We start from the raw sequence: 144,179 nt of genomic DNA on the forward strand, positions 1-144,179 counted from the left end.
AATGAGCTGCTGAGGATACAGCCTCAGCTGTTCACTGCTCTGCATTCTTATGGGCTGCAAGTGTCTCTGGAGAAGGTTCAACAGCATCCTCCTTGGAAATATCTGGGAGTCAAAATTCTGGATCAAACCATTCAACATCAAGAGGTGCAATTCATGGATTCTACTAAGACTGTGAATGATGCCCAGAAATTGCTGGGTACCATCACTTGGTTACATCCTTATTTGGGGCTAACCACAACACAATTGTCCCCACTGTTTAACATTTTAAAGGGGGACCCTGATCCAAATTAACCTCGGAAACTGACTCCTGAGGTGCAACAAGCACTGGAGGAAGTTCAACAAGCTATTTCTGCTTGTCAGGTTTATGGAGTAGATCCTTCCATTGATATCACTGTTTTCATTACTGATCCAGATTTTCATCCTACAGGTATCATTGGCCAATTGAGTGAAAAATGGTCCGATCCTTTGCACATTTTAGAATGGGTCTTCTTGCCCCATCAACCAAAAAAGACAGCACCCATGTTGTTTGAATTGATCGCTCATTTGATAATCAAATGCCATCAACAGTACTTGCAATTAATGGCAGCTGATCCTGCAAAAATTATTCTTCCTCTAGAGCGGGAAGTCTTTGAATGGAGTTTTGTTGACAGTGCTCCTTTGCAAAGTGCACTGCAAAACTTTTCAGGGCAGATTGCCTATCATCTGCCCAGTCATAAGTTATTGCAGTTGGCAAAATCAACCGATTTGTCTTTGTGGACAAAAAATAGTCAGGTGCTGGTGCAAGGACCCACCGTCTTCACGGATGGCTCAGAAAAAAACAGGGAAAGCCATTGTTACTTGGAAGGATGAATCTGAGTGGCAGGTGCTAGAAGGCCATGAGTCAGGCTCGGCACAGTTGATTGAATTGAAGGCTGTTGTCATGGCATTCCAGCAATTTTCTCAGGTACCTATGAATCTGGTCACTGATTCTGCTTATGTAGCAGACGTAACCAAATGTTTGGATTGTTCACTTCTGAAAGAAGTCAGTAATGAAGCTTTGTTTCAGTTATTGAAAACTTTGTGGTGTGCAATTCAGGCCTGGGTTCATCCGTATTACATCCTGCACATTAGGAGTCACACCAATTTGCTAGGTTTCATAACAGAAGGTAATGCCAGAGCTGACAGGTTAGCTAACCCTGCATGGGTAGCACCTCAGCCTGACAAAATTGCACGAGCCAAAGCATTGCATGATTTTTTCCATCAAAGTGCACATACTCTGCAGAAACAGTTTCAGTTAACGTCAGCTAAGGCTTGTGACATTGTCAGTTCTTGCGCTGACTGTCATGTACTTGCTGCACCTTAACCAGCGGGGGTAAACTCCAGAGGCCTAAAGGCCTTGCAACTTTGGCAAACGGATGTCACTCATATTGTCAAATTTGGCCAACTTAAGTATGTGCACGTGTCCATTGGCACCTTCTCCTCTGCTATGTGGGCCTCTGCTCACACTGGAGAAAAGGGTCGCGATGTTATTGCCCATTGAAGGATGGCTTTTGCAATCTTAGATATACCTTCTTGTGTGAAAACTGATAATGGTCCCACCTACGTCTCACAGAAGACATGGCAGTTTTTACGTTTATGGGGAGTGTTGCATGAATTTGGTATTCTGCATTCTCCAACTGGTCAAACTATTGTTGAACGCGCTCATGGCACTTTAAAGCGTGTTCTGGAAAAACAAAAAGGGGGAATGCCTGGAGAAACCCAGCACAGTCAATTGGAAAAGGCTCTATATACAATTAATCACCTTACAGTGCCATGAAATTCAAACAATTCTGTCATTTTAAATCACTTTTGTTGCAGTCTTTAGGCAAGATGCACCTGCCTCGAGCGAAAGTCTGGGTACAGGATCTAACCGCTAATAAGTGGGAGGGCCCATGTGAGCTTATCACTTGGGGTCATGGGTATGCATGCTTTTCCACAGATACTGGGGTATGGTGGATACCTGCAAGGTGTGTTTGCCCTGACTTGCGACACCAAAAGCAGAATGCGTCCAACAGGCAACCTTTGAATGATGATCAGGATGCCAATCATCAATTGGATGGTCCTTCTATAAGTAGAGAATGAGCATTCTATCTTTTCCTTTGGTTCTGGAGTAGTGAGTGTTGACAAGTTAGACTGCCAGTTCTTTGAGGAGACTAACGATGTTTTGTTTACTGTATTAGAATTAGTAACTGACTTCTTGCAAGAATGAACAACAAGACATGATGTTGGTGCATGGATGTGATTATGAAGAATTTGATGGCATGTGCTAGAGTATCTCCCTGAGCATTCTAAGTCAGTGTTTGATTGAGGTTCTGTTTAGTAACCAGAAAATTACTAAAGGGACCTCTTGAGCTGTGTTTGTTCTCCTTCCTGCGAAGGGCCCTGCAGGAGATTACAAATCCCATCTTCTGCTTTAAAACAAAAAGAGGGAATTGTGGATGCTGAAAGTCTTGTCAGAGAGAAAGTCAGAAAAACTTTTCCAGGCATTGCTCTGGGGGAGCTTTGAGAAAGCTCAGAGAAAGAATTAAAATAATCTTTGCCGCTGGTGTTTTGAACTTGTTGTTTACTTGTAAGATGTTTACAAGAAGGGTGTCGTTCCTAATTAGCCAATGATGTGAGGGGTGTTGATTGAGGACCAATCAGGCCCAGTTTTCTCGGAACAGTCTATAAAAGAATGTGATGTCTAATAAACTTTGCTATTGCCTTCTGAGAAGACCTTGGAGTCTGTGTCGCTTTTTCAGCTGTCCCTAATACAATAGTGACATCTTATGACCTCCCTATTCCTCTTCTGGGTGTATCTATTGGAATATTTTCAGGTCCTTTTTTAGGTGAGAGCACTCCCTCTTATAGTGTCCTTCTTCCCCACACTAGAAACAGGCATTTTTAGATTGCTACTGGGATTTTGATCGTGTTGGGACTCTATTTCTTCCCTTTTCCCTTTCTCTAAAACCTGAATGCTTAGGAGTGGTACCTGAGGGCTTTAGATTCCTCTGGAAGTTACTCTGTCTCATAGTGGCTATCATAATCTTTGCATGCACTTTGGCTTTTTTTAATCTCTCTGTACATAAACCCTTTGCGCTTCTTTTAACAGGTCATTTAAGGGTTTATCATGCCACTCCTCCATCTTTTCCAGCTTTTTTCTAATATCTGGCCAGGCCAGAGTGATAAAATTCACTCACAATAGGGCTTGCTCTGATGCCTTGTGAAGGCTGACCTAGAACAGAGACTAGATGGAGCTAAAGAGTACAGTAGGTATTTATTAAGAGGTCTCAAATAGATCCACCTTGGGCAGCACAACCCAAAATGGCCAAAAAAATGGACAACAGGTCATGAGGTCTCACATTTTTATAAGTTTTGGTTCATTAGCATATTGGAGCTAATTATCCAATTACAGCTTTAGCCCATGAAGTCCCATCCTTCTTGTTTTCTCTCTTTGGTCCACCATTGTTTATGCTCTTGGGCCTGAGATCTGGATCGGCTGTCCTTGGGTCCCCAGCTAGAGAAGGAATTGCTTGGTCTAACTATTCTGTGGAGAGAGCTTACTATCCCCTAATATGAAGCCTAGACTTACACAGTAAAGCAGAATAAAATCTGATAAACATAAAAGCTAAAACCTGAGGTGTCAGACCTGCTATGGTCTCAGGGTTGATTCCGGAGTATTGTTTCATATCCTTTCGGAGCCTCTCTAACCACTCAGTTGGGGTCTCTTCTTTTCCCTGTTGTCCCTCAAAGGTTTTTCTAACATTTTGCCCTCGGGGTGCTGCATCTTTTATTCCTTTGATTATCAGATTATGATAATCATTCATATGTCCTTGCCTCACCTCTTCATTCTGGTTCCAGTTAGGAGGTGCTATTGGCATTTTCTGGTCCCTTGGTGGACTTTGTTGATTCTCCTTTTCCCAAATTATCCTTCCAGCAGCTCTAATCATCATCTGCTTCTCCTCTTGGGAAAATATTACTTTCATTATTGACTGCATTTCCTCCCAAGTAAAAATATTGGGACCTAAGAATTGATCTAATTGTTCAGCTGTACCTATGGGATCTTCCAATAATCTTTTAATCTCTCTTTTAAAATTTCTGACTTCTGAAGTAGTCAGGGGGGGTATTTACAAACCCTGTCCCCCTTTGGACTCTGCCCATTGATACTTCTCGTAATGGGAATAAACTAACTTCTTGATCTCAACATTTTTGTTCTTCATTCTTTATAACCTTTTCCCCTTGTTTTGGGGAAGTGTCAGGGGAAGGATTATTAATCTGCTTTTTAACTGAGCTTCTTGTATTTTGGTATGGTGTTCTTCTTTTAAGGAGAAAGTACCCTTGAACAGGAGGAGCCATCGTTACCAAGGGAACGGCAACCAGGGAAGGGGTTGATGGGGCTGCCAGAGAAAGGGGGGTGGGGGCAGGAGTTGGTAGAGACCATTGCCGGAATCGCCAAAGGGGTGGAGCCTTCCGGCAGAAACCAAACCAGGGCACGGACAGTTTGCATGATGTCCAGCACCCAGCGTGGCTGGTGTCGGCGTGGACAGAGCGGCCAGGGTTGGGACGATCAGAGGGTCTGCAAGAGAAGAGGCCTGGTGTGGGATGGCCGAAGCAGCTGGGGCTGGTGCAGGTGGGAATGCTAGCGTGGCCAGGGAGGCTGGAAAAACTGGGGTGGCCTGGGCTGCTGGAAGAAGCAGCATGGCCAGGGCCGCTGCAGGCAGAGCGGCTGGGGGGCTGGAGGAACCTGAGCAGCCTGAGTGGCTAGGACAGTGGGGGCTGGGGTGGGCAAAGCCGCAGCAAGCAGAGCCAGGGGCTGGTGCAGGCGGGAACCCTGGTGTGGACGGGGCTGGGGGGGGGGAGGAAAAGCCAGAGCTGGCAGGGGAACAAGCAGGAGCGGGGGAGGCAACATTTCCAGGGGGTCCCAGCCCTTTTCTTTCTTTTTCTATTCTTGCTCTGTCTCTAGGGTTTCTGATCTTTTAAAAACTTTTATCCCCAGCAGTTCCATGTCTCCTGTCCAGCACACAGCATATTCTTCTTCCGGATTAAACAGTTCTTTGGAATTTACAAATATGTTTAAGGCCTGACAAATCCAAACTTCAAAAGAGCTATATCTAGGCTAATAGACGTGGTTGGGTCTTATTTCCTTTTTTGTCCATTCTGTCATACAATACTGAATCATTTTTACTTTATCCTTTTCTCTTGTACAAGGATCAATATCGCAGTTAGCTAACATCATAGCCAGGGGACTATCTTGGGGTATATCTACTGGCACCCTTTTACTCCCTTCTTTCCCTGAGCCCAACTTACTGGTTTTTGTCCCATTTCTCAGGATTTTATCTCTTCATCCCTGGCCCGTGTTTCCCACTTCCCCAGCCACTTGAATACCACCTACTCCCCACAACACAGAAACCCCTTTCTCTCAACTATACAATACAATACACCTCCCTCCAGAAAATGAACTTAAAATCAACAATCTGCATTACATATACTTTCATCCATTTACACTCATTCACTTTTATTTTTTTATTATGTGTCTCACTCACCCCCATTCACAACAGGACAACACAAAATAAGGTACCTTTACTCTCAAGTCACTTGTTAATATCCACCCATGGCTATTGTAGAATCTCAAATGTTGTTGGCCACTTCCAGGTGCTCTTGGATCCCACACTTCCGAGCCTCTAGTGTTTTCTGCTCTCAACCTGGCAGCTTTTAAGCCCATGTGCTATTGAGTTCTACACTTCCCGTCTTGTGCCTGCCCCCCCCCCCCCCTTTTATCCTGCTCTTCTTAGTGGATTGTGCCAGGAAATCCCTTGGCTCCCTTCCTCCAAGGGGTCCAAACCCCTCCCTGGGACCCTGTCGCAGACAAGTTTTATGAAAAATCCTTTCCTTAGGATTTTTCCTCCTGAGAAGCTGAGAGGCCTCAGGAACAAAATGTAAACAATGGTTCTCTGCTGCTGTGGAATGCAACAGGTGGATCTGTGATTGGTCTCATAGAGTTGTTTCTAATTAATGGCCAATCACAGTCAGCTGGCTTGGACTCTCTGTCCGAGACAGAAGCTTTTGTTATCATTCTTTCTTATTCTATTCTTAGCTAGCCTTCTGATGAAACCTTTTCTTCTATTCTTTTAGTATAATTTTCATGTAATATATATCATAATATACTAAATCAAGCCTTCTGAAACATGGAGTCAGATCCTCGTCTCTTCCCCAATCCGAAAACCCCTGTGAACACTGTCACAGGACCCCATCCAAGTTACCCTGTGGGGGGGTCTCTCTCACTCCTTTTATCTTTCGCATCGTCTCATTACTGTCTGTTTTTCTCATGAAAGAACGGAAACAAAGCTTGGGAGACACCACTCTCACTTCACAGGTCTGGGGGTAGCCAGCCCACGTCTCAAACACACATCTTGCAACCCCCCATACCCGCCCCCCTGAAAAATACTTGTAACCATTTTTTTCTTTTTCGGGTCTTCGTGCACAAGAATTGGGGGGCTAACCATTGTGGTTTCTTAGGGAGCCTTTTCCCTCTACCTTTGCTTTATTAGTCTCCTTCTTCTCTATGGAGTGTTTTACCTGCAACCTCCAATCCATGCCAGAAGAACTGGAGCAAGGCCGCAGAATTCGGGCGGGATGTGCCCCCCACTCTGTGTCCCCTGGGATTTCAGACGTGAGGTGTTGATCCCGGACAAATCCCCAATTGTTAAAAATGAGGTTCACTTTCCTGGTAAAATTTAAAATGTTTTAAAAAAAGACAGTAGAAGACAGAAATAAAGCAAAGGGTTAAAAACGGCCGGGTGCTTGGCATTCAGCTAAGAGCACACTGTTATCTTCAGAGATACCCCTTAAATGCCTTTTCCATTACAACAGCCCGTTGCATATTTATAGACCCTTATGCATATTCATATTTTCCTATAAACTAGTTTACATATTCTATGAACTATTTTGCATGGCCCCTCTTTGTGGGAACTCAGCACATCGTTCCCGATGTCCAGAGATGCCAGGAGAACCCTTGGGGGTCTTGGAAATCCTGGAATGTTGCCAAGAGTGTTTGGTGGCTTGATTTTGATCCATCCACAGAAGTGACAGCAGTTTGAGGACATGAGAATCACTTTAGAGTGAAGGGTGTAAAAGGGACGCAATTAGAGGGTGAAATATAAACTTTAAGGTTTTTGGTACAGGGGGGTTATGGAGACAAGATGGAGGGATCAGGGCGTGTCTCGTCCTTCTTCTTTCTTCTTTTGTCTTCCATCTCCTGTGGTGATGTTGGCACTTGGGGATTGGTTTATGGTGAAAGTGTACTTGCTAACATGGGTGAAAAGTATTGGAAAATAAAAGTAAATATCATGTACGTAGATTTTAGTATAAAAAGACAAGACCGCCTCGTGGGTGGTCAGAGTGCCCGTGGCTGCCTTGCAGGTCAGACCTCTGTTGGGCAGACAGAAAATTTTGTAGATAAGAAACAATAAGCAATCTGAAGATCGAAAAGCTGAAGAGTCCAGACTCGTCCTTTGAAACGCGTGCCACCCAAGAACCACCCTACCCGTGTCGGGGCAGAGACAGACAGCCGGACCCGACACCTCTTTGGGTCTACCTTTTTAGAGCATGCATGTTTCTTGGCTGTGCTTTTGGTCCATTCTCTTAATTGCTTCCAGTTTGGGCCTTGGTCCATACTTTCTTCAGATGGCAGATGCTGAGAGTTGGCATATCAATAGCAGGGTCCTCATTACGTGTTCACTGGATGTTATCCTGGCCAAACAGACAGTTCACTCATAACTATATCAGCTACCGCTACTACTATGGCTAAGTTTTTGTAAATGTCCTAGGGTGACGTTATGATGCTTGTATCCCCATTTGTGTGTTCTGTTTATGCTGGATATTATGTTCTGTGCCTTCAAGACTGGCTCTGAAGAGTGAAAGTTTTGTTTTGGTTTCTTATCAGCCTGCTCTCCCATGGCTGGCAGGACACAGAGATGGGGCAGTACATAGTGCTGCTTTTGCTTTTTTGCTTTTGCTTTTCGCTTTGCTCTCGCTCTTGCTTCTGCTTTGCTTCTGCTTGCTCTTGCTTCTGCTCATTAGATAGTTTAGCTAAACAGTCCAAATTTCTTCCTGGACTGTTTCTCCTTTCCTTTTTTTCGACCAACTCGAACCTGCTCTAGACTGGGACCTGGGAACACCGAGGGTTTGCACCTTGTGGCCTGCAGCAGCTGCCCCAGTGCCAGAGGGACTGATAACAGAGCGACCACCCCCAAGAGAGACTTTCTGAATTTGTCATCTTTTTCAGAGCAGTGAAAGAGTGGTGTCATCCGGTATTGTTCATTTTGTGTGCTGGGGGGTGCTGTGCCTGTTAAATAAACAGGTTCTTTCCACTTCTCTCCGAGGAATTTTTCCGAACCAGTTGGGGGGAGGGGCCGTGTGGTTTTGCTTTCTGGAGGGGCCCCCTTTGGAGATTCTCTCCCAGATTTGCCCTAAACCAGGACAAGCAGAAATAAAAGCAAAGTTATTTTAACATTTTACATGTAGCATTCATCTTAATAATTGCAAAAAGCCAACAATATAATATGTATTTATAACAGTCTCTTAGGCAGACCCACTCTTGCCTTGTGGCATTTGCTCAAGGCAGACACTCTGCTTCATGGGGTTTCTTTTGTTGTTTCTCTCTTGACTTTTGCCTTTCCCTGTCTCTCTCCAGTAGAGCTGAGGCAGTACAGGCTCCCCTTCATGGTTTTGTTTTCATTTTTTCTTTCTCTCTGGCCTCCAGAGGGGCTTGTTTCAGGTTGATTTCTGGGCTCTCAACAGTAGCAACTAGAGAAACTGTTTCAGCGTGCATTTTGCAACACCATTTGGCAGCATGGGGGCCAGAGACAGTGGGCAAAGGGGTGCCATTTTTGGTGTTTGGGGAGACTTTTTCTCCCCCCCAACACACCAATGGCTCAGAAACAGTAGCAGTGACACCAGTGGAGTTTGGTGGGTGACAGTAAGAAGTAACAAGACAATAGTACTGGCACATGATGAACCAGAGGCTGACACCGCCTCTTTGCACGCTGGTAATGGCATGGCAGCCAGTGGAAGAGATAGAAAAGGGGCTTCCTTTACAAACCCACAGGGGCATCTGGTCCTGGTGCTCCTCCAGATGGTGAAATGGGCTGTAGCAGGAACCTTGGAAGCAGCCAGCTGGAATAGCAGAGGTGGACACACCTGGGTGAAGCGATATGCAGAATAAATAGACTCCACAACCTGATGTAGTTATGAAGTGGGTATGTATTGTCAGCGCTCGGCACAAGCGAGATAGCTCTTGTGAAAACTTGTGCCCCAAGCCCTGGTCTGACCCACATCTTTATTCATGAAGGTGTTCCATATACATTACATTGCACAACCTTTCCATGCATATTCAACCCCTGGCCCCCGTCCTCGCCTCGCATGGTAATTAGATCCACACCCTTCTGAGCATAGGTTGTTTACAGTGGTGGTCTCACAGGAGTCTTTGGGTGGTCTCTGAGGCTGAAGGCCGTGGTCTTCCTCATATTTGAACTTTTGAACTTTTCTTCTTTGCGCGTGCGCTTTGGTCCCTTGGTGCTTATCTGAGTACGTCTGTCGATTTTGATCAGCTTGGAGACAGAGAAGCCCCTTTATCTAGGTTTCTTGCATTCCTTGGTCTTTGCCTGGTATTGTTCTTTATCACAAGAAGCTTCAGAATTTTGCATTTTCCTATGCCCTTTGTACCATGGCAGAAGTTTCTTAAGTAAAAGGATAAAATTCAACACACAATTCTACAAGCTAAAATTTAAATGCTTAATTCATATTGCTGACTTAAGTGAATCCCCAAAACTTTCATTTCATGGGGGTGGCAAACAAAATTTAGCAGAAACTCTGCGGCTGTGCCAGAAGCCGCAGGGTGCCTGGGAGTCGGGTTAAAATGTAGCAAGAAGCTCTGAAACAGCAGCAGAAGACAGTGGGGCTCGGCAACGGCAGCTGGGCTTCTGCAAGCAGCTGCCATACACAGCTGGGAGACACGCCTTCCAGGAAGAGGGAGGGGTTTGGGGTTCCAGGTTTTCCCCTGAGGCACCCAAGTAGATGGTGAGGGTCCTTTCCGGTGTGATTGGGTTTTAAGGTCCCAGTTCAACAGCCACTCTTACAAGCAAAGGGTCACCCACAGTAAGGAAGAAACAGTGAAGGGCTGGACTCCACGGTGGCAGCGAATTCTCCCCACGGAAGCAGGAACTTGACTGTTCCCCTCCAATCCAAGAGCGAGAGAGTGAGTGAGGAGCAGAGCCCAGCTCCTCACCCCCAGCCAAATATCTCGAAGTATCTCTGCACTTCCCAAGAGAAAAACCCCCCAACAAAGAGAGTAGCCAGCTGTACCCTTCTCCTCCTCCTTAGCCACTTCTTTTGCCTCCTAAGTGAAATAAACAGGGCAGGAGACTTTTTCTCCTTTTAATGCCTTTATTAAAAGTGATCAGCTCAAGGTTGGGAAGCTGAACGGATCTGCAGTGTCCATCGTCTCTCCCAGGGTGACTCAGAGGAGGAGGAATGTGCAGCTTTGTCCACTAGGGGCAGAGCTGGGGGACCCATCCTCACAAGAGCAGTGGGCGTAACCCCATCTTTCGCAATTTTCGAGTGGCTTCTGGCTCGGGGTCTTGGTTCCAGATGAGGTCTGTGCTCAGGGTGAGGGGCAACAAAGGTTCTCAGCATCTCTGCAGGCTCAGTACTCTGTTCCTCACGTCCAGACATCACTCTAATCTCTTAATTCTGTATTGGCTCATTGTTTTTGGGGTCTTTTTGGTAAGTTTGATGATGTTCCTTCCCATGGCATGCTGGTCTCGAAGCTGTTTTGCATCTTCTCTGATGCCCCCCCATGTCCCCTCCACCCACCGTCTGGGGAGAAGAGCCATTAACTTAGCCCCAGGCAGGGCCTTACTGATACAAAAGGAGCAATTAGCTACAATGACCAGTGATTACAATAACAAACAGGTAGAACTCCACCTTGGCAACAACTAGTCCAACTGGTTTTGCAACTCTTTTTCTTCCCAAAAAATTTGGCAGATTTTTTATTTATAACACTAAGTACTGGTCATAATCATCTCTTAGGCAACAAATGGGACAAATATCCCTGAGAGAAAGAAAAAAAAAAAGGAAAAATCCAAACCTCCAACACTGTGAGTCTTTGTTTCTTTGGACATTCTTGGCGAATAAATACCCATATGTCCCCAACTGCTGGCCAGAGCTGTTATTAGAAATGTTCACCCCACAGACTATAGCTGTGGAGTCTTAAACCCCTTGTTTCAGCCCTTTGTTTCACCTCTACAACAAGTTGCAGAAACTGCTGAAGGAGAACGCGAATCAGTTTGCAGAAGTGAAAGCCATCCAGCTGTCTTTAGACCTTGCTGAATGACAGAAATGGGCAATACTTTGTACTGATTCATGGATGGTGGCAAATGCCCTGTGAGGGTGGTTGCAGCAATGGAAGCAGAATAACTGGCAGTATAGGGATGTTATAGATGAGTAATGAGGTGGTTTGCTCTCACAGTTAAGGGGTGAACATTATATGTATGTTAAAAGAAGTTTTGTAGATGTATAGTTATGTTACTGTAATGTGTCATCCCCCCCTTGCATTGTTATCACGGGATGGCCTTGGTAGTCGGGGCATTTGGGGAGGGTTGGCTTGTTACTGTAGCAATACCTGACCTCTAATCAAGATGTAAAAAAGTGATCTCCACCACTAGACGGCAAGGAAGGAGTCAACTGACAAGACTTTAGGAGAGGCTAGAGGTATAAAAGGCAGAGCATCCACTTTAAAGACCAACACGTGGCTGATAGTCGTGGGGGCTCCCAGCGCTGTAATTTTTCCTTATTTAGTCCTTTTGTTGTATTTTTTGTTAAGGTTTAATAAGCCTTTAAAATTTTAAAAAGTAAACAATCGTTTCTCACAGGAGTAAACCCATCTGGGATGTTGAATTGTGGCAAGATATTACTTCCCAGGTGGAGAACCTGGTTGTGCAGGTACTTCACTGTCATGGTTTGACACTGGCCAAATGCCAGGCACCCATGAAAGCTGCTCATTCATCCTCCCCTGCCATAGATGGGTAGAGGAGAGAAAAAATTTAACTAAAGGTTCGTGAGGTGAGATAAGGACCAGGAGAAAACACTCTGTGGTGGGTTCAGTGCTGGCCAAACACCAGTGCACTCCCTAGAATGTACTTACTAATTTCCTGCTGTGAGATAGGATTAGGAGGAAGGCAAAGCAGGCTCAAAACTTTAAAAGGGTATTAACAAAAGTTTATTAACAGTAACTAAAAGAAAAAATAATAAAAATCAGAACACAACCTTCAGGACACTTCTCCCCCTACAACCTTTTCTTTCCCACTGACAATGTAAAGAAGCAAAACCTAAAATTTTCAATTTGCCACCTCTAGAATAGTCTTTCTTCAGTTCACTTAGGGAGAGAAGTCCCTCTTGTTAATGTTATGGAGACTTCTCCACAAGAAAACAGTTCTCTTGTGGCTTTAAATTTTCATGAATAGCAGCCACCAGGGGAAATCTGCAATCGTGAAATCCCTCCTATTTCCACAACTTTTCCCACAACTGTGTTCATGGGCCATGTCAACTTATGGGGTACTGTTTTAAAGATGAGCTGTTCAAAAGCAAAGGTTCTCTTTATCTATCTCTAAAATCATCTTCATCTCTGGGAACAGAGGTCATCTTCTCTCCCTGAGGGCACAGTGTCTTCATCACTCTTCTCTTTGTCTGTTCAAACTTCTCATAGGATCAGCTAATTCAACATCTGCTTACTTTAGCATAGAGACCTTTGCTCGATATCTACAATTTGAACACTTTCATCTCCCCATACCTTCATGCATTATAGGAACAACAACAAAAAAAAAAGCGTCTGATGTATCAATTACATCCTTATCCATAGTTTTACAAGATTTCAGCCTAAAACTAAAGGCATCTTCTCATCCCTCCCATCTGAGACTTGACTTCTTCACTGACTTCAGTGTTTTCATGTTGTTTCTTTATGCATGGCTCCAAATCTCATAAGCAGAGTCTTCCCAAAACTGCTGCCGAGTCCCTCTCACGGGCACACAGTCCTCCCAAAACTGCTGTGGCATGGGTCACTCTTCCATGGGGTGCAGTCCTCCAAGGACAGGCTGGTCCAGCCTGGAAGCAGGGGATCCCTCTTTCCACCAGGTCTCCCACTGGATCACAGCCTCCTCCAGGCATCCACCCACTCTGGCATGAGCTCCTCCCCCACTGGCTGTGTGTGGATCTCTGCATTCCCTGTGGATCCCCATGGGCTGCAGAAGGACAGCCTGCTTCACCATGGTCCTCACCATGGCCTGCAGAGGAATCTTGGCTCTGACGCCTGGATCACCTCCCCCTCCTTCTCCACTGACCTTGGTGTCTCCATGTTGTTTTCCCTCACATGTTCTCACCTCTTCCTCTTCTCTGGGTAGAAAAAACTGTGTCCACTTTGTTTTTATTTTCTTCCTAAATATGTTATCACAGAGGCATTACCAACCTCTCTAATTGGCCCAGACTTGGCCAGTGGTATGTCCATCTTCAGAGCCAGCAGGGATTGGCTCTGCTGGATATGGTGGAAGATTCTAGCAGCTTGTCACAGAAGCCACCTTTGTGCCCCCCCTCTCCCCCCCACTACCAAAAACCAGGCCATGGAAAACCAACACAGTCACACAGATGTTCATGTACCCAATAATTGGGCCACTGAAGAACATCAGAACAGGTGGATCAGGATGCTAGAACTGAAGTAGCTCAGGAGGATTTAGACTGGCAACATAAGGGTGAATTATTTCTAGTTTGTTGGGCCCATGCCACCTCAGGCCATCAAGGAAGAGATGCAACATATAGGTAGGCTTGTGGTAGAGGGGTGGGCTTAACCATACACACTAAAACCCAGATTATCCATGGATGTGAAACATGTGCTGCAATTAAGCAAGCCAAGGGGTTAAAGCCTCTGTGTTATGGATGATGATGGCTGAAATATAAATATGGGGAGTGATGTCTCAGGTTTTAGCTTTTATATTTTTCAGATTCTATTCTGCTTTAGTGTGTAAGTCTAGGCTTTGTATTAGGGGATAGTAAGCTCTCTCCACAGAATAGTTAGACCAAGCAATTCCTTCTCTAGCTGGGGACCCAAGGACAGCCGATCCAGATCTCAGGCCTAAGAGCATAAACAATGGTGGACCAAAGAGAGAAAACAAGAAGGATGGGACTTCATGGGCTAAAGCTGTAATTGGACAATTAGCTCCAATATGCTAATGAACCAAAACTTATAAAAATGTGAGACCTCATGACCTGTTGTCCATTTTTTTGGCCATTTTGGGTTGTGCTGCCCAAGGTGGATCTATTTGAGACCTCTTAATAAATACCTACTGTACTCTTTAGCTCCATCTAGTCTCTGTTCTAGGTCAGCCTTCACAAGGCATCAGGAGGCTTGGAAGATTGACTATATCACTCCCACAAATCTGCCAAGGCAAGCGTCAACATTGGTTGAAGCAACCACTTAATGCTAGAAACATATTCCATGCTCCAAGCCACTGCTCAGAATACTATCCTGGACCTTGAAAAGAAAGTCTTATGGAGCCTTGCACCCCAGAAATAATTGAATCAGACAATAGGACTCATTTCTGAAACAACCTCATAGACTCTTAGGCAAAAGAGTATGGCATTGAGTAGGTATATCACATTCCTTATCATGTACCAGCCTCCAGAAAAATTGAATGATTCAATGGCTTGTTAAGGTCTACACTGAGAGCAATGGGTGGTAGGACCTTAAAACATTGGGATACACATTTAGCAAAACCCACCTGGTTAGTTAACACCAGGGAATCTGCTAATCAGGCTGGCCCTGCCCAATCAAAATTTTTATATCACGTAGAAGAGTGTTATATGCAGTCATAGGAGGGAAACAGAAATCACAACTCGAGTCCTCTTGATCATGAGACAAACAGCCTATTTTATTGTTCAGACCCTTTTTTTTATAGGGGGTTTGTATTTCCCTTGCCCAGACAGCTGATTGGATGGGTTCTCTCTCTGCCCAGATCTCTGGACAGTGGTGTACCTGCATCTAAGCTTGAACAGGGTTGGCTGAGGTCTTTGCTTGGGTTTGAATCCAACCTATACTCACCTTATCTGGGGACTTGTTTTCTTCTAGGTTGGTTGAATTTAGGGGCCAGCTTCAGATCAGCTGCAATGTGACAATTCACCCTTTTGGTTATATTAAAAAATGCAAAAGTGTTCTTTGTTATCTTCTGCAGGCACCTTGCAGATAAGACAACAAAGGCAGCATGATGACACAATTGATGAGATGAGTTGAATAAGGCTTTTTCACCCAACTCAACATGTCTAGTCTCTCACAGCTAGTGATGTACTTCACAGAATCACAGAATCACAGAATGACTAGGTTGGAAGAGATCTTCAAGATCATCAAGTCCAACCCATGCCCTAAACACCTTAACTGAACCTTGGCACCAAGTGACATATCCAGTCTTTTTTTGAATACATCCAGGGATAGTTGACTCCACCACCTCCCCAGGCAGGCCATTCCAATATTTTATTACTCTTTCTGTGAAAAACTTCTTCCTAATATCCAATCCATATTTCCTCTGACACAGCTGGAGACTGCGTCCTCTCATTCTGACAGTTGTTGCCTGGAGAAAGAGACCAACCCCCACCTGACTACGACCACTTTTCAGGAAGTTGTAGAGAGTGATAAGGTCACCTCTGAGTCTCCTTTTCTCCAGGCTAAACAACCCCAGCTCCCTCAGTCGTTCTTCATGGGACTTGTGTTCCAAGCCCCTCACCAGCCTTGTCGCTCGCTCCTCTCTGGATGCGCTCAAGCATCTCAACGTCCCTCCTAAACTGAGGGGCCCAGAACTGGACGCAATACTCAAGGTGTGGCCTCACCAGTGCCGAGTACAGGGGAAGAATTACCTCCCTGCTCCTGCTGGCCACACTATTCCTGATACTAGCCAGGATGCCATTGGCCTCCTTGGCCACCAGGGCACACTGCTGGCTCATGTTCAGCCGACTGTCAACCAGTACCCTCAGGTCCTTTTCCGCTTGGGCACTGTCCAGCCACACCGTCCCCAGCCTACAACGTTGCAGGAGGTTATTGTGGCCAAAATGCAGGACTTGGCACTTGGACTTATTAAACTCCATCCCATTGGGCTCTGCCCATCCATCCAACTGTTCTAGGTCTCTCTGCAGAGCCCTTCTCCCTTCCAACAGATCAACACATGCCCCCAACTTGGTGTCATCTGCAAACTTACTAATGAAGGACTCAATACTCTCATCCACGTTGTCAGTAAAATTATTAAACAAAACTGGCTCCAGCACAGACCCCTGAGGGACACCACTGGTGACTGGTTGCCAGCTGGATGCAGCACCGTTCACCACCACTCTCTGCGCCCTGCCATACAGCCAGTTCTTAACCCAGCAAAGAGTGCTCCTGTCCAAGCCATGGGCTGACAGTTTTTCCAGGAGTATGCTGTGGGAGACAGTGTCAAAGGCCTTGCTGAAGTCCAAATAGACAACATCAACAGCCTTTCCTGCATCCACCAGGCAGGTCACTTGGTCATAAAAGGAGACCAGGTTGGTCAAACATGACCTACCCCTCCTAAACCCATGCTGGCTGGGTCTGATACCCTGGCCATCCTGTAAGTGCTGCATGATGGCACTCAATAGAAATTGCTCCATTATCTTACCTGGTACTGAAGTCAGGCTGACTGGTCTATAATTACAAGGATCCTCTTTTCTACCCTTTTTGTGAATGGGTGTCACACTGGCCAGCTTCCAGTCATCTGGAACCTCACCAATGAACCAGGACTGTTGGTAAATGATGGAGACCAGTTTCACAAGCTCATCTGCCAGCTCCCTCATCACCCTGGGATGGATCCCATCTGGTCCCATAGATTTATTAACATTCAAGTGGCTCAGCAGTTCTCTGACTGCCTCCTCCTGAATAACAGGGGGACCATTCTGCTCCCTGATACCATCGACCAACCCAAGAGGGCAGTTTACCTGAAGGCAAGTCATCTTCCCACTAAAAACTGAGGCAAAGTAGGCATTAAGCACCTCTACCTTCTCCTCATCTGCAGGTACCAAGTTCCGTCGTGTATCTAATAAAGAGCAAAGACTGATCTTACCCTTCCTTTTATTGTTCATATATTTGTAAAAACATTTTTTATTATCCTTTACCGAAGTTGCCATTCTAAGTTCAAACTGAGCTTTGGCTTCCCTAATTTTCCTTCTACATGCTCTAGTAGTCCCCTTAAATATTTCTCGAGAGACCTGACCCTCCTTCCAAAGATGGTACATCCTCTTTTTATTCTTAAGTTTCTCCAAAACCTCCTTGCCCATCCAGGCTGGGCGTTTGCCTCATTGCCTCGTCTTTCAGCATGAAGGGACAGTCTCTTCCTGTACCCTCAAGATCTCTGTTTTGAATCACATCCACTTTTCCTGAACTCCTTTGCTTTTAAGGACTGCTTCCCAAAAAACTTTGAATAAGCCTCCTAAATAGGCCAAAGTCTGCCCTCCGAAAGTCCAGTGTAAAAGTCTTATAAATGTTCCTCCTGACTTCACCAAAGATCGAGAATTCTATAATCTCATGAATACTCTGCCTCAAGCGACCTCCAACCACCACATCTCCCACCAGTCCATCTCTATTTACAAACAACAGATCTAACATAGTCCCTCCCCTGGTGGGCTTACTCAACAGCTGCGACAAAAAATTGTCCTCCACACACTCTAAAAATTTCCTGGACTGCCTTTTTTCTGCTGTATTAAGTTCCCAGCAGATGTCCATCAGGTTGAAGTCACCTACAAGAACACGAGCTGATGATCTTGAAACATTCTCTAACAGCTTATATAATAAGTTGACCACCTCTTCTTCCTGGTTGGGTAGACAATAACAGACTCCCAGGAGGATATCAGCCTTGTTGGCCTTCCCCTTAATTCTTACCCATAGACATTCAATTTCATCATCATTAGTTTCAACACCCATAGCATCAAAACCCTCCCTAATACAAATGGCCACACCACCACCTCTTCTCCCTTTCCTATCTCTTCTGAAGAGCTTGTAGCCATCTAATGCAGTGCTCCAGCTATGTGAGTTGTCCCACCATGTTTCTGTGATGGCGACTACATCATAGCTCTTCTGTTGCACCATGGCTTCCAGCTCTTCCTGTATCATTGGAGCCATGACGCTCACATCCAGAAGGTGTCAGTCATAACCACCAACATTACAATCTTTTTAGGTTAGCATGTCACAGGCTTAATGTTTAGAAGTTATAAAATTACAACTTAACATTACAAACAATAAACAATTCAACTCAAACCCATTTCAATTAAAACTACACATTTTTGTACACATTTTTATGGTCGGAGATGTAGAAAGGCTTGTGGAGAGGCTGTGACAGGGTCCAGGACCGAGACCGGGGCTCGGCACTGTTGTGCTAGGATTTCCTGATTGTGGTCTATTTCCAGGTGTGATGTAGGCTTGGCATCTGGGCACCTGTAGTGACGTCTCATTGGGGCCTGCCCCCATGCGGCAACAGCAAGCAGGCGTGGCCATCAGAGGCTGGATCCAGAGCAGAACCATGCCCTCTGGAGGTGCGGCCATGCTCCATGGAGGCATAGCTTTGGAGCTGGCCCACTCAGTCTCAGGAGGGGGCATTCCTGGCATTTCCATGGTGATGAGAGGTGTGGGCTGCTCTGGCATGCTGCATGCCTGTTCCCAGTGCTTCTTGCTTGGTAGGCCCCTCGCAGGGGCTTTTCCCATGCTCTGATCTTTGGTTTTGGCATAGAGGAAGGGTGCCCAGGAGCCCCCCCCCTGCCCCCCTCATGGTGGCGATTTTCAGCACAGTTGGGGTTTGTTCAGAAGACTGTATCGGGCTCTGGAGCTTTTGGGTCACTGTTGGGGGTGCCGGCACCGGGGCTGCTGGCATCCCACTGGACTCACTGAGAGGGTGGCCTGCCCTTTGCTGCTGTGAGACAGCTGTGCTATGCAGCCGGTGCCATCTTTTTGGGACAGCTTGATTGTTACTGCCCCCACAGTACCATGCCCCCACCTGCCTCTCTCTGCCATTTCCATGTAGGGTTTTTCCCATGTTTTGATTTTGCGTCTTGGCATAGGAGTGGGAGCCCGGCGCCTCCCCAGGCCCCCCCCCCCCCCCCCAGGGTGGTGGCTTTTTGGACGGCTGGGGCTGGCTCAATGCCCCAAGTGATTGCAGGTGTCTCTCCTCAATACAAGGGTTTTGACACTGCAGCACTGTGTCTCCGCTGATCCGCAGACCCTGCCCCCCTTCCCCCCAGCTATTTCTGTCACTGCTGCCCCACTTTAGTAGAGGACAGACCAAGAGGGGGCACACCACCAGGAAGGGCTCCACCGGCCCCAGCCACTTGCCATGACTTGGCTCCAGCTTAGGCTGCATAGTGCAGGGTGGCACAAATTATTTTGTGATACTGTCTGAGTCCCCTCTAGGGCCAAATGGATTGGGGCACCAGGTGTTATTTTTTGGTTTTCCTCCCTCACTCCCAGCTGACTTACACTTGTTGGCTAGAGGCGAAGAAAGGCTTGGAGGGGCTGTTGTGGTGCCACAAACATCTTTCTTTGTCTGGTCTGAGGGTGCCGCGTGGCAGCTCTGATTCAACTGCAAATGCAATGAGTCACGGTGTTCCACAGCTGCAGGCTCTGGTGGTGGCTCAGGGGCTTACGGCATGGGCTGCGCGTGATGCAGGGGAAGCTGACATTGAGGGCGTCAGCTCGGCAGCCACCGTGCAGAGGTATTTGGTGCTTGCTGCTGCCACTAGGAAGTGCAGCTGTTGGTGGCCACGGGTGGTCCTGCCTTACCCCGCTGGAGTCTGAGGCTGCTGGCAGCTGCCATGATGTGATGTCCCACAGTTCTCTGCACTGCCTGTGCCAGCTGGATTTCTCAGTTTCTCGGGCATGGATTGCCGCGATGGCTGCCTCGGTGCCTCCCAGGTTTCTTGAGTCCTGACTGCAGATGCAGTGCCATGCAGCAGTCCACAGTCTCAGGTGCTGGACCTGCCAACTTGTCCGCAATCTTGGGTGAATGTTTTCTGCTCCATGTGCTCATCGCCATTTTGAGCGACTGGCACTGGCGTTTTAGTAGCTGCTTTTGCATTTTTCTTGGCTTCTAACTACTCCAGTCAGTCCGAAGGGAGTATCCCTGATTTTTTAATGTTCATAGAGGCTTTTAAAGCTTGATCTATAAGGTTCCGCAGTTTTATAACATAAAAAAGTCCATACTTGGAGGGAAGCCCACACTCCCATGTTCCCAGCGGCGTTTCCAATCCACAAAAGGAGGGTTTGAAACTACCTGGCATACTCTGCTGTCTTCCGCAGCACTCTCCACTGCTCCGCGGGGATCCTGCAGCAATTCTGCTGCCTGCGGCAATATCTGCTGTCCTCCACAGCTTAAATGGAGGCCCGCAGCAAATTTTTCACTGCTCGCAGCAAAATTCCACCGCCCTCTGTAGTCACATGGGCTGTCCACAGCAAATATTCCACTGCTCACAGCTGTATTCTGCCGCTGTTCTGCCGTCCCACCAGCTATCACACTGTCTGGGTTTCTAGCCTTTACTGGCTTTTTGTGGCTATCATGTCATTCAGTCTTCCCTGCTTTGTGCGCAGAAAATGGCTGTGTCGAATCACATCGGGGTCACCACATGTAATGTGGAGGGGGTTGGGTCTGAGACAGACACAACAACACACTCAATGGTCCTTGTGACAAACAGCCTTGAGATTATATTATATTATATTATATTATATTATATTATATTATATTATATTATATTATATTATATTATATTATATTATATTATAGTCTTTTAGGCTTCTTGAGCCCTGGCTTTGTTATGATACGGCATTCCGCACTTCTGGGTTTTGGCGTGCACAGTTCCGCACTGGAGCTTCCTGGATCTGGTGGGCTCACTAAAGGAAGTATCAGGTGCCAATGCTAGGGCAATTTTGGCCCCTGCCTCCATGTATTTGGTGCAGCATCTCTTCCCCCACTGACTGCCATCTGCACTCCGCCATCTTGAGCAGGTAGCTCCTGCACCATGTGGCGACCGCCATCTTGGGTGACCTGTGTCCAAAGTGCATGGTGTCCACCAGTGAAATGTACTTGGATACTCTGAAAGGGTCATAAGGCTAATTCTTGCCCTCCTCAGTGGGCTCCCCTCATGACATTTTTGTTTACTTTTTGGCATATTGCACACTTTTCAATTATTTGCTTAGCTCTTTCAGAAATTCCTATACAACCCTAATTTCTCAGAAACTGATCACTCAGTGCTTGGGTACCCCAGTGAGGTTTACCATGCATGCTTTTTAATATTTTCCTGGCCAGTGGTTTATTTAGTAACTGTCTCACATCACCCACTTCCCTTCATTGTCTTTTTTTGCTCCTATTTGAAGGAGGTTCTTTTCCTCTGTTTTACTGAATACTGGTAGATCCTGATTTTCTCCTGTACAGGAGCCCCTTCTCAGCTTTCTCGTTCAAAATACTTTTAACCGCATGTGGGGTGTGCACTTTAAATTTCCCCCCAAAAGTTAGTTTTCTGCTTTCTTCTACTAATAAGGCAGTGGAGGCTACCGCCTGGATACAGATTGGCCACCCCCTACTAACACGGTTTAGCAATTTTGACAGATAAGTCACTGGTTTCTTGGATCCTTCCCATTCTTGGGCTAGGATTCTATGGGCTACCCCATTTTCCACAACTACAAATAGGTAAAAAGGTTTATCTAAAGCAGGAAGACTTAGAGCAGGGGCACTAAATTTTTGTTTTAAACTTTCAAATCTCTGCTCATCTTCTTTTTCCCATGTAATCTCTTCTTTTACTAATTTTTCATACAGGAATTAAACAGATTGGGTGTACCCTTCTATCCATATTCTACAATATTCCAACAAACCCAAAAGTTGTCTGATTTCCTTTTTAGATTTTGGCTGGGACAGGGAGGTTGTTCCTGCAATCTTTACAGGATTTAATTGCTGGCTCCCTTGGCTTATTAGATGCTCTGAGTATTTTATTTCATTCTCTACAAATTGAAGCTTTTCTTTCGATACCCAAAGACTCTGGTTTCCCAAAACCTTTAGTAATGATTTGGTGGATTCTCAGACTTTTTCCTCATCCTCCCCTGAGGGAAGTAAGTCATCAACATATTGAATAAGCTTTACCTCTGGTACTATGTTGGAGCCCTGGATGCTGAGGATTTTGGACTTTCTGTGTGGAGGGGCATGGACCCTCAGGAGAACACTGCATTTGACCTGGGGCCGTGGAGAGGGTTTCCAAGGTTGAATGGTAGCACTGGGATTGTGGATATGCAGTTTGAATAGAAGTGTGTGATTTCACATGGTGGAGAGCTTGGAGTTAAAGGTTTTGGAATGTGGTAATATATATAAAGCTAAGATGGAGGTTTTAGGGTGGTGGCTAGTCCTTCTTCTTCATGGGTTTGGGTGGCATTTTGTAATTGGACAGAAAAGTCCGCATTACGGAACACCGGTGATTAGTTATTGGGTTAAAAGTAAAAATAATTCTGGTGTCATTTCTTAACTGGATAGTCTTTCCCTAAAAGACCTTTTAGAGGTAGATACAGGGCCACTTTTGTAGATTGTTAGTGAAATGTTGTAGGACTCACGACTTGTAAGACTGTAATATAGATAAAAATTAATAAACATCTGAGTCCAAACACGAAATACCATCTCAAGTGCTTTCAATCCCGACCCTGACCCAGGAAGAAAAAGATAAAATGCAACAGTACTATGGGAAAACGTTGCAGTATCTCTTCTAAGGCTTGTCCAAATAAGTTAGGGGATTCGGTCAATCCTTGGGGTAATTTAGTATGGGAGATAAGACAGAAAGGACAATGGAACTGATAAAGCAGCCTGATATCTTAGGCCTGATCAAGCAGAAATCATGGGAGAGACACACAGATAACAGCTCCCTGGTGTAGAAGTGACCAAGAAACATGTTGTGAAACTTTGCAATGATTACCAAGTAACTGATGTCATGAAGAATGTATAACCAATGGGAAATTGTTATCAAAAAGAGAATCCTATATTGAAGTGTCATACAAGTATACCCTATATAAACCCTTTGTATTCTCAATAAAAATTGGCTTCTGATCCAGCTCAGTCATCCCCATCTCTCCATCGCTGATAATTTGGTCCATCTCAATTGTTGCTTTCTCCCTGTATCAGGATCTTCTCATTCAAAAGTAAATATATCTGTTTTCTTCTGTTAGGGGACAGGCCCAAAAGGCATCTTTGAGGTCTATCACACTAAACCACCAATGCGATGGGGGATTTTACTTAATAGTGTGTAGGGATCAGGTACCACTGGATATCGATCTATAGTTTGTTTATTTACTTTTCTCAGATCTTGCGCAAACCTGTATGTCCCATTTGATTTCCCCACTGGTAATATGAGGGTATTGTGGGGAGACATGCTCGGTTCTAAAGTTCCATCTTTAATCAGTTCTTGAATTACTGTTTGTAACCCTCTTCTCCCTTCTAATGAGAGTGGGTATTGCCATAGTCAAATCAGGCAATCTGCATTAGTTATTTTGATTACTTGATTATTATTGATTATTATGTTTAATTTACCCCCATTTCCAGGCTTGGCCCAGACTACTTCTTCAATTTGCTTTTCATCTTCCTCTTTTAACTGGAGGAGTTTGACTACCATTTTATCCCCTTCTGGAAGCACCCTGATGCCTAACTGTACTTGTAAATCACTCCCCAGAAAATGACATCCTGCTCCTGGTACAAATAAAACATCCTCCATTCCTATTTTGTTTGTTCTTTCAAATACTACATGTTTTATGAGTGGTGCTCTAGATCCTTCCCCTTTTGCCCCTACTACTTGAATTGTATTCTGGCTTTTCTCACATCCTGTTGGAATTTTACAAACACGTCTTCTCCGCCCCTGTATCTACTAAAATTTCAGATTCCTCCTCCTGGGGATCTACTTTTAAAGTTATCAAGGGCTCCTGCTGATATTTTGCCGCCAAGGAGATAGAGCCCCCGACACCACTATTTGTCTGTTTCTCAGACCTCCCTAAAAACGTTCAGATCTTTTGGTCTCTGTGGGCAGCTTTGCCTTAAGTGTCCAATTTCCTTGCAATAGTGACAGATTGGGCCCCAGTTGTTAAATTCCCCTTTTTCTTCTTTAGAGCCTCTTTCCCAGGGAGTTCTATTCCCCTTAACCCCCTCCTGCTGCCCCTTGTTTTGGCCTGACTGGGGCCTCACCTCCTTGTAGGAGTGGGTCTTTGCACGGTGGTTTCCTTTGGCAATAGCAGCTGCCAGAATTTTAGCTTCTGCCTTTGCTTTCTCCTCATCTCTAAATACATATACTTTTTGGTCTTCTTTTAACAGGTCATTCAACCCTCTGTCTTGCCAATCTTCCAGTCTTTCTAGCTTTTTTCTTATATCTGGCCAAGCATGAGTGACGAAGGTTGTTTTTAATAAAACTTGTCCTGGTACTGTTTCAGGATCAATACCAGAGTATTTTCTCATATTTTCTCTTATCCTCTCTGTGAAAAATGCATATTATATGATTGGCTCTTCGCAAATATTATAAGGAATACTATATGTGTTATGTTGGAAAGTTATGTTGTATTAATTTGTAGTACTGTATTAATCCTTTTAATGTAGTTGTGGTAAATATAGTTTTAGGCTATAACATAAGATTAAAATAGAAACCATGCAATGTAAGATACTTTTTGTAACTAGCTCAAGGAAGATAATCAAGAAATTCTTCGCACAGAGATAACATCAACAAGACACCAAAATCCCAAGAGAATTATTGCCTCCTTATTGGGAAGAACCAGATTTTGAGGAGCCAAACCATTGATTTACAAGATGAGGGGGGGGAAGTTGACAACAACCAGAAAACACCCTTTGTTTGAAAAGAATATTTGCATCATGTATGAGATATATGAATATATGTGGGTCCATATTGCAGATTTTAAACTAATTTAAAGCATGTGTGTGTGCTTAAAGGGCTTCAGCCTTTGGCACTAAGCTCATATGAGAATTTTGGGATTGGCCTTTTCAGCATGACTGGCCCAATGGTGTCTATCTTTTTCCAACTGGCTTTTTGGACCACCACAGTCCCCAGTTTTAGGCTATGGCACCGACTCCTGCTCCCCCTCTCAGGGACAGGGAATAACCTGGAGTCCCCCGGACTCCAGGCAGGTTTGCAGCCTCAGATTCTCACTCTATGATCTGAGCTTTACCGCTTCTTTCACCTTCCAACCAGTTTAACCCAGAAGAACCCTGGTTTTAGGTTGTTAAAAGAAAAACAAAAAGAAAATAAAAGAAATTTGGTTTCAGCTACTACCTATACTCAGGGAGCATTCACCACAAAAACCATCAAAATACTTTCCCAGACACCATTTTAGGTTATCAGTCACCCTCAGAACCTACTGAGGACAGCATAAACCCAACAGCGATTTTGATTCAGCAGTCTAATACTATCTGAACACTCACTATGAAAGAAACAATCGGAAACTGCTTTTTGTTGGATCTACCCTTGTGACCTGACAGGCCCCTGCTTTCTAAAACTGAAAACAGGACAAGCTGCGGTATGAACACACATTTAAACTAGAAAAGCATAATTGTAAAAACTACTTCATGGGGACGGGAGGGAAATGGAGAGAAAACAGGTATTGGATAAGAATGATAAAAAGGTTAGAGGGTTTTAGGATAAAAGTTCTAGCTGACGAGCTCTTTTCAGCTAGAACAAGTGGATAGGGATTGGGAATTGGGGAGGTTACGGGGAGCCAGGGACTCTGCAAAAGAAAAACCTTTTCAGGGTACTCTGCCCCTTCAAGATGTTTGCTCTCAGTGAATGTTATAAATGATCAATCGAAAAGCCAAATTATCAAAATGCGAAAGATTTTATTTTTTGCGACCAAAATACGGTCCTCAAAAACCCACAGCCAAAGAGACAGCATCGAGCCCGGGATCGACGCTGGGTGAACCTAGATCTGACCTCTAACACATCTGATCCCCCTCTGTTCACAAATGCCATTTCCAGCGAGGCTATTTTATACAGTTTTTTATGCCTGAGGCAGAGGTGCCCCGATTTCTTTTGTAGCCCTGCATATGCAAAAAAGTTTCTTTCACTGTGCAGGGCTGGACAATCGCTGTTTCCTGAGTAGTGGCAGGTGCTGATCGTGTCAGGGGAAGTCACGTATTCAGATGTATCTTTCTGGCAATTTCAATTTCTGTTATCTTGATCAATAGTATCAGTCAAGCAAGGATCACTCTTGGATGTCTCCTGATTACTCCAGAGGATGACATCATCGCGCTGGCCACATCTATTCATGGGTAAACGGGGGTATTGTTCTCCTGCTGCCTTCAGGAATTTCGACATTCTGAAGTAGACATCTGCCTCTGGGCTGCTTGTGGTCAGAGACTCGTTTGGATTTTACAATCTTATAAAATACATTCACTCTTTAAGCATGAATTATTTCTTAACATATATTACAGTGAACTACCCAAAATAACGAAAAAAGAGGTATGGATTGCAGAGAAGGATATTATCCTGCTCTTGGAATAACAGGGGAAGGAGATCATAAAGTAGAATTTTCAATTCAACTAAATATACACGGCTGTTAAAACTGGTATTACAAAATTACTTTAGCTTTGGGTTTTAGTTTCTTAGCTTCTTCTCCAATTCCAGCTCCCACCTTGTGGGATTTGGAAGGCGGAAGGTGGGAACTAGGCGTTGGAGGGGGGGCTGGTTTATGAGAAACAGAGAAGGGGCGGAGCACGGGGGAGAAAAAGCCGGGAAGAAAAATATTTTGGGGAGGAGAAGTAGAAGATGGTGCTGTGCCATGTGGCTGGAGCAATCTTGGCTGACACGTGGTCGCGGCTATGTTGGATCTCTAGGCCATGCGGGCACAGCACACATGGCGGTAGCCATGTTGAGCCTTAACCGTGTGGCTGCTGTGCCGGGCTTAGCAGGACGGAGTGGACTCTCGGGGGTTTGTTTAGGGGAAGGCGGGTTAGGGATGGAGTTAGGGAGAAGGAGCAGAGAGGGGGGAGAGAGTAAAACTGAAGAAGGAGGTCACAGAACTGATGAAAGCAGTTTTGGGGGGTGCGGGGCTCGGGCAAAGCTGAAAATTGCTTCTTGCTCGTCTGGTGGCTCTCCCGCGGAAACTGGTGGGCTTTGGTTCCTTCTTCGCCACTGCTGTGGTCCAGGGCATCGGCTACGCAGGCTCGGCGATCCGCACGGCCCGCCTGCTCTGCGGGGGGCCCCCTCACTGCTGCCTGGCAGGGGGCGGTGGGCTCGGCCCCGCTGCCACGGGGACGGCGCTGTGAGTGGCGGGCCGGGTGCACTCCGCGCAGCTTCTCTGGGTGCTGGGGTGTGTGTGCGTGGCAGGCCGGGGCCGAGGTGCGTGGGCTGGTGGTGGTGGGATGGCGGCGCGGTGTCTGGAGGGGCCTCTGCGCGGTGGTGGCAGGGCCGCATCTGCGGCTCGGCGGGGCCACCCTGCGGTGCCAAAGGCGGTGCTGAAGCGGTATTCCATGAGCAAGCCTGGTCTCCTTCGCACTGCTTAGCAGGGAGATTCAAGGTGGGCGTGGAATAAGACTTGGGCCAATGGGGTTACAGATACATGATACTTCAGGGGAGGATCACCCGCTTGGAATAAACCGTGTATTTTCGAGGGGTGAGACAGAGCGTACCATTTAACTAAAATGTAACACCACATGTTTGCATGTTCCTTTTCCTGTATTTGTATCCCTGCTGCTCGGATCATCTGTCTTTCTTCGAGTGTAAACAAAAGGTTTAGTATGGACTGCATTTCGTCCAAGTATAAACATTAGGTCCCAAAAATTGATTCACTTGTTCACTTAGTCCAATTGGATCTTCTAGGGGACCTTTTAAGTCCTTTTTAAATGCTCTTACTTTGGAGGAATGAAGTGGAGCACTCACAAACCCGATTCCCCCGTTTGCCCCTCCCAATGGCACTTCCTGGAGGGGATATAATGATACTGCTTGGTCCTCATTTTTCAATTCCTCTAGTTGGACCGTTCTTCCCCTGGTGTTCTGGCTAGGTCCATCAGGGTGTGGAGGTGCTGGCAGATATGGAGGGAGCAGATAATCTAAGGGGTCCCAGTTTTTTTCTTCTAATTTAAACACATTCACTTCCCCCAGAGAGGCTCCCCTGCCCCAGCAAGCAGCATAATCTTTCTCTTCTTTGCTGGCTGCTTCTTTGTCACTCACATAAATATTCAAAGCTTGGAACATCCCCTTCTCAAAGGAACCATGTATAGGCCAGAATAAATGACCTGATCTAATCTCCTCTTTGGTCCATTCTATCATACAATAATGTATCATTTTGATCTTATTTTTATTCTTCATGCCAGGGTTATGTTCCTACTGTGCCAATTTTATTCCCAGGGGGCTGTTGGGAGGTATATTCATTGATGCTTTCTTGCTTCCCTTTCCCCTTTCTCCTTGCTTACTTTGTGTCCCACTTTTACCAGTTTATCCCAACACCTCCCACACAACCCCTTTTGTCTCTTTTTCTTAGCTTCCATTTGAATCTAACTCTGCACTCTTCACAGGTATTTTCCCAATTCTCCTCAGATACAGTCCAAATTCTGGAAACCATATACCATCTTCCACGCACAAATTATTTCTGCCTGTTGTGACTCAGCTTCTGCTTGCCTCCAGGCTTTTCCTATCCTTGGGCTGTCTACTGCCTCATGTCCTACAGAAATTAAAAAATTCAGTGCCCAATATCTGGTTCTTACTTCTGCTCATCAACACTCCCAGCATTAGGCACTCCTGTGAGTAGTAGTGCAATACCACCTCTTATGACAGTTTTTGCACTCACACAAGACCCAAGGCTCACACCTGGGTCCACAACTCAAAGAGAAAATTACATTGATACAAACAACATAAAATCTTTATTGTAAAATGACAAGCGCGTTGCCTTTCTCTGGCCGTTCCAGTCACCAGAACATGGAGCTGCAGATCCGAACCCCCCACTCACCTCTTACTAATAGTACATCTCATTCACTCAGCAGTTACACTTGTCAGTCACACGAGAAAGGAGAGACGCACACATACATCTCACACACATTTACACAATAATGAGGTACCCTTTTTGTTGAGTTAGGTATTAATATTCCTTTACAGGTGCTTATTAGTTACACAGTGACCTACTGTAGTAAACCCCATAGATTTAGGAAAAGCACCATGGAGAAAATGAACAATAGGAATGCTGAAACAGCAAAAGAAAATTCCTGTTTCCCTGTCCTCCACCCTTAACCTATATCTGTAACCCTATAAGGCAATGTCATGTTAACCCCTTACCATTGGTCAAGCTTGGATCCTTTCCAACCCTATAAAAGAAGCATACTGTACCCCATTAGGGGAGAAAGAAGAAGAGCAGAGACCCTTCACAGACCTCCCCAAATAAAGCCATCTCCGTGGAACAGCCTGCGCCTTCTCCTTCTCCTCTCTCTCCATCTGCTGCAGCCTCAAGCCCGGGGCACCACTACCTAGCAAGCAAAGCTGAAATCCTGAGAGCTTGCTAATCACTATAGAGCTGAAAATCACCATGCTTGCTAGATGGCAGCCCCGCGGCGTTGGCATGAGCGAGCTAGCTTCGGGCACCCGGTCCCTACTCAGGGACTGAGCTCCTGAGCCCTATTGCTCTGCTTTATGATAAGGCCAAATCAGAGAGGTTATTAAAGTGGCGCCCAATGACTACGGACCCCCCCAGAGGCGATATCCGTCGGTTGAGCAACGAAGCCCCCCCAGGGTTTTCTGTGATTTCCTGTTCAGGAAACCGCTCCTTCTGTGAAGGGACTTTTCATTTTAGAAAATCCTATTCCCAGGAGGGTCAGTTGGACACTCAAAACTTACATCTGAATGAGAGAAAGTTCCGAGGAGAACTGACGTCAGCAGACCCCTTCCACAGATCTTGGACCCCAGGAACTTTAAGTATTAGCTAATATTGCGTGCATAACTTTGGGGCTCTAAAACTTTTTTTTCGTTTTTTTTCCTTTTTTTTCGCGTTTTTTCTGCTGGAAGGGCTCACCATTAACATGGGTACAATTTTTAGTACATTAAAACTAAGTAAAACCAAGAGAGAGATATATTTAACTATTTTAGAAATCTTATCTGCTAACAACTTCTTCTTTTCTAAAGGCAAGCTCTCAAAAACTAACCTTAAAAAATTTGTAACTTGGATTATTTCGCAATACCCTGATACTGATAAGAAAGCAGTCATTGAAAATTTGTTTTGGGATATGATCGGGAACACAATATATGTCTCCCAAACAAACCAGGATTTCTCTGTAACTAATTATTTGCCTTTATTCCATTTAATAACTAAAACCGTTGAAAGATTTAACAGAGAAAAAATCTTGCAGGTAACAGACACTTCCTCTTCAAATACTAACGAGATTAATAAGGCCTCAGAGGAAAGTCACTTGCATACCTCACATCATCCCTTAGGTCCTAAAGTCCCTCTCGCCTCCATTACTCCTAAAGCAGAGGTTACGCTGCCCACCACGGTTCCCCCTCCCACATCCTCCACCCCTGCGGGACCTGTGCTGCCTAACTCCGTGGATCCTGTCTTATCTGTAACTCCACACATCCCCCCTACCCCCGGCTCGGCTTCCTCCTTGCTTCCGGTCCTGGGGGTCCCTTTTCCTGCCTCTGCCGCCCCCTCCACCCCTGCGTCAGCTCTGCCCCCCTCCTCTGCGTACCCCCCCACCCCCGCGCTGGTGTCCCCCACCATCCCTCCCGTCGCCGCGCCCGCCGCCCCCGCTCCCCTTGCCGCGGCTCCAACCGGCCCGTCCCCTCCCGACGGCTCCCCGAGCCACACCCCCGCCGCTCCCACGCCTGTGTCCATTCCCACCCCCTCCCCCTGCTCCCTGCCTGCCACAGCAGGGGGACCTCACTCAAGCGTAGTCCCACCACACCACCCCATAACCGCGGCACCCCGGACCGGTACCACTGCCTGCTCACCCCCACTCCCCCCATGCCCGCACCCCCACCCCACCCAGCCCCCCTGCCCCCACCACGCGTCCCCCCAACCCCCTGCCCACCCTCAGTGCCACCCGAACGGAATCCCAGACACCCCCCAAGGTGCTACCCCCCCCACCCTGTCCTGTGCATGCTGTGCTGCAATCCCAGCTCCAGTGGCACCTCCCCCTAGCCAGGTCATGCCATGTCTCCCCGCTCAGCCATTGAAACCTTTGAAAAACGCTTCTAAATGAAAAAAGTGTAAGTCACAGATAGCAACCCCCCCTCAGTCCTCCTCAGAGGACCAGAGCTCTTGCAGTGAATCTGATTCTGATACGATCCACACAGATCCATGGGCTCTTATTAAGATAGAAGCGACCAAGGCTGGAGATTGGGAGCTGGCACAGAAAATTAATGCTTTCCCGGTAGAATATAAGCAAGGACGGAATGGTGGCGAGTCCACTATAAAAACATGGAAGGCTAACTCAAATAAGGAACTAGTGCAATTAAGAAATATAGCCAAAGAACATGGGCGAAGCTCACATATTTTTAGAAATTTCTTAGAAGCCATGTTCTCAGCACATGTCTTACTTCCCCATGATATAAAAAATATTTCACACTGCCTCCTGTCCCCAGCAGAATATTTGTTATGGGACAGGCATTGGAAAAGCCATTTTAAAACATTATCAGATTCATATTCTGCAGATGCTAATAAGACGAATTTTACGGTAGTCCAACTAGCTGGTGAAGGTGACTTACAGAAACCAGCAGACCAATTGGAAACCTTGAATAAAGAGGCACTGCAGGACATCGCTCTGGCAGCAAAAACCTCTTTACTTCTCGTGCATGATGAGTCAATGCCAACAATGCATTTTTCTACTATTAAACAAGGGACAGATGAAAGTTTTATCAAATTTGTGGACAGACTTAGAGATGCTCTGGAGAAACAGATAGAGAGCACAGAGGCAAAGAAGGAACTCTTATGTAAACTTGCCTTGAGTAACTCAAATGAAAAATGCAAAGCCATTTTGAGGTCTCTACCCATGGATACAGACCCCACCACAGAGCAAATGCTGGAATGCTGTACACGTCACATGTCCACTGAAAATACAGTGGCCCAAGTAGTTGCTAAAGGTATTGCTGAAGGAGTTTCTGGGGCACATGCAGTAATAGCTTCTAAAGACCAAGCTAGATGCTATCACTGTGGGGATCTTGGACATTACATAAAGGATTGCCCAGAGAGATCACCCCCCCGATACCACCGTAACAATTACCAAAGACCCCAGAATCAGCAGCGCTACCAGCAGCGTCCGTTAAACTCCTTGCGCCGCCCGGTTGAGCCCCGGGTGCTGACAACAAATCAAAGGCCACCCAGACCCAACCCCGCACCAACCCAGGACGTTCCAGACCACAAGAAGAGGATCCAACCCACGGGGCAACCCAGATGGGAACCCGCCGTCAACTGGTAACTGCTTTGTCCATCAACTTTAATAATGAGAATGTTCACCGTGTTCCCACAGGCAAATATGGGCCAAAAGGTGGTCCTTCGCACATTTTAATTATAGGTGACTCTCTTAATAGCCCAAAGGAGATCTTCGTTGTTCCAGAAGTGCTGACAGTGCAGCCAGGACAAGAGATTCTCGTCCAGGTATACTGCATGGACTCACCATTTTTTCTTTCAAAGGGAACTCCAATAGCACAAGCCTTTTTACTCCCAAAGGATCACAGGGAACAGATTCCTCTCAACCCTACAGCTATGTGGGCACAAGTCGTAGGACCATCCAAGCCTACCATCGAGTGCGGCCTCACCTGCAAAGGCGAGAAGACCCACCTACCAGGGATGCTGGACACCGGTGCTGATGTGACCATCATCGCCCGCTCAGAATGGCCAGCACACTGGGATCTACAACCTGTTGCAGGCATGATTTCAGGGATTGGCGGAGCTACAGTGTCCATGAGAAGCAAGAACAACATCCTTGTGGAAGGGCCTGAAGGCAAGCTGGCAACCATCCGTCCATTCGTGGTAAGGGCCCCCATCACCCTTTGGGGCAGAGACGTTCTATCCCAGTGGGGAGCTTCCCTACGTATTCCCACTCAGGATTTCTAATCGGGGCCACTGAGCTAAGTGCGCTGCCAGAAACACCTCATCTCACCTGGAAAAGTCACAAGCCAATCTGGATTGAACAGTGGCCCCTTAATAAAGCCAAGCTGCACGCCCTAAACACCCTCGTGGAAGAACAGCTCGCAAAAGGCCACATAGTAGAGTCCGACAGCCCTTGGAACTCTCCAGTCTTCGTTCTGCCAAAGCCTGGGACAAACAGGTGGAGGTTCCTCCACGACCTTCGCAGAATCAACGAGGTCATCGAGGACATGGACCCTCTCCATCCTGGCCTGCCCTCCCCATCGATGCTGCCTAGAAACTGGACACTTGCTATCATAGACATTAAGGACTGTTTCTTCAGCATCCCTCTGTGCCCTGAGGATGCTCCATGGTTTGCTTTTTCCGTTCCCTCTCTTAACAAGGAGGCCCGGCTCAAAAGATATCATTGGCGTTATCTTCCTCAAGGCCTGAAAAACTCGCCCACTATTTGCCAGTGGTACGTGGCTCACATCCTGTCTCCCGTTTGGAAATCATTCCCCGATGCTATTATCCACCATTATATGGATGACATCCTGGTGTGTGCTTCAGATAAAGCTTACTTGGACAATACAGTTAAAAAGACTATTGAAACCATAGAAAAGGCAGGAATGGAGATTTGTGAGGACAAAATCCAGTACACCAAACCATGGACTTACCTTGGAGTCCAGATCCGGGAAAGGACCATCGTACCTCAGCAGATCACCATAAATGATGACCCAAAAACCCTCAGGGACTTACACAGCCTGTGCGGATCCATCAACTGGGTACGTCCACTGCTAGGAATTACAACAGAGGACCTTGCTCCCTTGTTCAACCTTCTTTGTGGACCTAAGGACCTGGACTCTCCCTGCACTCTCACAGAAGAAGCCAGAGGTGCCATCACCAAAGTCCAGGAAGCCCTGTCTTCACGCAAAGCCCATCGCTTCGAGCCCAGCCTGCCTTTCCAGTTCATCATCCTGGGAAAAGCACCTCGATTCAATGGACTGATTTTCCAATGGGATTCCCAGCTTCGAGACCCTTTGTTGATACTGGAATGGGTCTTTACAAGTAGCCAGCCCACAAAGACACCACCTACCAGGAGGTCATAGCACATTTAATAAAAAAGGCAAGGACTTGCCTTCGATCTCTTTCAGGTTGTGAGTTCGAATGCATATACTTACCAATAACTCTTACAGACTTTGAGGATTTGATCCAGACCAATGAAAGCCTCCAGTTTGCCCTGGATAGCTACACGGGCCAAACTTCAGTTAAGATCCCAAAACACAAACTTTTTAACCCTGATGTAACCTTCCATTTGATTCCAAAATGAATCCAAAGTAGAAAACCTCTCAAGGCTCTAACCCTCTTTACAGATGGCTCAGGGTCTTCCCACAAGTCGGTGATTACATGGAGAGACCCCCAAACACAAGATTGGCACTCTGACATACAAATAGTGGAGGGATCTCCACAGAACGCAGAATTAGCAGCTGTTGTCAGAGCCTTTGAAAAATTCAAAGATGAACCCTTTAATCCGGTCATAGATTCAGCTTATGTTGCTGGTATAGCTATGAGAGCAGAACACGCTCTTCTCAAAGAGTTTTCCAATCCAAAGTTGTACCAACTGCTCTCTAAATTAATATACCTAATCTCCCACAGAAAGCAACCTTACCATATAGTGCATGTGAGGTCACACACAGACCTCCCAGGTTTTGTTGCAGAAGGCAACAGAAAAGCGGATGCATTAGCAATGGCAGCAGAAACTGCTAATGTTCCTAACATCTTTGCCCAGGCAAAGTTTTCACACACGTTTTTTCATCAAAATATACCTGCCCTTATGAGAATGTTTAAGCTCTCAAAGGATCAGGCAAAGGCTATCGTGGCTACGTGTCCGAACTGTCAGAATTATCAGATACCATCCATGGGGATGGGAGTCAATTCCCGAGGTCTGAATAGCTGCCAGCTGTGGCAGACAGATGTAACTCACTTCGCACCTTTTGGAAGGTCAAAATACGTGCATGTATCGGTCGACACGTTTTCAGGAGCAGTATTTGCATCATCACATGCCGGAGAAAATACCATGCACGCAATAAAACACTTTCTCCTCGCTTTTGCCACCCTGGGTGTACCAAAAGAGATTAAAACAGATAATGGACCAGCCTACACTTCCTGCAAGTTAAAGGAGTTCTTCAATGAATGGGGAATAGCACACAAGACCGGCATACCTGTAAACCCCACAGGACAATCCATCGTGGAAAGGACACATCAAACCCTCAAAAGAGTCCTCAATCAACAGAACAGAGACATGAGAATCACATCTCCAGTGGAAAGACTTTGCAAGGGTCTCTACGTCATCAACTTCCTGAACTGTACAGCATCAGAGCCTGACCCACCAATACTTCGCCACTTTGCAAATACCACCCAAGCAAAGCTCACTGAGAAACCACCTGTGCTTGTGAAGGACCCTGAAACACACCAAATTTCTGGGCCTCACCAGTTGATTACTGGGGTAGAGGATATGCGTGCGTGCTACTACCATCCGGTCCGAGGTGGTACCCAGGAAAAAACATAAAGCCATACTTAGGCACTGAGAACACTACTCCTGCAAACAGGGACAAGAACTCTCCTGAGGCAAACACAAGACCACCTCAAAACCAAACCAGCTCTGCCTGGAGATGAAGACGTCGCCAAATACCCACAAACCCAAGAACAGACCACCCCATTACAAGACAGCAGACAAAACTGAAAGCTAAACGCCAGTCTGCTGCATCAGGCCATAGATAGCCTTAACACAAAAGTGTTCTCTGAACTATATGTTGTTACAGTGGTTTTTTTTTGTATTTAAAGAAAGAAAAAACAAAACAAAACAAAAAAAAACAACCCTGTTATTCCCTCTCCCTAACCTTTTAAAACCCCTTAATCTTCTACCCACTCCTCCTCCCTTAGTGTAGCTTAGAAATTAAAAGAAAAAAGCGGGGGAGGAGGGGAACAGACAAAAGAACAAGGTAGAAAACCCTCTCATCATAAAGATAACTAATTCTGCTTATATTCCCTATCAGAAGCCCTATTCATGCCCAAAGATGAAAAATATCTCCGTTGCTGCTGTCCTCACTGCTGCCTGGATGTTCTTCACCGTACCGCGTGCCTTCGGCTGGATTAGCCCACAGCCTAGCCATAATGTTTGGGTAACCTCAGCAAAAACATTAAAACAGGACAACATGTGCTTGTCCATGGGAAGCATTGATAATCCACTTTCCACATGTCTAGTAGGAATTCCCTTTGTAGCAGATGACTGGCCTGTCCATAACTCAGAGCTTCTCCGCACCACAGGTAAGAGACCCAATGTGGCTGATACTTGGGGTGAGTGAACAAAAATTCTGCCAGATGCTCGAGAGGAACCCCAAGAATTAGATCTGTTGGGGTCCTCCAAGGCCACATACTGTGTCAAATTTTACTTTAGATGTCCAAAAAACAATTGGCCAGAAATGGACCAGACCAAAAACACATATCGAAAAGAGATATCACCAGTTAACAAAGCCTACAACTCTCACGATTGGTGCAATTACACAGCTCGTGTGATTTCTGTGTCCTCTCTCCATCCCAAAGTATTACCCAAGGCAATGTTTCTCATCTGTGGTGACAGAGTATGGGCTGGGATCCCCTCCCGACTCCAGGGAGGTCCCTGTACCCTTGGAAAACTTTCTACCCTTACTCCAAAGATCACCCTGTTACATAATTGGAAAAAAGAAAGCGAATCAAAATGACAAAAAAGGTCCTACACTGAATTTAATGAAAATTGTGATCCTAAATTATACGATTGGAACAAACCAAAAAAGATTGCTGTCTCCCTGTTCTTACCCTGGGTAGCTGCAGCTAAAGCCCTCGGTGAAATAAATCACCTTGGGTGCTGGCTCAGTAAACAAGCTAACGCTACATCTGCAGCCTTGAGTGATCTCTTAAAGGAAGAAGAAACCACAAGACAGGCTTCGCTCCAAAATCAAGCAGCAATCGACTTCTTGCTGCTTGCCCATGGACACGGCTGTGAAGACTTCGAAGGGATGTGCTGCTTCAACCTCTCTTCACACTCAGAATCCATCCATGCGAACATCCAGAAACTGAAAGATCTCGTGAAGGACTTGAAAGTAGAAAGAATCCCAGACTGGGTCAATGAACTTTTTGGGCAATGGGGATTAACAGGATGGGCTGCATCCTTGGTTAAGGGAATGTTGTTGATTCTCCTTGTAGTTGTTATTGTGTTAGCTATGTTCTCGTGCCTTGTTCACTGTTTCAAAAGAAATATAGCGAACGCCTTTTTTGTAAAAACAGAAAGTGGAGTTGTAGTAAACCCCATGGATTCAGGAAAAGCACCATGGAGAATATGAACAATAGGAATGCTGAAACAGCAAAAGAAAATTCCTGTTTTCCTGTCCTCCACCCCTAACCTATCTCTGTAACCCTATAAGGCAATGTCATGTTAACCCCTTACCATTGGTCAAGCTTGGATCCTTTCCAACCCTATAAAAGAAGCATACTGTACCCCATTAGGGGAGAAAAAAGAAGAGCAGAGACCCTTCACGGACCTCCCCAAATAAAGCCATCTTCGTGGAACAGCCTGCGCCTTCTTCTCCTCTCTCTCCGTCTGCTGCAGCCTCAAGCCCGGGGCACCACTACCTAGCAAGCAAAGCTGAAATCCTGAGAGCTTGCAATCACTATAGAGCTGAAAATCACCATGCTTGCTAGATGGCAGCCCCGCGGCGTTGGCATGAGCGAGCTAGCTTCGGGCACCCGGTCCCTACTCAGGGACTGAGCTCCTGAGCCCTATTGCTCTGCTTTATGATAAGGCCAAATCAGAGGCTTTATTAACCTACCTCCCCAAAATAGTCCTAAACTGTGGAAGAGGTTTTACAGCAATTTCTGTGAGCCAGAGAGAAGTTTGATAAGATGATCCATGTTTACCTCTGAAAGAATTTTCTACCAAGGTCATTGACATAGAAACCAAGAAAGAAAGAAGGATAAATAAGAGAAACCTGCAACTGCCTATTCCAATAAGCTTGTCTCTCGTGACCAATAAGTGCAAACTTATGAGTTTTGTAAGAATGTTTAAAAAGCATGCATGCTATAATAAAAAACAGGGTTTAAAGCCTTCTGAAAATAGAGTGTGTTGCTTTTATTGTCTCTGTCTAAAGTATGACACTAAACCCCTCTAAGATTTCCCAAACTTAAAATCTTTCTCTCATCACTCAAATACTTCTAAAACCCCAGCCTTATAACAACACGTAAACAAACTTCAAAGGCCCTACTACAAGGTTTTTACTTTTTGCCCGGTTATCAAGCTGACCTAATCAGTTTCCTCAGATCTCTCAGGCAGTGTTTTCAGCTCAGCAGCTTAACACTCCTATCAGCCTCTCCATTCATGCCTCAAGGGTATATTGGGGTTTCAGATTCTCCTCATGTTGCCTTTTGCAGACTCTGCACCAACTTTTAACTGTCCCAACCCTCAATATAGTCAAGATTCCTACAGGCAGTCAGACATGGGTCAAAAGCAGTATTACCTCGGAATCAGGATTTCTGTAGTCGAAATTACAGGCAATTCCTCTCCTCTTTGTTTACTTAATTCCGTGTTTTAACCTTAAAATAACTAATCCTCCCCCATTCTGGGCTCTTACTCAGTTTCCAGCATTCGCTTCGTCCCTTCACTGGCTGTTCCCCTTGCGGGGAGATGAAAACACGGCTTATCAGGACCCCACAATCACCTCGCAGATCAGGGACTTTCCCATCCGCGTCTCACACACACACTTCCGCATTTTTCGCTATATACTCACTTGTCTAAGTTTTTCGTGCACAGATTTATGAGTTGCCGCTGTTTATAACGGAGTTTTCCTTCCCTTTCTCTTTTTTTCCCTTTTTATCCTACCGACCCAGGGTTAAACCTGCGGTCTCTCATAGCAGCAGGGAAAGCCCAGGAGAACCACTGTCATTAGGCAGGGCACCTCCCGCCTGGTACCTCCCTAGCCACTGAGACTAGAGGTCCTGATCTCGGTGGGACATCCAAATTTGTGAAAAAGAGAGTTAACTCTTTAGGATTTTTTAAAGTTTAATAAAGGATAAAAGGGCAAATAATTAATCCAGCGCTGGGGTGCTTTTGGCAAATGGCCAAAGAGCACACTGGTAGCTTAAAATCATATTCTCTATATACAGTTCCATTGCTGGGGTTACATGCATATTCATTAGCTTATACACTATTCAAACATTCCTTTGAGTTTTTGATGCTCTAGGAACTCTTTTGTTTGTTTTCAACCTCTGATTTGCCTGCATAACATTTTGTAAATTAGGTCCATATATTCTATTTCTTCCTGAAGTTCCACCCTGTTGTTTAACACTCCCTGATAACAAGTAGATAATAAATCCTCTCTAGGGCTCTGGTTTCTCTCACCATTATCTTATCTCTTGCAGAGGCCGGTCTGCAGATGTGAGAAACAACATAATTGTTTTACACCATTCTTTGAGTTTGTTATATAAAACCATTTTTAACATTACATAGTCTCTATTTTAACATTTTGCTAAAGTCTAGAATATAGTATTATCACACTACTATTTATATAAACTATATGGTGCATACATAAACTAACAGATTATACTATACACAAAAGCAGTTAAAATGTAAGTATAAATTGAACTATATCAAAAATACTTGTGATTAATAAACAACATGTAAAAGCTAGTACATGAATGCAAAAGCCAATATTATATTGTCATTTTTCACATAACGGCTGTCCTCCTCCTTGGTTTCTCACCTGTCTTCTTTGCCTGCATGCCTGAAATGGCATCTGCTCCCCCGGTGGCTCTTCCCCACTTTCTGTGCTTGCTGGGTGCTCATGGCATCTTTACTGTCGTCCCTGCATCCTGCTCGGCTTTCAACCACACCAGTTTGAGACTAGATTCCAGGGCTCTATAATGTTCATAACATCCATGGCGGCATCTAAAGCCTATTTTATAAGCCTCTGGGGTTTTATAATGTCCATAGCGGCTTCTAGAGTCTGTTGCTTATACTTTATCTCACGTTGAAGTAAAAAGGTTCATACCTTAACTACTGGGTTTTTCTTGGCTGAAATCCATGCCATGTTTCCAGTGGGGTTTTTCTCCTATTTACAAGGGGTATTTACAAAGGAACCCAGATTTGGGCGGCTTTCCACTGCAAACAGCTCTCCATGCTGCACTGTTGCAGCTTTTTGCTGCTGGTTTGGCAGCTCTCCACACTTGCTTTGATTTTTTTCAGCGCTTTGCTGGTTTGCCGCTCTTTATGCACAGTTTGTCTTTCTCCCCCGTTCTACTCACAGGATGGCTGCTGTCTTCATGTCGGGAATCACCAGATATTACACTGGGGGTTGTTGGTTGGAGACAGAGACGAGATGGACTCACTGAGGGTCTTCAACAAACAGCCCAGAGTTTATTATGGATGCCTTTCTTATAGGAGGTTTGAATTTCCCAGGTTCAGATAGCCGATTGGTTGAGATTTCTCACCGCCCAGATCTCTGGCCAGTGGTGTATCTGCATCTAGGCGTGAACAGGGTTGGCTGAGGTCTCTGTTTGAATCCAGCCTATCCCCGCCTTATCTGGGGACCTGGTTTTGTTTGTAGTTTGGTCGAGTTTAGGGGGGCAGCTTCAGACTAGATGCACTGTGACAGCACACAATCCTGGTGGAGCAAGCAGGAACTTCATTACTGTGCTATGCTACTGGTTTAAAAATTAGCTACCTTCTGCAGAGGCAGGCATTTTACAGAATAGCCCTCTAGTGGTGGCTTTTTAGGAAGAGGGGTACCAAAAATCACCTAATAGGAATAGATATAACAACTACATCACAGACGTGCATAGTATTTACAAAACAAAATCAAAAAATATAGAATTTGTAAGAAAATATGACCTGGGGTGGGGTGGGAATTTATGTGCTTGATGGATTTGTTTTTGTTAGTTTGCCTTTTTTATAAAAAAACCCCAAAACTTTTTGTAAGTGAACCATTAATTCACATATGATATAACAATGTGCTACATATTGACTTACACATGTGATGCATTAGCTAGTAAGGCTTCCATCCTTAACTAATAATTTTCAAAGGCATGTTTCTTTGCTAACTGTACACAATCCTTTGTATATTCTGTAACTGCTATATAATAGAGCTATGCCATTTCAGGATAACAAAACTCAGGAAATCCAACTAATCTCAGCTGAAATGTGATACACTGCAAGAATTTTAATTTCTCCCAAAGGAGAAACTTAGCTTTTCAAAGGTATTATTTTCATTTGTATCCCCATTTCAAATCAAAGAAGCTGCCTGAATGTAGTGGCCAAGTGTGAGGACGATGGGTGGTTTCTGTGAGAGGCTGCCAGAAGCTTCCTCCATGTCCAACAGAGGCAATCCTTGGTAGCTCCGAAGACAGATGTGACGCTGGCCGAGGCTGGGCCAATTAGAAATGGCGGTAACGCTTCCATGATAACATATTTAAAAAGAAGAAAAAAACCCAAAACATTGTGGTGCAGTTGTAATTGTGGCTAGAGAAGAGTAGGGTGAGAATATGTGAAAGGAACAACTCTGCAGACACCAAGGTCAGTGAACAAGGACAGGGAGGAGGTGCTCCAGGCACCAGAGCTGAGACTCTGCAGCCTGTGGTGAAGACCATGGTGAAGCAGGCTGTTCCCCTGCAGCCCATGGAGATCCATGGGGATGCCTAGATCTACCTGCAGCCTGTGGAGGAGACCCACACTGGAGCAGGTGGATGCCTGGGAAGAGGCTGTGACCTTGCGGGAGGCCTGTGGAGAGAGGACCCCATGCCTGAGCAGCCTGTTCTTGAAGGACTGCACCTCGTGGAAAAGTGACCAACATTGCAGCAGTATGGGGAGGACCGCTGCCCATGGAATGGACTCACATTGCAGCGGTTCACAGAGATCTATTGCTTGTGAGATGGACTAACATTGGAGAAATTAATGAACTGTCTCCCATTGGAAGGACCCCACACTGGAGCAGGGGAAGGACTCTTCTCCCTGAGCAGTGGGAGAAACAATGTGTGATGGACTGACCATAAACCCCATTCCCTATCTCTCTGCACCAACTATGGTAGGAGGTAGAGCTGGAAGGAGACAGAGGTGGGGGGGAAGGTGTTTTTAAGGTTTTCTTTTACTTCTCATTATCCTTCTCTGATTTTGTAAGCAATAAATTCAATATCTCTAATTTGAGCCTGTTTTGCCCATGATGGTATTTGATGAGTGATCTCTCCTAGTCCTTATGTCAACCCATGAACCCTTCATTATATTTTCTCTCCCCTGTCCAGCTGTGGAGGGGAAGCATCCAGCCAGCATCAGATCAACTGAAAGCATGTAAAAGCAAACTTCCCTCTAAAATATTTAATTTTATTAGTGAAATGGTAGCAAGGACAAGTATGCAAAGAATTTCTTTGCTCTATGCTACTTACACATCATAAATAAGACAGTTGTTGTAAGACACAGTCCTTCACAGTCTTTCTATAAGCATACAAATTTGTCATTCTTTGATCAAAATAAGCTGCTTACCAATCAACAGCATGTAGCTTAAACAACACAAAAATGAGTATCTATACTTTACATGGTAAAGCATTTTCTATAGTCTTAAATGTACACAGTCTCAAGAACATAAAGTCCTATTAAAAAAGTGATTAGCATCTTACAATCAAACTGGATTATTTTACATTCCCTGTAATATGCTTTTCTTTTTCATTTTTGTGATAAGAATTACTTATGCAAAGGAAAATGAAAACAAATTGAAAGCAAAGTCAATATGGTATTATTTTGTTTTAATTGAAGGAAATAACTTCCCATGAAGTAAGGCAAGTAATTTGATTGTATCAAGTTGTTGTAAAAATAATCTACTTGATTTTAGGTATAAATTTTAAAGGTATGACTCTTAAGAAATCTCACAATGATGAAACTGATTAAATTAATTCAGAGGGTACAAGCCATGTTACAGAATCATAGAATGCACTAGGTTGGAAAAGACCTTTGAGATCATCAAGTCCAACCTATGACCTAACCCAACAGCTCCTAATCAACAAAACCATGGCAGTGAGTGCCATGTCCTGTCTTTTTTTAAACATGTCCAGGGATAGTGACTCCATCACCTCCCCGGGCAGATGACTCCAGTGTGCAATCACTCTTTCAGTGAAGAATTTTTTTTCTAATGTCTAACTTAAACTTCCCTTGGCACAGCTTAAGACTGTGTCCTCTTGTTCTGTCAGTGGTTGCCTGGGAGAAGAGACTGACCTCCACCTGACTACAGCCACCTTTCAGGTAGTTGTAGAGTGTGATAAGGTCTCTCCTGAGCCTCCTTTTTTGCCAGGCTAAACAACCCCAGCTCCCTTAGCTGTTTTTCATAGGGCTCGTGTTCCAAGCCCTTCACCAGCCTCATTGCCCTCCTCTGGACGTGTTCAAGAGTCTCAGCATCCTTCCTAAACTGAGGGGCCCAGAACTGGGCACAATACTCAAAGTACTCAAGTACTCAGTGTTTTAGCTTGACAAAAATATTTGGTTTGTCATTCTCTTCTTACATGCTTTTTCTTTTAAGAATTAAAAAAAGAATCTCTACTGTATAACTCCTTTGTAAATTAGAACATTTTCCAAAATTATTTATCCTCTCAGCTTTGCATATGATTCCTTGTTGATCACCCAACAGGTATCAGAGATGATGATGGAGAGGTAACAATTAAGGCCATCCAAATGTAGATTAAATGTCTAAAGGACTGTCTTTGATGCAGGTGATCAGAAAAGGCTTTGTATTCAGCTACTGCTTTTGTACAGTGGTGGTACCCAAAATGCATCTTTGCTTTCACCTATAAATCTCTTCTAGCAATTAAAAAAAAAATTAAGATGGAGTTTTAGTATTTTAACAAGTGAATCAAAAAATCCTTCTGAGAAATTACTTGCTTTCTTGTCTACAGTATTGTGGTGGCAAATAACAATAGAAATAATGTAAGATTTAGATGAAAATAAGTAATAGCACAAACATTTCTTGAAAATACCACATTATTTTAAGAAGGCACTAAAGCTTCTGCTTGTGGTCCCATAGTTTTTTAAACAAGTAAGAAAAAAATATTTCATAATGGCACCAGTACTATTTGCAGCTGAACACACTGCCGTACAACTCAAAACAAAGCTGTAAGTTATCATAATATCATATAAATGTGCTTACATCTGGAAGGACAAAAATAAACAAAAAACCAAAACAACCCCAAAATAACCCAGTAAGCTAACTTATTATCTATAACATAGCCATGTTCCTTTTTGGAACAGAAAAGTATCATGCATTGTTCAAGTACTTTAAAAGAAATAATTATTTTAAGCATAACAGTAAGAAATTGTTTTAAATAAAATCCAAGAATCTCAAGAAGTAAGCAAATGAAAAACAAACTAGTCAGTGGGCATTTAACATAAGAACCATAAAACTGTGTTTATGTTTAAAAATAATTTTCATTTTTAACAGAAGAAAATGTGTACATTTATGCACCATTTTGAAGCACATCAAACAGTACACATTGAAGGTTTTGTAGATTTTTAACCTGAAAAGCAAGTCAATACAAAATTCATGAACAATCAGAACTTTAAAAAATCTTCGATGCATATATTCAGCTTTTTTTTGATAGTACAGGTTTACATCTTTCAGTTTCTGCTTATTTGTAACAGAAAATGGCAAAACTTAACATACATCATTTTACAAGTAAGTACAGCCATCATGGAGACCCATGGATTTTCAGACATGAATAGTTCTGATGTCATCTGCCTTTTCAGGGTATAACTACTGATCTGAGCTCTCTTGCTTTACAGCAAGAAATAGACAAAACTGTCACTAGAATTGGAAGAGCTACTAGTACTATCACCATGTTCAGGTTGATTATGTTGATATTTTCTTCCTTGTTCTGGGAAATAAAAAGATTCAGATTTCATCCCTTAGTTGAGTCAGTGGTCTATTTTTTGCTTTAAACCTCTTCCATTTTAATTGAATGGTTTTCGTCATTTGGTTGATAGTTCCCATTCTGTTGTAGTTGGACTTCACCAATCCTTTCTGTATCTCTATTGCCTACTTCTTTGTCAGTTTCTGAATTCTGATCCTCTTCAGTGTGATCTTTGTCCTACCAAAGATAAAATTATTAAAAAACCCAAATTGTCCTAGCATTACAAGATATGACTTCCAACCAATTACTGATATTTTGAATGCCTCAATTTTTACATGCCTTGTTTCAGCAATTTTCAGAATAGAGGTATCAGGGGTTTTAAAAATTTTTAAATTAAAACATTCTTCTAAAGTCTTTTTTTTCTGTAATTGGATGAAGTTAGGCATTCATAATAACCTGTCACCCAATAAATCTTTGCCATAAAGTGATCTGCCATTATGATCAATATTCAGGTAATACAGAACAAGCAATGTCATGGCACCTATGAGAAAAAGCTCCAGAAATCAAGACTTTAACATATGTTAAAAGTAAAACAGAATTGCAATTTTTCTATTTTTTGTCAGGTTAATTTTAAGAGAATTCTTGGGTAAGACAATTACTTAAGCATGTGGACAGAGTCACCTAAATCAGCTGTTTTATAACAGTTGAATAATTCTGAGTACCACAAATTACTCTTTAGAAGCATGCTGGGTTTTAAATTATAAATTAAACATTTGAAGATATTTCTTTTCTTAATCACATCACCTTCAATTTTGCAAGGGAAAAATCCCATACTACTCTTTCCTTAAATCTTCAGTTTTATTCCTGCAGAGTCAAATATACAGTCCAGGACCAAAGCAACCAGGGAGAGGCTGAACTGCAGAATGAAAGTTTATTAAAAATCTTTTCAGATCAAAAGCCTGTGCTGGTTTTGGCTGGGATAGAGCTAATTTTCTCCATAGGAATTAAAAGATGGGGGAAGGAGGAGGGGAGGGGCATTCTGAGCAATGGTGTTTGTCTTCCCAAGTAACTGCTACACGTGATGGGGCCCTGCTCTCCTGGAGATGGCTGAATACCTGCCTGCCCATGGGAAGGAGTGAATGAATTCCTAGTTTTGCTTTGCTTGTGTGTGCAGCATTTGCTTTCCCTATTAAACTGCCTTATTCTCAACCCACAAGTTGTCTCCCTTTTAGTCTTCTGATTTTCTCCCTCATCCCATCAAGGAGGAGTGGGTGATAGCAACTGTGTGGTGCTTAGTTGTTGGTCAGGGTTAAACCACAACAGGCAAACTAACCCTGAACCCTGCTGCTTAGTTATACAATCTCCTTTATGCCTGCCCATACAGATAGGCAGCCAGTCAACTCCTAACATATGGCACAGCACAGAAAAGAGAAAGAAACCAAAACAAAGTGTTTCAGTAACCTATTCACACAAGCTCCATCAAGTGGCAATACTTTGATAAAGAAAATGGGGTAAAAGAAGGGTGGGGAAAAGAAGGGTGAGAGAAAGAAAGATGAAGAAGGGAGGAAATTCCAATAATTGTTCCACTTGTAGCAGCTTACCTTCAAAGTAGTGGTGCTTTTGTCAGATTTCTCCTTTCCCTCTTTACTAATTTTTTTCTTGAAATGTTCCCTTTCTTTTCTTTCATTATTTGTATCTCTTTCTCTTTTTTTCTCTTTCTTGTTTCTGTTTAAGAAAATTTTTACTTAAATCAGAATTTGATCCCACAGCAACAAATGTACTACCAATGCATACTCTGTACTGTACAGTAAATTGTACAATAACTATGAATGTTGGTATCCTGGTTTGCTTTCTTTCAGAAAGGTTCAGTCACTTTCAAACATAACAAAAATCCCTTCACAAAGACAAGAGAGCTAGAGAATGCACGTGTTCAGTATACATGGTATTTGCAAAGAGCTAACAGATTAAAAATTCTCCAGTTGAAAGCATACCAAAGATCAAATCCATAAAGGGCTTTTTGGTCTGTTTTAACTTAGAACTGAATCATACTGACCAATTGAAATTATCTGAGATAACTAATGAAAAGGCAGTAAATCAATGAAAATACTTCCCAAATTGTTTTCAATATATTTATCTGCATCCACTTTTGAGTGTTCTGCTTATTGAAAAATAGACCTTTTCCTTAGAAATGAAAATTACTAAAGAGCTTTTTCCAAACTAAAAAACCAAAAGCCAGAAGAAACACAAATTGAGTTAGCTTATTTCATTACAGTGATCTCTATATCACATTTCAGTTTTAAAAAAATACTACAACTTTTTCCTCCTTTACTGCTCATTAACTTTTATGTTTATAGCAAACTGACCTTCTCGGAGAAGGAGTTTGTGAAGACTTCTTTTTGGTCGTTTTAGGAGACTTGGAGAGACTTCTACTCTTCCTTTTACGTCTTTCTCTGGAGGACCAAGAAATTCAAGATCACCAAAGAAGAAAAATAATAAACTCAGCAACTGAATAAAACCAGAAAGCTCTTAAAATGATCTGACAGAACGAAATAAATATTCCTGAATATAACGTTATCTATGACCATAGTATATGAAACATATAAACAACAACAGAAAAAAAATCATATGTTTCAGTTTGATGGGAAAGGAGAGAAAGGAAGTGAGAAGAAGGAAAAAAAGTTGTGTCCTTCCTTTCAGATTTTAGTTTTATGCTTATCCTTACATGCTTGTACTTATATGTGATAACAACAGAAACACACGGTATTCACTACTCCTGTACTAAGTTTCTTCAGTCAGGAAAATAATACAATTGAATGAAAAGACAAATGAAGACAAAAGGCATAAACTTGAGCAATACAGACTTCAAAAATTAACATTGCAGGATTAAGATCACTAGAATTCCAGTTCAGTATGACTGACATTTAATTCTTGAATACATAAGCTAGCATTCATATTGTTTTAGTAGCAAGCAGTGCAAAATGAATCTCAAGCTGTTGTCAAAATCAAAATGAAAATGCTAATATCAATTGTTTTCCTAGCAGTCCATGCTCAGCAAACCTATGCATTATTCTATAACACACTGAAGAGCTCTTAGTATTTTACAAAACAGCTGTTTTATACAGATGTATGAAATTTGATGAAGTTGCTGTTATGGAGTCTGATCTCAAATAGAGCAGAACATTAAATAACTGGTTGCAAACATACTGAGGCACATGTTAAAATAAAGTAAAAATTGATCAAGTAAAAGCTTCATTTAACATAAACATACTACCTATCTGTCAAAGATGACTCTTTCCTATCACCTCTTCATAGGGCAGGAAAAGCAGAACAGGAAGAACCAACAAAGACAACAGGGAAGTTAAAAACTAATTGTCAGGGCATTTTAAGACACAAGACAAAAGTTACACTTATGCATACCAGCTTTTGCAATTCCCACTTGTGAGAGTCTGTCCAAATTTTCCCTCATCTGCCTCACGATCATCATTTGGGGACCACTGAAGAGAAGACCCCCCCTGTCTTCTCTGTAGGAGAAAGTTACACACGCCACAGGCCCGAGACCTGAGAGCACAGTGCTAAGCTATTGTTCACAGGTGTTGTTTGCTGTATGCTACACTGAGCCCAAAGAAGGGGGCACCGTGCCCTTTTTGCAACAATAGCCTTGGAAGCTGTCCCACCTCTCAGCCTGGCTGGACTTCTCTTGAGTTCTGGGTGGTCCCCTGCAGAAGACCCCTCTCACTTGTTTGCAACCACCATGACAGACAAACTGAGATGTAAGAAGCTTCTCCATCAAGGACTGAGACATGAAACCCCTATGTGAAAAGGCCCCTCTCCTCCTTCCAAGGACTGGAACTGAAACCCCTAACCCAGGGGAGGTGTGTGGGGGGAGGCAAGCTGACCAAAGCGAGATGTTTGCCTGCAGGTTGTGACCACTGGACCATGAAAACAATGGCTCTTGTTTACTGCTGAGAACATAGACTACCTGTTACATCTATTCCTTATTGTATCTGTTTCCCCACCCCTCACAATTTTCAATAGAATTATCATATTAAAAACCTCTGAGTTAGCTAGAGATTTTGAGATCTCCCTGACGTAACAGGCGGATCCTCGACTGGACTGGACCAAAGGACTTCGTCTCTACGTTTGGTAGCTATATCCCCCTCTTCCTCTCTCTCTTTTCTCTCTCTTTCTCTATCTTTTTCTCTCCCTTAATCTCTCTATCGCATTTTGCTGTGGTCATTCAATAAAGGTGGATTTGTTTTGATTATCACTGCAAACCCCCTTGTACCGTGTCGGTTCTTTTTGCACCCTGAGATCAATCCACGAACCATCACGAACCCCATTTGTACAGACGGATCGTGACACCACTGATTTTCTTTAATATTTAGGAAGGCCAAGAAAACAACAGTTATTAGATAAATTACAAAAGCATAAATTAAGATATACCTAGTATCACTATTTGGATTCATACTCTGACAGTATCATCTAGCTTGATCTACCTGATGTTGCACAGGACAAAAGTTCATAACTATTTTTTTCAGCAAGTTCTTAAGTTTGATTAAATTTTTGGTAAACAAAGATATAAAGTGGCCTCAAAATCATGGAAAGAACGTCCACAATCATTGATCAGCTGTTCACTGGTTAACCTGCACCTCATTTTGAACAGCCTTACATTTATCACCACCTTTTTTCAAATGGGGACATTGGAAATTAATATATTGTTCTGACAGTGTTCCCACTTGGTCTACATTGAGTACATACCCTTTATTTTGTTTTCCTGCATACATATCTGTGAGCAACCAAGTAAGCACCCTAGTAATTATGTTTCAACTAGAAACTGTTTATTCATTGAATCTAATTTTCAGTTTCTGTTTTTCATATTTCAAGTTGAAGAACTACAGCTGTGTCTGACACCATTCCTACCTCTATGCTACATTTGTCTATAAAAAGATTTTTGTGTGGCTGTTTTTATTCACACTCTTAAGGAACACTAATACAGCAAAATTTAAGGAAAAATAGTTTGAAAAATTTGATACTGATTTTGTGACTCTAAATCATACACAGAACTAACATTCTTGTCTCAAAGGAAAAATTCCTCAGGGTAATGACAGGAACCAACTTCCTGTTGATTTAAATAAAGTTCACTAGAAATCACTCCAAGATTTGCCTTAGACCAACATTAGGTCTAGCGGTTTTAGAATTTTTTGAATTCTGAGACAGAAGCTCTGAGACAGAGACATTTCACAACACCTGTCTCCAACTAGTAGTACTTGGAAGAATGATGGTAGTGTGGAATAAGACCCCCTCTACTCCACTCTCGTGAGTGTTGAGTAATACATTCTGTGCAGGTAGCTCAGTGTGAAGATGCAGTGCGAGCTGCAGATTAAACTCTGGGTGGTGGGAAATAGTGTGAGGCCCAGGAAGAGGGTGTGAACTGGCACTGACCTTTTGCACAACAAAGGGCACAGGGACCTGTAGCACCAGCCAGGTGATCGGACACTCAGAGACACAGCAGGAGCTGAGGACTCAGGAGGAAGACCCCAGACTATTGTGCAGATAGACTGGAAGGATATAAAAGCCCAGGGATTCAGTTATTCAGGGTCCCTCCTAGAAGGCACCAGCTTGAGCTGTTTCTGTGTTACTGCACCATGAATAAATTAAGGAATCAGATGTCTGAGACTGCTATGGGAAAACTGGGGTTGAGCCGGGAACAAAATCATATGAGAGTGGGGTGTGTAAAAAACACAAAAAACTTGCTTATCAACAACCTGGACAAAGGGATAGAATGTACCCTCAGTAAGTTTGCTGATAATACTAAACTGGGGGGAGTGGCTGATACACCTTAAGGCTGTGTTGCCATTCATCAGGACCTTGATAGGCTGGAGAGTTGGGCAGACAGAAACCTAATGAGGTTCAACAAGAGTAAGTGTAGGGTCCTGCACCTGGGGAGGAATAACCCCAAGGACCAGTATAGGCTGGGGCTGACCTACTAGAGAGCAGCTCTGTGGAGAAGGACCTGGAAGTCTTGGTGCATGACAAGTTGACCATGAGCCAGCAGTGTGCCCTTGTGGCCAGGAGGGCCAATGATATGCTGGGGTGCATTGGGAAGAGTGTGGTCAGCAGGTTGAGGGAGGTGATCCTCCCCCTCTATTTGGCCCTACTGAGGCCACATCTGGAGTTGTGTGTCCAGTTCTGGGCTCCTCAGTACAAGAAAGACAAGGAGTTACTGGAAAGGGTTCAGTGGAGGGACACTAAGATGATGGGGGGGTCTGGAGCATCTCTCTTATGTGGAAACACTGTGGGAGATGGGCCTCTTTAGTCTAGAGAAGGCTCAGAGAGGATATGATCACTACATATAAATATCTCAAAGGTGGGTGCCAAGAGAATGGTGCCAGAGTCTTTTCAGTGGTGCCCAGTGACAGAACCAGGAGCAATGGCCATAAACTAAAACACAAATAGTTCCATCTCAACATGAGGAAGAACTTCTTTATGTTGTGGGTGGCAGAGCACTGGAACAGGTTGCCCAGGGAGGTTGTGGATTCTCCCTCTCAGGAGACATTCAAAACTCACCTGGACACATTTCTGTGTAACCTGCTCTAGGTGACACTGTGTTCCAGTGCAGTCTATATCAATTCACAGCAGATTGTGGGGCTGTGTTTCCACCTCTGGGGCAGTTGGTTCCAGGTGTATTGGATTCCCCTCCAAGTGAAAGCAAACTGTGGCCTGCACTCTTCCGCCAAAGGGATTGAGAAAAATGCATTAGTGATATCAGTTGTGGCACCATTTGGCTGCTTTTGATTCCAGCTCATACTGAAGTTCAAACATGTCTGGAACGACAGCACTCAGAGGTGGTGTGACTTCATTGAGGCCACAATACTCCACTATCAGCCTCCATTCCACATTAAACTTTCACACTGGCCATATGGGGCTGTTAATGGGTGAGTGGGTCCTGCTGATCACTCCTTGGCTCTGGGTGGGAGTTTTAGAGTCTCAGTTGGTGCAATATTGCCGCCGATGCACTGTCCTGGTAGCAATTGGTATTTGCTCATCTTCAACCTGCAGCAATCCCATGATGAAGGGATCTTCGGAGAGGTCAGGCAGGGTGGATAACTGTTTGATTTTTCTGTATTCACAGCTATACCAAAAGCCCATTGATACCCTTTTGGATCCTTGAAGTACCTTCTTCTGAGGTAGTCAATGCCAAAGATACAAGGTGCCTCTGGGCCAGTCACAATGGTATGCTTTTCCCATTTGTCCTGTTAAACTCACCTCAGCCTCTAATACAGACAACTCCTGGCCTCCCCCTGTCACTCCAGAGATGCAGATGGATTCCACACTGTTCTGCCTTGATGGCATCAGTGTGCATTGTGCACCGGTATCTACTAAAGCTTTATACTTCCGGGGATCTGATGTGCCAGGCCATTAAATACACACAGTCCAGTATACCCGGTCATCCCTTTCCTCCTCCTGGCTGAAGGCAGGGACCCTCTGTTCCTGGTCAGAGTATTCACTGTCTGACCTTTGGGATGCCAGATCAGAAGTGTCCTCACCAGGGTTAATGGAAGTGATTTCAGTTCTTTTATGTCTGGGAGATCACTGATTGCTTTCTTGTGTCTCTGCAGTAACGACACGGAGTCAATTTGGATGACCCTTTCTTAACAGCTCTCTTCCCTCTCAGTTCACAGACATGGCCTTCCAGCTTAAAGGTGGGTTCACCATCCCACTTCCTCACGCCCTCTCTCTGGTCACACAGAAAGAACCAGAGTTGGCCTCATTGCCTGAGCTTGGGACTTGCCTCTGACCAGAGCAGGAGAGGACCAATCTCTTGGGCTGCCCCTAAAAGCTGGGGTGCTGGCTTGTAGGGATGAGGAAGTATCCAGTGTTTCTTCTACATTTCAGAGCCAGGAAGATGCCATCTCTACAGCTGGTGTATCCATTTGTGGATAATACAATGACACCAAGCTGCTGGAATATGATGCAGGGATGCTTTGAACCACCTTCCTCCACATGGACATTGTGCAAGGGACATCCTCTGGATCTTTAGGGACTCTGTCACTTTTTAGATCACTATAGATGATTTCCAGCACTGCTACTTCTCTTAAGTACTGGATACCTTTGTCTGTAGTGGTCCACTTGGCTGGGGAGCTCACAAGATCTTCCTTAAATGGATATCTTGCCCTCATGCTTGAGACAAGCCATTTCCCGAGTCTGCAAATTGCTCCTTCCTTTCCAGTTCCTCTTTCAGTTTTCTGATCCTTAGGAAGGCATCTCAGCTGTTGGGCTTCATGACCTTCTAACTACTGACTGTTGGCCCCATTATCTCAGCACAAAAGCAGCCAGGCAGAAATCCGCTCACCTTGCTGGTGACTGTAATCGTTTTGCAAGTCTCAAAGTTCTGATGAGGCCAGGGACCAAGTTGTGGAGACCCTGGGGGGCATCCCCTGGGTTGGAGGGACACAAGAAGCTTCCCTCAAAGCTGTTCAGCCCCACTGGCTCCTTTCCCTGTTCCTATGTCCCTGAGCCACTCCCTCCCTATTCCCTGATTGGCCCTCATCTTTGTACTGCCCCGAGACCAGGTTCACCCCCTACCCCCTGGGGATTGAGTAACCTAGACCATATATATGTGTGGGCTTTGGGAACTCTGAACATCTCACTGGGTGGCTGAATTAAACATCTGTGAATATTATGCAAAGGCCTTTTTACTTCTTTACCCTGGACTTAACTAGCAGCAATTCAGGCTGCAACACCAAGTAACTTCAGTTTCCCGTTTGATTTGCCTCACTCCTTTCAATTTATTTGTTGAAGGGCCTGCCTCTTGATCTAATCCCTCCTTTCCTACTGTTACTTCCTCTTCTTCTTCCTCCCTTACTAATTGGTAATATGGGCCTGCAACTTGCCTTGTCCATTTTTTTGTTTTCACTACAGGGGTAATTACTGTAGTTGCTGTAGTTTGAGTCCCTGTCTCAGCCCTAGTGTCCTCAAATGCAGTTTGGATTCCTGCGTCAACTATAGTCCTATGAGAGTATTGAACAGTGGCTGAGTAGGCACAGGCCAGGCTCTAGTACAGGGCAAGAAGCTGCTGGTTTTCATGGGGGTAAACAAGGCACCCTTCTATCAGTTGACAGGTTAGTTTATTACGGTTGTTTACCTGTTTGGGTGTAAAGTCCCAGGCAATGGGAGGTGATAACTACCCTAGGAACCTGACCAAATTTTTCCACAGGGCAGATTTTCAATAGCTCTTCACATAAAGGTTGTTTTCTCTTATACCAGGATGATAACAGATTGTATGAATTCCATAGTGAACCAACAGTATTAGCTAATATTATTAATAGCATTAAACAGCTTACATTAGGATGAGCAAAGACCATGAAAGTCTGAAGTACAAAATCATTCACATCCACCCTGGGCAGGGAGAAGGAGCTGTATTCACTCATCATTGTTTGTCTTAACATGTTCCCAAACTCAGCAAAACAGAGTGATAAGCAGCGCAGCTGACAAACACCGTGTCCCACATAGGAGCTTACTACTTGAAAACTACTATTTACCATTTACTATAGCATGCAATATATATATGTATAACTGCCTTTATCTTATCCCACATTTGGGTGCTGAAAGGACTGTAGTGGTTTGACCTTGGCCGGGTGTCAGGTGTCCAGTAAGCTGCTCTATCACTCCCCAGTGGAACAGGGGAGAGAATAAGATGGAAAACAACTAGTAAGTTAAGATAAGGCAGTTTACTAAAGCAAAGGAAAAAAACAAGCAAAAGTTTGTGCATGCATAGGCAAAGGGGAAAGTTAATCTCTACTTCTCATCAGCGAGTGATGTTCAGACACTTCCCGGGAAGCAGGGCTTCAGCATGTGTAGTGGTTGCTCTGGAAGGCAAATGTAGAATAACGAATCCCCCCTGTTCCTCCTCTCTTCCTTAGCTTTTATATCTGAGCTGATATCATATGGTATGTAATATCCTTTTGGTTAATTTGGGTCAGCTGGCCTGGTTGTGTCCCCTCCCAGGATCTTGCCCGCTCCCAGCCCCTTGATGGGGAGAAGGAGTGTTAGAGGGACAGTGCTTCTCAGCAGTAGCCAAAACACTGGTGTGTTATCAATACACTTCCAGCTACCAATGCTAAGCACATCACTGTGAAGGCTGCTAAGGAAAAATGAACTCTATCTCAGTCAGATCCAATACAACCTGCTTTGGCAGAAGGGTTGGACTAGATAATCTCCAGAGATCCCTTCTAACCCTAACAAGTCTGTGATTTTGTGTAGGGAGTCCAGCGGGGCATCCACAAGCATTTGTTATATTAGATATGGAGCCACTGGTCACTATGTTGCTTGGTCTGTTCATGTGGTTGTGGTACCTCAGCTGTGGAAAGACTGTCCAAGACAGCAGACAGATTTGAAAGACTCGAGAGAGTTAGAGAGGAAATGTCCCATGCCCCACCAGTATGGGCCAGAGTCTGCTATTGGGAGCAAGCACCCTCCTGCTTGAGAGAGAGGGTACACACCACAAGGTAACCTGTGGTTTTATCTGTGTGCCCATGGAGAGGACATGAGGAAATGGGATGGAAAACCCACCTCTGTCCTAGCAACACATGCACGTGAGTTGAGAGAAAGGACAACCACTGCAGGAAATTCTTTAAGGATAAATGTCGCTCTAGTTTCCAGTGAGCAAGTCCTCAGACAGAATAGAAGGGATGATGTTACTTCTGATACTCTTGAAGGGACCTCCAAGTCATCTTTACCATAAGTGAGCAATGAGTACTATGACCAGAACTAGAGGGGCCTTGCCTCCAGCCAGGTGGAGGAAAGGGACAATCGGATCTATTAGACTGTGAGCATCCGATGGCCTGGCACATCAGACCCACAGGAGTATAAGGCATCAGTTGACATTGGTGCACAGTGTACCCTGATGCCATCAAAATATTTAGGGGCAGAATCTATCTCTATTTCTAGGGTGACAGGGGGATTCCAACAGCTGACTGTACTGGAAGCTGAAGTGAGCTTGACACAGAGCAAATGGCAAAAATACCCCATTGTGACTGGTCCAGAGGCCCCATGCATCCCTCACACAGATTACCTGAGGAGAGAGTATTTCAAGGACCCAAAAGGGCATCACTTTAATTTTGGGATAGATGCTGTGGAGACAGTGGAAATTAAACAGCTGAATACCTTGCCTAGTCTCTCATAGAACTCTTCTGCTGTGGAACTGATTAGGGTTGAAGAACAACAGGTACTGATCCCTACCACAACAGTGCACTGTCAGCAATACTGCACTAACTGGGACTCCATGGCCCCTGTCTGTGAGATGATTTGTGAACTGGAGACCCAGGGAGTTGTCAGCAAGACTCACTCACCCTTTAATAGTCCTCTACGGCCAGTAATAAGTCCAGTGGAGAGTGAAGACTGACACACTATTGTGGCCTGAATGAAGTCACACCACCGCTGAGTGATGCTGTGCCGGGCATACTGGAACTTCAATCTAAACTGGAGTCCAAGGCAGCAAAGTGGTGCCACCATCAACATTACTAATGTGCTTCTCTCCATTATTCTGGCAGCAGAGTTCAGGCCACAGTTTGCATTTACCTGGAAGGGTGTCCAGTACACCTGAAATCAATTGCCCCAGGGGTGGAAACACAGCCCTTCCATTTGCCATGGACTGATCCAGACTGCACTGGAAAAGGGTGAGGCTCCAGAACACTTGTAACACATTGATGATATCATCATGTGGGGCAACACAACAGAAGAAGTTTTTGAGAAAGGGGAGAAGATATTCCAGATTCTGCTGAAGTCCAGTTTTGCCATAAAGCAGAGTAAGGCCAAGGGACCTGCTCAGGAAATTCAGTTTTAAGGAATAAATTGGTAAGATGGACATAATCAGACTACAATGGATGTGGTCAACAAAATAGCAGCTATGTTCCCACCAACTAGCAAGAAGGAAACACAAGCTTTCCTAGTCACTGTGGGTTTTTGGAGGATGCATATTTCAGAATACGGTCAGACTGTAAGTCCTCTCTACCTTCTGATAAGTTGGGTGCTGAACAACAAGAAGCTTTTGAACAAATTAAACAGAAGATTCTTCATGCAGTAGCCCTTGGGCCAGTCAGGACAGGACAAGATGTGAAAAATGTGCTCTACACTGCATCTGTGGAGATTGGTCTTTCCTGGAGCCTCTAGCAAAAAGTACCCAAGAAGATTTAAGGATGACTCCTAGGGTTCTGGAATCAAGGACACAAAGGATCCAAGGCCTGTTACACCTCAACTGAAAAAGTGATACTGGCAGCTTATAAAGGGATTGGAGCTGCTTCAGAAGTTATTGACACTGAAGCACAGCTCCTCCTGGCACCCTGACTGCCAGTGCTAGGCTGGATGCTCAAAGGGAAAGTCCCTGCAACATATCATGCCACTGATACTACCTGGAGTAAGTGGATTGCTTTGATCACACAGTGAGCTCAAATAGGAAACCCCAATCACCCAGGGACCTTGGAAGTCATCATGAACTGGCCCAAAAGTGAAAATTTCAGACTATCATCAAAAAAGGAGGAGAAGGTAAAATGTGCAGAGGTGGCACCACCATATAATCAGCTGCCAGAAAATGAAAAACAATACACTCTCTTTAATGATGGTTCCTGCCATATTGCAGGGATACATTGAAAATGGAAAGCTGCCATATGGAGTCCTATGCATCGAGTCGTGGAAGCTATTGAGGGACAAGGTGGATCAAGTCAGGTTGCAGATGTGAAAGATGTCCAGCTGGCTTTAGATATCACTGAATAAGAGAAATGGCCAGCATTCTACCTCTGCACTGACTTGTGGATGGTAGGAAATGTTCTGTGGGGGTGGCTGGATCAATGGAAAAAGACCAATTGTCAGCAGAGAGGTAAACCCATCTGGGCTGCAGAATTGTGGTAAGACACTGCTGCCTGGATAGAGCAGTAAATGTACATCATATAGATGCACACGTACCCAAGAGTAAGGCTACAGAAGAACATTGCAACAATGGACAGGTGGATCAGGCTGCCAAGATTAAAGCATCTCAGGTGGATCTGGACTGGCAGCATAAGGGTGAATTATTTCTGGCTTGATGGGTCCATGACACCTCAGGTCATCAGGGAAGAGATGCAACATACAAATGAGCTTGTGACTGAGGGGTGGACTTAACCATGGACACTATCTCCCAGGTTATCCATAACTGTGAAACATGAGCTATGATCAAGCAGGCCAAGCAGGTAAAGCCCCTGGTGGACAATGGTCAAAATATAAATATGGGGAGGCCTGGCAGATTGATTACATCACACTCCCACAGACCCATCAAGGCAAGCACTACGTGCTTACTATGGTGGAAACAGCCATTGGATGGCTGGAGATGTACTCTGTGCCTTATGCCACTGCCCGGAACACTATCTTGGACCTTGACAAGCAAGTCCTGTGGTGACATAGCACCTCAGATAGAATTGACTCAGATGATGGGACTCATTTGAAAAATAGCCTCATAGACACCTTGGCCAGAGAGTATGGTATTGAGTGGGTGTATCATATTCCCTATGGTGCACCAACTCCTGGGAAAATTGAATGGTACAATGGACTATTAAAAACCACATTGAAAGCAATGGGTGGTGGGACCTTCAAACATTGGGATCTACATCTAGTGAAGGCCCAATCAAAACCTCCACATACTGTAGAAGGGGTTAAAGTTCCTGTGGTGCATATGAGGAATGTGTTAGAGAAGATAGTTTGGATTAGTCTTGCCTCAAGCAAAGACAAACCTATCCATGGGATTGTTTTTGCTCAAGGATCTGGGTGTACCTTGTGGGTAATGCAGATGGATGGAGAAACACAATGTGTACCTCAAGGGGATTCGATTTTTGGATGAGAACAGTCGGTAATATTGAATTGTATAATACTGGTTGCTGAATGACACTTCTACTGTATGCTATAACTACCATGGACAATGAGGATGGACTGCTCCAGATAGACCAGCCGTGAGTTCCTGATACAACTTGCAATCAGCCAACAGCACACCAGCCCTCCTGCCCTAGAAGACATCTAGGATGGACAGAACCCACAGTCATGGACTAAATTAACTTAACAGACATCTTGGAGGGACGGCCATTGACTATGGAAATTATATTTGTGCTTGTGTATATTATATATATATATATATAATATATATATATTTTATATATATGTATGTATATAGTTAGAAGGTGTAGGATTTGGGCATGAGTATATGGTATAGATTAAGGGGTGGATAATATCCTGATTCCAGCCAGGATAGGGTTAAATTCTGCAGTAGTCAGGAGGGCTGGTTAGTTTATACCACCTTATTGCCAGGGGTGGGGGAAGGAGGTCTCTTTTGGGGGTGGAGGTTCCCCTATTACTGGGTTCCATGGTGAGTAATGGGAGTGATTCAGTGAATCGTGTTCTCCTTCTTGTACATTGCTATTACTAATGTTGCTGTTACTGTTAGTTTTCTTATCTCACTGATCTTTACAGTAAACTGCTCTTATCTTGATGCATGATCTTTGCCTTTTGTGCCTTCAGTTCTCCTCTCAGCTTGCTGCAGGAGGGAGGGGGGAGTGAGGAAGTGGCATGTGGTTTGGAGTGTTTCAGTGGAAACACTAAATTGGGAAATACCATTCCTAAATCATGACAGAGGGGACACTACTAGGACAGCTGACCTGAATTGACCAAAGGGATATTCCATATCATATGATATCAGCTCAGATATAAAAGCTAAGAAAATGGGGAAGAAGGGGGAACATTCCTTATTTACAATGTTTGCCTTTGTGGAAAGATGGCTGGGGATAAAATTAGAGGAAACTGAGAAGTTATATTCACATCCTGAAAGAAGTTATAAACAGTATGGAAATTATAGGCTAAAATACAGTTGCCACTCCCTGGATGGAATGCGGTTGGCATGCTCAAGACCTATTCTATGATAATTCCCCACACCCACAATCCGCAACCATAGCACCTGCTAAAGGGGATGGAATGGAACGTGGAACCGAGTGGAAACACTGCAGCCAGGCTCTGTTGAAATCCTTAAAGGGAGGGGAACTCAATGGTACTTTGCAGCTGATAAACCAAGTAGCACCTGTCAACCAGGGGAGATAGGAAAAGATGTCCTGCTGCTGAGCCATCAACTGTGTTGAAATTGCTCTCCTCAGATGAACTTGCTTCATTATAGCCTAATTGTAATATTAATGCATACCACCATCCCACAGTTACCCACCTCCAAGGTGCCACCACACCTCACTGGGCATGTGCTCTATATTTTTTTTTACTGTATCTTTAAAAGCAAACCAACAGAATTTTATACCAAGCAGTAACAAAGGTATGTATGACTAGAGTCACTCAAGCTCCACCTAAACATAAAGAAATAATATAAAAGTAAGTGGAGAATGGGAGAAAAGTTAGGGAAGACTCCATTGTAACTGTTGGGATCAGTCAACAGGTTGAACCTGTCTTTTTCGAGATAGGGATGCCTATTGGGTAAGAACCATACTCTGCATGCTGAATACTTTTAATGGGGATGAGAGCTTGTCTGTGTATTGCTTTGAATACATTTTTGCAGTCAGATACCATCACTGACAATCCTTGAACCTTAACCTGTCACAATTTTATATTAATAGTGTTATTCCATAAACTGTTAGTGTTAGTCCTTCACAGGCACTGACAGTGGGTAACATAAATAAAGGGGAAGACTTGCTGAGGGGTCTCCCTTATGCTGTTGGTGTGTTTTCCTAAGTCAGTTGAGTCACCCTTCAATCCAGTTGGACTGTTCAGTGAAGGGTCCAACTAACAGGATGCTGACAGACTGGTTGGGCACTGGGGTCTCAGCTTTCCTGGGGCGCTTACAGACAAATTAAATACTAAGCATCCCCACACCAAGGGTTGAGGAAATCTCCCTTTTTACCGTGACAGCCTTCCAGAGCAACTGCTACACATGCCTTGCTTCCCAGGAAGTGGCTGAATGGGAAGTAGAGAATTAATTTTTTTTTTCTCTTTGCTTGTGCACACACCAACTTTCACTTTTGCTTTAGTAAACTGCCTTGTCTCAACCTATCAGTTGTTCTCCATCTTATTCTCTCTCCCTGTCCAGCTGAGAAAGAGGAGTGACAGAGCACCTTGGTGGGCACATGGCATCCAGCCAAGGTCAACCTACCACACCCATAATGGTAATCGGTGAGTGATCTCTCCCCTTTCTTATATCAACTCATGGTATTTTTCTCCCCCATCCAGTTGAGGAGAAGGAGCAATAGAGTTGCTTAGTGAGCACCTGGCATTCAACCTAGGTCAGTCCAGCACAATTAATTATCTAATTCAAGACTCCTGATACATACATGCAGAAATCGTTTTCAAAACTAACAGCACTACCTCTACTCTGTGCAAGTAGTCAACCCATGAAATAATGTTAATGCATTAAAATAGGAAGCTGTATATGTTTAAAGAAGCCACAATATTTTGCCCATAAACCTCCAGAACAGCATGGACATTTCATATAACCCAAACAGAATGTTCAGAAACCATTACAGCTTGTTCTGCATTATATGAACCATAAACTCCTGAATTTTGAGGGCTATGAAATTTTTGCTTTTGTCCAGGGAAGTGATTATTATATGTAGAACTTTTCCCAATTCATCCAGCATTTCATTCTCTCAAGGTAACATAAAATTTTCTAAGTTTGTCACATGATGTTATTGAACTCCATAATTGCTGAAGTATTTGGAAAGCTTCTGAACTTAAGTTAGCTGCTATGCTTTTGAATATGCTTGAGTTAGTCCAGTTACAGAGCTTAAAATCAATCTCACAGTCTCCTTTTGCTAGATTGAATTTACCCAGACTTCCACCCAGTTTACCCTCCCTCACAGGCAAAAACAACAGATAGATTAACCTTGACTGCTTTCCTGTTTACTATCAGCATGGTTAAGAAGTGTTAATTTGTACTTGTATCTGGACATTTAATCAACTAAACAAGGTTTCCTTATTTTTCAACTGAGATACATACATTCACTTTCTGAATGGTTAGTCAGCCAAATAACATGCTTGCTTCCTGCTCTTCAGCCATCCAGCCAAGAGAATTCATAGCATGCCATCCTTTAGGTGGCCAAGTGGCAAATACTACCATCCAACTGTTCATAAGCCCAACAAATTCCGTTACAGACCAACACTGTACAGTATGTAAGTAATGAAGAAACTATGTACCAGTGACTCAAACTTTCATTAGGACAAAGATGGTGTTTCATGTCCCTCTATCATAAGTTTTGGATGGCTCCAGCACAGTGAAATGGCATAAGAACCATCTACTTACTGTCCTCAAGGACTATACTATACAGTAATGTGAAAGGCAAGTATCAGTTGCCCAAAAATAAACTATTTTCCAACAACCATCATATAGAGCTCTTTGGAATGGATTTTATTTTATAGGGAAATCTAAGAAACAGAAAGAATACAAATTGAATTGGTAAGTGGCATGGTGATACTGATAAATAAAAATTAGGATGTGCATTTTACATCGTGCATCACTGTACTGACAAGTCCAAAAAAGCATTAAAAAATTCTAAACAAACCTGCTGGAGCTACGAGATCTTCTTGAAGAGCTATAGCTTCTTGGGGGTGTTCTGGATCTCTTCTCTTTCTTTTGTTTATCATCTCTCTCTTTTTCTCTTTCTTGCTCCTTCTTCTCTTTCTTCTCATCTTTCTCCTTTTCTTTGTCCCCTTTTTCCCTTCTGTCCTTCTCGCCCTCCTTGTCCTTAATCTTCTCTCTATCCTTTTCCCCCTCTTTCATAACATCATATTTTTCCTTGTTCTGGTCTACCTCTTCTCTGTCTTTTTCCTTCTCCTTCTCCTTGTTCTTTTCCCTGTCCTTGTCCCTGTCTCTATCCCTATCCTTGTCTCTAACTCTCTCTCGATCTTTATGCCGTTCTTTCTCCTGGTCCTTCTCCTTGTCCTTATCCCTGTGTCTCTCTTTATCTCGCTCTCTTTCCTTTTCTTTGTCCCAGTTTCTCTCCTTCTCTTTGTCTTGGTCTCTCTCCTTTTCTTTGGCCTTTTCTTTTTCCTTGACCTTTTCTTTGTCTCTTTTTTTGTCCCTGTGAAAAGCCAAACACAAATCCATTAATTAATTTTTGAACTTTCCAATAAAATTACAACTAACTCTTTAGCATACCTTAATTGTTCAAGACAAAATATATGTTTCTGTTAAAAAATAGTAACTATTCAAAATTTTCATTTGTCATCCCTGTTCACCATGTGGGAGAGGCTATATAGATAGGAAAAATTTGGAAACCAAATTGGGGAAGAGGGGGCAAAAATCAAATCAAACTGTGATCGTCAAAGTGACATTATCACACTTTGAAAGAATGTCTTCTCACCTCACAGCTATGTTACCATACATACATAAATTTTCTACATTTTATCAGGAGTGAGACAAAGTCTACAAATTGTAAACCCATTCTTTACTAAATAGGTGTACATGTAAAATGGACTGCAGATTAACCACACCCATGTGAATAATGACAACTGACTGGACTGAAGTCTTTATTCTACGGTGTTCTCTCACATAAATATCTTTTAACTGCTTGGAAATCCAACATCAGTCAATACACAGAAACAAAAAACTGTGATAAAATTTCACCACATTCCCTCAAAAGGTAAATGTAAGGTAAAAACTCAACCAAGACGATTCAACTATCTGTAATGCCATTATGAATTAGAAAATTATTGAAAAATCAGTAAGACCATAAAAACAGAAGCAAGGTAACAGAACAAGTCAGCTTCTTCGTGATAGGGAGAATGACACATGTTCATAAAAACAGTGAGAAAAAAATCCACTGGATGTTGTAGTACACAAGCCAAATAAAAATTAATTAATCATAAAATTATAGATTATGCTGAGTTGGAAGAGATCCTCAAGAATTATCAAAATCCAGCTCCTGGCCCTGCACAGAACCATCCCCAAGAACCAAACCATGTGCTTGAGAGCATTGTCCAAATGCTTCTCTAACTCTGACAGGCTTAGTGCTGTGACCAATTCCCTGGGGACTGTTCCAGTGCCCAACCACCCTCTGGGTGAAGAACCTTTTCCTAATATCTAACCTAAACCTCCCCTGACAGCTTCATGATGTTCCCTTGGGTCCTGTCATTGGCCACCAGAGAAAAAAGATCAGTGCCTGCCCCTCCGCCTTGTGATCAAACTGTAGATCATGATGAAGTCTTCCCTCAGTCTCCTCTTCTCCCGGCTAAACAAGCCAAGTGACCTCAGCTGCTCCTTGTATGGCTTCCCCTCTAGACCCTTCATCATCTTCATAGCCCTCCTTTGGATATTCTCCAATAGGTTTATATCTTTTTTACATTATGGAGCCCAAAAGTGCACACAGTTAGATCACAGGTTTGGCTGGATGTCTCGGGGATGGTTCTTTTGGTTTTGTTTTTTGTTTTGCATGCCGGGGTGGTCACTGCTGCCCGCCCCCCCCCCCCCCCCCCCCCCAGCTCTGGGAGTATCGAGATGGGTGAGAGCCAGCCCAGGATTTCCTGTGAAAGTTGGGGGGTGAGGGGTGGTTGCTTCCTCTTCTGGTGGGGCGATTTGGTCTCCACTGCCACGTGGTGGGATCTCTCTGAGAGATACAGTTGCCGTTTGGCTTTTGCCCATTTTTTTTTCTTTCCCCTTTCCCTTTGGCACTGTGACTTGAGCTTACTGGCTTGCTTCTCTGCTTCTTTGCTGTTTGGGACCCCAGAGCCAATGTGTGCCACACTGGGACCCAGGACCACCCTGTTCCCCTCCGGGGGCTGCCCCCCCCCCCCCCCTCTGCACAGCCTGAACCAGGGGACCCAGGGACCAGCCATGGCCAGTGAGCTATGATGGGGAGTGATCCCCCGCCCAGCACTGCTGCTCTCTGCCACTGCTTCAGGACTTCTTGCTACACTGTAACCTGACACCTGAACACCCCACAGTTTTGGGCACAGCCCTGGAGTCTCTGCTACATTTTGCTTGCTACCCCCAAGTGAGGCAGGCCCTGCCATCCCAGCCACTGCTCCAAGGTTCCTGCTACAGTCCATTTCACCATCTGCACGCCTGCCATCACCACATGAGAGATGCGTCTGAACTTGTGCCACAGCGCCCCCTGCAGCTGCGAGGGAATCCTCACACCTGCCCTGCCCATCTGGGAGCCAGCAGCATCTCTGCTGGCTGTGACCATAACTACACTAAAGGGGAAAGTGCTTGACAGCTGAGAGAAGGCTGTTACTGGGTTTCTGGTTTTGTTTGTTGTTGCTGCCATAGTTATTGTTGTTCGTTTGCCTTGTTATACATATTAATACTAGTAAAGAGCTGTTATTCCTTTTCCCATATCTTTGCCTGAAAGCCCCTTAATTTCAAAGTTACAATAATTTGGAGGGAAGGGGGTCAACTTTTCCATTTCATGGGAGGTTCCCACCTTCCTTGGCAGACACCTGTCTTTCAAACCAAGACACTGAAAGACTACATTTTGGTAAAGGATTATTTGGAAGCACGAGACCCCAAACCATCTTTCTATCAAAGGAGACACGACTCCTAGACCTGCCTCTAGGATATTTATACGCACAGCCCCCACCTTTTTTCATTGGAACAAGTGTTTGGCTACTAAGAAATAGTAGGTTTGTTTCATGGTCTGTGACCTGAAGACTTTGGTTCCCATTAGGTTTTGGCAAATACCTCTTTGGATGTCTCACATACGAAATGTAAGATCATTAAGATGAAACAGCACACAGTCCCAGCAATAGCAAAGGGTTTCACAATGACCCAAGAAGCACCTTCTAGTAATTTATCACAGAGATTTCATTGGATTAGGCCCTTTCAGTGAGCAGATATCTCAAGAAGCTCCAAACCGCAACAGAGTCAAAAGGATCCATCAATGAAGCCCAGCTATGTAGCCTACCTCCTAACTGTTCCCACTGAGGTCCACAGGTCTGCAGTTTTATTTCCCACAAAACTTTTCTCCTCAGAAAACAATTGGACAATTTAAGTATGAAGCTCCCTTTAAATGAGTCAGAGGAATTAAAGAGATGAAACAGAAAGAAAAGTACCAAGGCTTCTATTCATTAAGCTACTTTTACAGTCACTTTTGTTTTGTGAATATTCACTATTTTACCCTTCAGAACGTTACATTATCATCCAAGGAGATAAAGGAATTATTTTGTTGGATTTTCACAGTTCAATAATTAGATAATCAGACTTAAAAATAATGGGCTAGGCAAAATACAGGTGTATTGGATGCTGAAATGTAAATATGTTACATAATAGACATATACATTTATGCTTACAGTAGTGTATGGCCAATATGAAATAGCCAAAGGCAAAAAAAACAATCTCACGTTGGAGTGGGTCTGGTTGGGATGGACAGCAGAATGGCCCCACCGGCTTACTCAGAAAGCATTAACCTTAGGCCATGGGGAAACATCTTGTTAAGTTAGGGCGAGCAGCATGGAATGAGCATGGAATGATGGGAATACTTATGCAAAGTAAGCCATTCCATATAAGGCCATGTCCTGAACCCTACCCTCTGATTGGCTTGCTACAGTTTCCTTATTTAGTCAAGTTTTGTTCTCTACCCTGGTTAGATCCTGTCCCCTCAGCCCTGCCCCTCAGTTAAAGTTCTGTTTGCCCCATTGTTAGGTCTTTGGATCTTGCCCCTTGTACTGTGCATGGCTTCTCCACATTTGTTATTTACGTGCATTATTAAAGGTTCTTATTTTCCAGGCAAATCCATTGCACTCATCCTTTTATTTATTACCACACTCCCGGCTGACCTGGTCCCGGGGTCACACGTGCCGGCATGACAATCTTGTGCACAAAAGCTTTATACATGTTCTCAGAATGCAGGATCAAGTTCAGCTTGAATCCAAAGTATAACTGCTGACAAGGTTGAAGAAGCATCATCCCCATTTTTGTAGCACAGGCTACACAGAACATACCTAATTCATTGGTTAAAGTCTGACAATTAAGTTACCTACTTTTAATCAACTTGATGTTGGTATAAATGCAGACTAGACTGGTATCAAAGTTTAGATACCTCAGGGTTGTGGTTTAACCCCTGAAGGCACCATATGAACTACTATGAAAAAAATTAACTATATCACAGACAAAACCTGTACACTGAGCACAAAAAAAACTTACTTTCTATTCTTTTGTTCCACAAACAAAGCCTTGGGACAGGCTAAAGCATTTAGATTCCTCCCTTTGCCATCACCTAAAAGGTTTGTTAGATTTTTTTCAAAAACTTTGTACTATGTGCTAAGATGAACAGTATAATTTCTGAGGAATGGAACTCACCGAGAATGAGAGCGACTTCTTGATCCCCACCTTTCCCTAGATCTAGACCGTTTTTTCAGGGGACTTCTGGATCTTCGTCTGTCCTTTTGTCTTGAGAGTGATCTGTTGCCAGATCTACTTCTATATGAATAATGCCAGAAGAAAAATAATATTGAAACTTCATAAAAATTAGGTCAACCAAGAAGGGAAAAAACCCCACATAAATCTTGCCTCACTACATAAAATTATAGTTACACCTCAGTAATGTACTGCCAATCAACATTTTTGTTTTTTACTTTAAGCTTCACCAGGTGCATATGCTCTCCTTTGAAACAATGCACCATTTAAGTAATACTCATGTACTCCTGGTAACATTGGATGACAGCAGAGACAACACCTACGTGCTGTGTGACCAGGTGGATGATCTGCTCTGCCTGGTGGCAGAGCTTAAAGAGGAAGTGGAGGGGCTGAAGAGTATCAGGGAGTGTGAGAGAGAAATAGATTGGTGGAGTCACACCCTTCCATCCCTGAAAAAAATGCAGTGGATGGAAGCTCAGCAAGAGTTGGAGAAGCCCTGACCGTCTCACCATCAGGCAGAAGGAGACCTAAAAAATGGAGGGGAATGGAAACAGGTCTCTGCTCAGGAGGTGGAAGAATCCCCTTCCGGCCTCCCTCGCATTCCCAGGTGCCCTTACAGAATAGGTATGAAGCTCTTGAACTCGAGGATCAGGCAGATGATAGTGAAGATCTATCTAAGGGGCTGACCAGAACAAGTCAGTCAACCAGACGGATCCCAACTACGGCTGTTAAGAAAGAAAGAAGGGTAATTGTAGTAGGTGACTCCCTTCTGAAGGGAACCGAGGACCTGGTATGCCAACTGGACCCATCCCACAGGGAAGTCTGCTGCCTCCCTGGGGCCTGGATAAAGGATATTACCAGAAGACTCCTTGGACTGATTCAGCCCTCTGATTATTCCCCACTGCTGGCTGCCCAGGTTGGCAGCGATGAGGTTGCTGAGAAAAGTCCCAGGGCAATCAAAAAGGACTTCAAAGCATTGGGGCAACTGCTTGAAGGGACAGGAGCACAGGTGGTGTTTTCCTCAATTCCTTCAGTAGCAGGGAAGAATGCCAAAAAGAACAGGAGAACCCACCTGGTCAACATGTGTCTCAAAGATCAGTGCCATTGGTGGAATTTCGTCTTTTTCGATCAAGAGGTGGTTTATACAACACCAGGCCTGCCTAGCAAAGGCAAAAGGATTCTAGTCTGTGAGTTGGCAGGGCTGATTGAGAGGGCTTTAAACTAGGTTTGCAGGAGAGAGGGGAAAAGAACGGGCTCAGCAGAGATGAATTAAGGGGCGGCATGACAGTATTGGGGGTGAAATCAATAGCCCAGCTGTAGTGCATCTAGACCTCGCTGGCTCTGAAGTATGCTGGCCACACTGGAACACACTTGCAGTCTTACAGGGATGAGCCATGGACTCCTAAGCTAATAAAAGCCAACAGGGAAATACCAGAAAATTATCTCAAATTAAGAGGCCTTCTTCTACGAAGGCAACACACCTAAAAGCCCAGCTGAGGTGCCTCTACAGCAATGTACACAGCATGGGCAACAAACAGGAGGCATTAGAAGCCACCGTGCTGCTACAAAGTTATGACCTTGTTGCCATTACTGAAACTTGGTAGGATGAATCCCATGACTGGAGTGTGGCTATCTATGGCTAAAGGCTGTTCAGAAGAGATGGGGGAAGAAGGAGAGGCAGATGAGTTGCCTTCTACATCAAGAAGCAGATTGAGTGTGAAGAGTTGTCTCTGAAGAACAGCCATGAGCAGGTAAAACATCTTGAACAATGCCCTATTTTTCAAAGCTATCAGTGGTGAACTAAGAGGGGGAATATCATGCTGCTTTTGGTGTTGAATTATGCTACAGTCAGTTTGACTCATCAATCCCAAAGTTAAGCATCCTAATATGGAGGTGAAGATGTAGCAGATATGGTAAAGTATCCTTAGCTAAAAATACTAAGCTGGCACAGTTGACCTGGAGACATTTAACTGACAGTCAATCACTTTATACTATAAAAGTTCAGTCCCACTTTCAAATGGCAGGTTCTTCTAACACACCTTTTCTTGGAGTGTGTATGAAGATTCCTCCCTTGGGTGAGGGCACCCCTCAAGGTTACTCCTTGAGGCTGAAAGAGACCAGAGTTGTTAGTATGGGTGAGTAACATCAATCTCTACTTAAAAATTGGGTGGGTTTGGTAGTTTTAATATAATTGCTTCAATATAGTACACTATACTATACTAGTAGTTTTAGCTTCTATACTCTGTAGTAAATAATTCTGATTAAGATCTTTTTGTCTAATAATTTATCATAATAAATAATTAATTTATATATATCTATATCTATATATCTGGTTTGCCATCCTTAATCCCACAGGACAAAGTTGTACATAGGTTCAATTACACCTTTATAATTCTTTAGACTTAAACCGTTGACAAAGTCTGGGGCTAAGATTGGATCCAGCCACACTCAGGCTCCTCTCTGAGGAGTTTAGAAAGCAAGGCGGTCCTTTCTGCACCTTGTGACTCAATGGAAAGGCTTCTCTAATAAACTTTGTCTGAAGCTCCCACTCTACCTGTGACACTAACATCTGCTGGGAAAGTAGCACAGCAAGCTGTAGGTAATCCAAGAGACTCCTGTAATGCATGGAGTATAACTTCTTGAGCCAGGTAATAGCCCTACCAGAGGGGATGCAATACTGGATCCGTTGGTCATCAATGTAACTGAGCTAATTGGGGACATCAACATTAGAGGTAGCCAGGGCTGCAGTGATCATGCACTGGTGGAGTTCATAGTCCTGAGGGATATGGGTCAGGTAAGGAGCAGTTAAGCCCCTGAACTTTAGGAAGGCAAACTTACAGCTCTTCAGGGAGAGAGTCAGTGGGATCTCCTGGGAGACTGTCCTCAGGCACAAGGGAGTAGAACAGACCTGTCAGACATTTAAAGAAGCCATCCATAGAGTGCAAGAGCTAGTGATCCCCAGGAAAAAGAAATCAGGCAAGGAAGGCAAGAGACCAGCATGGCTGAGTGGGGAACTGCTGGTCAAACTAAAGGGAAAGAAGCAAATGCATAGACAGTTGAAGCTAGGACAGGTGACCTGGGAAGACTATAGAGACAAAGTACAGTTGTGTAGGGATAGGGTGAGAAAGACCAAGGTGAAGCTGGAACTGAACCTGGCAAAGGACACAAAGAACAACAGAAAGGGCTTCTACAGTTATGTCAACCAGAAAGGGAAGGTCAAAGAATGTGTAACTCCCCAATAAACAACACTGGTAAACTGGTAACAATGGATGAAGAGAAGGCTGAGGTACTTGACAACTTCTTTGCCTCAGTCTTCAATAGCAACCTCTCTTCCCACACCTCTTGAGTGGATGGACAGCAGAATGGGGACTGGGGGAGCAAAGTCCTTCCCACTGTAAGAGAAGATCAGGTTCATGACCACCTGAGGAACCTGAATGTACATAAGTCTTCCTCTCTACCACAGAAGAGCTTATCTGTTCTATCCATCAGCTGGTGCAATAGCTCCAGGCGTTCTCCCCCTCATATGAATTGGGGAGATAACGCAGGCTTGTCCAGTAAGGAGTTACCTCTGACACCAGATGGGATACAATAAACATCTTGCCTTGAGAGCAGGATGTAGGGAGATAAGCTGGAATTTCTGATTGACAGACATTTCACTTTACAAACTATAAAAGCTACACAAACTTTCACAAAGTCAGAAGTCTCTTACACACACCCTGGAAACATGTAGGACTTCTCTCCGAAGTTTGGATGCAAACTTTGTGGTTACTTTCCCAGGAACTGAGTGAAAGGATTCTATGTGTACTCCATCATCAATTTGGTGGTAAGCTACATTGACTCCTAACCTGTACTATTTCTTCACTAGCTGTAATATAGATACCTTTTATCATGCACTGTATTTTATCTACTAGTAGTTCTTTTTGTTTTATCCTGTGTAGTAAGTAGTCTGTTTAAAGTCTTATGTCTGTTAATATTGTGTCTATTCAATAAATAATTCATTTTAAAATATACTTAATTGGCCATTCTTAAGAACTTGGGAGTGAGAACCATTTGGGGTGCAGGCCACCTCAAAAAGAGCTACTACCAGAAATCTGAGTCAAAGGCAGGACTTGTCCAAACTCTCATCTCCATTTGTAACAGAGACCTGGCATGACACAAATAGTGTGGAATAAGGGGTGGATACAGTTCTGGTTTCAGGTGAGACAGATTTCATTTTCTTCTCAGTAGCTGGTACAGTGCTGTGGTTTGGATTCAGTATGAGAATAATGTTGATAACACACTGATGTTTTGGTTGTTGCTAAGTAGTGCTTACCCTAAGACAAGGGCTTCTCCAGTGTCTCATGCTCTGCCAGTGAGGAGGTGCACAATAAACCATGAGGGAGCATAGCCAGGACAGCTGACCTGAACTGGCCAAAGGGATTTTCCATACCATGGAACATCATGTTCAGTATACAAACTGGGGGGAGTTGGCCATTAGCCACCAATCAGTGCTTGGGGACAGGTTGGGCATAGGTCAGCAGATGGTGAACAATTGTATTGTGCATCACTTGTTTCACTTGGGTTTTATTCCTCTGTCTCCCTCTTATTATAATTACATTTTAAAATTATTGTTGGTTTTGTTAGTATTATTTTTACGTTTTACTTTTTTTTCTCTTAATCAACTGTTTTTATCTCAGCCATGGGTTTTACCTTTTACCGATTCTCCTCCCCATCCCACCAGGGAAGGAGGGGTGGAAGTGAACAAGTGATTGCATGGTACTTCATTCCTGCCTGGGGTTAAACCACAACACAGCATGTTCTCAAAACTGACAATAGCAGTGGTAAAATCACTTAAAAAAAAAAAAATATATATATATATATAAATATATATCAGCAATTGTTTAAAGCACAGATTTTCTGCAAGAAAAATAAATCCAAATTTATCTCCTAAAAATCAGTTAGATTTACATCAGTACAAAATAGCACTGATTACTGCAGTTGCACAAAACAAAGACTGTTTTTCAGTTATCTCCTGAGTTAGAGAAGATAAGCAATAAAAAACTGAACAAATTATTGTTCTTGCATTAAAAAGGTACCCAATGTTTTGATGTCATTATATAACACTTACTGTGTAACATTATTACAAAACACAGACACTGGAAAATAAGGAGATGATTGCTGACAGCCAGAGCACATTGTGCTTGACAAATTTAGTGGCCTTCTACAATGGGGATACAGCAGTGGTGAATGAAGGAAGAGTGACTGATGTCATCTACCTGGACTTGTACAAAGGTCCCTTGGGAAAATGTTTTTGTAGGTGTTGGGGTCCATCAGTGCTGGTCACTTTTTAAACATCACCTCCTAAGGTCACCAGGAGCAGGCAATTCCTAAATGTAAGAAGTCAAGCAGGCCAGGCAGAAGGCCGACTTGGCTGAACAGGAATCTTCTCTTGAAAATAAGGCAAAACTGGAAGGTGCATGCCAGGTGGAAGCAAGGTCAGGTGACATGGGAAGAATACAGAGATGTTGCTTGGCACTGTAGGGAGAAAATCTGTATGGTAAAGCTCAACTGGAGTTGAAGCTGCCAGAACTGTGGGGAATGATAAAAGGAGTTTTTTCAAATATAATAATAGCAATAGGCAGTGTAAAAAGAACATCGGCCTATTACAGGATGAGGATGGTTACCTCACAAACAGGGACATGGACAAGGCAGAGGTGTTTAACGCATTCTCTGCCTATGTCATCAACACGGATGATGGATCAAGGGGGTCTCCGTGTCCTGAGCTGGAGGACCATGACAGTGAGAATGATCTACTTCTAGTCAGCCCTGAAATTGTGTGGGATCTGCTGCTCCAGCTGGATCCCTACAAATCTATGGGGCCTGATGGGATTCATCCAAGAATCCTCAAGGAACTGGCTGATGTCATCACAAAACCTCTCTCGATGATTTTTGAGTGGTCTTGGGAATCTGGAGAGGTCCCAGCTGACTGAAAGCTGCCGAACATTGGCCCAATTATCAAGGGCAGGAAGAAGGACCACAGAAACTACAGGCCTGTTAGTCTCACTTCAGTGCCTGGTAAAGTGATTAAGATTATTCTGGGAGGTATTGAAAAACATCCAAAAGACAATGCAGTCATCGGTCACAGCCAGCATGGCTTCATGACAGGAAAGTCTTGCTTATCAAACTTGATTTCCTTTTTTGACAAAGTAACACACCTCATTGATCAAGGGAAGTCAGTTGATGTCATTTGTTTTTTGATTTCAGTAGAGCTTTTGATACTGTCTCTCACAGAATCCTTCTGGACAAAATGTCAAGCACACATCTGGATAAACACGTCATGTGATGGGTGAGCAACTGGCTCACAGGTCAGGCACAGAGAGTTATAATGAATAGAGTGACATCAGACTGGCAACCTGTCACTAGTGGGATTCCTCAGGGCTCCATCTTAGCCCTCCCTGTGCTCTTCAACACCTCCATAAATTACTTGAAAGCAGGACTCAAAGGGATACTAAGCAAGTTTGCAGATAATACAAAACTGGGAGGAGCCGTTGACTCCCTCAAAGGTGGGGAGGGTTTGCAGAGAGACCTTGACAAATTAGAGGACTGGGCAATCATCAAATGCATGAAGTTTAACAAGGGAAAGTGACAGATTCTGCACCTGGGATGGGGCAACCTTGGATTTATGTACAGACTGGAGAATGAGATGCTGGAAAGCAGTGCAAAGGATAGGGACCTGGGGGTCCTGGTCAACAGAAAGTTGAATACGAGTCAGCAGTGTGCCTTGGCAGTCAGGAGGGCCAACCATGTCCTGGGGTGCATCAGGCAAAGCATCACCAGCCAGTCAAGGGAGGTGATTGTCCCGCTCTGCTTAGTACTGGTGTGACCTCATCTTGAATATTGTAAGCAGCTTTGGGCACCACAATACAAAAAAGATATTAAGCTATTAGAGACCATCCAAAGGAGGGCAAAAAAAAATGGTGAAGGGCCTTGAGGGGAAGCTCTGTGAGGAGTGGCTGAGATCACTTGGTCTGTTCAGCCTGGAGGAGACTGAGGGGAGATCTCATCACAGTCTACAACTTCCTTGTGAGGGGAAGAGGAGGGGCAGACACTGATCTCTTCTCTGTGGTGACCAGTGACAAGACCCGAGGAAATAGCCTGAAGTTTTGTCAGGGGAAGTTTAGGTTGGATATTAGAGAAAAGGTTCTTCACCCAAAGGGTGGTTGGACACTGGAACAGGCTCCTCACAGCCTGTGCTCACAGCCCCAAGCCTGACAGAGTTTGGACAAGAAGCTTTTGGACAATACTCTCAGGCACATGGTGTGGTTCTTGGGGATGGTGCTGTGCAGGGCCTGGAGTTGGACTCAGTGATCTTTGTGGGTCATTTCCAACTCAGCATATTCTGTGATTCTTTGATTCTCTGATTCTGTGATGTGACAATGGACCACTCGATGGATAAGGAATTGGCTGGATGATCACACTCAAAGAGTTGCAGTCAACAGCTCAATGTCCAAGTGGAGAGCAGTGACCGGTGGTGATCCTCAGGAGTCAGTATTGGGACTGGCACTGTTTAACATCTTTGTTGGTGACATGGACAGTGAGATCGAGTGCACCCTTAGCAAGTTTGCTGATGACAGCAAACTGTGTGGTGCAGTCAACACATTGGATGGAAGGGATGCCAACCAGAGGGGCCCTGACAGGCTTGAGAGGTGGGCCTGTAAAAACCTCATGAAGTTCAACAAGGCCAAGTGCAAGGTCCTGCACCTGGGTTGGGGCAATTCCAAGCAAAAGTAAAGGCTGAGTGAAGAATGGATTGAGAGCAGCTCTGGGAAGAAGGACTTGGGGGTGTTGGTGGACAAGAAGCTTGATATGTATGTATTGGTTTTGCACGGCCTGGTTTTTGGCAGCAGGGGGGCCACAAAGATGGCTCCTGTGAGAAGCTGCTAGAAGCTTCCCACCATGTCCAACAGAGCCAATGGCTGATGGCTCTGAAGATGGACATGCTGCTGGCCAAAACTCAGCCAACGAGAGAAGTTGGTAACGCCTCTGTGATTACATATTTAGGAAGAAAATCAAAACAAAAGTCACAAGTTTTTGCTTGTAGTTAGAGGAGGAGGTGAGAATATGTGAGGGAAAATAACATGGTGACACCAAGGTCAGCAGAGAAGGAAGGGGTGGAGGTGCTCCAGGCGCTGGAGCCAAGATTCCTCTGCAGGCTGTGGTGAAGACCATGGTGAAGCAGGCTGTCCCCCTGCAGCCCAGGGGTCCGCAGGGGATGCAGAGATCCACCTGCAGCCCGTGGGGGAGGTGCCCATGCCAGAGTGGGTGGATGCCTGGAGGAGGCTGTGATCCAGTGGGAGACCCGGTGGAGAGAGGGGGCCCCTGCTTTCAGGCTGGAGCAGCCTGTCCTTGGAGGACTGCACCCCTTGGAAAGAGAGCCACGTCACAGCAGTTTTGGGAAGACTGTGTTCCCGTGGGTGGAGTTAATGTTGCAGCAGGTGGGGTATGGCTGCTGCTCGTGAGAGTGGACCCATGCCGGAGAGAAGTTCACGGAGAGCTGTCTCCCGTGGGAGGGACCCCATAGTCTCACAGGGGAAGGACTCCTCTCCTAGAGCAGCAGAAGAAAATCTCAGTGATGAACTAACCAAAACCCCCATGTCCCGTCTCCCTGCTCTGTCAGTGGGAAGGAGGGAGGAGCTGGGGAGCAAAAAGGTGTTTTAAGGGCTTATTTTACTTCTCATTATCCTCCTCTAATTCTGTTAGTAATAAAATTCACTTTGCAACCTTAAGTTGAGCCTGTTTTGCCCTCGAAATATTTCTCCCGGTCCCTATTTCCCTCATGAAGTGTTAGATAATTTTTTTCCCCTCTACCCAGCTGTGGCAGGGGAGGGTGATAGAGCGACTCTCATGGATGCCTGGCATTGGGCCAGTATCAAACCACAACAATGTCTCAGCAATACGTGCTTGCAGCACAGACAGCCAACCATATAAAAATAATCTGCTTCAAAGGTTGCATCAAAAGGAGCATGGCCAGCAGGTCGAGGGAGGTAATTCTTCCCCTCTACTCTGCTCTTGTGAGACCTCACCTGGAGCACTGCATCCAGCTCTGGGGTCCCCAGCACAGGAAGGACATAGGCCTGTTGGAGAGAGTCCAGAGGAGGACCATGAAGGTGATCAGAGAGCTGGAACACCTACCCTATGAAGACAGGCTGAGAGAGTTGAGGCTGGGATGTTCAGCCTGGAAAAGAGAAGTCTCCAGGGTGACCTTATGGCAGCCTTCTGGTACCTAAAGGGGGCCTACAAGAAAGTTGGGGAGGAATTTTTTACAAGTACATGTGGTGATAGAACAAGGGGGAATGGCTTTAAAATGAAAGAAGGTAGGTTTAGATTATATATTAGGAAGAAATTCTTTACTGTGTGGGTGGTGAGGCACTGAAACAGGCTGCCCAGAGAAGTTGTGGATGCCCCATCCTTGGAAGTGTTCAAGGCCAGGTTGGATGGGGCTTTGAGGAACCTGGTCTAATGTAAGGTGTCTGCCCATGGCAGGAGGGTTGGAACTAGATGATCTCTAAGGTCTCTTCCAACCCAAACTATTCTATGATTTTATGAAATCTGAAGCCTTCACACTAAAATCTTGTTTGGTAGTATAACTGATGTGATATATTCCCTCTGGCCATCTTTTCTGTATATGAAAGAACTCTAGATGCCCTGTTGAAAAAACAATGGATGAAAGAATGGGATAGTGCTGTTGCTGCAACACTGAAAACATTCACCATTTTAAAGTGCAAGCTATCAAATACACTGAGGTTTTGTTGGGTTTTTTATACTTAATGGAGTCAAATATCTTTAGATTGATTATGTAAATGATCAAAAGACATTTCTGACATTGTACCATTTCAGGAAGTGTTTATAAGTCTTACATAGAAAGACTGTCTCATTCTTGGAAAAAAAATAATGGGTAAACTTTATGGATGATCTAGTAATTTTATTTGTCCTATATTTCAAAGCCAGTTTTACAACTTAAGAAATTAGCAAAGCAAAAAAAATCTGAAGAATTAAAAACTACCCTTAAAGCCTTTTTTCGTCTGACTTTTAAAAAATACAGCTTTACATTTACAGTACAATTAATAAAAATACAGCATTTGTTAACTAGATGTTTAGAAGTTCAGGACAGCAGCAACTTTCTACTAGCAAAACCAGCCAGCCTGTAAGTTTAAGGCATTAACAGTAAACTAAATGTTCCATCCCCAAAACAGAGATAACTATTTCTTTTTAAAAGACAAAGGTTACAAAATGAAATTATGCTACATGGCACAAAATGTACCATGAAACCATAAAAATAGTTATGCTACATGGCACGAAAAGTACCTTCTAGTGTGTTTTACCTGAAAGTAATACAGAAAACAGGCAGCATTTAGAGGGAATGAGTATTTGGTCAGAGACAAATTTCCTAGTTACTCTATCTAGGTCAGTTAAAGTTACTAATTTTCTCTACAGGGAAACTTGTCTCACAACTCAGTAAGAAATTTCAGTAACCATCAGCACTCAAAAAAACCCCAGTATGAATTCTTAGTCCAAAATAATAAATATACTTACCTGTGTTTTGAGTGAGATCTTTTCCTTCTAGATTGGGATTTTGAGCTAGACCTGGATTCTGAACGAGAATGGGAACGAGATCGACCACCTTTTCTTTCACTGCTCTTTCCAGACTCTGAGAGGAAGAAAACACTGCAATGTAAGCTCAGAATATTGAAAGAAACCAGTTAACAATCTGGCACAAGTTTAATGTATCACACATATAGTGCAAGGGGCCCATGCTTTGCACATCTTCCTTCTTTGTTAATATCCTTGAGAAAAATCCAATAAAGTCATTGCATATACTCGTTGAGTGCAGCCACCCTGCAACGGTACACATAAACCAGGTAATTATAAACAGCTAGCTCTGTTAGAAATGAGATTTATGTTGCTGCCACAATGCACAAGATTACAACAGGTTCTCCTCTGGTATATTATTTAATTATATTAATTTTTAAAATAACCTCAGAACAATAAATTTAGAGGGCAGAGTTTCAAAAGCAAGCATAAAATGCAAATAATAATTAGTGCTTTTTATACTTTTAAATATTCCAACCACTGTAAAAATACTGAAGTTATATTCCTCAAATGCTGTTTTGGGGGAGGAAGGGATGGAGAGACGGGAGTAAAAAGTTTGATCCAAAGGCCAGGAAGTCCACAGAAAACTTACCAGTGACCTCTGCAGACTTTGGTTCAGACTCTAAAAGATTATCATTCTGCTGCTTAACACTGAGAAAATGTTAGAACTATTTTTCTCACAACTCTCAAAAAGACAGAAAGTACTCCATCCCCCCTCCCAAAAAAAAAACCCTCAAGACACTCCACCATCTAACCTACATAAGCTAATGTCTGAATGTCTGTATCTTTTTGTAAGAACAAAGACAAAATCTTGCTGATGAAAAAATGTCTCAGTTTGGAAAGACAGGTGTCTGCTAAGGAAGGCAAGAACCTCCCCTGAAATGGAAAATGTAAACCCCCTCCCTCCAAATTGCTATAAATTTGAAATTAAGGGGGACTCTCAGGCAAAGATATGGGAGCAGGAATAACAGTTCTTTATTAGGGAAGAATATAAAAATAAAATAAACAGTGCAGTAAATCAAAACAACACTGACAGAGTCAGAATATAACCTGACACCCTCTGGGTCAGGGTGTTGGTAGCAGTCCAATTGGAATTGTGGCTGCAGTCCTCCTGGAGTAGCAGGTGGGGTTCTGTTAGAGCAGTGATCCTGTAGAAGAGTGTAGTCTTCCTCTGGGAATCCAGTGGAAAGGCTGTTCTGCTGTCCCAGTATCTCACATTATAGCCAGTTAGGAATGCTTGGCTCCTCCCTCTGGGCAGAGCATCTCACAATGGGATGCTGTAATTCTATCAGTCATGCAGTGACAGTCAATGGTCCATTAACAGATGATATCTCCAGGGAAACTGCCCAATTAACAGAAGATAATTGCCACACCTCTAACAGATGGCAAAAAGAATATACATTGCTTGGCAATCTAGGACATTATGCACCCCTTATTCTATTTCCATCTGCTTCACAATGAAACCTTACATACAGTTCTCACTTAAGACTAGGTTTCCCTGTGGTACAAAAAGGCTTTCTCCATCTTTCTGCATTACCCACCAAGTGTAACCAGGTCCTTGAGCAATAACAATCCCATGCATGGGTTTGTCTTTGCCTGTGGTGGGATTAATCCAAACAGTCTTTCCTAAAATATCTTTCATATGTACCACAGGGACTTCATCTCCATCCACTGTGTGCAAGGGTTCAGACTGGGAAGGACCAGCTCGATTGATGGACCCTCTGGTATTGACCATCCAGGTGGCTTTTGCTACGTTCATTTTCCAATTTCTAAGAGTTCCCCCACCAAGTACCTTCAGGGTAGTCTTAAGTAGTCCATTGCACCGTTCAACTTTCCCGGCAGCTGGTGCATGATAGGGAATATGATAGATCCATTCAATGCCATGTTCCCTAGCCCAGGTTTTGATAAGGCCATTCTTGAAATGGGTCCCGTTGTCCGATTCAATTCTCTCAAGGGTTCCATGTCTCCACAGGACTTGCTTTTCAAGGCCCAAGATGGTGTTACGGGCAGTAACGTGAGGCACAGGGTAGGTCTCCAACCATCCAGTGGTGGCTGCCACCATGGTCAGCACATAGCGCTTACCTTGCCGTGTCTGGGGTAGTGTGATGTAGTCAATCTGCCAGGTCTCCCCAAACTTGTACTTGGACCACCACCCACCATACCAAAGGGGCTTTACTCGCTTGGCCTGTTTGATGGCAGCACATGTCTCACAGTCATGGAGAACCTGCAAAATACTGCCCATGGTTAAATCCACCCCTTGGTCTCTTGCCCACTTATAGGTGGCATCTCTGCCCTGATGGCCTGAGGCACCATGGGCCCATCGAACTAGGAACAACTCCCCCTTATGTTGCCAATCCAAGTCTATCTTTGAGACCTCTATCTTTGCTGCCTGATCTACCTGTTCATTGTTTCGGTGTTCCTCACTGGCTCTACTCTTGGGGACATGGGCATCTACATGACAGACTTTGACAGATAGATTTTCTACCTGAGAGACAATGTGTTTCCATTCATGAACAGCTTTCCTCTACACTGCCAGTTGGCCTTTTTCCACCTTTCCAGCCAGCCCCACAGAGCATTGGCTACCATCCATGAATCAGTACAAAGGTAGAGCTTTGGCCACTTCTCTCTCTCAGCAATGTCCAGGGCCAGCTGAACAGCTTTGAGTCCAGCAAGTTGACTTGATCCACCTTCTCTTTCGGTAGCTTCTGCAACCTGTCCTGTGGGGCTCCATACGGCTGCTTTCCACTTCCAGTTCATCCCTATGATGTGACAGGAACCATCAGTGAAGAGAGTGTAGCATGTTTCCTCTGCTGGTAGTTGGTTATATGGTGGAGCTTCTTCAGCACGTGTCACTTGCTCTTGTTCCTCTTCATCTATGAGACCAAAGTTTTCACTTTCCGGCCAATTTGTAATTACCTCCAAAATCCCAGCATATTTCAGGTTTCCAATATGGGCGCGCTGCATGATGAGAGCAATCCATTTGCTCCATGTGGCGTCAGTGGCATGGTGGGTAGTGGGAACCTTTTCTTTAAACATCCACCCCAGCACTGGTAGTCAGGGTGCCAGGAGGAGTTGCACTTCTGTGCCAATCACCTCCGAGGCAGCTTGAACTCCTTCATAGGCAGCCAAAATTTCCTTCTCTGTGGGAGTGTAGTTGGCTTCGGACCCTCTGTAGCTTCGACTCCAAAATCCTAGTGGTTGGCCTCTAGTCTCCGCAGGCACCTTCTGCCAAAGGCTCCAGGACAAGCAATTGTTTCCAGCTGCAGAGCAGAGCACATTCTTCACCTCTGGTCCTGTCCTGACTGGGCCAAGGGCAACCGCATGAGTGATCTCCTGCTTAATCTGGGCAAAAGCTTGTTGCTGTTCATGGCCCCAGTGGAAATCGTTCTTTTTGTGGGTGACCAGGTAGAGAGGGCTCACAATCTGGCTGTACTCGGGAATGTACATTCTCCAAAAACCTATGGCACCTAGGAAAGCTTGTGTTTCCTTCTTGCTGGTTGGTGGAGACATCACAGTGATCTTGTTAATGACATTGGTGGGAATCTGACACTGTCCATCTTGCCACTTTACTCCCAGGAACTGGATCTCTCGGGCAGGTCCCTTGACTTTGCTCTTCTTGATGGCGAAACTGCCTTTCAGGAGAATCTGGATGATCTTCTCTCCTTTCTCAAACACCTCTGCTGCCATGTTCCCCCACACAATGATGTCATCAATGTACTGCAGATGTTCTTTTCTAGTGCAGTCTGGGATCAGTCCATGGCAGATGGTGGGGCTGTGCTTCCACCCCGGGGGCAGTCGGTTCCAGGTGTACTGCATGCCCCTCCAGGTGAAAGCAAACTGAGGCCTTCATTGGACCATTGATCATACTTTCATAATTTCTAAGTTTGTTGGCAACAGAACCCACTGTCTCTCGGTTGGTATCGTCATTGATCATTGCAATGAAGGTGGTGTATTGAGATGGCTCTAGATTTGCCAGACTCCACAACATTTGCCTTGTGCACCTGACCTTGTCAGGGTCATTATCATGCTGTCCATTTCTCCCAAACTGTACCTCCAATACTGCCACTTCTCTCAGCTGTTGGATCCCTTCCTCAAAGTCTTTCTGCGCATTCTATGGTGCTGCTCCTGCATCCTTTCCCTGTGGACAAACCTCTCTCTGATACTCATTAAAAGCCGCTCCCAGAGGGAAAGGGACCCTGGCTCCCTTACAAAAATCTGATTCATACCTGAGTCCTGGGTCAAGGGTCCCAAATTCCTTGCCTCACCACCATCCAGCTGGACACCTATACCCATAAGGTCCCAGACCTGAAGTAGCCAGGTTGTATAAGCCTCATGTCCCTGTCGTACAATGTCTTTGTGCAGATTACAGAGACTTTTGTATGTCAGGGACTCGGTGATGATTGCAACCTCTGGCTCCCCTGTGGGTTGTGAGGACCCTCCCTTATCTGGGTGCTCTGATTTAATTCTAAATCTCCTTGTTTCTACAGGGGCAACTGCTGCTGGCTGTGGCTGCCTTTGCAGTTCAGCTGGAACTGGGACAGTTGTAACATCTGTGGGTTCCACTGCTGCACTATTATACTCTCCCTCTTTGAGGCAGGGGGACGGCTTCTCACCAGCGGGGGAAATATACTCCTTCAGCATCTGGCACATCTCATGTATCTTCTTCACCAGAACCCCCATCCAATCTGGGTAGTTTATATCTGAGGTGGGCTATGGGGCAGAGTCAGGCTCTTGGGCAGCAGCATCCCTAGTCTCTAGGGTAGGTGTCAGGGTGGTTATCCAGGTTAATCTTCCCTTATCTCTAAGTGCTAAAAAGAACAGGCCTATCAGCAACACCAGCCACTGTATGATATCATTAGCATTTAGAGTGGATCTGATCCCTTCAAAAACTGGTGGGACAGACCCAAAGAGATGGTTAAAGGGTTGGGAGAAAATTTCCCCCAGTGTAATTTCCTTACAGTAGGTGCCATTATTAAAGTAACCTCAAAAACATACAGTTAGTGTGTGATAGCTCTGAATACATGTGCCTGCTTTCCAGAGGAAATTAAAGATCCATGAATTCCTCACTTTATTCACCCGTAAAGCAAACCAGATAACAGCTACAGTAGCTTTGGATATAGGACCCATGTTTAGATAAGGGCCGGCAAATGGGAGAAATACAGCCACGATCATGTGTCCCCCAAACCTGGGTAAGCTGGACCACATGGTGTTGCTTAACAAGGCTTCTATAGCAGCAGACAAAGAATTAGATTACTCAAGAACTGTTATTCCCTTTTTGTTTCTATGCCCTCGAGCCCCACATTGTGCACCAAAATCTGTCTCGGTTTGGAAAGACAGGTGTCTGCTAAGGAAGGCAAGAACCTCCCCTGAAATGGAAAATGTAAACCCCCTCCCTCCAAATTGCTATAAATTTGAAATTAAGGGGGACTCTCAGGCAAAGATATGGGAGCAGGAATAACAGTTCTTTATTAGGGAAGAATATAAAAATAAAATAAACAGTGCAGTAAATCAAAACAACACTGACAGAGTCAGAATATAACCTGACACCCTCTGGGTCAGGGTGTTGGTAGCAGTCCAATTGGAATTGTGGCTGCAGTCCTCCTGGAGTAGCAGGTGGGGTTCTGTTAGAGCAGTGATCCTGTAGAAGAGTGTAGTCTTCCTCTGGGAATCCAGTGGAAAGGCTGTTCTGCTGTCCCAGTATCTCACATTATAGCCAGTTAGGAATGCTTGGCTCCTCCCTCTGGGCAGAGCATCTCACAATGGGATGCTGTAATTCTATCAGTCATGCAGTGACAGTCAATGGTCCATTAACAGATGATATCTCCCTTGGAGGGAGAATGGGTTGTGGAAGAGATAAGGAAAACTGCCTAATTAACATAAGATAACTGCCACACCTCTAAAAGATGGCAAATAGAATACACATCGCTTGGCAGTCTAGGACAAAAAAAAAAGAGGATTTCAACTGCAAGTTTAACAAGTTGAGAATTTTTTACATTGAGGTGTTGTAATCACTTTAAGTCAGCATAAATCAGCACTCAAGTGTCTGCTTAACCACTTGAGCCTCTGACACCTTCCTCCTTGACTTGGCATTTCACTGTTAAGAGGGATCAGAAAACCAATCTGAATGAAAAAAAGTCTGTTACAATATGTTAAGTTTTATCCCAGATTCATTCTCTGATCCCATTTGCTTTGAGGGTCCATATAGTCTTGAGACAGTATGAAAAAGAGCATAGCACAGTGATAAAATTAACCCACCAAAGAAAAGCATAATATTACTGCTTTCAGCAGCACACTAGCTCGCTCTGATCATGAAACTATGGTATTAATGGGTGCTAAAAGAGAAAACAAAATATAAAGCATTTTTAAAGTTTGTAAGTACTTTGAACTTTAAAAGCATCAACATTAAATAATAATTTAGCAACATTAAATATTAATTTAGTATTGACTTTGCATTTTTGAAAACATTCAGTGAGCATGTATCTGAAAATAAGACATGATGAAATAAAGTCATCTTCATTCCACTGCTTTGTTGCATGAAAACAATTTTGATTGTTTTCTTTTGTTTTCCCACATACATCTTGCTCACCTTTGAGTACCCTTTTCCTGTGTTTGAAAGTGCTCTTAAAAACATGTGTTAAGGTACACACAGAACACGTCTGTTAGGTAATGAACATAATATACCTACCTGGCTCAATAGCAGCAGATATGAACGATTGGGCTTCCCTTACTCTCTTCATCACTTCTTCCAGTTCCTTGGCAGCAGCTTGAGGTGTCATTTCAGGAGGCTTCACTATTGCATTATTGGAGTGATTTATTCTAAATTAAGACAAAAATAAAACCTTTAACTTCCAAACTTTTGAAAAGGAAAAACGAAAAAAAATGAAAGCACCTCAACTTCCATGTATGACTAAAAACCACAAAGTTCAGCAAAACTACAATTTTTTCCTCTAACACTCATCTTTTCTAAGTATATGAAATGCCTGGTTTTTATTGCTTTCAAAACTTATTACTTTTAAATAATTTTGGCACAATATTTCTGTGTTAAATTTTTTTCTAGTACAAGTCTATAAATCTATTTCAGATCAAATTTCTACATTAATACCTACTAATTACATACACATCATATATAAAGCTTAATTAGTAGAAAGGACTTTGCAGATTCTCTCACTGTTATGGCTTTCACCAATTCAAGATTGGATGTAGAAATATCTTATTCAATGCCAACCATATTCTTCTTGGAAAAAAAGTTATGTCCAACCTTGAAATTTGAGTTCATAAAGCATTCCAGTTTACTAACAATAGGTCTTTACATTGATAATATATTAATATTATAAATAATATAATAATAATATCAAATATTAATCACAGCAGTTTCCTGCACATGAGTCATAAATGTATAAGGATACTAAGACATCTCTCATTCAATATTCATATAGATAATTAGTTTCTTACTTCAGTGGCCTGTCTCCAAACATAACTCCATTAAAGGCAAGAGCTCGAGGTACAGAATTTTGGTCTGCAAATTCCACAAAAGCAAATCGTGTTGGTTGTGTCTCATCACCTGCCATTCGCACAAATTTGACTTCTCCAACTTGCTTAAAAAATTCAAGCAACTGATCTGCTGTTGTAGTCTAGAAAGAGTCAAAGAGCTCAGCTGAAGTAAAATATATAATGAAAACCACTTATTCAACATATCAGATAATCTAACAGCTACAGATTTTGGAAAGACATCTCATCATCATTACACAGGTGACATGAATTTGGTCATGATACACTTTAAGAGAGAAAGGTATTTTTTTTCTTCCATTAATCTAAAAAATATATTACAATTTAAAATAGTGCAACCATGAGCCCTGAAGTCCTACATCTAGGTTAAAAAAAGCACTTGTACAGGATTTTGTAGTTTTCAGACAACTTATTTGAAATAACTGATGATACACCTATGTCCAAGATACTGATGGTGAATTTTGATCAACTAAAAAAAAAAAATCCAAGCAGTATTACAAGACTTCACTTTTATCTGTTTTTCTACTAGTTCCAAGCTTGTTTTATTTTATTGTGATCAATAGTAGTTTCATACTTTAGCAGTCAAAAAACAAAAAATCAAATACTTATATTTCCATCAGTCAAAATCAAATTGTTTTTCAATCAGTTGCTGAAAAACAAATTTCTGACAGACCCAACTTTCCTTTCAGAGTAACTCAAATATATTTATGCTAATTTTTCAACTTCTACTGGGACAAATAATTTCTTCTTACTGTACTTAAGCAACTGCAGAGTGTTGTGGGGGACAGCTACCATTCTCTCACAAATTCTGAGGCATTGTTCCGCTAATATAATCAAGCTGGACATTTGATCAACACCCACAATCATAAATGTTTCTTGAATTCAGTTAGAGTGTGATTTCTTTGTTTTCCTGCTAGAATGAATTCCAACAGTCTGGTGTAATCTGATTGGCAAAAGAGCATTCAAGAATTTGAAATATCTCTAGTAAACTTCTATTGGCATCAACTAATGAAAACTCTTAAAATGTAAGATTGTAATTCACAAATTAACAATTCTGTATCTTCCATTATTATTTCCAACAAAACCAAAAAAAGCTACCTGTGAATTCAAGTTTCCAACATAGACTGTTCTTCTAATTTCATCAATCTTTGATGGGTCCACATTCCCTATAATTGGTGGCTGTGGTATTTCTCCCAGTGTTGTAATGTTAGGGTCCAATGCTGCTGCTGGTATAGCCCCCAAAGTGCCAAGTGAAACACCAAGCTGGAAAATATAAAAATAGGATATGCTTTGCAACCAAGCACAGGAAGGAGACACTTCACCTTTTATTACTTGCCTTCCTTGTGCATTTCTGTAAAAATAAACCTAATATAGGTAAGACTTTAAACTGTAAGGTGCCAGAATTGAGAATTGAAATTTCTCTTGGGGAATGTTATAAAAAAAAGTCACTTTAAAATGATTACTAAATTGGTCTGCTGAGTTCCTGGTTTGAATTTTTTTCTCCATCCAAAAATCAACTTCCTTTCCAGCAAAGTTTCTAACCACCAGTAGTTTTTTCTGTAACAAAACGACTCTCTTTATTTGAAATAATCCTTTTATTATTAAACAGAGGGTTATTGTACTGGGTGTGGCTGAGCTGGAGTTCATGTTCCTATAGCAGTCCTCAGAGTGTTGTGCTTTGCATTGGTAGCTAGAAAGGTGTTGATAACATACCAGTGTTTTGGCTACTGCTGAGCAGCACTGGCACAGCATCAACACTGTCTCTCAACATTCCCCCCATTAAGGGGCTGGGAGTGGGCAAGATCTTGTGAGAGGACACAACCAGGCTAGCTGACCCAAATTAACCAAAGGGATATTCCATACCATATGATGTCAGGTCAGATATAAAGCTAAGAAAAGGAGGAGGAAGGGGATGCATTCATTATTTACAGTGTTTGCCTTCCAGAGCAACCACTACACATGCTGGAGCCCTGCTTTCTGGGAAGCAGCTGAACATCGCTCACTGATGGGAAGTACAGAATAAACTTTTTTTTCTCTTTGTTTATGCACATGCAAACTTTCACTTCTGCTTTAGTAAACTGCCTTATCTCAACCTACAAGTTCTTATTTTTTCTCCCCTGTCCAGGTGGGAAGGGGAGTGGTAGAGCAAATCAGTGGGCACCTGGTGCCCGGCCAAGGTCAACCCATTAAAGTTATACAGCTTGACTTCCTCTTTGATATTCTAAAATTCACAGATAATTTTTAAATATGTATATTAAAAACAAAGTGAATTTACCTTAGATGGTGTCATGGTTTTGCAAAACCACTACAGATGGTTAGTTTAGAAACAAATGTCTCTAAACACCATTATTACACCAGTCCTGTTTAACATATCAATCATCATCAATGCTCTGGATGAGGGGATCAAGTGCATCCTTAGCAAATTTGACAACACCAAGCTGGGTGGGAGTGTTGATCTGCTGGAGGGTAGGAATGTACTACAGAGGGATATGGATAGGCCAGATTGATGGCCCAAGGCCAACTGTATGAGATTCATCAAGGTGAAGTGCTGAGTACTGCACTTGGGTCACAACAACCCCATGAAACACTACTACCTTGAGGAAGGGTGGCTGGAAAGCTGCCTGGCAAAAAAGGATCTGGGGATGTTGGTCAGCAGCTGGCTGAACATGAGCCAGCCCATGCCCAGGTGGCCAAGAAAGCCACTGGCATCCTGGCTTGTATCAGCAATAGTGTGACCAGCAGGACTAGGAAGTGATTCTTCCCCTGTACTCGGCACTGGTGAGGCCACACCTCTAATACTACGTTCAGGTTCGGGACCCTCATGACAAGATGCTGGAGTACATCCAAAGAAGAGCAACAGACCTGGTGAAGGGGCTGGAGCACAAGTCTTTATGAGGAGCCGCTGAGGGAACTGGGTTTATTTAGCCTGGAGAAAGGAGACTCAGGGGAGCCCTTATCACTCTCTACAACTACTTGAAGGGAGGTTGTAGTGAAGTGGGTGTCAGTCACTTCTCTCAAGTAACAAGTGATAGGATGAGAGGAAATAGCCTCAAGTTGTACCAGGGGACGTTTAGATTGGATATTACAAAACATTTCTTCACCAAATGCTTGTCAAGCAATGGAACAGGCTGCCCAGGGAAGCAGTTGAGCCACCATCTGTGGAGCTATTTAAAAGATGTGTAAACACGGCACTTGGGAAGATGGTTTAGTGGTGGACTTGGCAGTGTTAAGATTACAGTTGAACTTGATGATCTTAGAGGTCTTTTCTAACCTAAATTATTCCATGATTATTTAGGGATCATTGCCAACAATTATGCAGTGGAAACTTGAGTAAGCACAGTTTTTAATGAAATACCTAAACTATTACTTCACATATTTTAAGACAAAAAAGCACCAGCATTCTTGTGAACTAAAAATTCTTTTCAATGTCTCTCATACAATGACAGTTATGAACCATAAACAGAAGTAGCCTAAACCTCTAACTGGTGACATTGGATACACTGTTTCATTATGTAAGTTGCACACTTGAAAACAGCTCTTGGACCACAACCTTTAAAATGGATAGTGACCTCTGTTGGAGGGAGGGAGGGAAGGGAGGAAGGGAGGGAGGGAGGGAGGGAGGGAGGGAGGAAGGGAGGGAGGGAGGGAGGAAGGGAGGGAGGGAGGAAGGAAGGGAGGAAGGGAGGGAGGGAGGAAGGGAGGGAGGGAGGGAGGGAGGGAGGGAGGAAGGGAGGAAGGGAGGAAGGGAGGAAGGGAGGAAGGGAGGAAGGGAGGAAGGAAGGAAGGAAGGAAGGAAGGAAGGAAGGAAGGAAGGAAGGAAGGAAGGAAGGAAGGAAGGAAGGAAGGAAGGAAGGAAGGAAGGAAGGAAGGAAGGAAGGAAGGAAGGAAGGAAGGAAGGAAGGAAGGAAGGAAGGAAGGAAGGAATTTCTTTTAGGATGCTGATCAGTATCAGCTAAGAATATGAGAGTGGGAATAATGTTTCTGGTCATGGAGATAGATGAGGAATCATTTAAGTACAATGTCTTGATTTAGGACAATCCAAAAGGTGGACACTTCAAAATGAGTTACCTCCTCTTAAGTATTTTAGCCAATCCCTTTCCACCAATAAGAAAAGAATATGTGTAGATACAAGTGAAAAAATAACATTTACTAAAAAACCCCAAAATAGCAACAGGCAGAAAATAACAGTAATAGTCACTAGTTACAAACTTACTGAAATCTCACAGACTGCCGAAAGAACAAAGAGAAACTCAAAATGGAGGAATAACACCACCCCCACTCCCCTCCCAAGATGATGCCCTCTGTAAATGACCGCATGTGGAGAGACAAAGATGGCAGTAGCTCATCCCCTCTATGTCTCCACCAGTAGTGGCAGCTCCATTGGCAAAAAGCAGATGGCACACTCCAGTGGCTGGAGTTCGGTCAATGTCTAGAACTTGTGGAGGGACTTTGCTGCCTTCTTGGCAGAAGATGGTAAGCAGTCGGCTGAGTTAACTCAGACTCCGTGCCTTCCCATTTTGACCGGGCGCTGCTGGTGGGCTGGGGCGACCATATGGAGCAGGACTGTTATGTTCTTTTCAGTGTGATGCTGCAGCTGTAGTCAGGCACTTGCAGAATTTACCTTGAGGCAGTCCAGGACTGCAAAACACAGCCTTTCGAAAAAAAACCACCCAAAGCACCCCCCTCAAAGAAAAAAGACCAAAAGAAACCCAAAGGGGAGCCTCCACCCATGCTGTCTCAGCTCTATGGCAAAAGCCAAGAGGCAAGAGAGGCAAGAGACAAGTGAGAGCTCTGCCTGAGTGCTCTGACTTCTAAAAATCCTGGGGCACCCCCTAGCTCCTGCCCTACCAATCAATTTTTCAGCTGCCAGGTCTTAAAGAGACAGTAACAATTTTGGACACAGATAGCTGTGTAATACAATAACATTTTGGGTTACCCAGGACATTATCCAACCCTTATTCCATATCATCTACTCCTGCCCAAATGAATACCTTTCACCTGTACATATATATACATATAAATATTTACAAATACAATTATTATTTCAGTAGCCACTGACTATCCTCCAGGATATGGATTGAATTCATTTGGTCCATGACTGATATAACCGGAGCAGTCCATTCTCATTGTCCATGGTAGTTACAACATGCAGTGACAGTGACATTCAGCAACCAGTATTACATATGCAATTCAACATTACAGGCTGTTCTCACCCAAAGTCAAAACCCCCTGAAGTATACAATGTGTTTCCCCATCCCTCTGCATTGCCCACCAAGTGTAACCAGGTCATTGAGCAAAAATAATCCCATGGATGGGTTTGCTTTTCCTCAAGGCAGGATTAATCCAAACTGTCTTTCCTTGCATACCTCTCATATGCACCACAAGGACTTTATCTCCATCTGCTGTATGCAGGGATCCTGATTGTGCAGAGCCGTCTCAGTAAGTGGAACATCTGGTGTTGACTAGCCATGTAGCCTTTGCTAAGTGCAGATCCCACTGCTTGAGGGTCCAACAACCCAGTGCCTTCAATGTTGTTTTTATCAGTCCATTATACCAGTTGACATTCCCAGTGGCTGGTGCATGACAGGGTATATAATACACCCACTCAATATTGTGTTGTCTAGCCCAAATGTTTATAAGGCTATTTGTGAAATGAGTCACATTGTCTTCCTCAATTCTTTCAGGGGTGCCATGTCACCACAGGACTTGCTTTTCAAAGCCCAAAAAAATGTTCTGGGCAGTGGCATGAGACATGGGGTTGTCTCCAGCCATCCAGTGGTTGCTTCTACCACTGTAAGCATGTAACTCTTGCCTTGGCATCTCAGAATCTCTGCTGGTCAGAGTGACTCTGAGATATGTACAAGCTTCTTTTTCCCAGCCTGGCCGTCGAAGAAGGAGTCAGGATTTTTCTGTTCTCGTTCTCAAGGTTGTTTATTATTTCTTATCTATAACATTCTTTCTCCGACCCGCCTCAGGTCTGTCTGGCAGGTCGGGTTGAAGCACACTGTCCGCCTCAGAGGCGGTATTGTCTTTTTATACTAAAAACAACGTGTACATTATTTACAATAACTTCCCAATACCTATCATCTATGTTAGACAGTGAGCTTCTACTCTAAGCCAATCTAAAAGTGCCAGCATCACCCAGAACATGGAGGACAAGAAGAAGAAGAAGGAGAAAGACTGGACACACCCAGATTCCTCCATCTTGCCTCCTGAACCTCCATTCTAAAAAACCCAAAAATCTATTTTTCACCCTGTGACCAACTAACTATTATTCGACTTAAACTCTCTTGACCTGTAATTCTTCATATAAAGGTTGGTAATTGTTTTTTCCAAGGGCTAAATCAAAGGCACGGGGGTCTTGGGCTCTGTGCCAAGGTCTCTGAGCCTGCCGGGCAGGGGCTCAAGCCCTCCAGGGCAGCCAGAGGAATTTCTTGGGTTCTGACATTGGCGGGTTTGCAGCAGTGTGATGTAATTGATCTGCCAGGCCTACCCATACTTATATTTAGACCACCGCCCCAAATACCACAGGAGCTTTACCAGCTTGGCCTGCTTGATCACAGCACATGTTTCACAGTCATGGATAACCTGGGATATAGTATCTGTGTTTAAGTCTACCCCTCAGTCACAAGCCCACCTGTACATTGCATCTCTTCTCTGATGACATTAGGCATCATGGACCCACTGAGCTAGAAATAACTCACCCTTATGTTGCCGGTCCAGATCTACCCGTGACACCTTGATTTTGGCAGCCTGATCCACCTGTTCATTGTTGCAGTGCTCCTCATGAGCCTGACTCTTAGGTACATGTGCATCCGCATGACAGACTTTCATGGTCACCTGGGTAGCAACGTCTTGCCACACTTTGGCAGACAAAGGGGTTTCCCTCTGTGCTGTCAGTTGGCCTTTTTCCATCTTTCCAGCCACCCCCATAAAGTATTTGCTACCATCCACGAGTCAATGCAGAGGTAGAGTGTTGGACGCTTCTCTCATTCAGCAATGTCCAAAGCCAACTGGACAGCTTTCAGCTCTGCAATATGACTCCATCCACCTCGGTAGCTTCCGCAACTCACTGTGTAGGGCTCCATACAGCTGCTTTCCATTTCCTACTGGTCCCTATGGCAAGATATGGCAAGATCCATCAGTGAAAAGAGAGTATCACCTCTCACTCTCCAGTAGCTGGTTATATGGTGGAGCCTCCTCTGCACATGTCACCTGCTTTTCTTCCTCTTCAGATGATAATCCAAAATTCTCACATGTAGGACAGTTCATGATGACTTCCAAGATCCCAAAGCGATTCAGATTTCCTATACGAGCTTGCTGTGGGATGAGAGCAATCCACTTACTCCACGTCATATAAGTGGCATGATGTTTTGCAGGGATTTTCCCTTTAAACATCCTAGCCCTGGTAGCTGGGGTGCCAGAAGAAGCTGTGCTTTGGTGCCAGTCACTTCTGAGGCAGCTTGAACTCCTTCATAGGCTACAAGAAGCTCTTTTTCAATTGGGGTGTAGCTGGGCTCAGATCCTTTGAATCCCCGACTCCAGAACCTGACAGATCATCCTCAAGTCTCTCCAGGTACATTCTGCCAGAGTCTTCAGGAAGGACCATTCTCCCTGACTGCGGTGTAGAGCTCATTTTTCACATCCTGTCCTGTCCTGATTGGCCCAAAGACCACTGCATGAGGAATCTCCTATTCAATTTGTTCAAAGATTTACTGTTGTTCAGGGTCCCACTTGAAATAATTTTTCATGTCACAAGGTAGAGAGAGCTTAAAATCTTGTTGAACTCTGGGACATGCATCCTCCAAAAACCCATGATGCCTAGGGAAAGCCTGTGTTTGCTTCTTGCTGGTCAGTGGAGACATCACAGCTATCTTATTGATCACCTCTGTTGGAATCTGTCTGCACCTGTCTTCCCATTTTACCCCCAGGAACCTAATTTCCTGGGCAGGTCCCTTGACCTTACTGTGCTTTATGGCAAAACTGGACTTCAGGAAGATTTGAATTATTTTCTCCCCTTTCTCAAAAAATTCCTCTGCTGCGTTGCCCCAATGCTCAGGAGTCTTACCACAGAAGGGTCCTCTGAGAGACCAGACAAGGTGTTCAATTGTCTAATGTCTTCTGTCTCTACAGCAATCCCAAAAGCTCACCTGAAGGACAGCTGAACGGCTTTGAGTCCAGCAAGTTGGCTCAATCCACCTTCTCCTTCAGTAACTTCTGCAACCTGTCGTGTGGGGCTCCATACGGCTGCTTTCCACCTTTGTTTCATCCCTACAACGTGACAGGAACTGTCAGTGAAAAGAGCGCAGCATGTTTCTTCTGCTGGCAGTTGGTTGTATGGCGGAGCTTCCTCAACATGTGTCACTTGTTTTTTCTCCTCTTTGTCAGAGAGACCAAAGTTTTCACTTTTCGGCCAATTTGTAATTATTTTCAAGATTCCAGGGCGCTTTAGTTTTCCAATATGGGTGCACTGTGTGATGAGAGCAATCCACTTGCTCCATGTGGCATTGGTGGAGTGGTGGGTAGAGGGAACCTTTGCTTTGAACATCCACCCCAGCACCAGTAGTCGGGGTGCCAGGAGGAGTTGTGTTTCTGTGCCAATCACCTCTGAGGCAGCTTGGACTCTTTCATAGGCGGCCAAAATTTCCTTCTCTGTTGGAACGTAGTTGGCTTTGGCCCCTCTGTAACTTCGGCTCCAGAATCCCAGTGGTCAACTCCAAGTCTCACTAGGCACCTTCTGCCAAAGGCTCCAGGACAAACCATGGCTCCTGGCTGTGGAGTAGAGCACGTTCTTCACTTCTGGTCCTGCTCTGACCGGGCCAAGGGCTACCGCATGAGCAATTTCTTACTTGATCTGGGCGAAGGCTTGTTGCCGTTCAGGGCCCCAGTGGATATTGTTCTTTTTGCAGGTAGAGAGGGCTCACAGTCTGGCTGTACTCAGGAATGTACATTTTCCAAAAGCCTATGGCACCTAGGAAAGCTTGTGTTTCCTTCATGTTGGGCAGTGGAGACATTGCTGTGATCTAATTGATGACATTGGTGGGAATCTGATACCATCCATCTTGCCACTTTACTCCCAGGAACTGGATCTCTCGGGCAGGTCCCTTGACTTTGCTCTTCTTGATGGCGAAACTGGCTTTCAGGAGAATCTGGATGATCTTCTCTCCTTTCTCAAACACCTCTGCTGCCATGTTCCCCCACACAATGATGTCATCAATGTACTGCAGATGTTCTGGAGCCTCACCCTTTTCTAGTGCAGTCTGGGATCAGTCCATGGCAGATGGTGGGGCTGTGCTTCCACCCCGGGGGCAGTCGGTTCCAGGTGTACTGCATGCCCCTCCAGGTGAAAGCAAACTGAGGCCTGCACTCTGCTGCCAGAGGAATGGAGAAAAACACACTGGCAATGTCAATAGTGGCATACCACTTCACTGCCTTGGACTCAAGCTCGTACTGGATCTCCAACATGTCCGGCACAGCAGCGCTCAATGGTGGAGTCACTTCATTCAAGGCACGATAGTCCACAGTAAATCTCCATTCTCCAAATTTGTGTACAGGACAAATGGGACTGTTGAAGGGTGAGTAGGCCTTGCTGACTACCCCTTGGCTCTCCAGCTCACGGATCATCTTGTGGATGGGAATCACAGCATCTTGAGTTGTCCGGTACTGCTGGCAGTGCACTGTCGAGGTGGCAATTGGTACTCGTCGCTCTTCCCCCTTCAGAAGACCTACTGCAGATGGGTTCTCTGATAGTCCAGGCAAGGTGTTCAATGGCTTAACGCCCTCTGTCTCCACAGCAGCTATCCCAAATGCCCACCTGAGTCCCTCTGGGTCTTTGAAATACCCACTTTGGAGGAAGTCTATGCCCAAAATGCACGGGGCCTCTGGGCCAGTCACAATGGAATGTCTCTTCCACTCATTTTCAGTCAGGCTCACCTCAGCTTCCACCAGGGTCAAAGTATCCTATTGCAAAAACATCCTATTGCAGCATTTTAATATTATGAAGAACTCCTTCAATTAAACTATGATCTTTTAGTAATTTATTAGGAGGTAGATAGCATTGCTACTGCATCAAATTAATGGGTATAGTGAAGGAACAACAACTAAAATGAACACAACCAAATCCATTATTTAGCCACTATTTTGTAATCCGAGAACCTGAAAGAAACACCCAGGAAAGGTAGTGCATGGACATCTTGTGATCTACCCTCTCGGCACCACAGCTAAATCCTCACCGATTTAGCATATGAGAAGACAACATCCACAGATCAGATAGTTCTTGTTCTCTGAACACAGAGAGGCTACTGAGTATAAAGGAAAACCAGAAATCAGAGACTGAATTTTACTTACTGTAGTTAAAGGGGTTGGTGTAGGTATAGGAAGCAACCCTGCACCGGGCATCAGACTTGTCATAGTAGGAGCAGGTGCCAATAGAGAAAGGGCTTTGGCTTCATCTGGGATTTTACCTGAAGAAGCAAAGAAAGGCGTTACACAGAGTTGGAACACTACACAGATGTTACTCTTTCTATGATTTTACAATTACCCTTGTATTTAAAAAAGTAATAAATAAGAATGAATCTATTTACCAGATCCTTACAAAGAAAGAGATATGGACTTAAGTATTTCCTTTTACCCTGCGTCTACTAGGAAAAACAAAAGTGAGCAGAACTTCAAAGACTAGCAATGTCATTAATGGATTATTATTTTAAAAACTGAATAATGTACACAATTATTTAACACTTGGAGCTATGGGTCACCTGTACTGGAAACTTAATGTTCATGAACCAAACGATATCAAGCATGGACGCTTTCCCGGGGCGGTGTTTTCACGGTGATCGAAAGCTGTTTTACACATGACAACCGTTCGTGTTGGCTGCATCACTAATAGCACACAGAACATCAGATACAGAAAAGAAGAACATTTTTTTTAAGTTTAATCCCCAGAAATGGCAAATAACCAAATCAGTTAAAAAAAGAATGAAACAAAGTATGTGTTAACTGAAATTCATGAGCTTTTTCACCCTCTGGAGTTACCTACTTTTGATGTAAAAATAAATAAAAATAAAAAAAGCCCTACTGTGACTCCACACAAGACATACTACAAATGAAGTTGGGAGTGGAGGGAGGGCTGAAAAATTCATATTTGCACTGTCTTACATTCTAGGTCACCTCAGTTTATCTAAATTTTTGATAAATTAGCTATAAATTTACTGAAATTAAAGAGAATCATAACTTATCAGCTAAGCAAGCTATATTTCCCTATATTTCCTACTATTTCAACCATATTATATTTTCCCTGTCACGCAAAAAGTTTAAGCAATATCTAATCTGAACTAAACACAGGTTTCATTGAAAGTTAGTTACAATTAGACTGCTAAATAAATAATAAAAATCTTCAAAAATCAAAAGATGCAATAGTTAATTACAAATGCAATTAAACGTATGTTTTAAATTTGAAATGCAAAGGCATTTAAACTGGTACAAATATTAAACACTGAACTGAAAAAATAAAGAAAAGAAGTGCTAATTACATTAGTTATCTATGATTTATTCAAAATTACTGGAGTAACTGTATATATGCTACCCATCTGGGCCCTTTGATATTACCCCATGCACTTTAATAATGTAAATGCTTTTATTTAAAAATTGTTTTAAAAGTCAAGGTATATACAAATACTGTGCCAGTGACTTTTACTGCTTTGGTTCACACTTTATGTGTTTTAACTATAAAACCCTTAACTTCATAATCTTAAAATTATTATAAATATTGTTCTCAAAACCCAAATTATTATATTATTTTCAAAACACTGTGCAATTTTAGCTATATTTGTGAAAATAAACCCCACAGGAATCATACTACTTAAAAAAAATAAAAAGACAAAAGTTGCAAACCTGTTCTACAGATCTGCAGCAAGGACTTGGTTAGAGTTGGAGATACAAAGGACAAAACAAATATAAATGAAAATTAATTTATATATAGCATGAGTGGATTAGAAAAGATAAAATAACAGTACTCTTCTTTTTTCTCACACCTTCTATTTAGAGCTATTTAAATTTTGAGGCATCTTGCTCCTTAACATGTAACAAACCACTTTATTTTGCTATCTAAAGGAGAAAAATAGGAAAATTATTAACAAATAAGAATTAACTGTGCTATTATGTCTTCAGGGCTTTTATAAAAACATGCATAAATCTGAGTCATCATCACAATGCTGAGCACTCTTAACAGGTCTCATTTTGAACTCAGGCATGCAATGAGAGGTGTACTTGATTTGCCAGACTGCTCATGAGAATCAGGTACCTTGCCTCACATCCTGCCTACTATGTAGCTAACTAACAGGCTTCCAAATATACAGTTCCAACAACTGTGTGTGCAAATTAGGCATACAATTATATACCAGTTCTTCTGAAAAACAAAATACTTAAGCATTTTCAAATGATTGCTGAGCCAGCATCGTGCAATTAACTGGATACTCATAGAGGTTTCTACAGGATCAACAGACATGGCTCAAGTAAATTTAATGGCTCCTAAAGTGGTACATCTGCATTGTAATTTAGATCCTTGGTCAATAATATACATAAGCATATGCCTAATTTAAGTATGCACTTACATACAGCCAATTCAATACACACTTAACCAGATAAACTTAAGAGATGCTTAAGACATTTAGCCCTTTTAGATAGGAAATGAGTTATGCATATGCATATAACTAAACTGACAGGGAGTCAAGTTCAGAAATGTACAATTCTAAACTTTAAGCATATGGTTCACTTTATTGAAATAATTGCAATTATTCATTATTCATTTGCTCAAACATTGCTTAAGGAATCAATTTAACAATTTCAGTTAAATAAACTATTATAGTTTTAAAAAATGAATTACATACATTATATAAACTGTAAAGTTAGCAGCATTTTTTCCAGAATACTTTGGTCCCTCAACAACATAATGTTTAATGTTAAATACAAAATCTAGTTGATGAGGTCCATGCCACAAAGATATGTTTATTTATTTTATTCAAGAATGAAGAAAGGTCTACCTCTACAGACAGAACCCTGAAAATTTGTTTGTATTTTCAGATACTGTCTTTTTGAAAAGATACCCCTTTCTAGGTTTTAAGTTTTTAAGATCAGGTTAAACTTTTAAACAATTCTATAGAAAATAAACTGTTGAGGGCATAAAAAAAACCCCAAAACCCTGAAATATCTTGGAAATTTATTTCCCTGGTTTTTAGACAGTTTTGAAAAACAAATTAATATGTAAGGCCAAATAACCTCAGAAGTTACAGCCTCCATTAATTTATTTTAAAAAGGGATACAAGCCCACAAATATACAACAAAATATGTCAGTAATGACATAACAAATTAGGACACTTTCATTTAAGAATAACTGTTTTGGTTTTTAAACTCATGGTATTTAAAAGCTGAATGGAAATGAGGCAAATATCTTTATTTTCTAATAAGGGAAACAAGCAAAATAAATTTGCCACATCTATACCGCATCCTTAGAAATATTTATTTGAATGCATGAGTGTTTAGTAAATTAGATTCTATGATTATTTATTTATCACTTTGCAAAGGAATCTGAAGGCAAATGTAGAATTAGCTCTGTATTACCTAGAGATACCTTATGCTTCTTCAGAAATGTAGTTTTCCTAAGTGCTTAAAAGCCCTAGTCAATCTAGTCTGTACCAAAATCCATTTTGTTAAATGCTAAACAGAATTACCTGTGTTAAGCAGGTACTAATCACAGTATTTTTATTACTGTCCATGTGCTCAGAAATTAATTTCTTACTCTTTATACTGAAACTACATGGTTAATCCTCCCATCACCCCAAAACAGCTTTAAAAATAACTAAAGTACATTTCTTTTTTAAATACTTTCTTTTTACATTTACTTGAAAGAATTTTAAAGGAATTGGTTTTTTTTTTACTATTTTAAATCAATGGAAAATGCACACTTACAAATAATTTCTGTGTGATTCAGTTCATTATTCTCATTGGATTTAGCAGCAGAGATTAAAGAGATTACAACTACTTGTAATTACCTCAACTGGCACAGCTAAATCCAACAGAGATCACTAAGCTCTTCCCAGCTACAGTTCTCAGCTTGGTGCATTATGAGAATCAAGCCAATTGGTCCCAATGCAGCTGGCTGGGAAGAGTAATGCTTGAGGACTAGACACATTACCTGGTCCAGCACTTCTGTTTTAGGGCTTCTGTTTCACAACAACAAACATCATTTAGGGATAAGAACTTGCTCAATCACTCCAGCATGAACTGCCAGGGCTTCTGAGATTGTGAGATGATAATTTGGTTTTAACCTCTTCTTGAAATAATGACCACTGGAGCATGCAAAAGTGCAATACACACATACACGCACACAAAACTTTTCAATCTTCCCATGAATAAGAGTGTTGAAAGACAACGTGCCTCACAACACATTAAAAAAAAAATCTCAGGCTGCATTTGTACTTATGAGGGGTAAACAGTTTTTTCTAAAAATTACAAAAACAAAATGAAATCTTACTGCCACTGACCTCACTGGAACAAGGTTTCATCAGAAGCAAACAGATATTTCATGACATTCAATACTCATGAAAGCTCAATATCAGAAATAATTATTTTTAACTCTTCTTATTAGATATAAATAGAAACCCTTCTTTTAAACAGATCATGCAGCCTAAAAGTACTCTGCTGAGAAAAGGAAAAATAGCAGAGAAAAAGAATGATTTTACTTTGTATAGTTAATTTCTCCAGAAAGTTTTAACTTTTCTTTCAAGATAAGCTCACAAAGCATAACATATGAAAGAATGCATCTTAAAACTGATATAGTTTTCACTATTCCAGTCTGACACAATGTGTTCATCTGTTGAATTTAGATGCTTAAATGTATTCCAAACAAAACTTATCCATAGCTCACAGCATAAAACTTAAACATATCCTAAATTCTCTGTATACCATCCACAAGTAGCTTCAGGTCAACTTCAAAATGAAACACTATGAACCCTTTACAAAGCATAATTTTTTTCAGAGCTGAATTACCAGTTCACAAGTACAAGGGTAAGGGATTTAACAGAACAAAACAAAAAGGAAAAAAAATTAAAAAGTGAAAATAAAAGAAACAAAGGAAGGAAAGCAAAATAAAATGAAAACAGAGACAGGGCGTCCATCTTCAGCAGGCCAGACTTCAATCTCATTTCCCCCATGAAGATTTCACTTGGCGGCAGGTTTAGTGGCATGGCAAACAATGCCTAACTCAGGCAAGTGTAACAGGTCTGCCTTGGCCAGTCTAGTCATCTAATAATGCACAAATATCACACAGAGAAAACATACAAAACCAAATTAATAGTCAAAATCCATCTACTAGACAATGTGGACATAAAATTTAGAATTATTAGGGTGGTATCTTTGTTTATCTTTCAACTTTTGTGTTCTCAAACTGTAATGTTTAAAGAAAAACCTAATGATACACACAAAAGAAAGTTATATTTTGACAACTTGATAATGTTAATTAATTTACAATTATATTTTTGTTAAATTGCTTATTAAATGTCACAAAATGAACACTGTTTTCATTGTGTAGTGGTTCCTTCCTCATACTCTTAATTTACCACTGTCTAAATACACTACAAATTTCAGATTTTATTCTGTTTTCTAAAACCAAGTTTTCAGAGTTTCATATTACCCCTTCTATATGTTTAATTCAGCACATGAAACATTTTATTGCTGGCACTGTTGGCTACTGATATAATTTAACCTTTTAGTAGAATATAGCCATTGTTATTTTTAAAGCCCATTGTACACTCCACTGATTCCATTAACAATTATACATAGTGAATAAAAAATGTTGCACTATGGTCTCAGAAAGTTAAACCTATATGAATTCACATCTTTGCAAATTAAAATTAGTTATTCTGTTAGAAAGTTACATAAAAACAGCATTCTGACTTGAAAATAGAAATTGACCTCACAACCCAATCACATGTTCACCTAATTATATATAAATCTCTGTGGGGTCCAGAATGGTCTGGAACAGTGACAGTTTTTCTGTAACACATTTTCTGAGAAATACCTTATAAGTCAGCTACAAACAGGGTTGGAATGAGATTTCTCAGAACTTTGATTTTATTCTCCTTCCCCTCATTGTCTGCCATAAAGAGACACAGGAAAATGTAGCTCTACCTGCCTGTTGTCATATCACATCATGCAGTGATCTCAAGAAAAATACCAGGAAGTGTTGTTCATTCATTAGGTAGCAATCTTTCCTCTCTGGCAGTACTGAACCAGTGTTAAGATTCTGAAGAATTTGCAGTCAATTAATTAAGGGCAATTTTTCAATAAGGATGCTGTTCTGATACATTTTGCCTACCCAAAGCCTTTACAAAGCTTCAAGTGGATACAGCAATATCCTCTTTGTGGTTTAAGAACAAGTTCCAAAAATAAAACCCAAAAGTCCCCCAAACAAACCATAAAAGCAACTAAAAATCTAGGCTTCACAAAGACTTGTCAATATGTCCATGTTAACAAGGCTACAAGAATAGACAGTGTACTGTAGGTCATCTAAGAGTCTATGAAATTTTTAAGACTTGTCAGAGTTTGCTAGGAAAACCCCAGACCACCACTGCAGCAGCACTAATCTCATACTATCTAGATTATGATGTGGCAAACATGCCAAAATATGGCACTCTGGGACCACTGTTAAACTCCAAAAAGTCAACAGTATTTTTTGAACCAAAACCTGACTATTGAAGTTATAAAAGTCCTGTTAATAGCAGATATTTCTGAACTTGCTGCAGTTTATGGATCAGTCTTTCTAAATATTTTTGTTCATGGCAAAACAGCTATCATGTGAAGTTATCTTTACTCCATCAACTGGAATACTCCACTCCAAAGAGGCAATCCAGATCCAAATGGGCAAATGCTCAATTCCCACAATTATCACAATGAAGTCAATGGGGCTCTGCCTAACTCTGGTGATCTGCCTACAGTAAGTAGAGCCATGCTTCATAGAACTGCATTTAAATCTGGGATAGTATACTAACAATAAGAACTACCTTGTATTCAACACATGTAAAAGCAGGACCTCAAAGCTAGTTAAAGAAACACTTGTAAATTTAGCATTCACTTTATTTTACTGAGTTAGAAAAATATTTTACACTAGAAGCATTCTGTACAGTTGATCGCATTTTTAAAGATATCTAAAAGAAGAGTACCAGTATGCATAAGAAAGCCTTTTTATTGCACACAAAGTAATATTTTTCCACAGGAACAAGAAAGAAAAATTGAAACTTTTTTTTATTAAATTAGAAAGTAAATATTTATATTCAAACAGCAATTACCATCACAAATGCAAAATACATAAGATTAGATTAATCTAAAATAGTCAAATGCATATATAACGTCTACAAGACAAAATTGGAATTTGGCCTAAAAAATTGAAAAATAATTACTATTAAAAAAAACCCCAAAACCAAAACACTACACCAAGGGCAACACATTAAGATCCAAACTGCAGTGTTATCACAGTGCCAGGAAACTGCTTTATCTTTGCAGTGCTCCATTGACTTCAGAGAGAACTTTGTGTGGGAATAAGCTTGCCAATACAAACTATAATGAAGAGTATTAGTTTACCTTATTTTCCCACAAAATATTTAATAACTGTGGAAAATTGAACTATCCTAATTTAAATCAACTATTTTTTCTAATGCTGGATTTCAGTTTAATCTAGATAATTTGGTTTCTTCGTTTGATTTTCAATTTTGTTTCAAGGCTTTTTTTTTACAGAAATAAAATCAAATAACAGCACTGCCTCTTTAGATAGAAAGCTTAAAATAATTAGCAGACAGGACAAAGACCAACATTACAGAAGAATGTCTAAAATACCAACCTTCTGCACAGGGCACAACTATCAAAGCTCTGTCAATAAAAACCGTGTTAGTTAGATGCTGGGCCACACCAACACTTGATGCTTCACGAAACTTAATATAACATACTTTGGAGGAAAAAGTAAGAGGTGTGTTGCTGCAAGATAAAAGGAAAAAAAAAAACAACAATTAGCCATATTAAATAAATGTATGCATATATTTTCAGCTATTATTTCTTAATTAAAAAAAAAAAAAATTAGATTTCCTGGAAAAGTTACCCAAAAGACAAGTATAGAAATTTACTAATTTGCCTACTTAAAAATTGACTAATTTTTACAACATTTACAAATTTACTAATTTGCCTTGTCACTTAAAAACTCATAATATAGCCCCTCCTTCTTTTTAATGGAAACTTACAGAAGTCAAAAGCCCAAATTAACAAGGCTGATTTTCTTTACAAATCTTGCTAAACAAAATTACATTGTTATTGTAAATAGCATATTTACAGGACACTTTTGTCGAGTAAATAATGTATAGTTTATCTTTTATCCTCCAGATAAAACTTGTTTAAAAACATCAGTGTCCAACAGAGGGCCAAGAGGATGGTGAAGGGCCTTGAGGGGAAGCCATATAAGGAGCAGCTGAAACCACTTGGTCTGTTCAGCCTGAAGAAGACTGAGAGGGATCTCATCACAGTCTACAACTTCCTTGTGAGGAGGAGGAGCAGACATTGCTCTCTCCTCTGTGTGACCGGTGACAGGACCCAAGGGAACATCATGAAGCTGTGTCAGGGGAGGTTTAGGTTAGATATTAAGAAAAGGTTCTTCACCCAGAGGGTGGTTGAGCACTGGAACAGGGTCCCCAGGGAATTGGTCACAGCCCCAAGCCTGACTGAGTTCAAGAAGCATTTGAACAATACTCCCAGGTACATGGTGTGATTCTTGGGATGGTGCTGTGCAGAGCTGGGGGTTGGACTTTGATGAACTTTGTGGGTCCCTTTCAACTCAGGGTATTCCATAATTCTAAGACAATAAGCCCAGTCATTTTTAGTGTATCGTTGGGATATTATCCCATATTAACTGATATTCTTTCTTAGGCCTTCACAAAACAAATTTTGTTAAATCATATTAAGATAAAAACACATTCTTGAGAATTCTTACAATTGTTACATCTTAGTTCACTAATGTAACAAATATCCTTTTTATCATCTTATCTTAGTTTGATCTGGTGTGGTACAGGATAACACTGGAGGAAGTAGGAAGAATTCACTCAGACTAGAATAAAGAAGGAAATGAAAAGTACGTATGTTGGGTAACTTGCTTTTCCATTAGAAAGTACACCAACAGATTGATCAGAAAGCACAATATGCAAATTTTGTAATCTTGATCAAAAACAAAGTTTGCTTTAAAAGATGTATTCCCTGGTCAAGATTTACACTCTACACAATTAGTTTATTTCTTCATATGAAGTAAGTTCAGGTAAAACCTTCAAAGATAGAACACAAAAGGATATTGCTGAAACATCAGCAAATTCCATTTTTAAAAAAGCATCTATCTTCTACAAAAATAGTAAATCATGGAAAATACACTACCTGAACTGTTTAATCTTGACCCTCTCAACTATAACACTTGTCAGCTTTCAGAAGTACAAGGAGTTCAAGTTTAGTCCAATCCATCTTGTAGTCCCTCAAATTCCAAGCAGGTACTCCCAAAGTTTTTGGATGGAATTAAGCTTTAGTATTTAAATAAAAGCTCACAAGTTTTAGGCACATTATTTCATCATATTAATTGCATAAATGAACCCAGAACTTAATCTGAGGCAGGCAGATTGGTATGTTTCTGGATACCAGAAAGGTAACATCTAGATAAAATATCTAGAGAGCTGGTCAACTTCAGAATGGCAGTCAGAAACATTTATGATGGAAAATTCTGTGAAAACAGAAACATTGAGGGAGAAAAATAAGCAGAGAGGGGGAGAAACATAAATATGAAAGTCAACCTTATGCAATTTATAAAAACATTGCAAGATTACTACATTTCTTCTATCCATTTGTCTGTAGTGGAGAATGTTTTCCCAGTTTCAAGCTTTCATATTCAGGAAGGAAATAAATGTATAAAAATGGCTTCTGAGCCATCTATAAAGTCTCAATTCAGGACACTTTCCATCAGAGCTGACAAAGAGCTATGACTACCTCAGTACTCAGCAGAAATGTTTGCATGCAACTTGTAATATTACATATTCTGAAGAGCCAGACTTCACACATCACAAAGATTTTTTGTTTTTTAATGGCCACAGGATTCTTTGTTTGTTTTGGGTTGGGGGGGACAGAGGCCTGTGTGGGTAAGTTTGAGGAGGAGGGTCTTTTGGGTTTTTTCTTGTTGTTTGGGGTTTGTTTGTTAATCAATTCATATGCCAGTGTTACAACCTAAATGACTGAAGCCTCCATTGAAGATTCTCTGGTTCAAACTTCTAACATCACTTAGCTTTTTTTCTTTATTGATTTCATTGGTAACTCAAAAGCATAATTCTATTCCAGGCAGTTACTGCCTACATTGTAGAGAGCTTTTTGGATAATTGGTTAGCTGAGAAAGGACATTTCGATGTGATACCAATGGATAAGGATAGGGGAAACAAGCTGGGAACTGAGCAACCAGTGTCCAATCACTGACAAAGGTCACAGTGACCTTCTCTGAAACGGGAAGACGGGGGAGAAAATCGCTTGCCAGAAAATGTAGTTATCTTAGGTAGAAAAGTTAGAAGAATGCAAACATAGAAGCAAAATAATTGTTAGAAGATAGAAGTAGGTGTGGTTGATCTAAGTGTGCTTTAACCAATAATGAGCTCAGCTTTTGCAATATGTATAAGCTTCATTAACACCAATATAAATATGTGTGGGGTTTTAATAAACTTTGGGATTTGCTATTCACGCCTATGGTGTGTCGCATTTCTCCCGCCGTTTCACGACACTACATAAATAAACCTTATAAATCCCAAAAACTACAGAGCCAGTTATGACAAGTGTCATTTCTATATTTCCCTCTCTGTATTTCCTGGATTTCAATCACAAAAGCTGAGAAGTAGGTTAAAAATATTAACATAAGAATACTACTGCTAAAAGGCTCTAAAAAAAAGCCTTGCTACAAAGTGTTTTCTGAAAGTTAAGCTAATCATGAGATTCATTGGAGAAGTGATGAAAAGGAAAAATTCTCTGATAAGGAGACCACTTCTGCTGAAAACACATCAATGCTGCATCTACATCACAGGATATGATTAAGATCCAAAAGTTCTGAAATTCAAAAAAGTTTCACAGTGACTGAGTGTCCTAGGGTGACATTATGATGCTTGTATCCCCATTCGTGTGTTCTCTTTATGCTGGATATTATGTTCTATGCCTTCAAGACTGACTCTGAAGAGTGAAAGTTTTGTTTTGGTTTTGTTATCAGCCTGCTCCCCCACGGCTGGTGGGACACAGAGATGGGGCAGTACATAGTGCTGCTTTTGCTTTTTGCTTGGCTTTTCACTTTGCTCTTGCTTTTGCTTTGCTCCTGCTTTGCTCTTGCTTTTTGCTTCTGCTCATTAGTTAGTTTAGTTAAGCAGTCCAAATTTTTCCTGGACTGTTTCTCCTTTCCCTTTCTTTGGACCTACTCGAACCTGCTCCAGACTGGGACCTGGGAAACACTGAGAGTTTGCACCTTGTGGCTGCAGCAGCTGCCCCAGCGCCAGAGGGACTGATAACAGAGCGACCACCCCCAAGAGAGACTTTCTGAATTTGTCATCTTTTTTCAGAGCGGTGGAAGAGTGGTATCATCTGCTATTGTTCATTTTGTGTGCTGGGGGGTGCTGTGCCTGTTAAATAAACAGGTTCTTTCCACTTCTCTCCAAGGAATCCTTCCTGAACCGGTTGGGGGGAGGGGCCGTGTGGTTTTGCTTTCTGGACGGGCCCCCTTTTGGAGGTTTTCTCCCAAATTTGCCTTAAACCAGGACACTGAGTCCTCTTTTTTTGCAAAGAGGGCCTCCTAAACTTCCCCAGTAGGCTTCGTAAGAAGTCTTTCTTAAAGCAGAAAAGTCCTATTCTGTTTTAATCCCTTTTTTTTTTTTGCCAATCCTTTTCAAGGCTGAATTGAGGGAGTCTCATAGCCTTCTTCCTACAGTTACAAAGCATCATTGCAAAAAAGCAAGTCCTACATTTCTGATTTAAGGTTACTATAATCCAGTTTCTTTAAAAATGCAAGAAAACTCAAAAAGGAAATAAAGATATAAATAGTATTCAGATGTTTCTACCATTTTTCTTTTCCTTTGTAGGGAGACAGCAGCATCCATTCCCCAACAGAACAAAAACCAACTAAAAACTTAAGAATTACCTATTCAGAAATCTACAGTGAAAAATCAAATAAAAGGTTATAAAATATCTCTCTAAGAGTCCAAATTTTCTCAGGGTGCTGATGGTGGAGAAGACAACCCAAACTAATAACCCATCAAAATAAGATGTTCTGGAATAATGGTGCAGATCACATTTAAATAAAGCTCTGTGTATTTTATCTCAAAGGCCTTATCTATTGTGGTAGGCTAGGGACAGGCGTTCGGAAGATTTCGGGCTGTGACGGAAAATTAAAGGAATCCTTCTGCCCCCCTCCCCATAGATAAGGATCACCCTTGGAATGTAGCCAGACGTGTAGCCCCCCTAACCTATGCATGCCAGTAACTTTCCACTCCATACTAACCCTAGAAAGTATAGCCAAACCCCTGTCTGACGTAGAGAAGCCCCTTAGTCCATAAATACCCTCGAGACCCCTCAATAAACGCCTTTAACCGTCCACCACATTGGTGTCAGCGTCCGTTATTGGCCCCGAGGGATCCCAAGGAGGGGATCGCCGTGCTGGACTCCGAAACCAGGTCACCGCGGCCTTCACAAGAAGGCAACAATCTATACTGCAGCCACTGCTGGATATAACAATAACTAAGGAACACTTGTGTGTATTAGCTTCCAAGACAACTCCAGAACACCCATAAGCAAACAGTATTATGGCAAGGCTTTCAATACCTGATGCAGACATTTTGTGCCTCCCTGCTTTTGAACAATTAATTCTGCTAAAGTTCAATTTCCATAAAGCTTTTCAATACTTAACTAATCAAAAATCCTCTTACAGCCACATTTGAAGGTGTATCACTACAAATGTAATTTTAAAGGCTTCTCTGAAACACAGATTTCAACTGGGTGACAAACCTAACGCAAAAGCATGGTTTTGCAAATGGCAAACTGAGGAGCACCTGTTAAACAATGACAGCAATTCTCCATTCTCAGCATGAGAATTTAGATCTCTACCCAAATCAGGACCATACACAGATATTCAAAATGTCAGGAGTTTTTCCTCAGACTTTGATGACAAAATATCACTGAAGATGACAGAAGCCCCACTAAAGCCACCCTCTTCTACACACAAGTGGCAAATCCACACCAAGGGCCTGATGTAGTAACAACTTGTAGGACATAAATTCTTACCAAGGCTGTGACTGTAATATTATCTTATGTTCTTGTTAACTGCTTATCTTCTTTTTAACTGCTTCACCCTATCTAACAACAATTTTCCAAGTAATTTTCATATACATCTTTAACTTTTCTTTATGATATTTAAGTCTTTATCTTCAAAAAAAACCAGATCTCATTTGGTAAAATTAGAAACCTGCAATTCAGTCCTCCTATTTTCCTCAAGATGTAAGCAAAAGGGAAAAATATTATATGTACAAGTAAATAAAAAAAGCCAACATAAAAATCCTATTTTCTGAAAGGATTTTACAAGCATCCCTTACTTTCATTTCTGAGCAGTTAGAAAAAGATAAAAAAACCCTCAAATTCTCTGAACATACTTCTTCTCAAGGCTAAAGCTCTGTTTATGGGACAGGGAAGAAGAGGTGACCAAAATGCTTGGCAATAGTAATGAAATGGAATAAAAGAGGTCTTTGAGCACTGAAAGATACTTACAGCAGTCTATAAGAGAGGTCTTATGAGGAAATGGTTAAAAATCTCATGAAGTCAAAGTTTCTTGGGCAAGTTTATGACACCAATTTTAAAGCAATACAGCAGACAATTGCAACAAGATAAAATATAAACTCAGTTAGTCTCTTTGAGATTTGATAATCAAATACAAATTACTTAAGAGTAAAATGAGTGGATTTTAAAAAAAAGAACCTCTTCCCACTTCCACATAACTTGTTTACTGATGTTATTCATCAAATAGGTGCTTTCAATTTTTAGATTAAAATTTCAATGGAAAGCCTTCCAGAGAGCAGAACAGTATATAGTTGTCAAGTCAAGTCAAATTTAAATTTTCTTGTAAGAAAACAGGTAAATACAAACAGCCACCAGTAACAAGCATTATGACCTACTGAAATATAATACACGTTCATAGCTTTTCAATAAAAAGAAATATTGTTTTCAGTGTCAATGAAGTCTCACTGACAAGTAGCTAAAATCATAATGATGACCATATGGAAACTTCTTCAGTACCAAGGGTTTCCTATGCTGAATCTGAAAGCAGCTCATTCACAGTTCACACAGACCTCTTCAGAAAATAACAATAATAATAAAATAGCATTTACTGGCAACTGCCTAAAGTGCAAAAACCTCTCATACACAAGAGAGACACTTCCTCACAGAGAACTAGGCTTTCAGGAAAATGACAGATATTAAATCCATCCTTCTTAATGGGATGTCTGCTTAACAATGACTGAAGAAACTGAAGGGCTTTGATTAATGAAGATAAAACATGAAGTGACAAACTACCAAAGAGCATAGTGTGATTTAGCTCAACATACATAAAAGTCATCCCAATCATTTCAGTATAAAAAAATATAGGACCTTGTCAGAAACTGTTACTTTAAAACCCCAGTCTTAAGATATTAATTGCCAGGTAAAGTCACTGGGTTCAGGAAGCTCACTAGAAATACTGAAGAGTCATCTTAAAGAACCTGCCTTTTATTTAATGCATTAAAAAACTGAGGTTGTTTCTCTCTCTTCTTCTCCACATTGTGCATCCTTACAAGAACTTTAAGTGAACTAATCCAACATTAATATTTTCTCTTTAAAGTAATTATATTTAACAGTTGAGACTTTCTGATAGTTTTTTAAAGAAATTCTCTGTTGCACCCTATAAAACCAAGGGATATGTTAATGACAGTGATGTCTTTGATGGGTTGCTTGTCAATAGAATCGCTTTGTTGGGGTTTGGGGCTTGACATGGTTTGGGGGCCACAGACCTAGGGGGAGGTTACTGATAATGGACAAGAAGAATGCAGAATTTACAGACCAAAAGGACATTTGCCCAAGATAAGTAGAAAATAACAAAGCCAACTAATCAACTGTGCTGAAAGCAGGTCCAACTGGGTAAAAGATAATTCCATCGGGGGAGATCATGACCACCAAACAACCCCCAATTCAAATGAAAGAGCCCTGAGAATGCGCAGTAGCTAATAATGAATTACAAAATACCTTATGCGATCAGCCCTTTTATGAGTAACCAATAGTAGAGTAGTAAACATTGAATATGTAGTAGATAGGTGGAATAGATTAGATTAACATTGTATAAATAATGATCAAGTTCTCTGCTCTGTGTGCTAGCTTTGTAGATTTACCACTCAGCACCAACCTTTGTGCAAATATGAACTAACCACATACCTTTTCTCTGTGTGTGAGATTGTCTTACTGCACACCAGGTGACGAATCCCACTTTTAGAGACAAATAACAGGAGACTGGAAAAATGTAGAAAATTGCTGAAAAGTAACTTCTCTCTCATTATGCTAGTTCATAGCACAGCCCTATACTTTGTTCTACAATCATTGAAGAGCCTATAGGTACATGATACATCATCCTCACTCCCTAGTAAGTCATAAATCCTTTTTTTTTCATTCAAGTCAGCAGTAGGGTGCTGCACAACTAACTATAGTGGAACAGTGTTATCAAAGGAGTTTCCTATAAAGTTGAGATGATCACCTGATCAAATTCACCACTTCTATAAATCTCTTGGATTGCTCTGACAGAGCAAAATATCAGAGAATTAGGAAGAAAAAGATAATCCAAAGTTAAACATGCAATACTGCATCTTTCAAGAATGGGGAAAAATATTTCAAAAATAAATTAAATTACCAGGATCAAAACTTCAAAATGGTCCATGTCCTTGACCAAGTTAATTCACAAAAACCAGAATGAGATATATTTCCTTTCAAACAAAAAAAAATTAATAACAACACTACTGAGTATTTAATATAAGATTTTATGTATTAGACTTCAACAGATTAAGGGAAAAAGTAGAAGGCTGACAAACATGACTTATTTTGAAGAGGTGAACAAAAATTTATACTTTTATTTGGAAAGATCATAATGCTGAATTAGAAAAAGGAGAGTTTATATGATTTATCAAGTGGATATACACATGTAGATATAATGTCTACATATTCTGTTTAATGTTGAGCATCAACAGAACTACAAGTTCATATCTATTAGAAAGAAACATGCCCAGAAAAGGCAATGGGATTACAAATATTGCAGTAAATCTTTAAACTTGAATGTCCTCTTTTTAATAAGCAAAATTATGCATATAGAAGAGAACGCAACTTCATTGTATTCTGCAAACTCATGCCTGACTAAGTAAAAATATTTTGTGTGTATGCTAAATATTTGCAATACAGAATAAGAGAGAAAACAGGCTACAATTGTACAAAATGCAACGTACAACTTTGTTTCACCATATTGTTTACCTGACAATGTGTGCTTGCAGCCCAGAAAGCCAACTGTATCCTGGGCTGCATCAAAAGGAGCATGACCAGCAGGTCGAGGGAGGTGATTCTCCCCCTCTACTCTGCTCTTTTGAGATCCCACCTGGAGCACTGCATCCAGCTCTGGGGTCCCCAGCACAGGAAGGACATAGGCCTGTTGGAGAGTCCAGAGGAGGACCATGAAGGTGATCAGAGGGCTGGAACACCTCTCCTATGAAGACAGGCTGAGAGAGCTGGGGCCGTTCAGCCTGGAGAAAAGAAGACATTGTGGAGACCTTATAGCAACCTTTCAGTACCTAAAGGGGGCCTACAAGAAGGCTGGATGTTTTACAAGAGCATATAGTGAGAGGACAAGGGGGAAGAGGTTCAAACTGAAAAAGTGTAGGTTTAGATTAAATATTAGGAAAACATTCTTTACTGTGAGGATGGTGAGGCACTGAAACAGGTTGCCCAGAGAAGTTGTGGATGACCCATCCCTGGAAGTGTTCAAGGCCAAATTTGATGTGACCCTGAGCAACCTGGTCTAGCAGAAGGTGTCCCTGCCCGTGGCAGGGGGGTTGGAACTAGATGATCTCTAAGGTCCTTTCCAACCCAAGCCATTCTATGATTCTATTCTCTGATAAGTGTATTAAGTGTATTGTGGAACAAGTCCAAAATAAAAACCTAGAAAACTGTGCAAAAATCACTATAACTCTATTAAAGTGTTTAAAACTTAGGTAAAGCTGTTTTATCTTGACATGAATGGATACCTACTATACGTACTTTATATATGTTAAATCACATTTAGGTTTTCTGAACATTCTTCATCCAAACCTAGCTATGTATAATCTAGTAACACATTAAAATGGACAAATACCATCTTCTTTTGCTAGTTTTTTTAATAATTAAATTTTATTCCTGTCTTCTTTGTATTAAAATTGAAGTCTGGATGTGAATGACTCCCCCTGCCCCTTTCTGATATTCCTATTTAATTTTCATATATATATATATATATATATAATATTGTTTGAAAGGGCCAGTCTGGATGTGTTAAGAAAAAAAATATTTATTTTCCTCTTCTGTTCCATCTGCTTTGAAGAAACATTGAGGTTTGCAAAATAACAATATTATCTCTCATTTGAGCAGATCCCTTGCATGCAGTTGATATGAGGACAGCTACAATTTAGAGAAACGTGTAAGGTCCGTTATTAATTTTCACTTACTGCAAACATCCTATCGGAGATATTTCTAAGCACAGGCCAAGTACCGTTCCTCTGTTAACAGCTATGCTGACTTCTGTTCGAGTGACCCTTTCTCGCGGAAGAAAACAGCCGTTCGAACAAAAAGAGCTTGGTCTCGCCGGCCGCGCCACTCGGGCGATGCGTGCCGGCGAGACCAGGTAGCCAGGCGGAGGTCAGGCCTGGGGCGCTCCCGCCCGCCCTCCCCCTCTCCTCCTCCTCCCCCCCCTTGGGATGAATCCGAGCGAAGAGAAAGGTGGGGCACAGAAAACAGGTTTTCAGGAAAACGGGGGAAACGAGACCTGCACCTAGGAAGCGCTTCGGGGCAGCCTGCAAGCACGCGTCTTGTCAGACTGTGACTCAGTGCCGACAGCTGCAACCGGGTGACCGCGGCTCCGACCGCCACCACGAAAACAAAACTCGCCGTGTTTCTACAGGCCGCTCCAGAGATACCGCGACTGCTCCCCTCCTCCGGACCGAGGTAACCATCTTAGGTCCAGGCATATAGCCCCTTTCCCCTAACGTTCCTGCCCCATACAAAGGGATGGGACCACATGACAGACACACACCCACGTGCGGGAGACTGATGCCCACACTCAAGATGGCACATAGGACCTTCTGCCTCTTCCTTTCCCTCCATCCTCTAGACCCCTCTAAGCCTCTTCCTCATCCTAAATCTCTATTGCTCTGAGAGCCGACGCAGACCCTGCTTACTCCGGGGGATAGAGGCGCAGCTCCTCGATATCTCCCAAGAAGCTGAAGAGAGTCCTCATCTGCTCACTGGTCACAGCCGAGGAGAGGTTCGTGATCTGGATGACAGACGTGGGGGCCAAGGGGAAGCCTAGCGGCACCCCGATCCCTCCACTGCTCATCATGGCGGAGCCTGCACGACTGCTCCGCTCGCGACAGTGCCACACAGTCGGAGAGGCGGGCCGGACGACAGAGAGAAGCGCGTGGCGCCTGCCAGAGCGTCCTAGCATGCGGGCGCTCTAGCGGCGGACTCGACTGCTCCCTGGAGGTGCTTCTGAGCGGACAGCCGTTCTTCCCGTGCTAGCTGGGGCTCACGGTGGAGCGGGCGCCCTCGCTCCGCGCCGACGGGACTCCGAGTTCCCCTGCAAGAAGGGAGGGGGAAAAAAGCCAAAAAGCCTTGCTTCCCTCCGGTTTCCCAAGGGGCTACCCAGGCCGCCACTACCAGGACGTGACCGCGTCTCCCTCCTCCCCCGGCCTTCTTTCACACGCACTACCCGCCCCAGGCTGCCAGGGGACTGGATCATAGATTTTGCGATGAGGAGGTTGCATAGCGGAGGAAGCAAGCACGACGGCCCGGACGCCGCACGCAAAATGGTTAAATAGTTCCATCATACGTGGGGAAGGCGCAGCTGCGAGCGCCTGACTAATTCTTGCAGGAACAGGGCCTGAGTACCTTGTTAATTGGTTTCCTTGTCCTTTAGCAAAGCAAAAGGCTTATTATTTTAAAACTGGAATACCAAAGAGTCTAGGTACCAAACCTCACCTTTAATAGGTCATGTTTAGCTCTATTAATTGATTTGGCATGAAATTCACTGAATGCTCTGCCAGCAAATTAAAACATGCCCACAGGAAATGGAAGGAGAAATAGATTCCCCATTTAAATGCCCTTTTGGAAGCCAAGTTCAATAAGCAGCAGTTTAATTACCCTAGGGAGTAAACCCTTGAAAACTTGCTCTGTGTTAGACAAGAAGAGTTGTAATGGAATAAGTTGTTAATGGTTTTGATGTCCAGGTGTTAGAGAAATAAATTACTTGTCAGTAGAATTGCCTTGGTAAGGTTTAGAGCTTGACATGCTTCAATGATCTCAGACCTAAGGGGAGGTTAACAAAGCTTGATAAAAAGGATGTACCACCGAGAGTGGACACAAAGAATGCAGCATTTATGGGCCGTTAGGACATTTGGCAGAACTCCCAAGATAAAGAAGAAATTAAGAAACCCAACTCAGCAACTGTGCTGAAATCAGCACAGACTGGGTAAAAGATAATTGTTTCAGGGGGAGATCACAACCACCAACTCATGGACCACCGACCCAAAAGAAGAGAGACTGAGCATCAGCATGGGAAGGGAGAGACTCATTAACCAATATAAGATAGAATACTAATTAATAAGAGAACTATGTAACTTGTAGCAAATTAACACTAATTCCTTTGTTTGCTGAAATGTATAAATAGTTAAAAATTTTGATAGTCATTGTGCTGGCTTTGTGCATTTGCCACCCAGCTCCCCTTTCTGCACAGGACTGTAAATAAATCAAATACTTTGACTCAGTGTGTGGATTGGCCTCTTGCACACCGGATCAAAGGATCCATTTTGGGACAAATTTTGTTGTAACTTGACTGGGAATTTATAACAATTAAATTGATTTTACCTGGAGTAACAGCAAGTTCTCTTTAAAAGTTAAATTGACTGGAGAAAATAAGACTGAGCACTATGCATATGAGTGATCAGTATTAAGGATCTAACTGCAGTCTTGCTTAGGTGTTAAAGAACTTTGTATCTTGGCACTGAAAGACTTAAGGTTACAGACATTAATATTTTAGCTTTTAAAACCTTCCATACCCTACACTTGAACTGACAAAATGGATTTTGAAGGTTGCTTGTGTTCAGCCTCACCTCCAAATCCCTCCACAATCCCCTGAGACTGTGCTCCCAAACTTCATCTCTGTTTTTCTGTTTTGCTCTGATCCTTTTAAGTTCTTTCATGGATTGTGTAAACAATTTGCAGTACACCAGAACAGAGTGAAGCCTGTCCTAACAGCCCATAACAGGAATCAGGGAGAGAAGTAAAATCAGGGCAGGCTTCCCCAGAAGACATTGTCATGATTAAGCATCACCCATTGCTCTTCTCCTTGATAGAGCCCATCCATGCTGTCTGGTCCTCTGAGGGAGCAGAATTATTTCCAGATCAAATTTTGACTCAGTAGCTCTTATATAAAGTAAAATAATTTAAAAAATATTTTTCCCTGTACTGAGTAAAATATTTTCCCCATTAGATTCCCTGTATCCTTCTTGCAAAATACTAGTGTGTGGTTGTCCTGGTTTAGGGCAAATTTGTTAGAGAATCTCCAAAGGAGGGCCCCCCTAGTAAGCAAACACACACGGCCCCTCCCCCCAACCAGTTCGGGAAGAATTCCTCAGAGAGGAGTGGAAAGAACCTGTTTATTTAACAGGCACAGCACCCCCCAGCACACAAAATGAACAATACCGTAATAAAGCCTCTGATCGGCCTTATCATAAAGCAGAGCAATAGGGCTCAGGAGCTCAGTCCCTGAGTAGGAACCGGGTGCCCAAAGCTAGCTCACTCATGCCAACGCCGCGGGGCTACCATCTAGCAAGCATGGTGATTTTCAGCTCTATAGTGATTAGCAAGCTCTCAGGATTTCAGCTTTGCTTGCTAGGTAGTGGTGCCCCGGGCTTGAGGCTGCAGCAGATGGAGAGAGAGGAGAAGGAGAAGGCGCAGGCTGTTCTACGGAGATGGCTTTATTCAGGGAGGTCCATGAAGGGTCTCTGCTCTTCTTCTTTCTCCCCTAATGGGGTACAGTATGCTTCTTTTATAGGGTTGGAAAGGATCCAAGCTTGACCAATGGTAAGGGGTTAACATGACATTGCCTTATAGGGTTACAGAGATAGGTTAAGGGTGGAGGACAGGGAAACAGGAATTTTCTTTTGCTGTTTCAGCATTCCTATTGTTCATTTTCTCCATGGTGCTTTTCCCAAACTTATGGGGTTTACTACAATACTGGATGACACCACTCTGAATAAAGATGACAAATTCAGAAAGTCTCTCTTGGGGGTGGTCACTCTGTTCTCAGTCCCTCTGGCGCTGGGGCAGCTGCTGCAGGCCACAAGGTGCAAACTCTTGGTGTTCCCAGGTCCCAGTCTGGAGCAGGTTCAAGTTAGTTGAAAAAAAGGAAAGGAGAAACAGTCCAGGAAGAAATTTGGACTGTTTAGCTAAACTAGCTTATGAGCAGAAGCAAAAGCAAGCAGAAGCAAAGCAGAAGCAAGAGTGAGAGAGCAAAGCGAAAAGCAAAAGCAAAAAAAAAAGTAAAAGCAGCACTATGTACTGCCCCATCTCTGTGTCCCACCAGGCTGATAAGAAAACCCAAACAAAACTTTGACTCTTCAGAGCCAGTCTCAAAGGCACAGAACATAATATCCAGCATAAACAGAACACATGAATGGGGATACAAGCATCATAACATCACCCTAGGACTGTGGTTCTCCACTGAAAAATCACAACCTAATAGGTGAGAAAAAGGTTGAAAATTGCAGATGATTGAAAATAGAATTAAAATGGTAGAAAGCCAGAAATTTTTAAGATGCTGCCGTAACTACCATTATTATGGATAATTCTTTTTAAGTCTCTGGAAAAGTAGATAATGTTAACAAAACTATTAAAATCTGTCTTGGTTTGAAAAGACAGGTGTCTGCTAAGGAAGGCAGGCGCTTCCCCTGAAATGGAAAATGTAAACCCCCTCCCTCTGATTTGTTATAATTTTGAAATTAAGGGGCTCTCAGGCAAAGATATGGGAGTAGGAATAACAGTTCTTTATTAGGGAAGAAAATTAAAAAAAAAATAAACAATGCAGTAATACAAAACAACACTGACAGAGTCAGGATATTACCTGACACCCTGTTGGTCAGGGTGTTGGTAGCAGTCCAATTGAAATGGTGGCTGCAGTCCTCCTGGAGTGACAGATGTGGTTCTGTTGGAGCAGTGATCCTGTAGAAGGGTGTAGTCTTCCTCTGAAGGTCCAGTGGTGGAGTAGATGGGCTTGGTCTTCCTCTGGAAATCCAGTGGGAAAGGGCTGTCCTGGTGTCCCAAAATATCATATTATATGCAGGAATGAGTGTTTGGCTCACCCCTATGGCGGAGCATCTCACAATGGGATGATGTAATTTTTACCAGTCATGCAGTGAGACTCAATGGCCCATTAACAGAAGATATTTACCAGAGGGAGGATTGGTTTGTGGAAGAGATAAAGAAAACTGCCCGGTTAACAGAAGATAACTGCCACACCTCTAACAGATGGCAAATAGAATATACACTTATCTATCTTGCAATTCAGGACAGTATCACCACACACCACTATAAATATAATTCTTGTTGTCTCAGAGTAACTGCTTTCTAATAACGCACAGTGAGTTTTATTAATGTATAGATTAATTCTGCTGGTTTGTTGCTTTTATCTGTAAATTCAGTATCCTGGGAAAGAACTTACCTTAAGAAATATGCAACATGTTGCTATTTTTTTTCAGTGCTTGGTACCATGATAATGGTCTTGAAATCAGTATTCAACCCATCTGATTGCTATTTTTTAACCTGTCTTAGGTGAGGATTTAGTAAGGACAGGGCACTAAAATCTCTGCTGACTTTTATTTTTGTGGCAGCGCAATCTGCCATTGAGGTTTCTAATAGCTTTATTATAGATCAGAGGCACTAATTCTCTCAGGTTGTGAATCTTCTTAATTACTAATTTTGTTACTTGTCTCGTGGAACAATTGTTCTGGGAGCAGCATAACCGATGAAGTCTGCTTTCTTATAGACTTGCATCCTACCAGCCTGTGCCTTGAGACCACAGTCACCTTCACTGGGGTCCTTTTCTGATCCCTTTTCTCACCCCAGGAGCCCCCAGCAGGTATAAATGCCATCAGCCTCACCACTTTTGATGCCCCTGAGTACCACTTACCAAGAGGCAGCTGAGAAAGGAGCATGTTTTTGGTACTAAGCCCGTACATCAGGCTCAAGAGTCATAGAATCATAGAATGTTTGGGGTTGGGAGGAACATTAAAGATTATTCCATTCCCACCCCTTTGCCATGGCCAGGGAACCTTCCATTAGACCAGGTTGCTCAGAGCTCCACTCAACCTGGCCTTGAACACTTCCAGGGATGGGGCAGCCACAGCTTCTCTGGGCAACCTGTGCCAGTGTTTTACCACCCTTTGAGTAGTCATTAAGTTCCTGTTGAAGTCTTTTGATCAGTGAGGACACTGCACCCAAGAGCTGATTTTCATTAAACTCGTGATGACTTCCTTTATTTGAGATCCTTAATCTCTTGGCAAATTTGGTTAGAATTCACCAAAATGCAATAGCTGCCATAGAGGGTTTAAAAGACAGTCAGACAGGATGATCAATCAAAGTTAAAAATACAAAATGACATAAACTGCCATGAAAGATGAACTCATACTGGGATTTTGATTTAGGGCTTAAAATTATTTGGTTTAAAGACTTTTACCATTTTTTGTGTCTGGCCATTCCAGTAGTCAATGAAGTCTTTAATTCTGTGATCAGTTTCTCTTTAGGACTGTCTTGGTCACGCTAGGACAAGGACCAAGTAGGGTCAGTGCTTCAGTCTCCTGTAGTTTAGAAGCAGCTGTAATTTCACTTCTAAGAACCAATGGACCCAGGAGAGCAGATTACAAAAGAAACCCTTTGGTGTTTTGCATCTCTGGTGTCCATCAGTCTTTTGAGTTCTGGACCTGCTGGATGGGCAGTACATTCCCTCACTGGGACAGTAACTCTTTCCGTGGTTGTATTATATTTTGTATAACAGAGCTGAGACCTCTACAGTCCTGTACTGTCCCCTCCCTAGGCTTGGTGTGAACTTAGGGGAGAGAAATGCTGGATATTGTGGATCTGGTGCTATAGACATAGTAAGTAGGATTCTTTGGGAGAAGGTGTTAGCCAGGACCAGGGAGCAATACCATTTTCCCCCACTGTTTTAGGGAGACCATTGTTTTGCTACATATTATAGTCTATGGAAATTGAATTGTTTTCTATTTTCTATGACTCTGAAGTACCAAGGCCTTAACAACAGGCCCTGAGCCAAATTTGACCTCTAGATGAACCTTCCAACCAAATTTTATATGTATCCACTCATTAACAAAGTACTATTAGCAATATGATATATGTATCCTCTCATTGGCAAAACATGTATTTACCTTTCCATATTTAGAAAATGGACAAGGCCACATCTTGCCTTGTTTGGGGATATAGGATCAAAGACAATTCCCTTGGTTCCTCCTTGAGCCCTGGCCAGGCTTTGGGAGAAACCCAATAGGAGAATGAAAACAGATGTTCCTGCACTAGAAGTTATAGTAGCTTGTTTATTCAAGAGTATAAAAACAGTACCCTCTCACCGCAAAGTCAGAGAAGCCTCTTTGCCTGTAGGTGGATGCACCTGCTGGATTTCCCAGTTACTGGGAGTGGTTCTCCAGTCTTTCGCTGTGACAGTTTCCCCCAGTTGATGTGCAGCCCTGGATGATAGTTAAGTACTAGGGTAACTGGTGATGTATCTTTCTTAATCACTTTAAGCAATCTTTTGTAGTAATAATTACGTGCATTGCTTAGCTTATCCTTTTGTAATTCTTTGAAGTTTTACATGAGAGTAAATTACACTTATTCCTTAAGTTGGTGTCTGTGTCTTTTGTGCTGACCCTGCCCACTGGCAAAACACTCTCTTCCCCTCAGCACAGAAAAAACATCCTTTCCATCTTACCTCTGCCCCACTTGTAGCTTAGGAAGTTGTAGGAAATTTCATGGTTTGACACTGGTACAATGCCAGTGCCCCCATGAGAATACCCTCTCCCTGGTTTCTGCTGTGAGATGTGACCAGGAATAAGCAAAGCAGGCTCCCACTTAGAAATAAAAAAAAAAAAAAAATGTATTAACTAAACTACAAGGGAAAGGGAAAAAAAGAAACACATAAGGAAAATGAAAACTTCACAAATACATCTCCTCCTCCTCCCCACCAAATTTCCAATACATCCATCCCTCAGATCACCAACTCTCAGTCTATCACCACCCTTTAGATAATCAATTCTCAGTTAATCAAGGAGTGAGGAGTCCCTCTTGTGCCATAGGCTTCCCCAGGAAACACAGTTGAGACCTCTTGTGTTTCCTGTCACATGTGGCACCGCCCGGAGATCATTTGCCATCATGACATCTTCCTTCCATGCCCAATGCTCTCACCACTGCCCATGGACCAGAGCTGCTTCTAGGGTTTTCCTTTTAAGGGTGCTTTGTCCAGTTCCAAAAAAAGCAGCAGTCTCTCACTTTCGGGACACCTGTCCCCCCCAAATTCACCCCCTGGGGCCAAGGGGTCTCAAGAACAGAGATCTTCTCCTCCACTGAAGATCGAGGGCACCACCACCCTCCTGACCCGTTGTCTCTGTTCATGCACTCCCATAACATCACTGCACTCCCTTTGCTCCGAGCCATTGCCTCCCCCCTAAATGCAGTCTCTGTGTCACAGGAAAAAAAAATGGTTCTGTCCATGGCTATACAAGAAAAGTCCAGCCAAAGGCCACTCCATCACCTCCTCCCACCTAAGATTCTTCTCTCGTGGCCTATTTCCTCTTATCTCTATCTCTCTTCTCGTTCAGCTCCAGGAGGATCAGCATTTGTAAGGTTTCCATCATCCAAGAAAAGGGTTAAAAATCTCAGTCTCTGCCTGTCCAGAACTCCCAGGCTGCCCTGCTGGGCACCTTCTCGCCGCACCCCCCCCCCCCCTTCTTCTTCTCAGCCGGCTGCTATCAAATTTCAAGGTGGCACAGGCACCAGCTCTCTCTCTCTCTCCTGGGGGGGGATGGCTGCCCGATGTCTCTTGGTGCTCCTCCACCCTTCCATCCTCAGGGCCCAGGCCTACCTCACCCGGCCGCATGGCTTCCCCTCCCCCGCCCAGCCGCCGCAGCACCTGTTTCCCCGCCAGAACCCAAGAGAGCCTCCCAGGGGGGAGAGCCCTGCTTTTAACCCCATGTTCTCAGAGGCGGACCCAATGTCCCAATGGCCACATTAGGTGCCAATATTAAAATCTGAGCACCCATTGGCCTGACCACAGCATCCCAGAAAACATATTTCCTGTCAAACCACCACACTGTGTGTGTCTGATTGTCTCTGTGTCTGTGTGTGTGTGTGTGTCTGTCTGTGTGTGTGTGTCTGTCTGTGTGTGTGCGTGTCTGTTTGTGTGTGTCTGTGATTCTGTGTGTCTGTGTGTGTCTGTGTATCTGTGTGTGTCTGCGTGTGTCTGTGTGCCTTGTAGCCCCAATCCCTTGGGTTTTAGCTCATTCAACCTGATGTGGAATAGGAGTGCCAGATTGGCAGCAGAGGTCTAGTGTACCTGTCTTCCTAAAACTAGCTTGTGCACAGGACAAGTCTAGTGAGTTTATGTGGACTTTTACTGAGTTATATATGAACAGAGCCCCAGATCTGTCTCAGCAGTAATAGATATGCCTTTCATGAGCTCCCCAAGTGTGGCAGCAGTTCTCTGGCCACAGAGAGCAGACACAGGCCTTCCCAGGCATTTTTCCCTGGGGAAGGCTGTGAGAAGCTGTGAGAAAGCTCAGAGAAAGAATTAAAACAATTCTTATCTCCACTTGCTGCACCTGTTGCTAGGCAAATGTGAAATGTGTTATGGAGATTTGTTTACCAAAGGGTGGTGGTGTTTTGGTTGGTTGACCAATGAGGTAAAAGCTTTATGGAACAGGGTGGAAGAGGTTACGGGTTTCTTAAGAAAATAGTATGAATATAGAAGAATAAAGCAATGGTTCAGCCTTCTGCATCATGGAGTCAGTGCTAATTACACCCACGTCGGGGGGACCCCTGCATCAACACCAAAGGTTTATGCATGGTGGGATGCTGAGCCTGCCTGCTTATGTTGGAAGTAATGGCTAGGTCATCTGCTGATTGTGAGAAATTTACTGTTAAAAAATTACATCTCCACAAAATATTTATATATGTTGGGCACAGTCATATGGCTTATTATTGGAATATTTACCAATATAGCCTGACGGGATGTGCCTGAGCTTGTCTGGCCTTTGCTGCTGAACCAAATAGTGGCAACTGTGGTGTTTTACCCAAGAGACACTTTTGGCTAGCTGGATGTTGCAGCTGGGCGCTTGGAGACAAGTCCAGGCTTGCAGGAGCTCTGGTGGTGGTGGGATGGAGCCCCCTCCCTTAAGAGGGTTCGCTCCTCAGGTTTACCTCTGGCAGAGAAGCTCTAAGGCGATGGTGAAGGAAAGGAGTCGGTTCTGATGGAGGGTTTCGATCCAGAGCTTTATTCTGGCCCACAGGCCTCTGAATCCAGCAACAGCTCCAACAGAACTCTCTGAACCACGTGGTTTCTGGCTCTTTTAACCCTGGGGAGAGGGGGAGGGAAGGGGTAGGAAGCCCACCAACCAGGTACATAGGAGGAGGTCTTAAGGGACAAAGGACACCTGTATGGCCCAATGCCCCCCCTCCCCCAGGGGTAGAGGGCATCCTTTGAATCTGCCAATCACTCGACGCCCTTCTGGAATTCCAGGATTGACAGACAGTGCTCGGCAGGGGTCAGGGAGGGGAAAGGAGAGGTGATTGACACACCTGTGAGGGAATCTTCAGGGGAGGGACCGGGTTTCTAAAGTAAACCCTGAAATCACAACGCAACAGCTTATTTTTAAGTGCATGCAAGGTCAAAGCAGCTGCAAATCTTTCTCCTAAAAGTGCTGTCCTTGAGTTACCCTTGTTATAAATGATCAATCGAAAGCCAAATTATCAAAAATGCGAAAAGATTTTATTTATCTTTTTCCACGACCAAAATACGGTCCTCAAAACCACCACAGCCAAAGAGACAGCGTCGAGCCCGGGGTCGGCGCTGGGTGAACCTAGATCTGACCTCTATCGCATCAGATCCCTCCCCGTTCACAAGAGCCGCTTTTTGCGGGGTTGTTTTATACCGTTTATTATGCCTGAGGCAGAGGAGTCCCAGTTTCTTTTGTAACTCTGCATATTCAAGACTGTTTATTTCACTGTGCATAGCTGGACAGTCGCTGTTTCCTGGTCGATAGCCGGTGTTAATCGAGTCCAGGGAAGTCGCATATTCACATGTATCTTTCTGGCGACTCTTGCTATCTTGATTGATGGTATCAACAGGGCGATGATCGTTCTTAGGTGTCTTCCGATTACTCGGGATAGCGGCGATCATCGCGCTTGGGCACATCTATTCATAAGCTAACTGCGGATTGTTCTCCTGCCGGCTCCAGGAATCTCGGAATTCAAGTAGACGTCTGTCTTTGGGCTGCTTGTGGTCAGAGACTCGTTTGGATTTCACAATTTTATAAAATACATTCTCTCTATAGCATGAATTATTTCATAACATATATTACACCCTGATGTGCAGCATGCATCGCACACAGGGCACCTGAAGTTTTCCAGCTCCAGGATGATTTTGCTTACTGTGCTGCAGATTCACAGGCTTTATTAAACCAGCTATCTCTATGAGACAGGGAGAGGAAACTAACACATATAAATCTCTTATCTTGTGTAGGCATGGCCTTGCCTTTCTGTTAAATGCATCCTTACCTGTTTAAGCTGCTGCTCTTCCACAGCAGATTTTGTCATCTCACTCCTTAAAGACCTTGTTTGAGCTCTTAGTGCATTGATGAGCAGCAATGTAGATCCCAGCTGAGATTTGGGATGGCACCATGGGCTTGTTGATGCCCCGTCATGCCACAATTGCCACCTGTCTCTTTGTGCTGTCACATTGCATCACAGCTGGGCTGGACCTCAAAACTGTTTTTCACTGCTGGCTTGGAGGTTGGTTTAGGCTGCCAAAGAAATAAAGGTTATGTGAGTCTTCCATCTGGCTGTCCATCTGTCACCTCTCACCTTCCTTCCTCTCCTTTTTAGTTATTTATCATCAAGTGAGCCATAAAATGCTTATACAAAGGGTGAAGAGCAAAGATTTTGAGTCCCTTTAAAACTGCCAGGTGGATAGAGAAGGGCCATCACTCAGTCCTGAAGGTGCAGGAGGGAAAGCTGAGCTGTTCTCATGTCTCAAAGTGGTGGGCAGCTGCAGGAAAGGGAAGGGAATCCCTCTAGGACCCCCAATATAATTTTTCTATCAAGCACTGCAAACATCTGGGCAATGCGGAGCTTCTGGAGCTGTACATTGGTGAGTTGTTGGCCAATTTCACAGCTGACCTTTTTCCTCTGCTGTTCACTCCCTAAAGGTGGGACATGCCTTACAAAAAATGAAAGTGTTAGAGAGCTGTCCAGATTATTTAAAATCTCACTTTCCGGGATATTTGGACTCAGATGTTTCTCTTTTTATTTTCAAACTGGATGGTAGCCCTTATTTCATGCAATTTTACACATTTTACAATAAAATGGTGGGCTGAATAGGAAATTCAAAGTGACTGAATTAATGGAATTCCTGTGTCAGGAAAAAGGTAATGGAAAGAGCAAAGTAGCTGTGGCATCTGGGCAATTACAGATGGAAAAAACCTTCTAAGATCCTCATCAGTCTCTTGATATTTTTTATTTCTGTAAGATCTGAGCATTTCTCATTACTGAATTTACTTACACTCCTATCTCAAACTGATTTGTGAACATTTTTATTGCCTTCCTGAGGAACAATGTATTTTGTAGGTCATGCCATAAAAAGCAATTAAAAATAAGCATTATTATTTTATTACGTAGATGGAAAGAGATAGGAGCAGCATAAAAGAGATGCTCTATGTTATGCTGAAAATCTTGTAGAGGTAGCAGTTGAATCCAGGACATCTACAATCCAGGCAAAATGCCTTTTATTGTACAACCATCTTTCTCCTCCTTCCATCTCTGGGCTAACTGTAGTCCTTTACTGATAAATATTGTTTGCAATAAAGCAGCTCATACCTGAAAGGAGGTTGTAGCAAGGTGGGGGTTGGTCTCTTCTCCCAGGTTACAAGTGACAAGACAAAATGACCTCAAGTTGCACCAGAGGAGGTTTAGATTAGACATTAGGAAAATTTTCTTCACTTGAAAGGGTGGTCAGGCATTGGAACAGGCTGCCCAGGAAAGTGGTGGAGCCATCATCCCTGAAAGTGTTCAGGGGGTATGTAGATGTGGCACTTGGACATGGTTTAGTGGTGAACATGGCAGTGTGGGTTAACAGTTGGACTTGATGATCTTAGAAAACTGTGCCCTGGCCCTATTGGTCCAGATTGTGGTTTGGAGCTGTCACTTCAGCACTGTGGCTCGGTGTGGCATTCACATTCTCTGAACAGAGAGAGACATGATTCTCTCTCTCAGGTTTTTTCCTGGAGAAGCACAGAGGGAAAACAATTTTTATCTCTGCTTGCTGCTCCTGTTGTTTTGCATATGTGGAATGTGTTGGGAAGATTGTTTACCTGAAGGAATTTGGTAATTGGATTCTGGTGGAGATTGTTTATGTTAATTAGCCTATCAGGTCCAAGCTGTGTGGACTGTCGGTCTGCAGACAGTCACAAGTTTTTTCAGTTAGTAGTAAGTATGATTAGTATAGTATAGTATAGTATAGTATAGTATAGTATAGTATAGTATCTCTTTTTAATATAGTTGTAATGTAATATAGTATAGTTTTAATAAAGCGAGTGTTCAGCATTCCAAAGCCTTGGAGTCAGATGCAAATCATTCCCTGGTTGGGGGCACCTTGTTATACTATAGCTCAGGAGCAGCTCCGCTGCCTCTTCTCAACCCCCTTGCCCTGCAGAAGCATCCTAGAGGCATGGGAAATGGGAGGAGACCCGCCAGGCATGCAGTGCCAAGGTCTGCTGATACCTTCACTGGAGTGAGCCAGACAAAATTAACTCCCTTCTGGTTCCAGCCATGGAATCTCGCCTGCCAAAACCATGCCCATGACTAAGACATAAATGATATTTGAATAAACAGCACTGAAAACTCCACTCCCTTGCCTCTGTACCCAAGACACTACCCCAGTCTTCAGGAAAAACAGAATTACTAGAACATTCAAAGAAAATGCTACCAGATTATCCTTATTGCTGCTTTGTAATGAAGGAATGGGACCATCGTTGGGCTAAGAATGATTTATTGCTCAGATAAACATCAGTCTCAGAGACGGTGAGATTTTAAAGGAGCAAGCAGTCAGCCATAGATCAAAGTAGTCACAAGTTCTTTATTATAGGACAATATATAACTTTCTAATTCAATAGACAGTCACCACAAGGTTTATTTTGCTTTTCTAACCTATCACCTTTACTCACTTCTACTGCACTGCAGATACTTTTACTCAATGGGCTATTATCACACTTATACATACATGCTTCTATTATAACTCTTAAACTCTTAACTTACTCTATACCAATAAATTACTATACTATAGACCCTTCACCATCTTACCCAATACAGTTTCTTACTTAAGGTATATTCTTACTTACAACTATAGAAACATAAGTTTATGATTTTTCTACCTAATGTCTGTGTACTTTATTTTTACATCAATCCATGCTCCTTCCAAGGCTGCAGATCAAACCCTCCTGGCTCTGTGGAAGTTTCTATCTTTCCATTTCCCACACCAGATGATAAATTGTCTATACCTGGTGAGCTAATACAATGTTTGTTCTTCTGAAACCACTGGCCTATGAAACTGCACAATGCCCATTGTGTAAGGAGAACTGGAAGTTCACCAGCCCCAGTGCCCTCCCAAGTCAATTATGTCAGCTGTAACATTGGGGTCCATGACTACTAGGAACCACCAGAGAGATCCCCAGGACAGAAGAACGCATGCATAAAGGGGAGGGAAAAAATATTAATGATTTCAGGGAAACTATTATCACATGTATGTTTATTCTGGGACAATCAATGAATATGTATGTAAAATACAGTACATAAACAGAAACTTTCCTGTACTCAGCATGCACAGCTTTAGGAGGAGCTATCTCTCTGTGCTTCTGGCCGATTAAAGAATGCCTGCTTCTTAATGATACATTGGTGCTAAGGAGTTGGTTTTATTTTACCAAATTTTTGGTAACAGTTTTGGCAACCCAGGTGGAACATACTCCTGAATTTCAACAGATCTGAGGGATCACAGGACCTCCAGCTGGCACCAAGGGACTCTCAGGGAAAACCTTTGATCACTGGTCTGAAGGAAATCAGAGTAAGACCCCTGGTAAGATAGTCTTTACTTTACTTTAAAGGTGTTAACTGTTAACCTCCCTGTAAGGTGCAGCAAAAGCTACGCAGGGATTGGTTTAATGGTACCTAAAGTAGGAAAAGGGAAGGGTTAGAGTCCCTTCTAAGGAGCTCCTAAATGGTAATTGGTTATAATGGGAAACAAAACCTCAAAAGAGGTATCACAGGTGTCACTGCTGGAATGTATCTTGAAACACTGGAAAGAAATTGGGGGTTATCCCCTTACATGAGAAAAACCTATAAAATATTGTAATCAGTGGTGGCCACTTTACGCAATGGAAGATCAAGAGAAGTGGCCTAAGGATAGAATCTTAGAGTATAACACCATATTGCTATTAATGTTGTTTTGTAGAAGGGAAAATAAGTGGGATGAAGTTCCTTATGTTGACTTGGTTTTCACCCTAAGAAATCATCCATATGGGCAAAAGGAATGTGGGAAGACCACCAAGATCCATTAATTTTATCACTTGAAAAGGAAAAGAAAGGCAAAGGGTTGAATAGATGTTGTTCTGCATGCATCATAGGACAGAGGCGTTTAAAGTGCAGGCAAGAGGAGAAGGATTCAGAGCTGATGATTGCTCTGCAGCAAAGAATGGGGGGGGAGGGAAAGTTGTGATGGCTCCCCTCCAGCAGACGGTCAGGAATCACGGTCCAGTAAGAGTAAAACCCCCATTTTTAATAGAGGATTCAATGTCATGGAGAAAGGTGGGAGGAGTTTATAGGGAAGATCTGGATAGAGCTGCTAAAGAATTTGAAACCACAATTAAAACTCAGGACCCCCCTCACTTGGAAACAATTGATTGGATATTATAATAATTGGTGGCTAAAGTATACTTTGGTAATATGTATTAATTAGTGGATGAAAGTATATTTGGCAGTATGTGTTGTGATAGTTGGTGACTGAAGTGTATTTGGCAATTTGTAAAGAAAGGGGACATTGGAAAAGGGACTGTCTCCAAGCCAGGGGAAATCAGACAGAAAACCTAAACCTGGATCTTCAAGTCATCAAGCTTAAGACCTTAAGTGAAGGTTAAGAATTCCCCTGAAGGTGACCAGGGGAATAATCTTCAGCTGAGCCCCTGGTTACATTATCACTGGGAAATTAAAAGGTAAATTTTTTAAATTGATACAAGAACAACTTAGTACTGAATACATGCAAAGGAAAACTTAGCTCAGAACCTGTAAGTGTTGTGGGTGCAACAGGGAGGAAAGAGAACAGGCCTTTTTTTACAATTATTACTATTTAAATTTTAAAAAACAGTGTGGGAAACACTAATCTCTATATGCCTGAATGCCCAACACCCTTGTTGGGGAGAGATTTATTGGGAAAATTGGATGCGCAAATAACTTTCCAGGATGGGAAAAACCAAATTCAAACACCACAATCAAAAGCTGTCAAGGCAAAGATTTAATGCTACAGGAATCAGACGAGTTGGAAGAAATCCCAGAGGAGGCAGATAATGCTGTAACCCTGTTGGTATGGGCAACTGAGATGCCTGGATGATCAAAGGTGGCCAAACCAGTGAAGATTACTCTCAAACCTGAAGGCAAACGAGTAAAGCAAAAACAATATCCTATTAATTGGGAGGCAAAGAAAAAGTTGGAGAAGCTTATAGAAAAATTTTTAGAATATGGGTTATTTAAAGAGTGTAAATCAGAGTATAACACACCCATATTACCAGTTATAGATTAGTACAAGATTTAAGGGTCATTAATAAAATGCTACCTGATATTCATTCAGTAGTAGCTGATCTGCACACACTCTTGACAACACTGAAAGGGGAATACAAATGGTTCATGGTGCTCAGTCTTAGAGATGCTTTTTTCCATAATACCTTGACTCAGGTAGTTAGAAATTGTTTGCCTTTCAGTGGGGGAATCCAAACACTGGGTGGAAGGCCACAACTAACATGAATTGTGCTAAAAAAAAATAATTGGAAAGTATTCTGCCAGCAATCATAACTGAAGCTAAGTGCCTCAGTGCCACTGTAAGTCTATTAAATTTCTTGGGACAATCTGGATACAGGGTGTCAAAAAAAAATGGCACAAATATGCAAAGAAGCGGTAATATATTTTAGTTTTGAGATCTTGCAGGGAAAAAGAAGCTTGGGAAGCAGCTGAAAAGCAGCTGTTTGTCAGACATTGGAGCCAAGAACTACAACCTTTCTTAGGTATGGCCAGATGATGTCAGTTATGGATTGCCAATTATGGGGTACTGGCAAAACCCTTGTATGGTCCTCCACTGAAAATACTTGGTATGGACTCTCGAGAGTCAGAGGGCCTGGAAAGCCCTGAAAGAATCTTAATGCCAACCCCAACATTGGAACTCCCACACTTAAACCAAACCATTTGAGTTATTTGTGCATGAAAGGATGCACCTGGCACTGAGGGTACTGGTGCAGCATTTGGGGTCATGGAAGCAGCCTGTCTAAACAATTGGACAATGCAAGTAAAGGATGACCTGGATACCTGAGAGCAGTGGTAGCTGCAGAGAAGCGCAAAAGCTGATATGTACTAATAAAGCCTCTGTTTTGGCCTTATCATAAAGCAGAGCAATAGGGCTCAGGAGCTCAGTCCCTGAGTAGGAACCGGGTGCCCAAAGCTAGCTCACTCATGCCAACGCCGCGGGGCTACCATCTAGCAAGCATGGTGATTATCAGCTCTATAGTGATTGCAAGCTCTCAGGATTTCAGCTTTGCTTGCTAGGTAGTGGTGCCCCGGGCTTGAGGCTGCAGCAGATGGAGAGAGAGGAGAAGGAGAAGGCGCAGGCTGTTCTACGGAGATGGCTTTATTCAGGGAGGTCCATGAAGGGTCTCTGCTCTTCTTCTTTCTCCCCTAATGGGGTACAGTATGCTTCTTTTATAGGGTTGGAAAGGATCCAAGCTTGACCAATGGTAAGGGGTTAACATGACATTGCCTTATAGGGTTACAGAGATAGGTTAAGGGTGGAGGACAGGGAAACAGGAATTTTCTTTTGCTGTTTCAGCATTCCTATTGTTCATATTCTCCATGGTGCTTTTCCTAAATCTATGGGGTTTACTACAATGTACCCCACGGGGTAATAAATGGTTTGGAACAAAAAGGAGGACATTAGATATCACCAGCAAAATGCTGACATACTAGGTCGTCCTACTGGAGCAGGACAATGTTGGGCTTAAGGTAATGACTACTTTAAACTCAGACATGTTTCTCCAGGCTTCAGAAGAAGCTTAGAGACCTTTGTACTGTGACTGCCTGGTAACCATTGAACAAGTGTTTTCTGGCAGACCAGATCTGAAGAGCAATCCCATCCAGTGATGCCTTATCAAACCTAGAAATAAAACAACACAATTTCAAGATAATATTAGTATAGGAGGTAATATAAAGACTGGTCTTTATTAGAGGCCTCCAGGGGCTTTCCATATTGTGATTTTCCACACAATATGTTTACTCCCTTTCCTGGTGCCAGTTCCAGGGCTCTTCGTAACTGAGGTGTACATGGGCAGCAGTGCAGCTTCTATTGTCTTCATTGGCTTAACTACTGCATAGTCAGCTTTTTGTTTTCCATCTGTGGTGGTTTGACAGGAAATGTGTTTTTTAGGATGCTATAGTTGGGCTAATGGATATTCAGATTTTAATATTGGCACCTAATGTGGCCATTGGGACATTGGATCTGCTTCTGAGAACACAGGGTTAAAAGCAGAGCTCTCCCCTGGGAGGCTCTCTTGGGTTCGGTGAGGGAAGAGTTCGGAACTCTCCCCCGTCCAGCTGCTGCTGCTGGGTGGGGGAGGGGAGCCATGCGTCTGGGTGAGGTAGGCTGAGGCTTGGACCGAGAGGGGAGGTGAAGAGGCCCCTGAGGATGGAAGGGTGGGAGAAGCACCAGGAGGCATCGGGCAGCCTTCTCAAGAGAGAGAGAGAGAGTACAGCCTGTGCCTGAGACTGTAACCTTGAAACTTGATAAACATGGGCCTGTGCCGGCAGCACGGCTGGGAAGGAGAAGAAGGGGGGGTGCAGCCGGCTGCTTGTAGGAGCTTTTAACTCCTTTTTGGACAATGAAAACTTTTCAGAACATTAACCTTTTCTTAGAAGAGAGATAGAGATGAAATGGAAGAAGAAAATGTGCAAGTGTGAGAGAGGTCTGGGCAAGCAAGAGATAGTGGAAGAATAGAGAAGAATTTTAGTGGGAAGAGATGATGGAGTGGCTTTTGCTGGACTCTTTTTGTACAGCTATGGACAGAACCATGTTCCTTGTGATACAAAGACTGCATCTAGGGGGAAGCAATGCCTCAGAACCAAGAGGGTTCAGTGTTGGTACTCCTCGGCCCCAGGGGGTGAAAAAATATGGGGGGGACAGGTGTCCCAAAGGAGAGACTGTGCTCTTTTTAGAATGGGACAAAGCATCCTTAAAAAGACAACCCTAGAAGCAGCTCTAGTCCATGTTCAGTGGTGAGAGCACTGGACATGAAAGGAAGAGGTCACGACGGCAGATGTACTCCGGGCGGTGCCACGAGTGACACGGAAACACACGAGGCTTCAACTGTGTTTCCAGGGGAAGCCCATGGTACAAGAAAGACTCCTCTCCTCTTGATGAACTGAAAATTAATTGTCTGAAGGGTGGTGCTAGACCAAGAGTTGGTGATTTTGGAGAATAGATGTATTGTATTAGAAATTTAGTGGGGGGAGGAGGAAATGTATTTGTAAAGTTTTCATTTTCCCTGTGTGTGTTCTTTTTTATCTATAGTTGTAGTATAGTTAATAAAGTTTTGTTTTCTTTATTTCCAAGTAGAAGCCTGCTTTGCTTATTCCTAGTCACATCTCACAGCAGAAACCAGGGAGAAGGTATCCTCATGGGGGCACTGGCATTGTGCCAGTGTCAAACCATGACACCATCTTTCACAAAGCTACTTCTGTCTGTAAAGAACTCTGGATCTTCAGTGGGTGCATTTTGTAGGTCTGGTTGGCTTGCATAAACTTGCTCAATTGTCTGTAAGCAATCATGGGTTAGATACTCTTCTCCTTGCATTGGTGTATTCAGAAATTGGGCTGGATTTACCAATATGGTTACTTTCAACTCCACATCTTCTTGCTCCAGTAGAACAGACTGATATTTCAGCATGCAGCTCGGGGAAAGCCAATGCCCACCTTTTTGGCCTAATACAGTAGTTATGGTGTGCAAATTGTACACTACTATCTTTTGTCTCAAAGTCAATTTCCTGGCTTCTTGTATGAGGAAAACAGTCGCTGCAATGGCTTGCAGCCATCTGAGTCATCCTTGGCTGATCTTGTCAAGTTGTTTTGAAAAGTACCCCACAGGCCTCTTGAAGTCTCCTACCTTCTGAGCTAAAACTCTGAGGGCTAGGTGCTGTTGTTCTTGCATAAAAAGCTCAAAGGGCTTTGTTAAGTCTGGGAGTCCTAAGGCAGGTGGGGACATCAGGGCTATCTTTAAGTTATGGAATGCATGCTCACTCTCAGGAGTCCAAATCAAAGGTCCTTCTGGGGCCTCCTTTAAAAGCTCATAGAATGGTTTGACCAAAAATCCATAATTCGAGACCCAAAATCTGCATCATCCAGCCATAATTAAGAATGCTCTTAAATCTCAGGCAGTCGCAGGTTGGGGTGATGCCTTAAAGAACCTAAAAATGAAACAACACACTTTTGAGATAACATTCCTGTAGGAGGTAATGTAAAGGTTGGTTTTATTGGAGGCCTCCAGGGGCAGATATAGAAAATGCATGCAAAATGCCCACCCCTACATGGGGTGGACACAGTTTGGGTTTTTTTTGAGGGTTCCATTCACATGTTCAGCCTTACCACTTGTCTGGGGTATGTAGAGAATTTGCAGATCCCAAGAAATTCCCAACATTTGACTAGCATCCCCGATCACCGGGGGACCAACCCCAAAGGAACCCCAAACCTTGGAATTATATGATTGAACAAAACTCACCACTTCTTTTGCTGTGTTAGTGCAACAAGGATAAGCCTCAGATCATCCACAAAAGATGTCAGCCAACACCAATACATACCCATATCTATTTGCTAATAACCTCCAGGAACATCCCCTGCCTCTGTTATTTCTAACACAATTCTTTTGCTCATGTTTGGGTTGTTTCTATAGTAGATTTCACATTTGCTTGTAATAGACTGTACAGTATCTGTCATTTCTCTTTCTATTACTACTGCCTACAGATGTTTCAAAAGGTTCTTTGTTCCCCTATGAGTGCTTTTATGTTGTTGCTGCAGTGGGACTACAATCTGTCCCTCTGGTGTAATAGTCCATTCACTTTCATGCTGATGCCTATATGACTTAGGTCAAAGTTACAAGGTGCTTATATAGCTTGAGTTATAAGGTATTAATATAACCTGATATATCTATATAATCTGATATCAATATAACCTAAATTATGACTTTTTATATATCTATATAACCTGATACCTATATAACCTGATATAAATAACTTTCAATACAATGTAATGGCTAGTATATGGTTAACTAGTTGCTTAATGCTGAATAGACAAAAAAGAAGAAAAAACTCACCAGGTGGATAGCTTTAGAGATAGATAAGTATAGTACTACTGAGAAATTGGAAAATGTAAAGCCAATTAACCACAAAATAAAGAATTTAGACCAGTTAGGACCAGACAGACCCAGGAACACCATAACTGCACATGTTCTGAAGACAAAGTTGAAAAGCTCAGATGCAAAGAAGACCTTGGAAGCCTTCATCAAAGACCCCCGATGACCCCCAAATTGGGGAGGTGCAAGCGCAGTGCAAAAGAACTATCTAATAACCATGAGATCATACTATGTAAATTAGTTCCGGCACGTATTTGATGATGTTGTAGTGACATAGTGACACTGAGCAATACTTACTGTATAAATATACCACAGCACTTGACAAAGGTGGGTGAATCAAGTGGAGATATCCCCCTCACCTCCAGCGCTGAAATAAACAAATACCTGCTGTATAGACATCAGTCTATGAGGATTTATTTCCAACCTATCTTTCGGGCATCAGTGCTTTGGGGCAAACCTTGAAAGATCAATTTCCTTCAATGGCACCACTGTTAAGATGCCCTTTTTTGCCTCCCTCCCACCCTCCCCACTACTATTTCATCAGCAAAATTATTCTCTAGTTTGGGAGTTGTTTCCCCATTTTGATGAACTTTGCAATGCATAAAAGCTGCTTCTCTAGACATCCAAATATTCTGTAGCAGTGCATGGATGTGTTCAGTATGTTTCATCCCATTACCTTGAACAGTTGGCAGTCCTCTTTCCCTCCAGATGACTTCATGGACATACACAACATTAAATGCATATTCAGACTTAGTCCATATTTTTACCTTCTTTCCTTCACTCAGTTCTAGATTTTTCGTTGATGCAATCTGTTCAGTTCTCTGCAATGACATATCTGATGGCAAGTCCTTTGCCTTTCATTACCTTATCCGTGGTTGTCACTGTATAAGCTGTCATTTGTTTGCCATCTCACACAAAGCTGCTCTCGTCTGCATACAGCTCCCAATCTGGATCTTCTGGAGGCACATCCTTCAGGTCTGGTCTTCTGGAATAGGCTTCTTTGATGGTCTGCAAACAGTCATACTCAGATACATTATCAGTTAGTGTCAGGAACAGAGACATACCAGGACTGTCATCAAATGTTTTCAAAATAACATTCCCCTGTTCCAGTAACATGGCATGAAATACCTGTCATCAATGTTCACAAGACAAACTTACAGTGAGTTGTATGCAACTGTTAGATGAAGCAATTCTTGGCTGCTGGTTGAATGCAGCAATTGTCAGCTGCTGCCTTCTCTAGTTCCTTTGCCAGCTGATTTCTGAACATAGTTGGGCTGTTCTTTAAACCCTCAGGTAGGACTGTCTCAGTGAGTTGGCTCCTTTTCCCTGTTTCAGGATTCTTCCACTAAACAGCAGAGTCCTTGGCCTTTCTTATTTATGGGGATGCAGGAGAAGGTATTTTTAAAATTAAATATAGAACACCCTCTTAAGTTATCTGCTATTCTCCCCACTCTGCAAAATTGCAATTGAGTCTTCTAAGGAGAATTTGGCAAATAGAGAAACTGATGATCCACAGTGTTTTCCCAATTCATATTTCAAAGGCTGGAAGAAAGATCTTATCTCACTTACCCCTGTGGCACTATCTACTCACAATATCCTGACTTGGTTTCCCTTCTAAGGTGTTCATTAAAACAGGACTCTGCTTATAGCCTGTCTTAAGGGAGCCTGAAATGTGGCTTCTTCCTCTTCAATGTTTCTTCTAAGAGGCACACTGGTTTTGCCAGACCAGTGTTATAAATGATCAATCAAAAGCTAAATTATCAAAAATGCGAAAAGATTTATTTATCTTTTTCCACGACCAAAATATGGTCCTCAAAAACACCACAGCCAAAGAGACAGTGTCGAGCCTGGGATTGGGGCTGGGTGAACCTGGATCTGACCTCTATCGCATCAAATCCCCCCCCCCGTTCACGAGAGTCGCTTCTAGCGGAGATGTTTTATACAGTTTATTGTGCCCGAGGCGAAGGAGTCCCAGTTTCTTTTGTAACTCTTCACATTCATAGTTGGTTCTTTCACTGTGCAGAGCTGGACAATGACTGTCTCCTAGTTGATAGCCAGCATTGATCGAATCCCAGGAAGTCACATATTCACATGTATTTTTCTGGCGACTTCGGCTATCTTGATCAATGTTATCAGCAGGCCGATGATCGCTCTTAGGTGGTTTCCGATGACTCGGGATACCGTGATCATTGCGTTGGGTGCGTCTATTCTTGGGCTAAATGCTGATCATTATCTAGCTGACTCCAGGAATTTTGGAGTTTGAATAGACATCCGCCTCTCAGGCTGCTTGTGGTCAGAGACTCGTTGGGATTTCACAATCTTTATAAAATACATTCCTTTATAGCATGAATTATTTCTAACATATATTACAATCCCTCCCCTTCAATATAAACACATTAATTCATGCTCCCTCTATATCCCAAATTACTAATATCTATTTATTTCCTACTTCTACCCTCCACCTTTAAGGGTCTCCTACAAAGAGAGAGCTTTATCAAATTCTCATTCCATGTTCTCCTTGCGGGATTCCTTGATAACCATTATAATTGTTCCCATTTGTTTTGACCTGTTTCTCAAATTTTGCCAAGATCTTGGCAGCATTGCTTGCACACTTCGCTTCTCCCAGGCTCATGATCTTGGACATGTTGTTTCCGGAAGCCAACTCCAGGTCCACGGGCACTACAGCTATCTGCATACCCTGTACCAGGGAGTGTATCAGTCTAACAAAACAAGGAATTAGACATAGGAGGAATAAGATTCCTGCTACTGAACACAGCACAAAAACCATTATTTTGTTCCACCAGGCCCCATCAAATAATCTGTCCCACCAGTATGACGGTAAGATCGATTTCCATTTCTGAACTGGGACATGGGCCACTTTCTTAATTTCGGCTGCCAATCCTCTTATGGTTTCTCCATAATCATCAATTTCGATACAACATTTTGATTCATTGAATTTTCCACACACTCCCCCTTCTTCGGCCAGAAAATAGTCTAAAGCTATTAGATTCTGGTACACAAATGCTCGTACCTGAGTGTGCTGCCGACTCAACAAATCCAGGGCTACTGAGGTGTGATTCGACACAGTTTCCACCATTGCCTGCAACCTGATCAGCCGGTTCAGTAGATAGATTGGAGTCCTATATCCATAGTGTGACAAACACCAATCACTTGTTTTTAAAATTTTAAAAGTTTAATAGTAATAAAATGGTTATAAAATAGTAATACAATTAGAGTACTAACAATTTGGACAATTTGAATTAGGACAATATGAGACAACAAATACAAAGAGTTACGGACATCCGGGTACCTTTTTCTGGGCAGCACGAGCCCGAAAAAGGACACCCATTAACAAAGGATTAACCCTTAAGAACAATAGCCTGTTGCATATTCATACACTTCATACATGATGCATAAATTCCATTCAAATACAGGATTCTGTCTGGTCATCTGTCAACTTCTTCCTCCGAATCCTAACAGCGCGTTCGAGGCGGGAAGAAGTTCGTTTCTTCTGATAAGAGGGCAATAAATTCTTTTTCTCTGATAGATTTAGGTGTCGTGTGGTTGCTATCTCGCTGCGAGTCCTTCCTTTTTAAAAAGTATCCTTCATAGCATCGTTTCTATTTTAACATTTTTTATAACCTAAAACTGTATTTAACACAGTACTTAAGAGAATTAATACAGCATTCCTTTCTAACACAACAGATATAATATTCATTTTAATATTTGCAAAAAGCCAATCATAAAATACATGCATTTTTCACAATCCCCACTCTTATTCTTTGTAAATCATTTGGCTTGAGCAATATTTCTTATCTCCTTGCATCTTCTGGACTATGCTGGCAAAATAAAAGAGGGGATTACACAAGGAAGAAATATCAAAAGAGTTGTAACACATAAAATGAAAAATCCTAATTTCTTCTAATACATTACTCCACCAGCTAGGTTTTAACATTGTTTTCTAATTTTTGGACTGGTACCTGGCTTATTATATATTTTTCTTCTTTGATTTCTTTTGCTTTTTCTAGAATGACTTTTCTGTGGTCATCAATTTTCAACAATCTGATATATTAATCTTTCCACAAACACCCCCTTCTTTTGCCAATAAATAGTCTAAAGCCAACCTATTCTGATACACTACAGTTTTTGTTTGGCTTAGCTGACTTGATATTAACTCTAATGCCTGGGCGGCTTTATTTGCTATCATTTCTATAACTGCTTGGAGTCTTGTAATACGACTCAACAGATAATTTGGGGTCAATACACAGTTAAATTGCTGTGATGGTTTTACCTTTTTGTTTACTATTTGTTTTTTTACCGAATTCTGAACTGTATCTTCAAGATTAAATGTAAAACAAATCCATCTCTCTCCTTTTGGACATTCAATTCCAAATCTATTACTACTTTTTCCGAAGTTTCTTGTAATCAAATAATTTTCTCCATATTGCCTACAGGTTCTTAATTTGGATGGGTTATAACAGTGGCTGTTGACATAGGTGTGTGTAATAAAAGAGGAACTTTGGTTTCGTTCTATGTGATGCTTTCTGTTGCATTTGTGACACCATCTTGCTGGTATCTCGAAAGGGAAAAGACAACAAATGAGTGCCAGAAACAGGAATAACAGAGGTCCAGTATGGCTTATACTCTCACGTCCCATGCCTGTGAGGTTGCAACCCACAGCAGGTGTATTTCATCTTCTTGGTGGCAAAATACAGAGGCCAATCTGGTCTTGCCCTCTATTTCTTTGTCACTTTCTCTTAACTAATTTCCAGGCAAATTCTTTTTTACACCCTTTAACTGTGCTCTCCCACCGTTCCTCAGGTATTTCTCATTCAACAGGCACTAATAATTCCCATCCACAAAACTAAGTTATTACTTTAACACTTCTTGGAATAAGAGCATAAATTTTGTGAACTACAATACTAATTTTTCCCACAATTCAAGCATTTACGTATAACCCAGCTAGCATGTCCAGTATCTGAATGAATCAAATAAAGTTTACAGTATGGTACTAATGGAGATAGTAATTCCCCTTCTTCCTGTACAATTCACAGGCTAAGGTCAGACTACAAAAACAGTCTTGATCCTTCTATCTGAAGTATTCCTCCCCCAAGGTGATGTTTTATTCAGGCAGTGCTTGAAACCAGTGATATAAGCATTGTCTTATTTCTTAATTAGGCGTTATTCTTTGTACATTTCTTGGATCATTTGGGTTTTTCTAAACTATTACCATTCAGTCCCCATTGGAAAGTCAGTTTGGTATCACTTGGTTTAAATGTGATAGTCCATTCCTCAGGTTCCTTCACAAGTCCTTTGATTCTGCTGGCATGAATCCACTCTCTTTCTGTGATTCCGATTGTTGCTTCAGTAGTACCTGGAAAGGACTTCTTAATAGCATAGTAATAAAAGAAAAACAATACTGCATTAACTTTTACCATTCGTTTTTCTTCCAAACTTTCTGGGTTTAGCTAAAAGCTTTCTCCACAGCAGCCTCTTCTTCTTCTATCCAGCTGTGCTAATAGTTGCCGAAGCAAATTCTTTTTTCTGTGAGTTACAGTTAGTTAAAGAAGAAAGGCCAGACCAATTTTAACATGAGATGAATCACATCTAGTGCTTTTTACTTTTTGGGCAGCATTTAATTGTTTTAGCCTTACAAACCCATTCTTTAGGAAAAAAAATTCTTATTTTTAACAGCAAACAAAACACACAAAAGAAAAAAGAAAAAAAACTTCTTACTTAAGAAAAACAAACCACTTTGTGAGGTTTGTAGATTCAGCAATCTCTGCTTTGATTTTATCTTCTAGTGCTAGCCCCCTCCCCCTCTTTTCACAGCCTTGCTGTCAATGCTGTTCTTCACCTTTCTCTCTGCTGCTGCCACTTCGCTGCAGGGCCGGAGCAGGGGAGAACAGCCACGGGCATGGGGACCCTGGGGGCATGCCTTGGTTCCCTTTTCCCCCCCCCCCCCCACCCTTCTTCTCTTCTTACCTTTTTTTTTTCTTTTTTTTTTTGATTCAACACACCTCAGATGGTACGAGGTGTGCTCAACTAATTTACTTCCAAAAGTAAGCTTACAACTTTCTTTTGCTAGGATTGCAGGAGCTGTTATAACTTAAATACATACTCACTAGCTGTGGCTTCCTGGGTCTAACATCTCTGATATATAAGCTACTAGATATTTTTTGCTCTCCCTCACTCCTCAATTAAAATTTTATGAGCTACTCCATTTTCTGTATTTATGTATAAATGATAAAGGATTTTCTGACAAAGGTAAGCTTAAAGCTGGTACTTAGGCTAGTTTTAACTTCAACTCTTTTAATTTAACAATATCTTCCTTGGTCCATTTTATATCATCTCCTTCTGTCAATTTTTCATACACAAATTTTACTGCCTGTGTGTACCCCTCAATCTATAATCTATATAATTTCAATAATCCAAGTAATTTTCTTATCTCCCTCTTTGAAGAGGGAGGGAGAAGGGATAAAATTCTTGCAATTTTCTCTTGCAATTTTCTCATGGTTTGGTTTCCCGCTAATTTTATTTATTGTCTAAGATATTTTACCTCTGGTTCTACAAATTACAGTTTCCCTTTTGATACCCTTAGTCCTCTTTTACCTGAAAAAATTCAAAAGATATATAGTAGCTTCTCTCACTTCAACTTCAGCTTCTTCAGATAGTAAAAGATCATCTACATATTGGATAATTTGTATTTTAGGAGGAGTAGGGAAATCTAGTAGTATTGTTTCTAAAGCTTGCCCAAATAAGTTTGGGGATTCCGTAAACCCCTGTGGTAATTTTGTCCATCTTAATTGCTGCTTTCTCCCAGGGTTTTTTTGGGTTTTTTTTTTGATCCTCTCATTTGAAGTCAAAAATATCTTGGCTCTCCTTGGCTAGTGGGCAAGCCCAAAAAGCCTCTTTAAGATCTACTGCAATAGACTACTGATGCTGGGGTGGGACTTGGAAGAGTATAAGGATTTGGTACCACTGGGTAGCGAGTCTGAGTTCTTTTATTAACCTCCCTTAAGTCTTGTACTAGTCTATAACTCCCACTGGACTTCTTTACTGGGAGAATAGGGGTATTATGAGGAGATATACAAGGTTCTAATGTCCCATCCTTTATTAGTCCTTCTATTACTGGCTTCAAACCTTCCTGTCCTTCTAAAGATACAGGATACTGATGTACATGTATGGGACAATCTTCTCTCTCAATTGTAACTCTTATGGGGTCAATATCTAATCCTCCCCTATTTCCTTCCCAGCCCAAACTACTTTGTTGATTTTTTTTCTTTATCTTCTTGGCCTAATTTTAAAACTAGCTGTCATTTTCCGGTATAACGCTTATTCCTAATTGCACTTGTAAGACTCTCTCCAATAAATTGCTACCTGCCCCTGGGACCAATAAGACATCTCTCATCCAAATTTTAGTTTCCCCCCTCAATTACCACATCTTTAATGACTGGAACTGTAAAACTTTCTCCTTTTGCCCCTGTTACTTTCACTATATGTTTGCTCACACTATAACCTTTTGGAATATTTAACAGGCAGTTTCTCTCTGTCCCTGTGTCTATTACAAATTCCAATTCTTCTTCTTGGGGACCCACTTTTAAAGTTATCACAGGCTCCAGATGGTATTTGTCCTCCAAAAAAAAATAGAGCCTATGACCTCCCTATTCCTACTCTGTGCCCATCTCTTCAAAGATTTTCAGATCTTCCACTTGCTGAGGACCATTTCCCGAATTCTCTTAAGTTTGTTTATCTATTTAGTTGGACTTTCTTCTTTTCCCTCTAAAAAGCTGTCCCTTAAAAACCTTTTTGCATTTCAACTTGATATGCTTTCTCATTTATTCCCTTGATTATATAATTATGATAATTATTCATGTGTTTCCTCCCCTCCTCATTATTTTGACCCCACTCAGGAGGTACAGTTGGCATTTTGTCTTCTCTGGGGGTCCCCGTGGATTATCTTTTTTTCCCAAGCTTTTATTTCAGCTCCTCTGATTAACTGTGTTTCTTCCTGAGAAAAATATAATTTTCATTATAGACCGCATCTCCTCTCAAGTATAAATGTTTGGACCTAAAAATTGGTCTAATTGTTCAGCTATGCCTATGGGATCCTCCAGATATCTCTTTTATTTATTTCTTAAAATTTCAGACCTCAGACGAAGTCAAAGGAGCATTTACAAACTCCCGTCCGCCCTCTCCTATGGGAACCTCTCTTAATGGAAATAGACCAATCCTTTTATCTTATTCTTTTTGGACTTTTATCTTCTATACCCTTTCTCCCGCATTTTTAGGAAGAATCAGGAGAGGGCTTTCTTTTAACTGAACTTTTAGTGTTTCGATAAGGTGATTCCTTTAGAGAGTTCCCCTGACCAGCCGGAGCTGTGGTTACCAAGGGAACGGAGCTCGGGGCAGGACGGGTGGGATTCGGCATAGTGCCGAGTCTCGGTCCTCCAAAGGCGGGGTCTGCAGGCGGAATCGCCCGAGGGGGATCATCCGGTGCAGACCGAGCTGGAGCGTGGATAGCCCCCACATGGCTAATGGCAGGTGATCCGGCAAAGACAAAACAGGCGACAGACCCCGGCTGCAGCGGTGGTAGCCGACCAGAGTCAGGGCAGCCGGGGATGGGGCAGACGGGGCAGACGGGACCCCCCCTCGGTGCGGTCGGCGCGGTGACCACGGTTCACACGGCAAGACAGACCCCCACCCCCGCCGGCACGGCCAGCGGAGGGGCCGCGGGCCAGGCGGCCGGGACTGAGGCAGACGAACTGTGCCGGAGCCGGCACAGGAGCTGAGGGGGTGGTGCAGCTGCGAACGAGTGGGGGAACAAACGGGAATGGATGAGGTAATATTTTGTTCTCAGCCTTTTTCTTTCACCGTTTTTCTTTTTTTGCTTTTTAAACATGTTATTTTCTTACAATCTCCCCCCCACCCCAGCATGTGGTATATTCTCTTTCTTCTGGAATGAACGGTTTTGTACAAATAAATCTAGAGCTTAACAAATCTAAACTTCTGCTTGGATACTTGAAATGGTCGACGAGCTAACTCACGACCTTCTCATGTTGTTTATCTCATCACCCTTTTATTTATCCTTTGGCAAATTATACATCTTTCAGTTACTTGTTTTTCTACTCCAAAAATCCCAATGCACCCATAGTTCCTAAAAAAATGATCACACAAAGCCTGAGTATCCCACTGGGCTTTTTGATACATGTCTTCTACGATTCCCTAGTAAGCATTTTATTATCTAATTGTCTTCCATC

At 42.7% G+C, this 144,179-nt stretch overlaps 1 protein-coding gene across 6 annotated transcripts; it reads right to left on the reverse strand.

The window, feature by feature from the left end:
• Positions 1–39,224: 39,224 nt before the first annotated feature.
• On the reverse strand, positions 39,225–114,321 carry LOC118701523 (splicing regulatory glutamine/lysine-rich protein 1-like). 6 transcript variants are annotated; one of them, XM_054517778.1, is made up of 14 exons: positions 97,586–100,896; positions 97,446–97,470; positions 96,311–96,434; positions 95,904–96,019; positions 86,655–86,819; positions 85,503–85,681; positions 84,736–84,866; positions 77,994–78,108; positions 67,365–67,484; positions 62,629–63,147; positions 48,333–48,365; positions 47,425–47,511; positions 46,663–46,786; positions 42,531–45,298 (listed from the first exon to the last, which is right to left on the reverse strand). In XM_054517778.1, exons 4-14 carry the CDS (start codon positions 95,964–95,966, stop codon positions 45,146–45,148), a joined length of 1,689 nt encoding a protein of 562 aa, XP_054373753.1. In that variant the 5' UTR covers positions 95,967–96,019; positions 96,311–96,434; positions 97,446–97,470; positions 97,586–100,896; the 3' UTR covers positions 42,531–45,145. The 6 variants fall into 6 exon arrangements, with proteins under 6 accessions (XP_036262068.2, XP_054373753.1, XP_036262066.2 ...); XM_036406175.2 differs by lacking the exons at positions 42,531–45,298; positions 96,311–96,434; positions 97,446–97,470; positions 97,586–100,896 and adding exons at positions 39,225–40,842; positions 103,444–103,577; positions 114,122–114,319; XM_036406173.2 differs by lacking the exons at positions 96,311–96,434; positions 97,446–97,470; positions 97,586–100,896 and adding exons at positions 103,444–103,577; positions 114,122–114,318.
• Positions 114,322–144,179: the final 29,858 nt, after the last annotated feature.

Source organism: Molothrus ater, chromosome W (assembly GCF_012460135.2).
Source record: "Molothrus ater isolate BHLD 08-10-18 breed brown headed cowbird chromosome W, BPBGC_Mater_1.1, whole genome shotgun sequence".
In the NCBI taxonomy this organism is placed as follows: domain Eukaryota; kingdom Metazoa; phylum Chordata; class Aves; order Passeriformes; family Icteridae; genus Molothrus; species Molothrus ater.

What these genes read in the sequence shown, in the direction of transcription:
- LOC118701523 (XM_036406173.2), bottom strand. Translation starts at nt 114,282, where the DNA reads ATGATGAGCAGTGGAGGGATCGGGGTGCCGCTAGGCTTCCCCTTGGCC. An exon ending in CACCAACCCCTTTAACTACA is followed by an intron (nt 86,820 to 95,903) that starts GTAAGTAAAATT and finishes TATATTTTCCAG; the next exon opens with CTTGGTGTTTCACTTGGCAC. An exon ending in TTGGAAACTTGAATTCACAG is followed by an intron (nt 85,682 to 86,654) that starts GTAGCTTTTTTT and finishes GACTCTTTCTAG; the next exon opens with ACTACAACAGCAGATCAGTT.